The sequence below is a fragment of the Chenopodium album genome, chromosome 15 (assembly GCF_948465745.1).
Source record: "Chenopodium album chromosome 15, dcCheAlbu1.1, whole genome shotgun sequence".
Classification (NCBI taxonomy): domain Eukaryota; kingdom Viridiplantae; phylum Streptophyta; class Magnoliopsida; order Caryophyllales; family Amaranthaceae; genus Chenopodium; species Chenopodium album.
The window spans coordinates 31369508-31513686 of NC_137848.1; the positions used below are offsets into that span (position 1 = coordinate 31369508).

General features: G+C 34.2%; 1 protein-coding gene across 1 annotated transcript; it reads right to left on the minus strand.

Moving 5' to 3' along the window:
* Window positions 1-30464: 30464 nt before the first annotated feature.
* Window positions 30465-32138, minus strand: LOC145581053 (uncharacterized). The gene is made up of 2 exons (XM_081638124.1): window positions 31789-32138; window positions 30465-30879 (listed from the first exon to the last, which is right to left on the minus strand). The coding sequence occupies exons 1-2, from the start codon at window positions 32136-32138 to the stop codon at window positions 30465-30467; spliced, it is 765 nt and encodes a 254-aa protein (XP_081494250.1).
* Between the last annotated feature and the right edge of the window lie 112041 nt (window positions 32139-144179).

Consider the following 144179-nt stretch of genomic DNA (forward strand, 5'->3'; position numbering starts at 1 on the left):
CTACCTGGGTTAACAAAGAAATGAAGCGAAGAATCGAGAACCCCGAAATGATCATCTGTAATCAGGACATTAAAAACGCCAACAAGAATAGGAACAAAGGTAATAGTCCAAGAGTTAAGATCATCCCCAAAATTTAGAGACAATCCAGAAATAAAAGTGCTGTTTCCTGCTTTCTCATTCACTGAAACTGTAGGATTGAAAGACACATTATATGAATTGGGGTCAAAATTCCCAAGTATTTTGATCTTGATTGTTGCAGTGTCGCCTGTAATGTATGTGTCCCCTTCAAGCCAACTAAACACGAAAGCCGGCTTTGATTCATCATCTGCAAACATAAGGCGGAGAAAAAGGATAAGTTAAGCATGTTTTGAGTACAACACCACATCTGTAATTTATGTGTTACTGAAAATGGGTAGATTAAGGAGTATGAGTACATGGGTCAGCGAGAATTGAACCGAAGGCGAAGACGAGAAGTAGGAAGCCATGAATGAGTACTTGAACCATGATGAATAGAAGGATTTAGTGATTTGGGAAGGATGGTTGTAGGTTTTTAACTGATTTTGAAAGCAAGTGTGCAGTTTAAAGGCGGGAAGTTTGTGGTAACTGCCTGTAAAGCCAATAAGGCCGTAATTTCTGAATTTTGTAGAAAAATTTCTAAAGTAGTTGGATGAATAAAAAACACACACGCTGGTGTTTGACATAAGTGAAAATCAAATGAATAGAGCACATTCTTAGGGTATATTCTATTTACTATAATAGACCTAAACTTATTTGAAATTAACTTAATTGAACTTATATGATCATATTAGAACTTATTAGACTTTATTAAACTTATTATTGAACTTATTTAAACTTATTAGACGTTATTGAACTTATTAGAACTTATTACACCTTATCGAACATATTAGAATTTATTGAACCTTAGCTTATTATTACTCTCTCCGTATTTTAATAAGTGCTACACTTTTTTTAGTAAAAAGTTACACTTTAATATTATATATTTCTCCTTTCATAGTCCACACTGAAACCTATTATTACTTTTTTATCATTTGTTTCCTCTCACATTCATTATTTTTCAATTAACCCCACTATTTTTCTTTTACAATATTTTGATACTCCAACTACCCCACTCACCTCTTATTTTGTTTATGTTAATTAAATTGACCAAAACTATGTGCTAGTTAAAGTGTAACACTTATTATTATTATTATTATTATTATTATTATTATTATTATTTAATGGACTAGGTCTTCAATGGACTATGCCTTTATTGTGTAAAGTCAATATATAGGGCTAATTGTTTATTATATTTAGGAAAGTTTGTCAAAAATTACCTCAAAAAAGGGCAATTTGTCAATTACTACTCTAAAAAAAAGTTATTAATTAATACATTAAATAATTTGCACGATTACTACAACTAGTTATTTTCCAGCAAAATAGCATAATTATAACGTCACTTATTGCTTTAAATTTAACTAGTATTTAATACCTACAATGCATGAGTTAAATTTTTTTCTAAAATATTTCTTACGAATTGAAAGGTTAGTTTTTCAAATGTACATTGAGATTGCTCTTAGAATTAAGCCAATATATATATATATATATATATATATATATATATATATATATATATATATATATATATATATATATATATATATATATATATATATATATATATATATATATGTAGGACCAAGTTATAATGAGAACCAATTGCAAAATAGGAACTAAGAACCAATCAAGACCGTTAGATCAGAGACAAGAAGTGCGTGATCTAGCGGCCGAAATTGATTCAGACAAATTAAATGTACCACGCAAATTAAGGCGCGATTTCTCTCTCCTCTCTCTCTTTACTCCGTCATTTTCGCTCTCCTCTCTCTCTACTCTTCTTCGCCATTTTCAACTGCTCACAAGCTTCGAAAACCGCCATAACCGTCCATACAACTGCTTAATTTCGCTATATAATCACAATTATAACTTCTATTGTCTACATATTTCATTTTCGGAACAAAAAATTTCGAAAATAGGCAAAAATTGACGAATATTAGGTATTATATCAAAACTTTGAAGTTCATACTCTTTTTTGCTATTTTTGTTGCAATTTTTTACTTATATTTGTCTTTTTTGCTTGATTATGTTAAATTTGAAGTACCAGAAGTTGAATCGGAGAACTTCGAAGTTCAACTTGGGCATTTTTAAGTTCGATTTCTTCTAATCAGGTATTTTCACAATTTAGTTTGTTTTTGTTCAAATTATGTTTAATTTAATTATTATTTTGGTTTAAATTTGTTGTAATTTAGGTTTCAATTGGTACTAATTTAGAATAGTTTTGATTAATTTAGGAGTAATTGTTGATAATAGTTAATTTATGAGTAATTTTTTAGTGCATTATTGTTGCTTTGGTACTTCTGCTCTGCTATTTGCTATTGAAAATGTTGCTACGGAGTAATCAAGTGACTTTGGTTAATTTATGAGTAATTGTTTAGTTCATTATTGTTGTTTTGGTACTTCTGCTCTGCTATTTGCTATTGAAAATGCTGCTACGGAGTAATCAAGTGACTTTGGTTAATTTATGAGTAATTTTTAAGTGCATTATTGTTACTATTTGCTAAAAGTAGATAGAGATTTGCAAAATGTAAATAGAAATTAAATAAAAGTAACTTAAAAGTAATTTGTTTTAAGTTTCTATAGTTTTGAGTGCATTATTTTTAAAAGTAGACAGAAATTTACTAAAAGTAGATAGAAATTGCCTAAAAGTAAATTGATGTGCCTAAAAGTAGATGTGCAAACTAAAGATGTGCCTAAAAGTAGATGTGTCTAATCAATAAATTGATGTGACTTTTGTATTACGACTTGTGTATAACATATCAAAAAATATGAAAATCCTTGCTCATTACATTACCCTATACATTATCATTGGTCATCTCATTTTTGTTTTGAATTGCAGACAGATTAAAATGGCCAAAACTACAAAGAAAACATAACCAGATCCAGCAAAGGAAATTCCTGTAGCAAAGAAGGTTGCTGCAAGTAAAAAAGTTACTGCAGGCAAGAAATCTCCTGCAGGCAAGAAATCTCCTACAGCCAAGAAATCTCCTGCAACCAAAATAACTCCTGCAGCCAAGAAAGTTCCTGCAAATTCAAAGCAATCTCCAATTAAAGGTATATAATATTGAAATACAATAATTATTTGATAAAGTAAATAGAAACACTTATAAAGTAAATCATTTATCTGTATAATTCTATGTTACAAATTTAAAGATGCATACTATTACATAATTGAATATAAAAGTAAATGGTTAGTTTAGTAAAGTAAATAAAAAAGCTTATAAAGTAAATATATATGTTTTAAAAGTTCTGTAACATGTCTATACTTATAAACTGATTGTGCAAACTAAATGTATTAGGTGCTAAGCTTCAAAGGATTTCAAAAAACCAAACATTGATAAAGAGAAGGATTAAAGAACTAGAAGCATCAAAAGGTTCATAAATTTATAAAGTAAAGAATCTATTAATTTGTTATAAAGTAAACGAAGACTGTTATAAAGTAAATACAAATTGTTATAAAGTAAATAGAAACTCTTATAAAGTAAACAGAAAGTGTTATAAAGTAAACTGTTATAAAGTAAACTATTTACTATTATTTGTATATGATGTCTATTGATAAGTTTAATAAAGTCAATAAAAATGCTTATAAAGTAAATATAAATGTTTTCAAAGTTAGTTAACATGTTTTAACAAATTAAGAAAAGGATAAAATCTGAAGTGAAAGATAGCAATTATGAACCAGAAGAAGATCAGAATGAGGATTCTGATGGATCATCAGAAGAAGACAGAAAAAAGGGAAAAGCTCATTTAAAGAAAAAAAATGAAGCTTGACAATTCTGATCTTGATGTAAATGAAGTTATTGATGTTAATGATGATGATAATGGTAATCTGGAAATCAAGAAAACACACTGCAGGCCCAATGCAGTTGTTGATTTGATAAAGGATTTTAGTGAGCAGCAAAAAAAAGATGTCATAAGTATTGGTTTTGGAGGGCTGCTTGAACTAAAGTTAACAAAAATTTCAACAAAGATTCTTCCATGGCTTTGTCACCATTTCAATGAAATCAGTTGCATGTTCAAGATTGACATGGTGAAGGAATTTTCAGTTAGTTCTTATGATGTTGAAGATATATTCTTGCTTCCACATGTAACTGAGAACAAGGTCAGTTTTCACTTAAGGAAGCAACCTCTATCAAACTTGTTGATTCAAAAAGAATGGAAGAATAAGCTAGGAATTCCAGAAGATGATGAGATAATTGTGAATAATTTGGAGAACAAATTAAAGACTTAGAAGAAAGGAGGGGAGGATTTTAAAAGATTCTTTGTGATGTATGTTTGCAGCACATTCTTGGCCCCTGTTGCAAACAGAGTGATTGATTACAAGATAATCAACTATGCAGACAATGTGAAACAGATACATAACCTAGATTAGTGTGGTTATGTGATGAATAACCTGTGCAAAGCAGTGGGGAGCTTCAAGAACAACAAAAACAAGGAATCAAGATCAGGAATTAGTGGATGTGTCATGATTCTTCAACTTGTCTACTTTCACCATCTGACATTCAGAGGGAAAACTGAACCTACAACACTGCCATTGATCAAACATTAGTCAGATGAGAAACTGAAAGAAAGAATTGCAAATGAGGCAAAGGCATCTTTTGGTCAAGGAGAACTCCAAAAAGATGTCTATCCAGTTTGTAGAAGAAAAGGAAAACAAGCATTCTTGGGAGATGTAATTGAGAATGCTTATAGAAACTTTGCTGATAGAGAGAGAAGATTGGTGTCATTCAACCTACCGGAAGGTGTCATGACAGATAATGAAATACATGATGCTGCAAAAGATGTGAGTAATTTTTTTATAAGTTACAATGATTTCTTGTATTTACTTTAAAATAAAATGTCTTTACTTTTATCTCATATTTGTTTACTTTTATTATATTGAATTTCTCTGCTTCTAGTAGTAATAATATATAGTAAATGATAAACATAAAGTAAATAATGTAGACTTAAAGGTAAACAAATTATCTTAAAAAGTAAATAGTATTTGTGTTCAAAAAATGTATTAATAAATTGTTGTTATTTATTTTGAAGGAAATTGAAGAAGAATTGCATTTGTTGACTAGAGATTCAAAACTCTTTGCAATGATACATGCTGAGCGTATAGCTACCTTAGGAGAGAAGATGAAACAGCAACAAATGAATGTGTCTACATCAAATTCTCAACAGGTTTCTGAAACACAAAGGCTAATGGAAGATCCTAAAGTACAAAGGGCAAAAATTCTAAAACAGATCCTAAACCTAATCAAGAAAATGCAGTTGATCCTAAAACTGTCAATTTGGATGATGATGATGAAGATATGAAAATAGAGGATCTAGATGATGAAAAAAAAAGAGGAGGATGACAAAAAAGAGGAGGAGGAAGAAGAGGAGGAGGAGGAACAAAAGGAGAAAAAGGAGGAGGAACAAAAGGAGAAAAAGAAGGATGAGGAACAAAAGGAGGAGGATGCTGATAAGGAAGAGGAAGAAAATAAGGAAAACAAGGAAGAAGACAACAAAGAGGAGGAACAAGTGAATGAACAAGAGAAGGAACAAAAGAAAAAGGAAGATGAGAAGCAGAAAGAGAACACTGAAAAGAAAGAAGAGAAGAATGAAGAGAAAGGAGAAAAGGATGCTGATAACCAGGAAGTTGATGCTGATATTAGTAGTGTAGTACACTCAGTCACTGAGAGTATCCTAAATTAGCCAACACTTACAAAGAAAGCAACAAACAAAACAATTGAAAGTAAGTTGTTAACTTTAGTAAATATTTAATCAATCCATAGTCAATAGTGGATGATTGTTTTGAAACTATATCTGCTATTTTATTTCAGGTGATGCTGAAAAACAACTTCAGGTAGAAACAACCATTGAACTTAAAGATATTCACTAGGAGATAGTTTCAAAAGTTAAAATCAATTTAGATTGTGCAGAAAAAGATGTTGAAATTGATTTTGTTTCAAAGACATTGAAAGGAAACAAATCAAGAATGCATGAAATGCCAGAGCTTTATCAAGTAGTGGCTGATTACTGCTTTGTGAAGTACAGCCCATTCAAACAGTACGTAATGTATTATTTAATTGCAAACATATTATATCTACTTTAGGTAATATTTAATTTACTTTAAATAATATTTTATTTACTATAAATATTTAATTTTGCACAGTGAAGAGATTGTGAAATTTGAAGGTCTTCTCATGATAACAAGAGATGACACAACATCCCTAGCTCCAACAGCCCCTGCTCAAATGATAAAATCTAATATAGTTTAATGTTGGTCATTCCTTATGAATGATTCTCGACTGAAAGAAGATCCTTCATGCTTTTTCTTTGGCATTGACCACAATGTAAGAGTTAAATAAAATGTTAAGCTAAATCATAATTAAACATGTATGATCTCATTAAGCAATATGTTTTATGTGCTCATTAATACACAGAGACCTCTAGAGCTGTCTCTCATGTCACAAGATGCTTCCCAGTAAACAGATAAAACAACACATCTGAAGTCTCCTTCAGTACACTCACAAGAATTGAATCAGGCATGGTATGATTGGATGTGCCTATGTGATGCAAAGGAGAAAATTATGACAGCTCAGTTGGTATGTCTTATTATTCACGTATATTAAACTACATTGTAGGCCATTATGATTTTGAATTTGTAGACTAATAATTGTAATTTTAATGACAGATTTTTGTTCCAATCTGTCTGAGTAACCACTATAGTTTGATAGTGGTTAACTTTATGAATCAGACCATTCAATTCTTGGATAACAGGGAGTATGATGACAGAAAAAAATCCTTTCTACAGAATTCTTGGATCTATTGTGGTAAGATTTTTTTGCTTTATAAAAAGTAAATTATTAAAGTAAATAAGACTACTATTAAAGTAAATGAATATGTATTAAAAGTATACATTATAATGTCTGTAAAAAAATAAGATAAAATATAAAGTAAAAGATGTTCTGATTAAAGTAAATAATATTTTTATTAAAGTAAAAGAATATCTATTAAAAGTATACATTATATTACCTGTAAAAAAATAATATAAAATATAAAGTTAAAGATGTTCTGATTAAAGTAAATCATACTTCCTCTGTTCTTTTTTACTTGACTTGTTTCTTTTATCACGCTTGTCAATACAAAACTTTAATGATCAATAACTTTAATTTCCACTAGTAAAAATTATAAAAGTTACATATTATGATAGTATTTATTAAGACGAATTTAAAAATATCCAACATGAATATATTTTTCCTTACATATTATTCACAAAAGATGGTCAAAGGAAGGGCGATGAATAGCGTAAAAGTCAAAGCGGGTCAAGTAAAAAAGAACGGAGGAAGTATGTTTATTAAAGTAATTTATACTATAAATTTATATTACTTATATATTGCTTTACAAATGTTATAGGTGGAGGAAATGTCAAACTTCCTGAAGAGAATTAATCATGAAAAAGCTGATGAAATACTAGAATATGAGTTTGATGAAGTTAACTTCAAGTGGAAGACACCAAGATATACTCTTGATTGTGGTGTTTTTGCAATGATCCATATGTTGTGTTTCTCTGGAGACACTTTTGATTCTGATCTTGATTTAGCAAATAGGAGAAAGGTGTATCGTGCAGAAATATGTGCTACTCTTGCTTTGGCAGACATAAACACCAAAAGAAAACAACTTATGGGAAAAATTTCAAGGTTCAGGGTAGTTAGGAAACTAGAGAAAGTGAAAGGGGTGGAAGATATGATATGTGTTTCTGATTTCTTGAAGAAACACAAGGAAGCAATGGATAACATGAGTTTGACATGTCACCAAGTGATTGACTACTTAGCAATCAATGATGATGAAAACTTTCCAAACAAGTGGTATGTTTTATACTTGCTAAAAACAAATACTCATATTGCATTATATATAAAATTGTTTGCCATAAGTATAACTTTAATTTTAATTCAACATTACAGCGAAGTAGTTGACTGGTTTATAGATTCAATTTAAATAGTAAGGCAAGATTGTAACGCTTTCCTCAATGAATGGAAAGTTTCAAGTAATATGATCACTGCTTGGTCAAACCACCTCAATAACATTGAAATGCAAAAAGACAGGTTTGAAAATGACTTGATCAGATTCTTCTTTGGATTTGAGTTCATGGTAAGTTTTTCCGATTTAATTTTATAATTTAAAATTATGCATTAAACAAATATTAGAAATAATCTTTAGATATATATATATATATATATATATATATATATATATATATATATATATATATATATATATATATATATATATATATATATATATATATATATATATATATATATTTTTTTTTTTTTTTTTTTTTTTTTTTTTTTTTTTTTTTTTTTTGTTTGCAGGATGCTTTAACAATGTGTTTGAATGCTCATGGGAAAAAAGGAGTAACAAGTCTGCAAAAACTATGGATTGATTGGAACAGTTCACAATCATTAGACTTGGATGCAGCTCAATGTGTAAGACAGAATTAATATTTAAAGTAGAACAATATATGTTTAAAGTAATAAAAAACAGGTGTAAAGTAAATATGTGTAAAACAAACCTATGTGCAGGTATTTATACCTTTGAAGATGGAATATCATTATTTTCTTGTTGTGATAAACTTCAAAGATGAAACAATTGATCATCTGGACAACACTTTGTACGAGACCAATGAAGAATATGAGACTGTATAGCGTTTTATCTTAGAAACGGTAAAGAATCAATATATTAAAAAAATGTCTTTAAATTCATTTTTCAATGTCTGATATTATATTAATATTCATTGCATTGCAGGTGATACAAGTACAAAAGTTGTTTAAAAAAAAGAAAGCATCCACAAGCAAATGATATGCTGTCCTACAAGCTGAGAATAATTGAACTTCCATTCCAAAAAGAAAAAGAAGATAATTTCTCAGCAAGCTATCTACAGCTGCATATGAAGGTTTATGATGGTGCAAATGGGATAGGATTAGGAACAATAAAAGAGGTAAGTTACCATACTTATTTTCGAAGTCCTTGAACTCTATACTTATCTGGTAATTTATGTAAACTAAAGTTAATCTTTTATTTTTTTTACAGGAATTTCCAAGACTGAATCACCATCACATAAGAACAGTGCTTGACCTACTTCTCAATGATAACAATCAAATGAAACAAACACTTCTTACAAATGTTGAGAATTGGGAATAGAAGAAAGCATCTGAACAATTGTAAATGATATCAGTAGATTTGAATATATCATAGATATTAGCATATATCAGTAGTTTTAAGTAGTATGTTTGTATGAATAATACATATTATATCTCTAAGTTGAATTACTGGGATTGTTCTGTGTCAAAAATGGTGGTAGATGTAAAAGTAGAAGAAATCAATCAAAAAGTAAATGAAAATAGTGTTAAAGTAAATAACACTATGTTTAAAGTAAAAGAAAAAAAAGTTTAAAAAAAAAAACCTTTCTGAAATATGGTGTTCGATTTTAAAGTAAACAAAAATACTGTTAAACTAATAGAAAATGGATCTAAAGTAGAGGTGGAGATGGGAAAAAGTATTAAAGTCAAAACAAGAAAAAAATTCAAGTCAAAAACATGTTATTCGATTATAAGTGAATGAAAATAGTGTTAAAGTAAATAACACTATGTTTAAAGTAAAAGAAAAAAAGTTTTAAAAAAATATCTTTCTGAAATATGGTTTTCGATTTTAAAGTAAAGAAAAATACTGTTAAAGTAATAGAAAATGGATCTAAAGTAGAGGTGGAATTATTCAAGTCAAAACAAGAAAAAAATTCAAGTCAAAAACATGTTATTCAATTATAAGTACATGGAATTAATTCGATTATAAGGGCGGGGCAGGGCGGATGTTGGCCTTTCAATCCCCATCCCCATCCCCACGACGCCACGACGGGTACAATATTTTAATTCACGTAATTTTTTTAAATAGTATAAAAGTATATTATTTTTCTTTTAAAGATATATATATATATACATATATATATATATATATACATATATATATATATATATATATATACATATATATATATATATACATATATATATATATATATACATATATATATATATATATATATATATATATATATATATATATATATATATATATATGTGGGTATGAGTTGGGGATGGGGCGGGTACAAAGTGGAGCGGGTAGGGTGGGGCAGGGATAGGGCGGGTACAACTTAAAATCCATCTATCCCCGCCCCACCACCCGCAAAACCGAGACCTATCCCCACCAAACTGGGGATGGGTCGGGTCTCCTACTTAACCTGGCCCACATCCATGGGTGGAGGTGGTTGTGAAGGTGGTTGTGAGGTGGTTGTGGAGGTGGTAGTTAAATGCTTGGTCACACTAAAAATAATACAAATTTTTAAAATATTGTTTTTTGGAAGGTCATGCACCACACTATTTCAGTAAGAACGAGTTTGGTTTGGGTTAAGTAAGAATGGGTCGGGTCTATTCGAGTTAGGTCAACAGGAATTAATACTGTAACCTATGTTGATCAAATACGGATTGGGTCATGCTTGAGTTGAATTACAACCGGCCTAACATCTTATTAGGTTTGGTACAGGTTTAGGTGAGTTTAATAACAGGTCAAGTTACATTCAATTCAAGTCAATAATTAGCGAGTTAGAGAATTAAGTCAATATAGAATTTTAGACGAATTTGGTTGAAGTCAATAATTTTACGGCTTATAATCAAGTCGAAGTCACCAAGTCAATAATCTATGGGTTACATTTAGGTCAGGTCATCTACACGCCAATTCATGTTCGAGATCGGGTCTCAAATACTCTTGTCAACTCGGGTTCCATGGAAAATGTGACAAGTATTTTAGAATAAAAAATGGAAATGGTAACAACTATTCTATGACAAAGGGAGTAATACAAGATATTATCTTTAATTTTGTAAATAAGGACATTATATATATCAAACAATTCATATGATATAAAATATCATAAAATTAAATGAATTATTTCATAAAGTTAATATATAATAGCTAAAAGTAAATAAACTGAACTTAAGTTCTGTAATACAATTACTTATAGTAAATGTAAAAATATTACAATAATAAAAAAAAATAAAAAAAAAATTGTTCATTAATTCTTGATCTTGATATTCCAAAACATCTTCTAATTTCCAAGTATTATAATAACTGCACAAAAATAAACATCAGTTATTTGTGACAAATTAAAGTAAATAAATTAGATTGTAAAGTAAATAAATTACAACTTAAAGTAAATAGGAAAAGTAAAGAGGTAAAATACCAAATAAAAAAAGTATCAAGTATAATAATACCTGCACAAAATAAAAAGTAAATGAAGTTACTGTTAAAGTAAATTAATAGAAGTTTAAAGTAAATGGAACACATTTAAAAGTAAAATACCTGAAAAATTACTTGTTTGGACAGTTTCTACTGTCATGGGAAACACTAGATTGACCACAAGCTCTACAGGTTCTGCCCTTTTTGGATTTTTGTTCAGTAGCTATTTCTTTTACATTCTTCAACCGCTTTGAACTTCTGGCAGAACCTTTATTAAGACACTGATTTGGAGGCAAGATATTTACATCTACTTCATTTGACCCAACCAAAACCTAAATATCAGCATCTTTCACCTCTTTTGAACTAGGTGCATTTTCAGGATTATTCTTTGATATCATCTGCTCCTCAAATGAAGATAATGTCCTAATAAGCTCAGATAAATCATCCTCAGATTGGTCAGTTAAACTCACACAACTGAAAATCTTGGACCATACATCACTGACCAATTGCTTCTTCTTATCATACTTAGAAGCATCATCCAGAGCAACATTTATGACAGAAGATTTCTTCAGAACATCTTTTCTCTAACGATTCAAGATATAAGGATCGGGAATTTCACGTATACACTTGCCTTTCATAACAAACAGAATGTGTCTACATAAAACGCCTTGACTCTCAAACATTCTACAAGTACAACTTGACTCATATGTGGCCAAGTCAAAAGTTACATCAAAATTTTTCCTTTTCTCATGATCAAAAATAACAGAAAACTCCACACCATCTCCATATAGATAACTACAACTTTCAACACCACATGAAAAACAGGATCCCTGGCATTCTTCTTGAAAATCATAAAATATGGCACGAGTATAAACAACAACAGCATGCTTTTCCAAGTGTAAATGAGTAACCAATTGAGGCTCATGTTTATTAAGCCTGATCAACTCATCTTGTTCATGCCTTTGAGCATCAAGAGCAGTTTCATAACGGACAAAGAATTCAACACAGGTTACATGAGGGTTTGTAAAATTACAAAAGAAACTGTTTTCACCTTCAGACCTAGAAGTAGAACGCAGTAAACCACCCATAAATAAGTCCCTAAAATATGCAGGAATTCAAAGATGTTTAATCTTGAACATGTATGCAAACCACTCATGATCGACAAGGTCAAACTCCTCCATAACACTATTCCAGCCATCAACAAATACATGAGGATCAATTTCTCTATCCCAAACTACTGCACTTAGCTTTTTCAGGAAATCAGTTTCATTACAAAAAGCAGTTCCAACCTTTTCAGGTACCTTCCTCATTATGTGCCACATACATAGCCTATGTTTAGTCTTGGTAAAAACCTTTTCTATGGCAATACCCATTGCAGGATCTTGATAAGTGATAATACAAGAGGGTTCTCTTCCCATACACTTCAAAAAAGTTTGAAATAGCCACACAAAAGAATCTATGTCTTCTTTAGATAATAAAGTAGCATAAAATGTAACACATCTCTTGTGATTATCAACACCTATAAAAGGACAGAAAACCAATGAATATTTATTTGTATCATAGGTAGAATCAAAAGATAAAGAGTCCCCAAATAATTGATAATCTCTTCTACCAATAGCATCAGCCAAAAGACACAGGTCAAATGCCTGCTTTCATCAACACAATAATCAAAATAATAACCCCCTTTACTAGTTTTCACTTTTTGTTCAAGGTTCTGAACAAACATCGCACCATCAACATTAGAGATATAAACTTTCAAGTCCCTAGAAAAATTTTTGAAATCATTTTTACTGCCCCTGACATTTTGAAACCCACCACAAAGTTCTTTCATGATCCTATAAGACATAACAGCCCCTATATTTAACTTTGAGTTGTCAAAAATAAAATTCTTATGAGCAAAATTTAAACCAACTTCATGTTTAGTAACCTGCCTAGTAATAGGTGTAGAAAAAGGATGAGAATGAGATTCATAAAAAACAATAAACCATATACTTCCCACCAGTACAAAACCTAAATTTTATCTTAGCAGGACAACCAACTCTCTTCACAGTCTTTCTCTTTAAACAAGAACCTTCAACTTGTTTTCCAGATTTCTTGTTATTTGTCACATACCCTTCTTTGCTACATAATAAATATTTAATTACCGTAACTCCTTTACCAGTAGGATCATCCTTATTCTTTTGTGATTTAGTAGTACTAGAACGGACTTTAAATCCACACTCATTAGCATATTTGTAATAAAAGGCAATACCATCTTGAAGAGTATCAAATATCATTCGAACAAAAGGTTTGTTTTCCAAAGAACAACCTGGCATATACTCTTTATCACCTCCAGAATTATAATATATTTTAGGTTGAGTGGGTGTTTTGAAAATTCTTACATTGTTATCTTAAGTAGTGACAGAAGAAGAACAATGCTCTACACTTTCAGACATGTTCTTGAAAAGTAAATGAATCGAAGGAAAAAGTAAACAAACAATAAATAAAAGTAAACTATAACTAAAAGTAAACAAAATTTTTTAAAAAATATACTAATAAAAACTATTAGAGATATACTAAAAAGTAAATGAGTCAGAGCATAAAGTAAAAAAAAAATATTTAAAAAACTTGAAAAAACAAAAAAACATGAAGTTACAAGGATTAAATAAAACTAATAATAAGAAGTTAATGACTGAATGCAAAATGTAAATTTAAAACAACAACAAATTATACTACTTGATTAATAACAGCAAGCAATATAGCAACTATATGCAAAAAACATCTACAATGAATTCCGTAAGTGTAAAACCATAAAATAGAAATTAAAAACCAAAATCATTAAAATAAAACACAATAAAACACTAAATTATATAGAATAATTCAAAGAACAATTAATAAGTAAAAATTGATAAAAATTACGATAAAAACCCTAAATAGGAAAACTCGTAACACGATAAACAATGAAATCAAAATAAACAACGAAAATACAAATATAATTAGAAAATTACCTCAATGAATGAAAAAAAATCGAAGAATACGATGTAATTGAAGATCCAAATCGAAAAATCTGGGCAAAAAAATTCGCAAAATCGAAGAACAGATGGCGCAGCGAAGAAAGCAATGTTAGAGAGAGAAAATGAAGACGCGAAGAGAGAGAAAATGAAAGGAAGAGAGAGAAAGAAAGGAGGTCATTCAAAGTGACAAAATTACCAAAATGCCATTACTGAAATGAAAAAGGCGGGTGAAGCAAGGGCCGTTGGATTGAGGGAGATCAACGCTCCAGATTAATTCCCAGTTCCTATTCTATGCTTAGGTTCTCACATAATCCCATATCTATATATATTAATTTTGACAAATTATATATAGTACTACCTTATTTAATTTGATAGTCACATATGGAATCAACCACATAAAATAAGATAAGGAGAATATGATAGTCCCATATGGAATCAATCACATAAAATAAGAAAAGGAGAATATTTGGAATCTAGCATTAAAGTAAAAAACAATTCATAAATAGTTTTGCCTTATTTAATTTTTTTGATTTTTTTTAGGAAAGCATTAGACATAATTGCATAAATCAAGGGAGTAATTTTTTCACTTAGAGTCATGTCATTAATTAACAATCAATTAATCAAACCAAATCAAAATTTAAATATGTATAAAATAGGAAATAAAAACTAAGTTAAAAGTGGAATACATTCAATATGGGTAGATTTTTTTGAAACGTCCAAAATAGATGAAACTAACAAATTGAAACGGATGGAGTAGTAAAATAATAAAATTAGTAAAAGTAATGATTTTTTGTATTTTTAATTTTTAATTTTTAATTTTTAATTTTTAATTTTTTAACGTAAAAATTTGAAGAGATGCTTAATAATATTTAACACTACTATCTCCTTTTATATAAGAAATTAATGGAACCAACCAAAAGATAGAAGTGAAGAACTAATTGTATTTTTTGAAAGAAACTAATTTCATGAAGTTGAAGAAGAGAATCACAAAATATAAGTGACTTTTCAATGAAACGACAATAAAGAAATGAAGGAATAAATAAATAAAGGAAAATATAAAAATAAAAGTGTAACAACAAGAGTGAGACACGTGGCAGCGTATATTGTTTGTAAAATTTTATTTTATTAAATACTAGTTTTGTGCTCCGTGCGATGTCCGGGTTGTTTATTGAATTTTAAGGTAAATTTTTAATCTATATGTCCAATTTTAAAATATATCATTGATACAAGATTAGTTAAAAATTGATGTGCTTTTGTGATGATATTTATCTAGTAGACATTTAATGATTAATATTAATGTTGGTGGAAATGTTCGAATTAATACATTAAAAAAATACAAAACAAAATTAGCAAAAAATAAATTAAATAAAATAAATGTTCAAAACCCGTTGGATCAACCCGAACCCAAAACTTTGGGCAAAGATTGAACATTTCTTGACTCGTAATCTGAAGTGACCCAATTCGAGATGACTCATGACTCGACCCTAATTGACAGGTCTACATAGTAATAAAATTCTATTAGATTGTGAAATATATTATTTTAACCGATTAATATATATTATTAATGGATGTTTTACTCTTTGAACTAATTCCTTTGCTCTAAGAAAATATTATGATATAAAAAAAAATTGTATGATAATTTTTGAGAATTATAATCTAATAATTTTTTCTGAATAAAATTATAATTCAATTTGTACATCTGAAATATTGGTATTTTATCGAAAATAAAACACTAAACTAACAATTTTATCCTAAAATTATATCCAAATATAATTCTAAACTAATTTTTATTTTATTTTATGAAGTCTATTTAAATCTATCTAACGTGGAGTGACACTTGGCAAAAAGTTGGAACGTCAAGTGCTGCTGCTTCATGATCTGACTAAAAGTTTAGCTTTATATATTAGTCATATGATTAGTATAGGTATAGATTTACATTTAGGCTACTAGAAAAAAACTATTGATAAGTGATTAAAATAGGATAAGTATAACATAAATTACATTTTTCTATTTATAAGTGACGCCGTAACTTAAATTTTTAGGCTAATAAAGTGATTAATAAGCCAAAAAAATCAGATTAATATGTCATAAATTACATTTAGTTTGATAAGTGACATAAAAATTAGGCTAATTCAAATATGGCAAGAATCATACAACTTAATCACTTTTAAAGGTTAACAATATTTATTGTATACTTTTAAGGTCATAATTAAAAAAATTTATTTTTAGGGTAGTAATTGAAAAAGTGCCTTTTTTAAGGGTAGTACTTAACATATTTTCCTTATATTTCAAACATATAAAAAGAAGATTATATTAAAAAAATAAAATAAAAAAATAAAAAATTACATGATCTGAATATCTTCATATTCATATACTTCCTCTATTTCTTTTAAGATGCATCAATTTCCTTTTATGTTCATAAAATAAAATTTTCTCTATCTGTCTAACCTCACATGAGTCCTCTTTTATCTTTCTCTGTATCTCTACTCTCATCTTCAAAAATTATCTAGGAATATGTGTGGAGGAAATTTATTTAATTATGGCTTTATTCTATACCCCTTTAATTGATAGTTTATTGGCCCATCAATTATTGACTCGTGACAGGCATTGGCGCGACTTGTATTTGACCCTATCAAATGTGACCCTCTTTTGACTCGACTCCCATTAATGCTGACTTAAACTTACATTAATTATTGATCATGGAAGAGTGTATTGGTAAAATAACTACTGATCAAGAATAAAATGAATATTTGAAGACTTGACTTAATTGTGAATATCAAATTTAGTGGTATGGAAGACATTACCAAAATGCAATGTGCAATAGACAGCAAAAGTTTTCAGTTGACGAATGGCCCTAAAGCTTGAAAGGCTAAAAAAATTGCGATAGATCACATATTTTGAGTACGAAACTTCATAAAATTGAAAAAGGACAATTTTTTTATAAACTAAAAGACGAAAAATTAAACATAACTACTGATTAGTCGTTATATTCAATAGAAAATTTATTGTTCATTAGTGTTCGATGAAAACTTATTTTGACATATGGACTTGTTTATAAAGAAAATTTTGTGGTAAAGTCAATAATCTCGCTGTATATTGACTTTACACAATAAAGGCATAGTCCATTAAAGACCCAGTTCATTAAATGATGATGATGATATATATTTGACAAAGGATACCGCATCTGCAGAATCCACCTTCTCTTTATCTCCTCGTCAATCAGCATTGTGGAAATCACAGCAAGGAGTTCACACCTCTGCTTGGCTACGGGCTGTCCCTATTTCTGGGTGGCGAAGACATACCGATGTGTGCTGTGCTACCGGTTGGGTGTTCCATTGTTCTCTGTCTCGACGCCATGCTCTGCTTGTTCTCGGGTTTTTACTGGGGATATTTTTGGCGACCACGCGGTGTCGTGTGCTGGTATTGTGGGTATTAAACATCGGCATAATGTTGTTCGGGATACCCTTGTTGATATTTGCTACAAATTTGGGATTTCAGCAAGAAAGGAGGTTGACATAGGATTGATTGGAGGGAATGACGGAGCCCTCAGACCTGCCGATGTGTTACTTTATTCATAGGATCGTGGTTGTGATGTATGTGTCGACTTCACGGGGTCTTCTCCTTTGACACAGACAGGGTTAGTTGACTTTGTTCCTGGACGGGTTGTGGCTGATGCGGCTCATCGGAAGCGGGTTAAATACGAAGCTCGTTGTCAGGCGAATGGATATGGTTTCATTCCCTTCTCCTTTTCTTCTCTTAGGGAATTAGAGAAGGAGGCTGTTGCATTGCTGAAGCGGGTTCAGAGGTTTTCAACGACGTAAGACATTGGGGCTCGTGCGGCAGCTCATATCTTCACTAGGGTAGGCTTTGCTATAGTTAGAGGAGTGAGAGCCCAAATTATAACTCGGCTTCCCACTAATTTATTATAGGTTGTATGACTTTTGTTTTTGAGATATAATAATAATAATAATAATAATAATAATAATAATAATAAGTTGTACACTTTAACTAGCAGATAGTTTTGGTCAATTTAATTGACATAAACAAAATAAGAGGTGAATGGGATACTTGAAGTATCAAAATATTGTAAAAGAAAAATAGTGGGATTAATAATAATTTTGAAGTCAATGCTCTTCACCTTGATAATCTCGCTAAATTCCGGAATTCTATAGAAATCTCAATTCAAGTTCTTAGGGTAGCTATCGCGATCATCTTCCACGATTATTTATGCATGATGATAAATGACAACGAATTTCCATAACATTTCGACGCCCTATACCAATGTCGAGCGTCTCATTATAGCACATCGAACCTGTAACATTTCAAAACACGCTCAACAATATAGATGTAGACATAATATTATTGTTCTTTATGAAAGAGAAAGAAATAGTATGAACATACATTATTAAAATTAGGTTCATTTTATAAGGAAAAAAGTAGAGTAGTTGGAGTAATTAAATTTTATAAATTATGTTATTTTTTTTTTCTTTTTTGCAATTGTTATTAAAAGGTTTAAGAATTCAAAGTTATTTATGCATGATCGAAAGGATTTGGTGCGTGGAAAAGAAAAAAAAAAGGTGGGTTTTAATTAAGTTATTATGTTTAGTTTCATAATTGACACATGAATTTCCTAGCGTTATGACACATGAATTAAGTTATTATGTTCAACAACAATTTCAATTGATATACAGTAATCATTAAATGTTTGACCGGATGTAAATTTCCTAGTGTTGTCGAGTTTTATTTTCTTTATTGTATGATTTGGGAATTGAGCTCTTAATCTGATAATTTAGGCAAGTAATTTTGCAAAGGCGACATTTTTACTTGAAAGTTGACTAACATTTGACCATCGTGCAAAATCATCAATTAATACCATGAAATATCGAAATGGTCCACATGTCGGATTTATTGGCCAATAGATATCTCCGTGAATTCTTTCTTGGAATTTTGAGATTTAGTAGTGTAGACACCCATTAGTATCTCCCCAAAACCAAACCCAGCGATGAATACCTTTTGCGTCGAATGATAATCGAATGAAGTGAAAGTGTGAAAGGTCAAGTGTTGTGGTTAGTTTTTATTAAAAATTCTTTCTTTTTGTTTTCGAAAACAACTCTATTTTATGAAAACAGCGAATCCAGTTTAGTTTGGTCCACGACAAGGGTCCAATAACAGTGTAGTTGGATGGGGCTTGCAAAGAGCTTTCCAACGATATATTATAAGCCCAATTCCGATGAATAATGGGGAAGTTATGGCCAAAATACTAAAGTGGGCCCGATTTGATCTTTACATGCGGTCCAATGATCTAGGGGAGGGCCCAATGTTAATCATTATTCCTAAAGTTATTAGAATTAATTATAGTCTTCTAGAATTCTCTAGGAGGTTCTTTTAAGTCCTAATAAGATTAGAATTAATAATTATATTTTGATAAGTTTTACTTGGAATAAAATATTATTTTATGAAAAATACGATTTCAGTTTTCATACGGACTTTACGAGTCAATTTTGATTGATAAGTGGACTCCGTGTTTGAAAGCGCGTAGGAATCCAGGTTGTCGCCAAACGTCAGGCCTGTTGCTACGCGACAAGGTCGGTTTTGCAGCGACAGAGTGGAGTTTTATTCCTTATCAAATTCTACCTATTTTCGGACTGTTTTCTTATAAATAGGGTCCTGAACCTCCGTTTTTATTCATTCACAATCATCAATCATCATCATCAATCACCTATTTCTCTATGCTCTCATCTCTCTAACTTTTCACAAACAAAATTCCGCATACACGAGATCTAGACACACCTAGCCGAGTTCGAAGTTGCCTTCGCCCTATACGTTAAAGGTAGGGTTTGGTCCCTAATCTCTATTTCAATTATTTAATTTAATTTAATTGTTTGATTTTATATTTTTCTTGAAGTTACTAACGCGTGTATTTTGTTATTAGAAAGAGGTACGAGACATCAAAGTATGTAGTCTTATTGCTCTATTCTTGTAGAAAGCATGTTTAAATTTATTAATTCCTAGTATCATGTTAGGATGTTATTATTGCTTTCTAGTATCATGTTTAGGGTGCCTTTTTTACTCTTTTCAATATCATGTTAGTATCATGTTAGGGCTTGTTATTAATCTTGTTGGTATCATGCCTAGGATCTTGCTATTAATATTATGATTTAACATGATTATGATAATTATGATTATTATGATTGTTATAATGATTATTATTTTGATTATTATCATGTTGCTTATTATTATTGTTATTGCTTGATCACGCCTTTTATGCATGTTTAAAGGGAATTTGTACTTGTAATCACGCTTAATAAGATAATTAATAATCTTGTTTAGGGTTAATATGATTATAATTCAAGTGATCGCCAATAATAGTTTTATTTGTGCATTAATATTCAACCAACAAAGATAAACAGTTTTAGGGTTAACCTATTGTTTGCATGTTAGTCAGAAAGTGCACATGAATACGAGAAGAATAAAGTAGAGGCCTATTATTAGGGCAGGTTCAATCTCTTTTAGGTTGGATTTGTACCCTCATCCCCGAACCCTATTTGGTTCAAGACCTTTTGGAGTTGACGATCTCATGGATCGTTAAGGGGTGTAATCTTCACCTTGTGAACGGTTTACAAGTTCCTAAAACTTGTTGGCAACTATTTTGCTCTAGCTTCCTTCCCTTTGGACGCCACCATGCTTAAGTGTATGATCACAGTGGGGTTCAAGCTTGGGGTTAATGCTTGAAATATTCCCTACAGTTTTTGGCGACTCCACCGGGGAGTATTTGTATTTTAGTTCCTGAAATTTATTTCGGCAATGATTTAGAATGAGTGGATGAGACTCGAAAAGTTCTAAGTATTTCATGTGCGTAATTTTGATTAGAATTATTTTCATATGCATTAAAAAGGTCCTCATTGGATAGACCATCCGAAATGAGTCAAAAACATAGGATTTTTACACATAGCAAACTTGAGAAATATCTTTCACAACTAGAATTGAAATAATACTGCGAAATCTGGAAAATTCTCAGAACGTAGATACCTGCTGAGGCATGTAGGAACTAGAATCTAGAAAACAAGGCTTGTCGCCTGTAAAGTGCTTCTGTCGCCTGGCGACAGGGGTACTTTTGCGGCGACAGCCCTTGTAGTCTGGCGCCAAGTTCTTCCAATACCGAGCCAGAACTCTGCCTTCTTGTTTTGACCATTTCTAGCACTGTTGGATCGATTCTACTTCCTGATTGAGTTTTTCTCTCTTTTCTAAAACCCATATCTGTTCTACATATGGACATAACCCTCTGGGGGTTCACGCTCCATCTACCCAATCGAACGCTCCTGGCAACGACGGGTACATCCGAGTTTGTGAATCCACCAAACCGTGGAAGCAAGTTTTTAACTTGCGGGGTCCCATCCATACGCGCCAACCCTTCCAAAGGTAAGGCTTCCGCGCGATGCATCCGGACTCATAACCATGGACCCTCTTTGACTAACCCATATCCTTGAACTTTAGAGAACTAGAGCCATGGTTAGGTTGCAAACTCATTGCATCATGTTGTGACTATTTGACTACTTGTGCATTATTTGCTTGTGCATACTTAAATGTGATTTAACTAACCGTTTGGTTTGACTTGTAATTATAAATATGATTAAATGAACTAACCAAGGACTAAAAGACTTTGCTTAATTAATTAGTTAATTAATTTGGCTAATAAATATGTCTAAAATCGAGTCATAGTTCCTTTGAGTCAACCCGGATTTTTATTCCCGTATACTGCACAAGCGTCAACTTGTTTTGGTCATAGCCGGAGTTCTAGGAAGAACTACGAGTCGTACAACCTATGGATCTGTAGCCCCGAGTTTTATCTTTAATTTGGCGTTGGTTTCGTCCCAATCAGAGTCACAGATAAAAAGTTATAACTAAAATACCACAGCCTGTACATTTTAATGCATATATGTGAGGTCTTAACTTAGTCTTTGCTTGAGTCTAGTCACATAGTCTGGCCGCATGGTCATGACACAAGTCTTAACATGTCACCTACACTCACTAGTGTCAGCACACACTTTATATAGTCACCATGACCATGTCTTAGGTTCATACATGAGTCAGTTTTTTCCGTCATTTGAGTTGGGGGTACATTCTATTCCTAATTTTTTTCATATCTCTCCATCTACATCATCTTTCCATTCTCTACATGCTTTCCCCATATCACAATATTTATTCTTCCTACCTTCTTCCATCTATTGCATGTTGAATAGAGTTGAGTCAAATAATTAACAATGAATATCCTTTAATTTCCCTTTCCACAGTACTTGGTCAAGGAGAGAAGGACGATTAATCAAAGACAACACCTTTATTCAAGTTCAACTTTTTGATAAGCCAATCGGTCGAAAAAGGAAAGCTAAGAAGATAATGGCAAGTCAGGAAGAAGTCAACGAACTCAAGGGACAAATGGCTAACATGGCTGAAATGTTGAAGAATCTGACTCTCCAAATCAATGACCCTGTGAGACAACAACAAATGGAGCTCATCCAGGAAAGTTTGAGCAAATTATCCAATGACTATAGATTGCAGGGCATTAGCTCACAAGGGGTCTTGCTGGACAAGGATCTTCTTCCGCAGAAGTTCAATGCCAACGACATCCCGAAATTCAAGGCAATGGATAACCCTTATTTTCATTTAAGAGCCTTTGAAACTGTAATGAATATTAAGGGAATAGATAAGAAAGCTTTTCATTATGTGTTTTCTCTATCTTTAGAAACTATTTGTCAGCAATGGTACTTTTCTCTTGATAAGGAGAAAACCTCTACTTGGGATGCTATTGTAAACGCTTTCATTGATAGATATAAATGTAATATTCAAGTCGAAACTGATTATAGACAACTTGAGATGCTAAGACAAAAAGAGAATGAAGGCTTTACTTCTTTCTTTAATAAGTGGAGGGAAAATTCTGCTAACATGATCAAAGTCCCTACTGAAAAAGAATCTGTGAGGATGTTCATCAAGAACCTCCAAGAGAAGTATTCAAAACATTTAAAGTATCAACATAATTTGAATACTTTCAAGGCCGTCTATGATATCGGTATTGAAATCGAAGATGACCTCGCAAAGCAAAAAGCTACTAACGATAGTAACCACAGTGGCTGGAAAGGAAAGAAGAACGACAATCCTTCTTCTTCTGGAAACGCCAACTCTAGTAACAATGTTAGTACCTTTGATCTTAGTGAAATCTTAGCCATGGATAACCAAGGATCTAAGAAACAACTAAGGAAAGACTTCACCCCCATTGGGATGAGCTATGATGCTGCTTTCGACTGAATCCATGCCAAGGGAATCATTACTCCTATTGGACCTATTCAAGATCCCGCACCTGAGAAGAGATTGCCTAGTTGGAACCCAGATTCACGTTGCAAGTACCATCAGGTAGGGGTCATACTACTGAAAGTTGTTGGAAGCTAAAAGAGGCTATCCAACATTTGATCGATAATAACAAGCTTCCCATACCTCCAGCTAGCAAGAAGAGCGAGTGATGATAAAACAAACGACATAGGACAAGAGGTGAGCTTCAACGACAAGATTTCATGATCTCTTTTTCTTTTTTCATTTTTTTCTTTACCCAATAAGTCTAGCATAGGCACTTTTTTTTTAGATTTACTTTGTAGATTTTTTCTATCTCTCTTTCAATAAAATGAGCATTTTATTTCTTGCATATGATCATTGCATTACATCGCATTAAACAAAACAAAAAAAAAACATGTCAAACTAAGCACAAGATATACCAATGATTTGAGGCACCCCTTGTAGCCACATCATATAACCTTTCACCCTTCAAATATGCAATCCTTTTTTGATAAACCACTTTGAGCCTCGTCTAACGATAGACCTTTCATTTTTCAACCCATATCTACCTAACCTTGGGATGGGATGGTGTGCAACTTATGCAATTTTCAATTTCATAAAAAGCTTGAGTGACTTCAAAAGAATAGCAAAATAGAAACAATAAAAGTGTACAAAAGAGCAAGTGTTCCAATGTCTTTGATATGAAAACGTCTCAGATTGCGTTTCTTATCGAGTGCTCGGTACCGTGCCTGAGAAACATGAATGCCAAGTGAGTGATAGACCGCATGATCGGGATTGCCTACGCTTATAAAAAAGAGATTTGAATTTGAAAAAATGATAAAGCAAGAGCAAAATATAAACAAAAGAGAGTTAAAAAGTGAGAAACACTCAAGCATAAAAATACAAAGGTTCAAAAGCAAGGTTGCACACCTTGGGGGCTTATTTAGGGTCTTGAGCCTTTATCCCCTTCTTCTTCTAACCTTTAGCCTAACCACGTTACAACTCTTAAAAGACCTTTTTGAGGTATACACACTTGTGCGAGGTTCGGCTAGAGCTACGTTCGGCCTGATTCCTAACGGATACGTAGGCAACCTCACATTGGGGTGCGGCCGTAATAAACATGCATTCATATTCACATTCACACACTCACACCATGATCATATCAAAGGATATCCAATGCTCATCCCTATTCATTTATAGCTAGACTTGGGGGCTTGATCCTTACATTATTAACCTACCCATCCTAAGAGTCACCACCATTTGACTCTTTTCAATATATTTTCCCACACACTTAGTATCACTATCACACACATCACAGATACATGACCAAATATACTTCCCTTAGGAACGCTTTGTCATGAAATCTTAACACAACGTTGAAGCATGCCCTGTCATATCAACATCACTCATTATCATAATCATTATTGCATCACAAAGTATGAAGTGCTTAGCCTCCGTGCCTAAGTTACCCAAATGCTTTCATCATTGAGTCAACAATTGAGATAGCCTAGGATGAGTTAATCCTTGCACCTTGAGAGATAGTATCAAACAACGTTTGACTAAGCTCATTCAACATGCACCATCAAAAATCTTCTTCCTTTTTGCGTCTTTCTTTTTCGGGAGAAAGTCGGTACCCTCCACAAAAATGACAGAATTTTTTGTTTTTCTGCATTTCGAGTCATGTACAACACTATGCACACACGAGTCACACGAAGTGAGTCATCATTAAGTCAGGTTTACACCTTAAGTCATGTCAAGTCAATGAATCAAGCAACACTAAGTCTTAGGTCAACCCTAAAGAAAGATAAGCAAAGTCCTATACTCCAAAATATAAATGCAGGAGCATCCCAGCAAGCAAGAACAGTCCCAGATTTTTTCGAAAAACCTCGAATATGACACATGAGATTCCTCCAAGATGAGAGGAGTTACATAGATCAGTAAATTAAAGATGAAGAGCTTTAATTTACAAAAGATTTGAGCGGATTTCGTTGAAAGGAAACGACCAAGTTTAGTGTTCGGAGCGAAACCGAGCAACGAGCAGCAGCAGTAAGAGCAAAATAAGGAAGAACCGACTCCAGCGCCAGACGACAAGGATGTCGCCTGGCGACAACATTTGTCGACCGGTGACAGAGCAGAATTACAGTGATAATATGTTCCAGTGTGCGCCGGTGCGGCGACATGATACATGGCCCTCATAAGTAACTATGTGGACCTTATGCAGCAATTTAGGTTTCCTTGGTACGCCAGTTAGCCCCCATAAGCAATTTGACATGATTAAGCAGTCGGCTTGATTACAATCGCAATAAGTGATCGACCTGATGGAAGATCGTCTCACTTAGATTAAAGCGTCTAAACATTGGCTCATCGCAAAGGCACCGATATAATGGTTCACAAGCAGCAGAAGGCCGACATAATGGTTCACAAATAGCAAAAATGCGCCGACGTATTGGCACCGCGGAAATTACAGCAAAAAATTTTTGCAACATCAAAGTTCAAGCGAGCTTTAAGATCGACAAGCGTTGATCTTCGGTAATTTTCTTTGCAACACTATTGTAACAACTGAGGATGACTTCAAGCGAAGTTATCTTTGACAGCGTTCTCTAAGATTGTGGAGGTTGTCATTAAGATTTGAGAAGATAGCACGAGATGGGCGGTATTCGACAGCATTCGCTAAGATTGTGGAGGTTGTCACCAAGATTTGAGAAGATAGCACGAGATGGGAAGTCTTCGACAACATTTGCTAAGATTGTGGAGGTTGTCACCAAGATTTGAGAAAATAGCACGAGATGGGCGGTCTTTGACAGGATTCGCTAAGATTGTGGAGGTTGTCACCAAGATTTGAGAAGATAGCACGAGATGGGCGGTCTTCGACAGCGTTCGCTAGGATTGTGGAGGTTGTCATTAAGATTTGAGAAGATAGCACGAGATGGGCGATCTTCGACAGCGTTCGCTAAGATTTTGGAGGTTGTCACCAAGATTTGAGAAGATAGCACGAGATGGGAGGTCTTCGACAGCATTCGCTAAGATTGTGGAGGTTGTCACCAAGATTTGAGAAGATAGCACGAGATGGGCAGTCTTCGATAGCATTCGCTAAGATTGTGGAGGTTGTCAACAAGATTTGAGAAGATAGCACGAGATGGGCAGTCTTCGACAGCATTCGCTAAGATTGTGGAGGTTGTCACCAAGATTTGAGAAGAGTGGTTCGTGATGAGGCGGTCTTCGACGACTTTTGCTATGATTGGGAGGTCGTCACTATAATTCAAGGAAAAGGCTCGAGATGTAGCAGCATTGGTAGATGGCGTTCCCTAGGTTGTGGAGGGTTGTCACAAATAACTGAAGATGGCTACAAGCAGAGTTATCTTCGATCGTGTTCCCTAGGATGTGGAAGATGGTCACAAGCGGCGGAGAATGACTACAATCAGAGTCATCTTTAATGAAATAGGAGGCAGCTACAAGCGGAGCGGTCTTCAATAAATGCAACAAATCGGTTACCTTAAGAGACGTGTGCTCGACGGTGCAAGATACGCGTTTCTTAACTCTTTTATCTGTTTTAACTAACGCTAGTTTGCAAGTATCGGCGTTACAAGAATGATTTGGGATCGCAGAACGTTCCGAATCATTCTCCGTCCCTATCGCTACTTTGACTTTCGTTTTCGAAACTTGCGTTTCTCCAAACTCAGTCAAAGTGGGGGCTTCTGTAGACACCCATTTGTGTCTCCCCAAAACCAAACCCAGTGATGAATACCGTTTGCGTCGAATGATAATCAAATGAAGTGAAAGTGTGAAAGGTCAAGTGTTGCGGTTAGTTTTTATTAAAAATTCTTTCTTTCTGTTTTCGAAAACAACTCTATTTTATGAAAACAGAGAATCCAGTTTAGTTTGGTCCACAACAAGGGTCCAATAACAGTGTAGTTGGATGGGGCTTGCAAAGAGCTTTCCAACGATATATTATAAGCCCAATTCCGATGAATAATGGGGAAGTTATGGCCAAAATACTAAACCGGGCCCGATTTAATCTTTACATGCGGCCCAATGATCTAGGGGAGGGCCCAATGTTAATTATTATTCCTAAAGTTATTAGAATTAATTATAGTCTTCTAGAATTCTCTAGGAGGTTCTTTTAAGTCCTAATAAGATTAGAATTAATAATTATATTTTGATAAGTTTTACTTGGAATAAAATATTATTTTATGAAAAATACGATTTCAGTTTTCATACGGACTTTACGAGTCAATTTTGATTAATTAGTGGACTCCGTGTTTGAAAGCGCGTAGGAATCCAGGCTGTCGCCAAACGACAGGCCTGTCGCTACGCGACAAGGTCGGTTTTGCAGCGACAGAGTGGAGTTTTATTCCTTATCAAATTCTACCTATTTTCGGACTGTTTTCTTATAAATAGGGTGCTGACCCTCCATTTTTATTCATTCACAATCATCAATTCATCATCATCAATCACCTATTTCTCTATGCTCTAATCTCTCTAACTTTTCACAAACAAAATTCCGCATACACGAGATCTAGACACACCTAGCCGAGTTCGAAGTTGCCTTCGCCTTATACGTTAAAGGTAGGGTTTGGTCCCTAATCTCTATTTCAATTATTTAATTTAATTGTTTGATTTTATATTTTTCTTGAAGTTACTAACGCGTGTATTTTGTTATTAGAAAGAGGTACGAGGCATCAAAGTATGTAGTCTTATTGCTCTATTCTTGTAGAAAGCATGTTTAAATTTATTAATTCTTAGTATCATGTTAGGATATTATTATTGCTTTCTAGTATCATGTTTAGGGTGCCTTTTACTCTTTTCAATATCATGTTAGTATCATGTTAGGGCTAAAGATTTGATTTTTATTGTTTAGTGACATGTTAGGGTTTGTTATTAATCTTGTTGGTATCATGCCTAGGATCTTGCTATTAATATTATGCTTTAACATGATTATGATAATTATGATTATTATGATTGTTATAATGATTATTATTTTTATAATTATTATTTTGATTATTATCATGTTGCTTATTATTATTGTTATTGCTTGATCACGCCTTTTATGCGTGTTTAAAAAGAATTTGTACTTGTAATCACGCTTAATAAGATAATTAATAATCTTTTTTAGGGTTAATATGATTATAATTCAAGTGATCGCCAATAATAGTTTTATTTGTGCATTAATATTCAACCAACATAGATAAACAGGTTTAGGGTTAACCTATTGTTTGCATGTTAGTCAGAAAGCGCACATGAATACGAGAAGAATAAAGTAGAGGCCTATTATTAGGGCAGGTTCAATCTCTTTTAGGTTGGATTTGTACCCTCATCCCCGAACCCTATTTGGTTCAAGACCTTTTGGAGTTGACGATCTCATGGATCGTTAAGGGGTGTAATCTTCACCTTGTGAACGGTTTACAAGTTCCTAAAACTTGTTGGCGACTCTTTTGCTCTAGCTTCCTTCCCTTTGGACGCCACCATGCTTAAGTGTATGATCACAGTGGGGTTCAAGCTTGGGGTTAATGCTTGAAATATTCCCTACAAGTAGCAATTTTGTTCATAGATGGCGTTATTACTAATTTGCCAAGTGAACATGCAGGAAAGGTTAATTAATCTGATCAAAGAATTATGACATTTCTTATTGAATGTCAGACTAAATTTGCTATAATTCTTTGCATCATCCTAGTTGCTAAATGTCCTAAACGATCATGCCATAATTAATTAATCAAATGTTTGTCATCTAACTTTTGGTTAGATATCAAATTGATTTCTATGGGTCGTGTGTTTATACGATATAACCCCGAAGAATATTATGTTAGCAATTTCTCATAAATATGTTTCTTGCCATAATTTTCTGTTGTGAGGCATAAATACTCCTTTTGATCTATTATCATTGTTTATAAATGATAGGCATGTTAGTGTACATCTTTAAAGCTTATGAGATTTCTTCGAGAGTGAATCGAACATAAAACATCGTTAATTATCAATTTTGTTCCATTTGGAAGCATTATACAAGCCTTCCATATCTTTTAATTAGCTTAGCTGACCCAAAAATGGTGTTTACATTGGCTTGAAACAATTTTAGTTGTGAAATATTTTTCTATCCTTTAAGATAGTATGTGTTGTTCTATTTTCAAAAAGGCATTGATAGTCAATATCAACTTCGAGCTGATCAATATCTTTATAAAATAAAAATGAGATTAGTTTAGAATAATAACAGAGAAACATTATTTGTGATAGAAATTTAAAGTACACGACTAGAATTTAAAATACAGAAAAGCAAATACATAAAAGAAAAGCATATTACATGTCACATTAGGGGATGAAAATTCTTAAATATTGCCAAGTTCAATGTTAACCATGAAAAAATCAAACGTATCAAGGCTCGGTCCAAGAGTATTTTCTTCATTAACATAATTTGCTTCTGCGTTTTCCCTTTGCCTTTTACAGAAGCTTGGTAAAGATCTACCAAATGTTAGGTCGTACGACAATATATGTCCCGAACAGCCTGTCATGCCGCATCTATAACATGTGTATTTTCCTTTTTAAAGAGTTTGTTTGAGGCTTCTAGATGACTGTTTGATCTTCTGTTTTTCAGAATTATATTTTTGAAATTACTGTTTCTTGAAAAATTATTTCCACCATGTCCACGACCTCATTTTTGATATTTCCATGGCCTCTTCACAGTGGTGGATCCAGAAATCATAAGTAGTGGGGTCACTATAAAAATGATGTATATTCAAGCAAATTTTATAACTATTAAAAATTAAAATAATTTCACAAATAAATTTTAAGTCATATAAGATCCTTAAAAAAAGTCATGTAAAATACAATACATAAATAAATATAAGGTTGTTGCCCTCGATGAGGTTTCATATTTTGAAAGTCGTACATAGTAATTTCATTGGAAATAGTCTCATAAATATCCCTGTCAATGTACGCCACCAAATAATCATTCAAAAACTGATCACCCATCTTAATACGTAATTCGGACTTCCCATATTTCATGGCAGAAAAGTCTCTTTCCACATTTGTAGTTGCAACTGGTAAAAGCAATGCTAGCTTTATGAGTATATGCACCGATGGATATATAACATATTCCCCTGTTTTAACCATCAGTTTACAAAGATCACCAAGTCCAACAAGACCTTGAAACTCATCACGTTGCCGCACATCAATGATAAAGTTTGTCAACTCAGAAGTAAGTCCCCTAATATAATTTGAATCAAAATCATAGGGATATAATTATGCCATTCTTACCAATTTCATCACATTAAAATTATGGAATGAGTCCGGACACAAGCAAGCCACACAACGGAGAAACTCCACATTGATTTCATTGAAACGATTGTTAAGCTCTTGAACTTGTAAATCAATAGTAGCATAGAACACCTCTACACAATCGTGATGTTCATAAGTGATTTTTGGAGCATTTCTCTTTGGTCATCCAGGAGTCATACTAAAATCATCCATGTTAAGAAATGAATATCATGACCATAAAAACTGATATACCTTTTCTAACAAATCCTCAAATTCATCATCTTTCATCAACTTGAGGCGTGGCTTGGATGCTCCGACCAAACCCATTGCATTGATAACATATTGACCCTCCTTTTTTAAAACTAATGACGAGTTGACGACAACTCATTTCTGATACTTAAAAGATCAAACATGAGGTGTAGGATGAATGCAAAATCAAATGAGCGTAATGAAACAATAAGACCACATGCATTCTTTATATGTCTCGAAAAAGAAGCACCACTATAAATGAAATCAAATACATCAATCACATATGCGTACAACTCAAGAAAATTCATCAATGATTTACAATGAGATCCCCACCTTGTTTCCCCCAGTCTTTTTAGACCAAGTTTTTTTTATTTAACCCCTTCCCAATTTCAATTTCACCATTATTTATTTGCTTTGCAACTCTCATGGCACGCTTTTCTCAGAGAATATCTTGCCTTTTACAACAAGATCCAACAACATTGAGTATATTAGAAATGACATCAGAGAACTAAATTACATTAACATGATTCTTAGAAGTTCCTACAAGTGTTAAGTTTAACTGATGGGCAAAACAATGAACATAATGAGCTTATTTATTTTCATTCAAAACCAATGTTTTAAGTCCACCAAATTCACTACGCATATTACTTCCCCATCATAGCCTTGTCCTCGTATGCTTGTCATACTTAACCCATTTTCCAACAATAAGGATTCAATGACAGATTTGAGATATGTGACATAAGTATTGGGAACAAGCATAAGTCCAAGAAAGAGTTCCACAACCAAACCCAACTTATTAACAAAATGCAACACAACAATCAATTGCTCTTTCACTGAAACATCACTAGATTCATCAACTAGTATGCCAAATAAATCACCTCCACATTCTTCAATAATAGCTTTAGTTGTTTCTTTAGCACATGCACGGACAATCTCTTTTTGAATAATAGGAACAGTCATTTGTAGATTTTTAATTAAAGCATTATTTAACACAACTTTATCAATTTCACCTATTACAAAGCACAGCGGCAACTTTTACAAGTTCAATGAAATTTCCTCTATTACTTGACTCATCAGATTCATCATGACCTCCGAATGCCAATCCCATCCTCAACAAATATCTAATACATACAATAGATGCATGAAAGCGTGGACATTTTTCAGATTTAAATATTTTTCATTTGAGGTGTTTGAAGTGGATTGAATGCTATTTCAATGGAAGTGTGGACATTTTTCAGATTTAAATATTTTTCTATAGATTTGTCGTGTGAGATTTCAAAATCACTAACATGCAAATCCAACCTATCCTTTTATTCCAAGATGAAAATCCATCAACAACAAAAGCATCACCCCCACCTTTATACCCCTCGGGTTTGAATAAGTAGCATGGCAAACAAAAACAACCTAACATCTTTTTTAATGCTATATTCTAACCAATTGTTATAATAATCATCATACCAACTAGATTCAAATCTTTGCAATTTATTGCCAATTAATATTAGGGGAAAGATATGAGTGTGAGGTTGGATAGTACCAGTGGTAATATATTTGTGTCTTTACCGCCTCTTGAATTGGAATTTAGAAGGATAGTCTGAAATTAGTTTTCTTTCTCCCAGGTCAATTAAAAGATTTTCCAAATCAACTTGCTTATCACAATTAGGAATGAGTTTAGACAATTTTGCTCCACTCCCACTTGTACTTTCATCCGCTCAAGCCTTTTTCCTATTCCCAAATTTGTCCATAACTGAAAAATATGAATGACAGGATAAAGTCGTATCACCTAGTCAAAAATAATTCCTAAGTTCCTCTAACTATGCAGATAGGGAAGAAGGGTCGATCCACAGGAAAACAAGTCTTCCTATTCCTAATTAATTAATATAATCTAAATTATAGAGTAACTAAATTATAGATATGATTCTAAGGGAGATAAAAGTAGGGAGAAATCAATGAATAAAAGCCTAGGGTATAGATTCACCAATAAATAATATTCCAGGGTAAAACATAATAATTAATCATCAATGCATCAATTAATCAGATCATAAAGGGCTTTCGCTACGTATTACAATCACAGAGTTAATTTACCGGTATTAAATCTCATCTCTCGAATCTCGACTTAACCATTTATAAATTAGTCCGCCGATTGAAACTAAGCCTAAACATTAATTCTCATCTCTCGAATCTCGAATCAATATTGCTAAACTCATACAATTAAACCAGACCTAATCTAATTGCATAGCATTAAATCAATTAATAGGAAATTAATTAAGCATTAACAATCAACAATAATAAATTACCCATTCATATTATTTATGGATCCCCACAAACCCTAGAAAGAAAACTAATCACACATAATTAAATCTAAACTAATCAAAGCAAATAAACAAGACATGATGAATTAAAGAAATTAAATTACTGAAATTAATAAGGAAGAAATTATTACCAAAGTTAACGGAAATAATGAGTAGAAAGAGAAAAAAAAAACAAGAGAGAAGTTTAAGCTTAAGAGAAGATTAAATTAATGAAAGAGAGGTAATTGTATCAAAAGCTAATCAAACGTATTTATACAAACTCCTAAAAATCCTAATTAGAAACTAAGTGAAAAACGTCGAAAACGCTCCTCCAAGACACGCGCCCGGTTGGGCGAAGCACCGACCAGCCGGGCCCGCCTTTTTGTCTGCTAAGCTTCTCTCGCGCCCGGTTGGGCACGCCTTCGGGCGAAGAGCTGCCCATTCCTTCTTCAGCCCGCCCGGCCGGGCGCGCCTTCAGCCAAGGCCCTATCCGAACGGGCGAAGCTACTTGGACTCTTGATTGGGCTCCAATTCTTTAGCCCTGTTCGGATTTCCTTTGGGGCTTTAAAATTCGGTCCAATGCCTCGGCTTCTCCTATATTGAGCCCTTAATCACCGGTTTGACGACTCCAACCGGCCTTGGGCTACGAAAGATGGCCGTGATCTTCCAATGCTCGTAATTACTCTAATAAATTTGGGAAAATGCTCCAAGTGTGCAATTTCCTACAAAACTCAACCAAAACTACGAAGAGACTAGAAAACACAAATTAGTAATAAAAGTGACTCTAAAGAGCCAAAAACACTACCAATTATGGCCAAGGGATGGGGGTAAATTACTATATAAAATAGACATATCAATGAAATATACATATATTACTTAGAGTCTAGACAATAACAATAAAAAATCCTATCACTTTAAAAAGTTCAAGAAGGTATACTAACATACTGTATATTTATACTTAATACTTAAAAGGTATAAATCTAATATAACAAATATCAATAATTTGATAATACTTTAATAATGAATAATCATTCATATAAACTAAAGTAAATATTAAAGAACATAAAACCAAAAATTAAATAAAATTAAAAATTACTGTCAACAGAGCATCAATATTGATATTGAATCTTGGATGATTGGATGAAATTAAATTATAAATAGAGGATTGATTTCATAAACTAAAAATAAAATTAAAAAATAGGTGTTGGTTTTGGTGGTTTGAATTTTGGTTGTTAGGTAAATTTAAAAAGTGTAGTATGATAATGATATTAAGAAGAAAAAGTGAAAAGAAGTGAAAGAACAAAGAAAGAAACTATAGAAAAAGTGACGGTCCCCACATTCACTTAAAAAATTAATAAAAATAAAATATAATTAGATAGTCATAGTAGGAATCTAAAAAACGTGAATAAGAGGTAAAAACGTTAAATGTTAGAAGACAAGGTGAATGCCAAATTGCCAATTATTGATTTGATTTTACAATGCTCATATAATTTAAGTCCAGACCCTTGTGAACTCATGTGGCTATATATGAGTAGGTAATTTATGTACTCTTAGTAGTTTACTCATGGCTATATGAAAAATGCTATGTAAGTGTAAATTGCACAAGCAAATATATCCAGAGGAATACTACTACACTTGTAGGGAATATTTCAAGCATCCCACACTTGAGCCCCACTGTGATCATACACTTAAGCATGGTGGCGTCCAAAGGGAAGGAAGCTAGAGTAAAAGATTCTCCAACAAGTTTTAGGAACTTGTAAACCGTTCACAGGGTGAAGGTTACACCCCTTCACGATCCATGAGATCGCTAACTCCATAGTGGTCTGGAACCATGACTGGAAGTTCGGGGATGAAGGTACAAATCCAACCTAAAAGAGATTGAACCTGCCCTAAATAGGCCTCTACTTTATTCTTCTCGTATTCATGTGCGCTTTCTAACTAACATACAATCAATAGGTTAACCCTAAACCTGTTTAATCTATGTTGGTTGATTTTAATGCACAAACAAATCTATTATTGGCGATCACTTGAATTATAATCACATTAGCCTAAACAAGATTATTAATTATCTTATTAAGCATGATTACAAGTAGAAATTCCCTTTAATCCTGCAAGAGAGGGAGTGATCAAGCAATAACAATAAATATATATATCAAGCAACATAATAATAATAATCAAAGTAATAATCTCAATAAAGCATAATAATAATAGCAAGATCCTAGGCATGATATTAACAAGATTAATAACAAATCCTAGCATGTCACTAAGCAATAAAGATCAAAGCTTTATCCCTAACATGATACTATAATGGTATTAGAAAGAAGAGGAAGCATCATACATGATATTAGAAAACTATAAAAGCATCCTAACATGATACTAAGAATATTAATAAAATACCCTAAACATGATACTAGGAATTAATTAAATCTAAACATGCTTTCTATGAGAAGGGAGTAAATTAATTACATACTTTGATGCCTCGTACCTCTTTCTAATAACAAAATACACGCGTTAGTAACTTCAAGGAAAATAATAAATAATAAATCTAATCAAAGAATTGAAATAGGATTTGGGACTAAACCCTCAGAAATTATTAACCTTTCACGTCTAGGGTGAAGGCAACTTCGAACGTAGCTGGGTGTGTCTAGAACTTCTGAATGTGGAATTTTGTAAAAGGGGAAGTTTTTAAAAAGAAGAGAGAGAGAATAAGCTTCTAGCTTTTGGAGAGAAGAGAATAGATGATTGGTGATTGTTGATGATGAATTGTCGATGAAAACGGGGAGATACGACCCCTATTTATAGAAAAATAGTTCGGAAACAAGTCAAGTCCTGTTCGGAATAAAACTAGCATCTGTCGCCAGGCGACAGAATTAGCGTCAGGCGACAGATGTTAGCGCTAGGCGACAGACTCTGTCGTTTGGCGCTAATTAAACGATAAAACTCGTTTGTACGCGGAATCCTCTTCTTAATATGATTAAGCAACAAATTTCGTGTTTATCAAGTTAAAATCAGGTTTATCATAAAACACTTATTTTATTCTAAGTAAACTCTTTAAAATATAATTATTAACCTAATACTATTAGAATTTAAAAGAACCTTCTAAATATTCTAGAGGATTAAAATCAATCCTAATAACTTTAGGAATAATAATTAATAGGCCCTCCTTTAGATCATTGGGCCACATATAAAATTCATTTTGGGCCCAATTTAGTATTTTGGCCATAACTTCCTCATTATTCATCGGAATTGGGCTTATAATATATCGTTGGAAAGCTCTTTTCGAGCCCATTCTAAATACACTATTATTGGACCCTTATCTTGGACCAAACTAAATTGGACTGGCTATAAATAGAGTAAGAAAAGGAATATTTTCGAAAACAGAAAAAAAGATATTTTAAAAAAGCATCCACATCACTAGACTTTTCACACTTTCACTTCGTTTGATAATCAAATGACGTGAAAGATATTCATCACTGGGTTTTGTTTTGAGGAGACACATTTGGGTGTCTACAGAAGCCCCCACTTTGACTGAGTTTGGAGAAACGCAAGTTTCGAAAACGAAAGTCAAAGTAGCGTTAGGGACAGAGAATAATTCAGAACGTTCTGCGATCCTAAATCATTCTTGTAACGCCGATACCTGCAAACTAGCATTAGTTAAATAGATAAAAGAGTTAAGAAACGCGTATCTTGTACCGTCGAGCACACGCCTCTGGAGTAACCAATTTTGTTTCACAATCTTCCTCAAGCTAGGGGACATCGCCTGAAGACTGCTCCGCTTGTAGCTGCCTTCAATTTCTGTTGTTCTATGACCATCTTCCACATCCTAGGGAATATGATCAAAGATAACTCCACTTGTAGTCATCTTCACTGCTGCTGTGATGTCCTTCCTCGTCTTGGGAATTCTATCATGAACCACCACGCCTCGAGCGATCCATTTAATGACAATCTTCCACGCCTTGGGAATTCTACAGCAAACCACCACATCTTGAGCGATTCATTGAATAACGGTCTTCCACGCCATGGGGATTCTTATCATGAGCTTTTGCGCCTCGAGCAACTCACAAATGAACAATGACAAATTTCCTCGCCTCGGGTAACATGTCGTAGACTCCTTCGTCTTGAGCATCTTCCGAATGATGATTTTCCTCGCATTGGGAAGCCTAATAGTGTAACAGTTTCCAAGCCTTGAGAATCCTGTCGTGAGCTCCTACGCCTTGAGTAACTCTTGAGTGAAATTCCGCTAAGTACCCACGCCTTGGGATGCGATTGCCAACTTCTACGCCTCGGGAAGTGTGCATCAATGGACAATTTTTCTCCATCTTGGGAAAACTTGTCCAATAATTATGAGTCTCTTCGTCTTGAGAAACTTGCTATGCGAGCCGTCCGTGCCTTAGGACATAATCAATTTTTGTTGAATCAAAGTTGTTTTATTTGACAACCTCCACATCTTGGGGAGCGCCGCCTAAGATTGCTTCGTCTTGAGCTATCTTTTTCAAATGGGGTGACAATTTTTGCATCCTAGGGAATGTCGTCAAAGACCACTACGCCTTAAGCCATCTTGTTCAAATTTTCTCATCTCCTCGCCTTGGAAGTGATAGCTTTGCACGTCTTTGAAAATTTGCATTTTCTGTCTTAGATCTTTGTAAAGATCACCTGCATATATGTTTTGGACTGCAAGACTTTGCTTATGTTTTTCTTAGGGTTGACCTAAGGTTTGTTGTGGTTGACATTATGATTGCTTTTACTTGAGGTTGACTCAAGGTGATTAACACGTGTATTAGACTCAACTCGATGTGATATGACATGACATGACTCAATGTGCATGACTCGTGTGTGCACTGTATTGTGATTGTGCAACTCGAGAATGCAAAAAGAAAAATTTTCCGTCATTTTTGTGAAGGGTACCAACTTTCTCCCGAAGAAAGAAAGACACAAAAAAGAATCGAAGTGTTGGAGGTGCATGTTGAATGAGTTTAACCAAATGTATGCATCTACGTTATATCTCATAGTGCAAGGATTATAACATCCTAGGCTATCTTAATTGTTGACTCGATGATGCAAGTATTTAGGTAACTTAGGCACGGAGGCTAAGCACTTCATACTTTGTGATGTGATGATGAGTGATTTTGATATGACAAGGCATGCTTCAACGTCATGTTAAATGTTAAGATTTCATGACAAAGGGTTCCTAAAGGTAGGATTATTTGTCTATGTATCTGTGATGTGTGTGAAAGTGACACTAAAGCTAGGCTGCAAAGGCTAAGTGTATGGAAAAATATTTTGAGAAAAGTCAAATGATGGTGACTCTTAGGCTAGGTAAGCTAATAATGTAGGGATCAAGCCCCCAAGTCTAGCTCTAAGTGGATAGGGATGAGCATAGGAGATCCTTTGATATGATCATGCATGAATATAGATATGAATGCATTTTTTTTATTACGGCCGCACCTCGATGTGAGGTTGCCTACGTATCCGTTAGGAATCAGGCCGAACGTAGCTCTAGCCGAACCTCGCACAAATGTGTGTATACCTCAAAGAGGTTTTTTAAGGGTTGTAACGTTGTTAGGCTAAAGGTTGAAGAAGAAGGGGATAAGGGCTCAAGACCCTAGATAAGCCCCGAGGTGTGCAACCTTGTTTTTGAAATCTTTGTACTTTTATGCTTGAGATTTCTCACTTTTGAATTCTTTTTTGTTTATTATTTTTTTTGCTCGCTTTTATCTTTTTCTTTTTTTTCTTTTTTTTTTCTTTTGCATTTTTTATTTTGATAAGTGTGGACAATCCCAATCATGCGGTCTATCACTCACTTGGCATTCATGTTTCTCAGGCACGGTACCGAGCACTCGATAAGAACCGCAATATGAGATGTGTTCATATCAAAGACATGTTCATGTCAATGACATTGGAACACTTGCCCTTTTATACACTTTTATTGCTATTTTCTTTTTTGAATTTTTGAGTTCTATGTAAAATCACTCAAGCTTTCGTATTTTGAAATTGCATAAATTGCACACCATCCCATCCCAAGGTTAGATAGATGTGGGTTGAAAAAATAAAGGTGTAGACACCCATTTGTGTCTCCCCAAAACCAAACCCAGTGATGAATACCTTTTGCGTCGAATAATAATCGAACAAGGTGAAAGTGTGAAAGGTCAAGTGTTGTGGTTGGTTTTTATTTAAAATTCTTTCTTTCTGTTTTAAAAAACAACTCTATTTTATGAAAACAGCCAATCTAGTTTAGTTTGGTCCACGACAAGGGTCCAATAATAGTTTAGTTGGATGGGGCTTGCAAAGAGCTTTCCAACGATATATTATAAGCCCAATCACTACTACAAAAAATGGTTTAGAGAACGGTTTAAATAGGCTTTATAGAACGTCTCAGGACCGTTCTTCTGCTAAGCGATGTATAAAGCATAAAGAACGGTTCGAATAGGCGTTTTGTATACTCAATTATAGAGAACGGTTCGAATAGGCGTTTTGTATACTCAATTATAGAGAACGGTTGTGTGTGATCACCGTCCCCTATTCCTTGCCTAAAATTAGAAAATAATGAAGGATTTGTTTTGTATACTCAATTATAGAGAACGGTTGTGTGTGATCACCGTCCTCTATTCCTTGCCTAAAATTAGAAAATAATGAAGGATTAAACAACGGTCATAATACTTAACCGTTTTGTTTTGCTATACCAAAGAGAATGGTTTGGTATGCCAACAGTTCTCTATTCCTCCTTTTTTTTATTAAAAAAAATTAAAAAAAAATCATTTGCGAGATATATTAGGCAGCTAATTGCAAATTGAAAAACTTACTCAAAGTAAATACGTAGAAGTGAGATGAAAATACTAGCCACCAAAGTACTCAAAACTTATTATTAAAATTGATAATATTTTCATACAACTCAATTGCAAATGAAAAAGGAATAACAAGATACGTAGTATCAAATAAAAAAAGTTTGCTACAAGGATCTCTTTTTTTTCAATGATGCTGATCGACCGACGGCAAAGCATATACTTGTATGCAGTACTTGATCTTCTTTATGAATAATCTGCATTAACATGAAATTAACATGTAAATTTCGAATTCACAAGACATGCATGTCCTGCAATTAAACAAATCTCCTAGACTAAAAATTCTTCCAAATCCAACAACAGACAATGAAAAAAAATAAATCAAGCAAAATTTATAACTCTAAGATTGTGAGGAATATATTTTCAAAATAGCATCAAAATTTAGATCTAATTAAGAATCAAGGAAAATAAAACAATAAAAATCGCCATCATAAAAACTGGGATACAACGATAATAACAAGACCTGCAAACTAAATTGAAACAAAATTAAACGAAATAAAAGAGGAATGATTTACCTTGAAATTGGATCTTATTGACTTCGTTTTGTTGATGTAGCTTTGAAATTATTCAAAAGGAATAGCTTATAATTATAAATCGTGGTCGTCGTCGTTGTCAAGCATCTCTAAGGTTGAAGCTTCTCTTTCCTTATTAATGACAAATCAGTTAGGGTCAAATTTATGGAGGAAGGAACTCTAAACTGGATCTAAGGAGAAGTGAAAAGGAAATCTATGGGAGGGATGAGAGTGAAAGAATAGAGCGGCAGTTGAAAAGTTAAGAGTAAAGAAAGAGGATGGAGCGGCAGTCGTGCTAGGGTTAACAATACAGTACTTTTTTTTTTAAATGGTTTTCAGCTTGAATGTGTAAGTGAAAATGAATTTGGGTAAATTATTACTCCTTAATTTTTTTCCTCTTAATTTTAAAAAAAAAACAATTAATTAATACAATACAAAACGATTGTCAAGATGACCGTTCTATATCATCTTTAATAATTAATTTTTTTTTTAATATTTGAGTGAAAATAAATAGAGAACGGTCAACTATGTTAACCGTTCCTTATGTATTAATTTACAAAACGCCTCTTATATAAACACGTTCTATATTCTTATGTAGAACGCCTACCTTTGGTAACTGTTCTATATTTTGCGATCTCTAATCTAGTTTTTGGTGTAGTGAATTCCGATGAGTAATGAGGAAGTTATGGCCAAAATACTAAACTAGGTCCGGTTTGATCTTTACATGTGGCCCAATGATCTAGGGGAGGGCCCAATGTTAATTATTATTCCTAAAGTTATTAGAATTGATTATAGTCTTCTAGAATTCTTTAGAAGGTTCTCTTTAATCCTAATAAGATTAGAATTAATAATTAGATTTTGATAAGTTTTATTTGGAATAAAATATTATTTTATGAAAAATACGATTTCAGTTTTCATACGGACTTTACAAATCAATTTTGATTCATATGTAGACTTTGTGTTTAAAAGCGCGTAGGAATCCAGGCTATCGCCAAACGACAGGCCTGTCGCCTGGCGACAAAGTCGGTTTTGCGGCGACAACGTGGAGCTTTATTCCTTATCAAATTCTACTTATTTCCGGACCGTTTTCTTATAAATAGGGTCCTAAACCTCCGTTTTTATTCATCAACAATTCACAATCACCTCTCTCAAAAGCTAGAAGCTTTCTCTCTATTCGTTTTCTAAACCTTCCCTCTTACAAAATTCCGCATTCACGAGATTTAGATTACCCTAGCCAAGTTCGAAGTTGCCTTCGCCCTAGACGTGAAAGGTTATAATTTCTGAGGTTTTGGTCCCTAATCTCTATTTCAATTATTTAATTTGATTGTTTTGATTTATATTTTCCTTGAAGTTACTAACGCGTGTATTTTGTCATTAGAAAGAGGTACGAGGCATCAAAGTATGTAATCTTATTGCTCTATTCTTGTAGAAAGCATGTTTAAATTTGTTTAATTCCTAGTATCATGTTAGGATGTCTTTATTGCTTTCTAGTATCATTTTTAGGGTGCCTTTTGCTCTTTTCTAATATCATGTTAGTATCATGTTAGGGCTAAAGCTTTGATTATTATTGCTTAGTGACATGCTAGGGTTTGTTATTAATCTTGTTAGTATCATGCCTAGGATCTTGCTATTAATATTATGCTTTAACATGATTATGATTATTATGATTATTATGATTATGATTATGATTATGATTATGATTTATGATTATTATGTTGCTTGATGTTATATATTCATTGTTATTGCTTGATCACGCCTTTTATGCAGGTTTAAAGGGAATTTGTACTTGTAATCACGCTTAATAAGATAATTAATAATCTTGTTTAGGATAATATGATTATAATTCAAGTGATCGCCAATAATAGTTTTGTTTGTGCATTAATAATCAACCAACATAGATAAACAGGTTTAGGGTAAATCTGTTGTTTGCATGCTAGTCAGAAAGCGCACATGAATACGAGTAGAATGAAGTAGAGGCCTATTTTTAGGGCAGGTTCAATCTCTTTAAGGTTGGATTTGTACCTTCATCCCCGAACCCTATTTGGTTCAAGACCTTTTGGAGTTGACGATCTCCTGGATCGTTAAGGAGTGTAATATTCACTTTGTGAACGGTTTACAAGTTCCTAAAATTTGTTGGCGACTCTTTTGCTCTAGCTTCCTTCGCTTTGGACGCCACCATGCTTAAGTGTATGATAACAGTGGGGTTCAAGTTTGGGGTAATGGCTTGAAATATTCCCTACAAAAGGTCTATCGTTAGACGAGGCTCAAAGTGGTTTGTCAAGAAAATGATTGTATATTTGAAGGGTGAAAGGTGATATGATGTGGCTACAAGGGGTGCCTCAAATCATTAGTATACCTTGTGCTTAGCTCGCATTTTTTTTTTATTTTTTTATTTTTTTTATGCAATGCAATGCGATGATCATATGCAAGAAAATAAATACTCATTTTATTATAAGGTAAAAAGAAAAAACCTACAAAATAAGATCTAGGGAAAATAAAAGGTGCCTATGCTAGACTTATTGGGGAAAGGATGAGTAACAGAAATAGAAAAAGAGGTCACGAAATCTTGTCATTGAAGCTCGCTTCTTGTCTTGTGTCTTATCATTTTTCGCTCTTCTTGCCGGCTGGAGGTATGGGAACTTGTTATTATCGATCAAATGTTGGATGGCCTCTTTTAGCTTCCAACAACTCTCAGTAGTGTGTCCCTACCTTGATGGTACTTGCAATGAGCGTCAGCGTTCCAGTTGGGTGACCTATTTTCGGGTGCTGGATCTTGAAGAGGTCCAATAGGAGCGATGAGTCCTTTGGCATGGAGTCGATCGAAAGCGGTATCATAGTTCATTCTAATAGGGGTGAACTCTTTCCTTAGCTATTTCTTAGGTCTCTGACTATCCATGGCTAAGAGTTCATTGAGATCAAAGGTACTAACATTGTTGCTAGAGTGGGCATTTTCGGAAGAAGAAGGATTGTCGTTCTTCTTTCCTTTCCAGCCACTGTTGTTGTTATTATTAGTAGCTTTTTGTTTTGCAAGGTCATCTTCCATTTCAATACCTATGTCATAAACGGCCTTGAAAGTATTCAAATTATGTTGATATTTCAAATGTTTCGAATACTTGTCTTGAAGGTTCTTGATGAACATCCTTACGGACTCCTTTTCAGTAGGAACTTCAACCATATTAGCGGAAGTTTCCTTCCACTTGTTGAAGAAAGAGGTGAACCCTTCGTTTTCTTTTTGTTTTAACATCTCAAGTTGTCTATGGTCTGTGTCGACTTGGATGTTGCACTTGTATCTATCTATAAAAGTGTTTACTATGGAATCCCAAGAAGAGGTCTTCTCTTTATCAAGAGAAAAGAACCAATGTTGACAAACAGTTTCAAGAGATAAAGAAAACAATGAATGAAAGACTTTCCTATCAATCCCCTTAACGTTCATTATAGTCTCGAAAGCTCTTAAGTGGAAATAAGGATTGTCAGTTGCCTAGAACCTAGGGACGTCATTGGAATTGAACTTCTGCGGAAGAAGTTCCTTGTCCACTGAGACCCCTTGTGAGCTAATGCCCTGGAATCTATAGTCATTGGAGAGTTTGCTCAAGATTTCTTGCATGAGCTCCATTTGTTGTTGCTTCGCAGGGTCATTGATTTGAAGAGCCATAGCCTTTATCAATTTGGTTAAGTTGGCCACGTCCTTCCTAAGTTCGTTGACTTATTTCTGAGACGCCATTATCTTCTTAGCTTTTCTTTTCCGACTGATTGGTTTGTCAAAAAGTAGTACTTGAACAAAGGTGTTGTTCTTGATTAATCGCCCTTCTCTCCTTGACCAAGTGCTATGAAAAGGGAAGTTATGGATACTTTTTGTTAATTATTTGAATCAAACTCTATTCAACATGCATTAGATGGAAGGAGGTAGGAAGAATGAAGGTTGTGATATGGAAAAAGCATGTAGAGAATGGAAAGACGATGTAGATGGAGAGATATGAAAGAATTAGGGATAGAATGTATCTCCAACTCAAATGACTAAAAAATCGACTCATGCATGAACCTAAGACATGGTCATGATGACATATACACAAAGTGTGTGCTAAGACTAGCGAGTGTAGGTGACATGTTTGACTCGTGTCATGACCATGGGACTAGACTATGTGACTAGACTTAATTAAGGACTAAACTGATTAAACCGATTAAGCAAACTGATTAATTAGACTTGTCATGAAGACTCGAGCAAAAACATGGATTGTCGCCGGAGCAACAGAACTGTCGCCAAACGCTAGGGACCAGCGCCATGTGACAACATTGTCGCCTGGCCCTAATCACTAGCGCGTGGCGCTACAGTCCAAACCTCTGCGCCATTGCTGGAACATTGGCCCGGGACTGTTTCCAGTATTTTTACTTCAAAAGGACAAGCCTAAAGTCGTACTAAGTCAAGTTTCATCAATTTATTTAGACTTTAATCATTTATTAATTAATTAATTAATTTAGCAAAGTCCTTTAGTCATTAATTAGTTCATTTAAACTCATTCACAAGTCAAATAAACGGTTAGTTTAATCACATGTAAGTATGCACAAGCAAATAATGCACAAGTAGTCAAGTAGTCACAACATGATGCAATGAGTTTGCAACCTAACCATGGCTCTAGTTCTCTAAAATTCAGGATATGGGTTAGTCAAAAAAGGGTCCATGGTTATGAGTCCGGATGCACTGCGCGGAAACCTTACCTTTGGAAGGGTTGACGCGAGTGGATGGGACCCCGCGAGTTAAACTCGCTTCCATGGTTTGGTGAATTCAACAAACTCGGATGTACCCTTCGTTGCCAGGAGCGTTCGATTGGGTAGATGGAGCGTGAATTCCTAGAGGGTTATGGCCATATGTAGAACACATATGGGTTTTAGAAAAAAGGGAAAAACTCAATCGGGAAGTAAAACCGAGCAAACAGTACTAGAAAACTAGTCGAAACAAGAAGGTAGATTTCTGGCTCGGTATTGGAAGAATTCGGAGCGAGAAAAAAGCGTCTGTCGCCAGACGATGCCTCCGTCTCTAGACGACAAGTACTGTAGTAGGCGATAGAGCCATCGCTTGGTGCTGACTCTCTTTTCTCAGCGCTAATTCCAACATGCCTCGGTAGCTTTCTATTCTTGAATTTTCCAGTTTTTTTCGTAGCGTTATTTCGACTTTAGTTGTGAAAGATATTTCCCTAATTTCCTACGTGTAAAAATCCTATGTTTTTGACGCATTACGGATGGTCTTTCCAATGCGAACCTTTTTATGCTTATGCCAATAATGTTAATCAAAGTTACGCACATGAAATACTTAGAACTTTTCGAGTCTCATCCACTCATTTTAAATTATTGCCAAAATAAATTTTAGGAATTAAAATAGAAATCCTCCCCAGTGGAGTAGCCAAAAAACTGTAGGGAATATTTCAAGCATCCCACACTTGAGCCCCACTGTGATCATACACTTAAGCATGGTGGCGTCCAAAGGGAAGGAAGTTAGAGTAATAGAGTCGCCAACAAGTTTTAGGAACTTGTAAACCGTTCACAGGGGTAAAGGTTACACCCCTTCACGATTCATGAGATCGCTAACTCCATAGTGGTCTGGAACCATGACTGGAAGTTCGAGGATGAAAGTACAAATCCAACCTAAAAGAGATTGAACCTGCCCTAAATAGGCCTATTCTTCATTCTTCTCGTATTCATGTGCACTTTCTGACTAACATACAATCAATAGGTTAACCCTAAACCTGTTTAATCTATGTTGGTTAATTTTAATGCACAAACAAATCTATTATTGGTGATTACTTGAATTATAATCACATTAGCCTAAACAAGATTATTAATTATCTTATTAAGCGTGATTACAAATACAAATTCCCTTTAATCCTGCAAGAAAGGGAGTGATCAAGCAATAACAATAAATATATATATCAAGCAACATAATAACAATCATCAAAATAATAATCTCAATAAAGCATAATAATAATAGCAAGATCCTAGGCATGATATTAACAAGATTAATAACAAATCCTAGCATGGCACTAAGAAATAAAGATCAAATCTTTATCCTTAACATGATACTAACATGATAATAGAAAGAATAGGAAGGATCATACATGATATTAGAAAACAATAAAAGCATCCTAACATGATACTAGGAATATTAATAAAATACCCTAAACATGATACTAGGAATTAATTAAATCTAAACATGCTTTCTATGAGAAGGGAGTAAGTTAATTACATACTTTGATGCCTCGTACCTCTTTCTAATAACAAAATACACGCGTTAGTAACTTCAAGGAAAATAATAAATAATAAATCTAATCAATGAATTGAAATAGGATTTGGGACCAAACCCTCAGAAATTATTAACCTTTCACGTCTAGGGCTAAGGCAACTTCGAACTTAGCTAGGTGTGACTAGAACTTGTGAATGTGGAATTTCGTAAAAGGGGAAGTTTAGAAAAAGAAGAGAGAGAGAATAAGCTTCTAGATTTTAGAGAGAAGATAATAGATGATTGGTGATTGTTGATGATGAATTTTTGATGAAAACGGGGAGATACGACCCCTATTTATAGAAAAATAGTCCGGAAACAAATCAAGTCCTATACGGAATAAAACTAGCATCTGTCGCCAGGCAACAGACATCTGCGCCAGGCGACAGAATTAGCGCCAGGCGACAGACTCTGTCGTTTGTCGCTAATTAAAAGATAAAACGCGTTTGTACGTGGAATCCTCTTTATAATATGATTAAGCAGCAAATTCCGTGTTTATCAGGTTAAAATCAGGTTTATCATAAAACACTTATTTTATTCCAAGTAAAACTCTTTAAAATATAATTATTAATCCTAATACTATTAGAATTTAAAAGAACCTTCTAGATATTCTAGAGGATTCAAATCAATCCTAATAACTTTAGGAATAATAGTTAATATGCCCTCCTCTAGATCATTGGGCCACATATAAAATTCATTTCGGGCCCAATGTAGTATTTTGGCGATAACTTTCTCATTATTCATCGGAATTGGGCTTATAATATATCGTTGGAAAGCTCTTTTCGAGCCCAATCCAACTACACTATTATTGGACCCTTATCATGGACCAAATTAAATTGGACTTGCTATAAATAGAGTAAGAAAAGGAATATTTTCGAAAACAGAACGAAAGATATTTTAAAAAAACATCCACATCACTAGACTTTTCACACTTTCACTTCGTTCGATAATCAAATAATGTGAAAGATATTCATCACTGGATTTTGTTTTGGGAAGACACATTTAAGTGTCTACAGAAGCCCCCACTTTGACTGAGTTTGGAGAAACGCAAGTTTCTAAAACGAAAGTCAAAGTAGCGATGGGGACAGAGAAAGATATTTTAAAAAAACATCCACATCACTAGACTTTTCTGACTTTCACTTCATTCGATAATCAAATGACGTGAAAGATATTCATCACTGGGATTGGTTTTGGGGAGACATATTTGGGTGTCTACAGAAGCCCCCACTTTGACTGAGTTTGGAGAAACGCAAGTTTCGAAAACGAAAGTCAAAGTAATAATGAAGAACGTAATACCAAAAGCTCTGAAATAATGTATGTAAAAAGTGATAGATAAAAGACTATATAAAACTTATTTATATCCTAGCATAAAACTAGGTATTTCTATCTAAATAGGACTCTTAAACGCCACCAGAAACAAGCTGCCACAGGTGGGTTGTGGCACGAAGAAAACCGCCACAACCAGGTTGTGGTGCGGGCTGTCTTCACCTATCCCTTTCTCAATATAGACGCCCACAACCAGGTTGTTGCCAACAAATTGCACGCCACAACCAAGTTGTGGAGTAGGCTGCCACAATGCTCCATTATGCTCCATGATGCTAGAAACGCTCCATATAAAGAAATATCTCGCAATCAAAACTAATTCCACACAAATCGAGCCCTATTCGTATATATAAAAAAAAAACAAACCGAGAAGAGCAATATCGAAATAGGAAGAATAATAGCTCAAAAAGATTAGGAGAATGAAGAAAACACAATAAAACATGACCAAATATCACGTATAAATCGTGTATAATATCGTGTTATCAAATTCCCCCAAGCTAAACCTTTGCTCGTCCTCGAGTAAAGCAATGAATAAATAAATCAATACTTCACCCCAAAAACAATCAAAATCAAGAACAACCAATTCAAGGTAAATTCAACAAATATGCTTCAAAATCAACCAATCTCATCCATCCAATCACTAATCTTCCCTAACAATTGTCAAATAGAGCAAACCACAAGAGCATATAGAATTCAAGACTAGTGCTCACATACTCGACTCTCATATATGTGTCGAGTAAAAGATGTACTCAATCGCTCTCCATCCCAACCCCATCATGTGCACAATGCCCTCCTAACTCACGCACTCATGTGTTTGAAAAGACATACACTCTACCTAATAGTCAACTCAGAATATGTTAAGTCATTCCTTGCATTGATAAGTAACTACTTTCACATTCGCACAACTCTATGCACAAAGGTCGGAAGGTCTTTAAAGCTTGTAATGTAAGGTTAAGGTAAGAGGTAGGATAAATTTGGGAAAATGTGAGAAAAGCAATGCTTAAGGGAGCTAAAATCCTAACAGAACCAATGCAAAAATAAATAATGACAAATCATCTCCAACAAAACTCAACTCCACCAAAAATTTACCAAACATAAATCCAATCACATCAAAAATTTCCAACACTTACAATTTCACTCATAAAAAAAATATAACAATGTAGAACTTGAGCATTAAACATTTTTTTTTCTTTCTTTTGAACTTGAGCATTAAACACTTACAAATAAACAAACTTTAAACTCTTCAACTTGATTTTTCTTATTGAAACTCATTTTTTTCCTTTTGATTAACCTTCACTTAGAATATTTGAACATTAAACATTTTTTTTTCTTTCTTTTGAAGTTCACATATTTTTTTTCCTTGAACCTTTTTTCTTTTTTTCACTATCATGCCTTATTTTTTCTCAAGAAATTCAACTTCCAAAATCATCAAAAATAAACCACAATCAAGAAAAAATATATTCTCAATACCACCCAAATTGTGCAAATAAATAGCACACCACAAACTCCATCACCTCACTCACTAATAGCTCCCCTAAGCCAAGCTTGGGACTAGTAACCAATGGGGCAAAATCGGCTTGTAATGTGGCTAATAAACAACAAAAAGGTCATGGCAACAACAAGGGTAGCAAGAAGGGAACAAATGTATCTAATTTCATCTGAAGGCCACCTAAGAGAACAACGCCTTCGTCCTCTTCAATGCGCATAATAATGAGTCATAAAACACTACTTATAGTCGCAAATCAATACTCAATTTCATGGACATACAAGGAAATAAAACACATTCCTCACCAGATCAACTAGTCAAACACTATATTCACAAGCAGTTGGACAAAATTGATGCATGTTAAGGCATTCAAGCAATCAAATATCAAATCATGCTAACGTATCCACAATACTCATCATCATATACCAAGAATCAAAATAATTTTCAAGTATGGGGCACAGGGAAGCATGATTTATCATTCATTGGAATGTATTTTTGTATTTTTTTGATTTTTTTCTAATTTTTTTTCTATTTTTTGGTGTATTTAGTATAGATTTCTAAAAGGGGACGAACAAGAAGACAATCCTGCGAGAAATGAACAAGACGTTTAAAACATCGATAATAATGAAATTTCAATGAATTACGTCTCTACCAAGACTCAGTGGAATAAGAATGATGTTATCGTGGATGAAATATTTGCAAATTCCATCACAATTGATATCGTCTCTGATGAAATGATGTTGAACCAATAATAGTAAAAGAATGTCAACACAGGAGTGATTGGCCAAAGTGCAAGGAGGCAATACTGGCTGAGCTAAAGTCACTTGAAAAATGAGAAGTTTTTGGAAAAATAACTCTTACACTGGTAGGTGTAAAACCCGTTGGATACAAATGGGTATTTATAAGAAGACGTAATTAGAAAAATGAGATAGTTAGATACAAGGCAAGGCTTGTAGCCCAAAGTTCTCAAATTTCAAGGATTGATTATGAAGAAACATATTCTCCAGTAGTTGATGCAACTACATTAATATTTCTGGTAAGTTTGATAGTCACAAAAGGACTGCAATATAGTGACTGCGTATTTGTATGGGTCACTCGATATAGACATTTACATGAAAGTCCCTGAAGGACTAAAACTACAAGAAAACCACAAGCTTAGGCAATTGCTTTCCATAAAACAAAAAAGGTCACTTATGGATTAAAACTATCTGGAAGGATGTGGTATAATCGTCTCAGTTAATACCTTATGAGAGAAGGGTTCAAGAACAAAAAAATTAGTCCCTGTGTTTTCATAAAGCGATCACAAGTAGGATTTGTTATTATTGCAGTTTATGTTGATGATTTGAATATCATCGGATACCCATATAAACTTGAGAAAACTGCAAAATATTTGATGAACAAATTTGAGATGAAAGACCTTGGGAAAATTAAATTTTGCCTATGATTGCAAATTAAGCACTTAAGTCATGGTATTTTTGTCAATCAATCAAACTATATAGAAAGAGTTTTGAAAAGATTCTTCATGAACAAAGCAACTCCAACCAACTTCCCAATGGTTGTTCGTTCTTTGAATATGATAAACGATCCATTCAGACCCCGAGAAGAAAATTAAAAAATCCTGGGTCCAAAAGTACCATGCTTAAGTGCAATTGGAGCCTTAATATACTTAGCTAACAACACTAGAACCGACATAGCTTTCTCTATGAACCTGTTAGCAAGGCACAACAATGCTCCGACATATATTGACATTTGAAGGGAGTCCGACACTTACTCCGGTACCTACGAGGGACACAAAACCTTGGTTTATATTATCAACCGAAACAAGATGTTGCTCTCATTGGGTATGAAGATGCTGGATACTTATCGGATCCTCAAAATGCCAAGTCACAATGGAAATCTGTTCACTTATGGCAGCACTGCAATATCATAGAAATCAACAAAGCAGACATTGACCGCGACATCATCAAATCATGCAGAGTTGATAGCTCTTCATTAAGAAAGACGAGAATATGTATGGATGAGGTCGATGATTGGTAATATCCAAGAAGGGTGTGGAATGATGATGAGTGTCATTTATGACACTCATTTAGCCTCTTTTAGGATGAATTTTAATCTCTTTTATAGCTCTTTTATCTCTTTTTCTTTAGTTTTACTTGCTATTTCTCTAGTTTGTGTTTTCCTTAGTTTTTTTTCCCGTTTTCTTACATTTCTTAGTTTATTTTGGAATTTATCTTTTATTTGTTTGATTTTCTTTGTTTTCAGGAGATTGGTGATGTTCAAGGAGCTCAATGGATTTTTCTCGAGATTTGTAAGGCTCAAGATGCAAGCCAGTCTCTCCCTTTAAAGCTTAAGTGTTAAGGGGTGCAAAGTCCAAGTATTTTAGGCCGCGCTCTCAAGTTGTGTGGGCATCAAAAGTGATGTTGAACCTGAAGGATTTCTGTCTTCGTCATGTGCAATTACTAGATATATAAATGGATCAAATTATGGAGATAATTCAGTTCGTTCATTTGGGTCGTCGTTATATCATATCTAGATGAGGTACTAACGATCGTTAGGCTAGTAAATTAGGACAAAGCCCAATTGGACGGATCCTATAAGGTCACACAAATGGCCTATATCGAGCACGAGAGGATGAGGCCCATGATGGGCCTCATCCCCTATAGTGGCCGACCATAAGAGTAATATGGAGGAGTTTGGGCTTCGTGTATGATAGGATTATAAATAGACTAGGTGCCTAGGGTTTTTGAGTAATGCAATTAAGTTATTAGTTTGATCAAACCCTAATTAGCAAACACGAAACCTAAACCCCTCATAATCTCTCTCTCTCTCTCTCTCTCTCTCTCTCTCTCTCTCTCTCTCTCTCTCTCTCTCTCACACGACACTCTCTCCTCCCCGGCGCTGGTCTTGGTTGTTTGTGGTGGTCGGTTTTTTCCATTAAAGGTGGTGATCGTGGTTTTCCTCTTTCACTCGACCAATCTAGTATTGGTGGATGGCTCGCTCAAATCCCGTGGACTAAGTAGAGGAGCAACGCTTGGGGCTCTATTCTCTCCCTGATTTACCAATCGTATTGTTTCGTGGAATTCACGCTTCAAAGATATGATTATGTGTCTTGTGAGTTATGCATGCGATCTTGAGATTAGGTGATTTATGAATATGATTCATGTTTTTTCGCAATATAGTACCTATAAACTCTTTTGGTGGTATCAGTTAGCTTTTTGCATGAACACGCTTGATGATAATAATACGATTATTTGAAGTCCATGTTCTTAATTTTATAATCTATTAAGAGGGAGAAATTAATTTAATTATGGTTCAATTATTATATTTAATGTGATTAAACTTTAGGAATTGATTAAATGTGATTGAATTATGCTCAAAATAGCCATGAATATGACCGATTTATGCCCTAGTTCATTCGAAAATTTCGAACATCCTAACCCTAATATTTTTGAATATTTCAAAAATATTAAGCCCTAAAATATGATTTTGTGCTTGATTTTTGAATTAATTAGAATTGTTTTATGTTTCATAATTTTAATTAGAATTGATTCATGCATAAAAATGTTTTGTGTGTAATCATCAATTTAATTTTAAGTGTTTGAATTAAATTGGGATTAATTTTATGATGACCCCTAATTTTAATATTGAATGGTGATTTAATTTTAAATTTGTGGACTGATTTAATTTAATTTTGATAAATTTTATTTTAATTATAATAAAAAAAAATATTTTAAGGTCGACAGCCGCGGCTGGGTGGCGCAGCCACGGTGGCTGCCGACCATGTGGTCAATCCAGTAGGAGGGCAGGTGGTCCAGGAGGTGGCTAGACAGCAGCATGCAAGAGTTGCAAAACTGCTATCACAGCCACGCTGGGGCTGTTGTTGCTGCTGCCTTTGCGCGACAGTGGCTGCTAACCATAGCCAGCCATTGTGGCTAGCCTAGGCTGGCTACGCACGGTGGCGTACAGCCACAACAAGGCTGCTGCCTGCTGCTTCCTTTTGAGGCAGTGGTTGCTTTAAACGGCAACCAGCCACCGTAGCTAGCTTCCGCTAGCAAACCATGGTGGCCAATGTATGACACGATTTTTATAGAAAAATTATTTTGTTTTAAAATTATTTCAAGATAATTAAAAATTATTTTGGGATCAAATTGTTTGATTTGAAATAAAGTCTTTTATTTAGGATAAAATCAAATATTCAAAAGCTGATTTATTTGATATTATCCATGTTTATTTTTAATTTTGGTGATTATCCATAATTAAAGAGTTTAATTTTGGATAAGATTTGTTAGGATATTTTGAGCATATTCCAAAAGGATAATAATTGATTTAAATAATATGATTATCCCATAATTAGATTAGGATATAATTGATTCTAAAATTATTTGATTGGCTAGTAATTAGGATAGAATCTCTTAAAGTTGTTGGGATAATTATGGAAGATTAAATATGATTTATCTTTCTAGATTAAAATATGATTTGATTCTATCTCATGTCTAAATTAAAATATATGATATTTTGTAATTGGTCATGAATAATATATGATATTATCTAATTATGATTTAAAATATGAGATATTTAGCAAATACGTTGACTTAATTATGAACATTCGATGTTGTAGTTTAGACAAGCATGTTAAGTGATTTATTATATGGCACTTTTATATAATATATGATATTGTGTTGCTATATATAGACTAGTATGACCCATAGATTCTAAATACGATCTGCGCATCGTTATGTATTTTTTTTTTTACTTTTATTTAAAGTAAATAGATTAGTTATTTAAATAAGTTAGTCCAAAGAATCCCATGAAGTGAAGGCCCAAAGGAGCAAGGTGGATTGAGATCCATGATGGTTCAAGTGGGAGCATTTTCATTTCTAGTTTTCTTAGGATTAAGGGGCCATACTATGTCATGTTTTATTGCATTAGTAGATTATGCATGTTAGATTTTATTTATGTTGATTGATGATGCGTTAGAGTTCACTAAATAATCACAACATAATAAATCTAGGTCCCAGTAATATTGAGATTGCTTTTCCAATTAAAAACCCAACAAACCTTCAATGATTAATGATAGGTCATGCAAAAACTGAGTGTCATTTTATCTCTTGGGAGACTTGGGGTAAATTAAGTTTTACAATTTTAAATTTGTTATGCTCGACAAGGTTACCTAAAGCGTTTAGAACCTTGAAGCTAAGGGTAATAATTAAACATGTGATGGTTAATTATTCAACCAAGAGTTACAAGAGTTGTAATCAGTAAAGAGTTTACTCACCTTGAAAATGTATGGTTGATGGTAGGGCCAAAGTCTGGTCAATTTTTGCACAAATAAAGGGTCTTGGAAGCACTTAAAATTCAATTGGGATCATTTAATATTGAATAAAGTGCTTTTAAAGTTACCTATATCATTCGTTTATGGTACTTTAATTTTAATTAAACATAATTATTAAACTTTGCCTTATTTTGACATAGATGGGTAGCTGTAACAATGATGACATTAATTCTTTACCACCAACAATGAAAAAAGGCTTAATTTTCTCAACTTCAACGATTGGGAAAACGAACTTAGAAGTGTTCTAAGGAACGAAAAGCTCGAATTTCATTTAGACTTACCAATCGAGGGCAGATTTAGTCCACGCATGACTCCTGAGAAGCATTTGTGAAATGTTTCAAAATCTAAGAGAGTCACGTATGTCATGTTGTCTTCTATTCCAGAGGATTGGGCTAGAAGGTTCATGGATTATGAACCTTATCTCTTATTCAAATGCTTACGCAATGTTTGCAATGGATTACTGAATTCCCATGTTGATAGGGAATTGGATGGAAACATCGAGGAAATCATTAACATGGTTCCTAAGAATGACGATTGGCCTGGACTGGAAATATTAGGTTTGAAACCTATAAGATTACTGGTGAGATAATCAATAGAAAACTCATACCAGGACAATTAGTACAAATTCATGTGGACATGATGGTTTAACTATTCAACCACATGAGTATGTTAGGGAGACCATTCAAGAATAATGAGGTTCGTGACATAATTCTGCATTCTCTACATGATGGTTTTGACCACGAGAAACTTTCTCAAGATGATGAGGATTCTGTGGTCAAGCTAGTTGATTTACTCAAGAATCATGCAAAAAATTACCTAGAAGGAGAATAATCCATTACTTCAACAAGGATGTCCTCACTAAGATGAAGTGACAGGTAAGAGTTACCTAATATACTTGTTATAAACATTTTAACTTTCACTTAAGTATGAGATACCAAGTTGTAGTGCTTAACATTATTAATATTGTGCGGAAGCTGCAAAGAAGTGAGGCTAGTATGGAAATGAAGCTTGAAGGTGCACTCGAAGTGTTCGAGTGACCAGAAATGACTTCATAGTTTTAATTTCTGAATATTTTATGATGATTTTAGACTTATTTCCAGTTTTGATGAAACAATATTTCAGTTTTTGTTTGAAATACTGTTTGGTTTTACTTGGCATGGACAAGTGTTGATCCATGACCAAGGTAATAAATTGTTTTCATTCATGCTAGATAAGAGTTAATTTTATATTATGACATTGATGTAAGTAGATCACAAAAGCAAGATTAGATGATTTAAAATAAACTTACTTAAAATAATGTAAGGTTAGGTCAAATAAACCATTTGCACATCCAAAGTTACAATTGGATGGACCCTTATTCTTATTTGATTATGATTCACTTAAGAATTAGAAGTCATGCTTGATAAGGTAAGATGACCAAGTCGCCTTTTAGTTGAAAGGGTGAAGGAGCTAATGACTTTTTGGAACTAATACATATGATGTGTGTGGACCAATAAGTTCAAGAATTAGTAAGAGATTTAACTATTTCATTGCGTTTTACTAACAATTTAAGTAAATATGTCCATAATTGCTTAATGAAGTAAAGGTTGGAATTTGAAATGTTCAAGAATTCCACAATATGATTGTTGTGATAAATTATTTAACTCAAAATTAATGATCATCTAAAGGGAATTTTTGAATTAATTCACAATCCAAAAACACTACAATTAAGATGTGTGTTGAAAGCAGGAATCAAACTTTTCTTGAAAAGACGTCAAATATCCTAGATTAACTTTAATGATTTACAAATATCGTTTTGAGGATTTACATTAGAACAACAATTGCGAATATACTAAACAGAAACTCAACCAAAGCAATTGAAAAGACGTCATAATAGTTATGAATTGGAAATGTTCCAAAAGTTGTCTTTAAACAGGATTAAGGGTTATGAAATCAATGTAAAATGTTTACAAAGATGACATAATGCACCCTAAATAAAGTATATAGTTCTTCGTGGGTTTTCCCATGGAAACTAAAAGGTATTATTCCTACAATCATGTAAATAACAAAGTGTTTGTTGCTCGCGATAATGTCTTTATAGAAAGAAATCTCTTCCTACAAAGCCAAGTAGGAGTAAAGTTAGATCTCGAAGAGATTCGAGACAAGCAACAAATGGATGTGAATAACACCACAACAGAGACGAGGGTGCATGAAATTAGCTAATTTGATAAATCATGTGTCGAAGCAAGATAATTCAACTAGCGAGGCTTCTATCGTCCCACTTGAATGAAAGGCTTCAAAAAGTTCAAGAGACTAATTCTATTGTTGCTTATACCTATCGTAGGTTACTTGGGATCAAAACAAACAGTTTGATGAAATTCTGAGAAAAGGTGGATTATAAAATTTTCCTATTGAAATGATTATAACCCATACCTTACAAGTAAGCTTTGGGTAAGTACCAACTTAGGAAGTGGCTTAAGGCCATGAAATCCAGAATGGACTCAATGTCTATAAAGATGTGTTAGTCCATGATAGTCTTACAAATGGGGTCAAACCTATTAGTTACGAAAGCCTATTCGGATTCTTCTAGTGATTGCTTATTTTCGATTACGAAGTTTAGCATTGGATATCAAAATCACCTTCTTGAAATTTTCTTGATGGTGGATATGTATATGATACAACCCAAGGGTTTTGAAATCCAGAAATTCCTAGAAAGTTTTGTAAACTTCAAAAATTCATTTTATGGATTGAAGTAAGCATAAGAGAGTTGGAGCATTCGTTTCAATCAGGCAATCAAATAGTTTGATTTTCTTAAAGAACGAAAAAGGAATCTTGTAGAGACAAGAAGTTTAGTGGGAGAAATTAGTCTTCTTAGTCTTGTATGTAGATGACATCCTCTCTTAGATTCTTGTAGAGGCAAGAATCTAAGAGAGGATGTCTTCCCATGTTTCATGGTATTACGCTCAGTAATACTCAGTGCCTTCAAAAGCTAGTGGAGTTGAGTCGTATGGATAGTGTACCTCATGCTTCTGCAAAAAGTTCCATTATATGTGCCATGATATGTACAAAGCAAGATGTTATATATGACTTATGCATGTGTACCAGGTTTTAAGTAAATTCAGGATAAGCATACTGAAAGCTACTAAGAACAAATCCTTGAGTACTTGAAAAGAAAAAAAAAGGAATGTTTCTAGTTTATGGTGGCCAGAGTGAACAAGTTGTCAAAAGTTTATACGGATCCAAGTTTTCCAAACAGATAAGATGACTTTAGATGTTGATCTGGATACATTTTGTGTCTGTATGGGGAAGTATAATGAGCTTGAAGAGTTCAAAGCACAACACTGTTGCATACTCAATGTCAAAATATCTGTATTTAGCTACAGTAAGAGTAGTTAAGGAGGAAGTTTGGATCAAATTGTCTTGTGACTAAAAGGATGCCTTTGCCAAAACAAAGGAGCCAGGGTCACATCACAAATTGATATGAGATATCGCCTAGTTTATGAGATCATTGATTTGCGAGATGTCATGATCTTCAAAGTTTAAAGTGAGAATATCGCTTATTTATTAAACCCCTTTCACATACTAAAGTATGAGAGTCATATTAAAGTCTTTGATTGTAGCAAGTTATATAATTCAAGTTGTGTATGTTTTGAGAAAACATATTACATAAGGAATGCATATATTTGCAGAATTATTTTTATAAACAGAAATTTCATTTCTCTTATTTAATTATGATTTTGGAAATTAAATAAAATATCCAAAATAATTATGAATTGATGGGCTCATCAGTTTGATTACCTGGTGAATGAAACCCCACAGGTGAATAAAATTCATATATTATTTAAGTTCCTTGTTCGAAATCATTAAAGTGGACATAAATGATTTCAATAAATGGACTAGCATGTAAGATTGATTGTATAGCGCAGTTTCTTGGGCTATAGGGGCATAGTGATGCTCGATCAATCACTTGGATATGCATGAATCATGCATGATCGAACTGCTGACCTACTTTGAAGTTCAAGTATAGAGCTTCCGGATATATTAGTGGATTCCTTTGACATGAGTGGAACATTGTTTCTATTCAATGATTGATTTAACTGTGGTACATTTAAACGTCTTCCCGTAACTGGAGATTATAAAGGATGTTTCCTGGTTACTTCAAAAGTTGAGTGGGAGCTTTGTTTTCTACAAGATTGGATTGAGTCTACCTATTAAATTAGGGAATGTGTCATGGCCGCTTGAAGAGGGAGAATTCAGAAAATACGTGGCCGCGTTCAAATACATTATTCAGTAATCATTTTGTTTTGTAATTCAAACTCAAATTTTAAGAAACAATTTGTAGATTAATATGATCTTGACATGGGATGCAATCATATTATCAAATCGACACACATTGACTTAAGGAATTTGAATATTGCATACTTGTCTTAGACAAGTGGGAGATTGAAGGATTTATGTCTTCGTCACGTGCAATTACTAGATAAATAAATGGATCAAATTATGGAGATAATTAAATTCGTTCGTTTGGGTCGTCGTTATATCATAGCTAGAGGTACTAACGATCTTTGAGCTAGTAAAATAGGACAAAGCCGAATTGGACGGATTCTATAAGGTCATACAAAGGGCCTAGATCGAGCACGAGAGGACGAGGCTATATAGAGTAATATGGAGGAGTTTGGGATTCGTGACTTAGTCTAATTATAATAGGATTATAAATAGACTAGGTGCATAGGGTTTTTGAGTAATGCAATTCAGTTATCAGTTTGATTAAACCCTAATTAGCAAACATGAAACCTAAACCCCTCATACTCTTTCTCTCTCTCTCTCTCACAGCACTCTCTCCTCCCCGACGCCGGTCTTGGTGGTTCGTGGTGGTGGTGGTTCGTGGTGGTCAGTTTTTTCCTTCAAAGGTGGTGATCGTGGTTTTTCTCTTTCACTCGACCAATCTAGTATTGGTGAAAGACTCGTCCAAATCTCGTGGACTAAGTAGAGGAGCAACGCTTGGGGCTCTATTCTCTCGCTGATTTGCCAGTCGTATTTCTTCGTGGAAATCACGCTTCAAAGGTATAATTATGTGTCTTGTGTGTTATGCATTCAATCTTGGGATTAGGTGCTTTATAAATATGATTCATGTTTTTCCGGATTACAGTACCTATAAACTCCTTCGGAACCCACAGTGGAGGCCCTTGGAAACTGCCACCGCTAATGTTCATCAAGTGGAGCGCACGGAGGCATCGACGGACGTACGAAGGGAGCTTCCCTGCTCCCAGGCGCGGCTGCGCATATGCGTGGTGCGGTCGCGCATCTCTGCCTTCCCCGTTTCGTACCCATTTCTCCGCGGCCGCGCATATTGAGGAGAGGGCGCGCCTATTAGGGTTCTTTTTGGACGTCTAACTAACTTCTCCTTTGTTAGTTTTACTATATATGGAATTTTCTTCCTTTTAGAGAGAGTATTGTATTAGAATGGTAGGAAAATTGTACTAGTTTTTTATTTAGATGAGATTTTCAGAGAGAGAAGCTCAAGATTTTTGGAAACTTTGTTCATAGATTTTAGAGAGAGAAACTTGGTAGTTGATGATTGCTACATTTTGATCTTCATTCTCTTTGATATTGATCAAAGTTTTGTAAGAATTTTTTTCTCTTTAATGCAATTTTAGTGTTTAATCTTTGATATATTGTTTAATTTCTATAGATTGTTTGATTTGATTGTCGATATTTTGATTACAATGTTGATGATGAAATTGATGATTAGTCTAGTTACGCTTTTCAATTCCACAATGTGTAGTGAGTAGATCCTTTGCTAGGGATGTGGTGAAGTATGTATGAATGATAGACTATTGCTAATTTGGGGATTTTGATTGTTTTGATATTGTGATTAAATTGGTTGATGGAATTTGTGCATGTGTTTGATTTTTTTGGAGTAGCTGACCTTGATTATCAAGCTAGATTGCATTGTAGTTTTCATTGATACGACACATTGGTTTAGAAGCTACTATTATCGATTGAACTTGTCCTGAGATTTTCCTTTGATTGTCATTCGTATAGACCACTAGCTTGACCCTAAGAAATAGCTCTTCATGTGATTTTTATTGCAAATACCATTTTCCCTCCCATTATTTGATTGATCAACTTCCCGTTAAATTAGCATGTTTATCGTGAATGCATGTGGATCCAAAATCCCTAGTACCTTGATATTGATTTCTATTGTTAGCTTTTGTTGTGTTGATTTGCTTGCTTTTTACCTAGACTACGGAATAGCTTAACTTGAGACCATAGCTTATACCTCATTCCTTTGGGTTCGACCCGGACTTACCCCTATACTAGGGTTAGGTGAGGTTATAAATTTGGTTTGATTGGGGGAGTCTTAGAACTCAACGACCTAGGATTTTCCTCCCATCAAATGAATGCAATAACAGAAAATCCAACCATCATCTTTGAAGATAATACAACATGCATCGCTTGAGTAACTAAAGGATATATTAAGGGAGATAGAACAAAACATAAATCCCCAAAACTATTCTTCACGCATTATCTACAAAAGGATGAGGAAATAGATATCCAGCAAATTTAGTCTTGTGACAACCTTGCCGACCTATTCACCAAATCACTTCCTTCCAAGAAATATGAGCAATTAGTTCACAAAATCGGAATGCGACATCTTCGTGAACTATGCTGAAATAGGGGTAGTATTATATGCACTGCAATATTTTTCCCTTCGACCAGGTTTTAATCCTACTGGGTTTTTCCATGACAAGGTTTGTAACGAGGCAGTATACCAAAGCATATAATACAATATCGATGTACTCTTTTTCTCTAGCTATGGTTTTTATTCCATAGGGTTTTATCTAGCAAGGTTTTTAATGAGGCAACATATACCTTTTTTCTCTATGAGTATGGACATTCAAGGGGGAGTGTTATAAGATAAGGTGAATTCCAAATTGCCAATTATTGATTTGATTTTACAATGCTCACATAAGTCCAGACCCTTATGATTTCATATGTCTATATATGAGTATGTATTATTGTATACTCAGTAGATTACTCATGGCTATATAAAGAATTCTATGTAAGTGTAAATTACACAAGAAAAAATAACCGGAGCAATACTACTACACTACTTTCACTTCTTTACAACTTTTACTCTTCAACATCCTTTCTATTGGTAAGAATTTTTTTTCTTTTTCCTAAGAATATGAAAAGTCTTTTAAATGTGGTAAAATAAGGGTCACTTTTTAGTAGTAATTTGGGTCTTTTTTAAATGTATAATTTTTTTTTTCTATATTAAATTTTTGATTTATAGAAATTTTTTTTTCCCGAAGTCGGGTCAAGTGTCACCCCTTAGTTCTATATACATCTGTCAGTTCATGCGGAATAATGCAAGCATTATATACATCTAATGCCCAAACTAAACTATCCATATGGGCTCCTTATTTTATTTTGCAAAATAATATAGTCCAATCAACATAAATATTATTAACCCATTTTATTTTGTCAATGTGGGATACAAACAAATTAATATAATATGTGTAGGAATATTTCAAGCCATCCTACACTTGAGCCCCACTGTGATCATACACTTAATCATGGTGGCGTCCAAAGGGAAGGAAGTTAGAGCAAAAGAGTTGCCAATAAATTTTAGGAACTTGTTAACCGTTCATAGGGTGAAAGTTACACCCCTTAACGATCCATGAGATCGTCAACTCCAATAGGTCTGGAACCATGACTGGTGTTCGGGGATGAGGGTACGAATCCAATTTAAAAGAGAAAGAACTCGCCCTATTAAATAGGCCTCTACTTTATTCTACTCGTATTCATGTGCGCTTTCTAACTAACGTACAATCAATAGGTTAACCCTAAACCTGTTTATCTATGTTGGTTGAATATTAATGCACAAACAAAACTATTATTGGGGATCACTTGAATTATAATCATATTAACCTAAACAAGATTATTAATTATCTTATTAAGCGTGATTACAAGTACAAATTCCCTTTAATCCTGCAAGAGAGGGCGTGATCAAGCAATAACAATAATAATAAATCATCATAATTATAATCATAATCATAATAACAATCATAATTAAAATAATCATGTTAAAGCATAATAATAGCAAGATCCTATGCATGATACTAACAAGATTAATAACAAACCCTAGCATGTCACTAATCATTAAAGATCAAAGTTTTAACCCTAACATGATACTAACATGATATTAGGAAAGAAAATAGGAAGCATCATAATAATATACATGATATTAGAAATTTAGTTATCCCCCTAAACATGATACTAGGAATCATAAAGACATTCTAACATGATATTAGGAATCAAAACAATCAAAGCATGATTTCTATATCAAAAGATCAATAATTAAATTACTTACTTCGATGCCTCGTACCTCTTTCTAATAACAAAATACACGCATTAGTAACTTCAAGGAAAATAATAAACAAAACAATTAAATAATTGAAATAGAGATTTGGGACCAAACGCTCAGAAATATAAAACCTTTCACGTCTAGGGCCAGGCGACAAACCTGTCGTTTGGCGATGCAAGATAGTTTTTGCGGATTTTGTTTTTATCATATCTTTTGATACAGAAGTCCAAATAAGTCATATAATATGTCTTTGGAAAGATCTTGAAGTCTAATTTCCAACCCAATTGGAATAAGATTAAAATCTTTTGTAGATAAAAAGATATGGTCGAAATAGTGGGACAATGTCAGTTTTGGATAGAGTTTCGTATTTCTTTCATATCTTTTTCGTTATAGCTCGGAATTAATATTATAATATATCATTGGAAAGATAATTTCAAGATATATCTAACCACATAAGATTTGGATAAAAATCATGACGCACGAAAATAATATCTGATTGTCTTTGAACATCTTTAAATTCGAATAGAATTAGGATTAAAAAAAAAAAGAAAAGTTTTATTCAATTTCAAACTCTTTGATTTTATCTTTTCAAAAAAGGATAATTAAGATCTTTTAGAAACTTATAGAAGCTTCTAATTAAATCCTAATTAGTTTAGGAAGAGTATTAAACCTTGGGACCCTCCACATGATCATTGGGCCGTAGGTAAAATCCGGTTTGAGCCCAATTTAGTATTTTGGCCATAACTTCCTCATTATTCATTGGAATTGGGCTTATAATATATCGTTGGAAAGGTCTTTTCAAACCCATCCAACTACATTATTATTGGATCCATATCATGGACCAAACTAAACTGAAATGCACTTTTTTCATAAATAGGGTAAGAAAAGAAATATTTTCAAAAACAGAAAGAAGAGATATTTTAATAAAAACATCCTCATCACTAGACTTTTCACACTTTCGCTTTGTTCGATAATCAAATGACATGAAAGGTATTCATCACTGGGTTTGGTTTTGGGGAGACACTTTTAGGTGTCTACAATATGACATCACCAAAAGTCATTAACATTATATATCAATACAATCTTCTCTAATCTTTCTATGAGGGATTGCTCCTACATATATTGTTAGAAGACTGCATAATGAGTTATAACATATACTACCTCCATTTCTTATTATTTGCAACAATTAGATATTTTCTACTCACACTTTATGTCAAATCGTTGCAATTAATAAAAAATAGAGGTAGTATAAGGAAAATTTTTTACCTCTTTACCCATTCACTATATTAAATAAAGGTACTCGGGTTCTCCTTTCATACAATAAGTACTATATTAATTGAATTGAAATGCCTAAAACTAAAATAATTTATTACTATTATTTTGGTATTATACACTACAAATTACAATATTAACACAAAGTACATTAATTTGTCAAAAACAAAACACCTACATACATGATTAAAGTTTATCCTAAAATCTCTAACATTAAATTTTCCTACTATTGTAGCATACATGTTCGTTAAACATGTTTTTTTTTTACAGAGTATCTTACAACTTTAAAATATTTTAAAATACTAACAATATATGAAAAAAAAATGTTACCAAAATCAAAGGTTAAAGGTACAATAATTTGATATTCCTCCATCACAATTTCAAGAAAATACAAAAATTGCTTATCAAGAGTTGTATATATAAATTATATCTAACTTTTAGCTAACTATTATTTTCTCTCTCCTCCTTCAACTTTTTGGTATTTTCTGATTTTTCTCTCTACTCCTTTAACCTTTTGTTATTTTCTCTGTCCTCCTTCAACCATCAATTTCAATGGTGGAAATCTAAACCCAAAGTCCACTTCTTCCTCCACGGCACCACCACCTATGGTAGTTCAAAATGCTGCCGCAAATGAAAGGCTTTCCCTAAGGTGTTGATATGACCCTAATATACACTCTTTTCTAGTAGGGTATCATTTTGATTCGCCACGAAACGGCCATTGTTGATGAAGAAGAGGAGGACTACGGGAAGAAGAGGAGGACTATGGGAGAAAGAGGAAGATGACAGGACGAAGAGGAAGGCTTTTGTGGGTTGGTTGGCGAAAGGCGGACAAATGGTGGTGGCTGTGATGGGTTTCGAATGGTGGTCGATGTGATGTTTGTGGACTAGATGGTGGCTATGGCGGTGCTGCTGATGGAAGATTTGAGAAAAGGTGGGAGGAAGAAGATGAATAGTAACAAACGGTGAGTTAACACCATTACCTCTAAAAATCTGTCCAACTTGTCATAGTGGCCTACAAACAGTAAAAAAAAAAAAATTTAATCAAAAAACACTATTTTCAATGCAACTTATTTTCGAAAATGCCATCTGATAAACATAATTTTTTTATCAAGGTTATAAACTGGGGCTTGCTCCACAATTTCTTCCTTCGACAATACTAAAATTCCATATATAATATTTGCTTCTTATCAATGTCTAATTTGCTATTTTCACCATTGAAACCATTACAGCAAACAACATTTATAGGAATCCTTCTTTAAGTCTTCAGTTATATATTTGTATTAAAACTAAAAGTACAAAGTCCATAATTCTCCAAGAGAGCTTAGTCTAATACACATAAAAATTATGCGTGAAAAACTATTAAATGTAGTGGCAGTTAAAAACAAAAAATTAACATATATAGGTGATCAAATTATATATTAGTTGATAAAAAGGTGGGAGCAGCTTACAATTATATTTTCATTATTAAAGATAACTCGAAGACCTCAAATGTAACTTATTGCTAAAGTGTAGGCTAATGTTAATAATCTCATAAGCATAAGAAATGAAAAACTAATTAAAACATTGTTTATAAAAAAGAAAGCACAGATAGGGGATTCTTTTTTCTTGAATCGTTCTCTTTATCTTCCTTTACTTGTGCTGTTTGTTATGTAAGGATTTGTAAATTTTATTAAAAGGACCATTTGAGCATAGATGAGCAATCATCTTATCTCTTTTAATTTTTTTTAAAGTAAGAACAAATTTTTTATTCTGTTGAAAAATACCAAATGAGTGAAGAAATTCAATCTAATAATAAGCCTTAATTTAAAAACATTGCAAAGATTACCAATGTACAATAGTCAATTAAAAGTTGTCAAAATTATTTTTCCTAAATACTAATTAATTGACCATAATAATCACTTTCAAAAAATAAAGAAAAAAAACTTCAATTAATAATTCACAAAAGGAAGAGATTGACAATAAATATTGTAAAACTCAAATCAATACTCAATAATCTCACTTGGTTTAGGAGCAGCATTAATGAAATATAATGCATCTTTTTTTCTCTTCTTTAATTTAGAGAGGAAAAGCCTGTGGAAAATGATAATCACTATACTATATCATTTCTCAACTATTTTAGTCACCCTGTGTATTTTCATTCACCGTCAATTGAAACTTCTTATCCCAATCTTTATTTTAATATACTACTGGTTTTGGAATTCACTCATGTCGAAAAATAGGTTCTTGCCGAAAGCAAAACTTTTGGACTAACGCAGCAACACAATGATGTTTAAATTTTTTTTTGTCATGAATCCTTTTGGATATGACAATGGAATTTTGTATTCTATAAATACATAGCTCACATTCAACATGTTTTTAAAAAAACAAACTTAATCAAAATGTATAAATTTGCGATTTTTATTTTAATATTATCACGCATTTATACGGGCTTAACTACAATAGAGCATTCGTATATAGACGATCGTAGTGAGAATATGAAAGTCAATATAGCCTTTAGGCAATTTCCTAGTACAATTGTACTCCTCACAACCTTATTAATTCATAGTAATAATTTTTGTGTTAATTATCCTAAATGATAGAAATTTACATAATCGCTTTACAAAATAGGGGTAGCGGTAGTCAAGTATAAACAACATCCAACAACAATTTACAATTCCAGCAACCACATAAAAAATCAAAACCGCATTCCAAACCACATTAACTACAATTAAACCATCCAAACAAAACATGCAACCAGCTAAAAATCGTTCACGTGTTTTTTGTTCATGTTGTTTATATTTGGATTTGTTCTTAATTTATTTTTTAAGAAGTTAGTTTTGTTAATTAGTTTTTAGATTTGTGTTATTATGCTGAGTTAACTTGAATTGGAATTAGTAGACTTGGATTTTACTTAGTTTTTGGATTTGTGTTATGCTGAATTTACTTGAATTTGAATGTGTTAGCTTCTATAAATTTGTAGAAACTTGTGTAAGTAGTTGTGTATTAATGCTCAAAACTTATAATTAAATCTGGAACATGTACATGTTGAAATTAGATCTCGATGTTTTGAACAGTTTACCTGTTACTCTAATTAAACCTATTTTATTTACTTAAATTTAAGTCAAAATGGTTTGAAATTAGTGTTTTGATTCAGTGTAGACATTATTTGTCGGAAATTAGGATTGATATCGATACAATATGCTAAACCAGAAAACGTGGATCTATGTTCTTGATTTAAGTCATTGATTTACCGTTAATGTAGTCAATATTAAGGTTTATGTTTATTCTAATGATAACTTGTTATGCTAATAGCAATTCAATTTTTTTGAATTTGATGAATGTTTATTCAGTTATTGTTATGCTAAAAATTATCACTATAATATCCTCTATATTTTTTAGGCTTTTTTATTTTTTATTTTACTTAGAAAAAAATTAGTTCTCTATAATTATCTTTCTTCTTTTTATTCATTTCTTATATTTCCCATTTTTGTCTAGCTTAAATTTTCCATTCTGGTTTTCTATATATTTTTATATGTTTATTCACCTTTTCATTAATAAAATGAGAATAATTCCTTTACATATTAATCATGTCATTTTCGCATAAAAAAAAAAATCAATTACCGAACCAAACACAAGGTACACCAATGATTAAATTAAAGGCACCCTATGCAATCCTGTCATTCCCCTTAACCTTTTTCAAACACTTATTCCATTTTTTCATTAACCACTTTGAGCCTCGACTAACGTTTAGCCTCATTTATTCAACCCACATTCACCTAATCTTGGAATGGGAAGGTGTGTAATTCATATAATATTAAAAACCAAGTTAAAAAAAAAGAATGATAACAATAAAACAACGTCTAAAGGAAAGTGTTTCAATATGTTTGATATGAACAAGTCTCGAGTTGCGTTTCTCGTCGAGTGCTTGCTGCCGTGTTTAAGAAACATGAATGCTAAATGAGTGATGGATCGCATGGTCCGAGATTACCCATATTGATTCAAAAGAATATTAAAGAAAAAAGAGATGTGCAAAATAAAACTTGCAAAATTTAAATTTCAAATACACATCTTGGGGGGCTTCTCTGGGGTCTTGAGCCTTTCACCCTGTCTTCTTCAAATCACTAGCTTAACCACATTACAACCCTCGAAAGACCTCTTTTGGGTATACATACACTTGTGCAAAGTTCGGCTAGAGTTAAATTCCGCCTGATTCCTAACGGATACGTAGGCAACCTCACAATGAGGTGCGACCATATTTATATTTATATCCATACATGATCGTGTTTAAGGATATCAAGTGCTCATCCTTATCTATATAGAGCTAGACTGGGAGGCTTGATCCCATGTTACTTAGCCTACCCAGCCTAAAGAGTCACCATCTCGACTCTTCTCACATATTTTCCACATCCAAAACATAGTGTAGACACCTACTTTTGGCCTCTTGTCCAGACAGAAAGTGTGGTGATATTACAAAAATCCGTTCTTCATGCTAGATCAAAGTCAAAGTGTTTATGGACTATGAAATGCATTATGAAGTAAGTTAAAGCTTTCTTTCCAATGCATTATGAAGAAAGTTACAAAGAAATCATTGAAAAGTAGACATTTAGAGCTTTCCAATGATTTCTCACACGCCTTAATTTGACTTTGCAATCAAAAGTTATGGAAGTTTTAAAAACACGTTTTTCGTATAAGGCAAACCGCACAGAGAGCAACTCAGTGAGTTACGCGCCAGGCGTGCGCAAGTCATTGGGATGTGCGCGGCACCCAGTGTGACTCACAAAGTTGCGCGCGCTGTAGGAAATTATAGGTACTAATTGCAGAATAAACATGAATCATATTCATATAGCACCTAATCCCAAGATCTAATGCATAACACATAAAGAACATATAATTGTACCTTTGAAGCGTGATTCCACGTGAAATTGAACAAGAACAAGGGAGATAAAGAACCTCAAGCGTGATTCCTCTACTTGGTCCACGAGCACAGATCAAACCTCCACTAATGCTAGTTAGTTGTGATCGAACACTTCAATCAACCTTTGAAGGAGATGTGAGCCACGAGCACACCACAAACCACCCACGACACCACCACACGCGCCACCTAAGGAGGAGGACCGTACGGACAGGGAGGAGAGAGAGGGCCGAATAGAGAGATTGAGAATTAGGGTTTTGGTCTTGGTCTTGGTTGCTTGATTCACAATTAACTGTTAATTGTTCTGTCATACAACCCTAGGCATAGATTATATTTATAGATCACATCTCTAAATAAATCCACATCAAGCCCAAAACACATTAAGCCCTTCTAACTAATCTAGCCCAACAATCAATGTAGCATGTCATAAACTCATGAGACCCAATAATGGGCCTCTAACTTATTTGACCCAATACTCTTGTGTGTGACTTCATAGGATCCATTCTAGCGGGCTTTGGACTATTTGACTAGCCCAAAGATCATTGATCATAGTCTAGCAACAGATAATGACGACCCAAAAGAACGAACTTATTATCTCCATAATAGTGATCCTTGATATATCTAGTAATTGCACTTATCGAACACATAACTCCTTCAATCTCCCACTTGTCTGAGATAAGTGCGCAATATTCAAATTCCTTAAGTCAATGTGTGTCGATTTGATAGTATGATTGCATCTCATGTCGTGATCATATTAATCTACAAATCTCTTCTTGAAAAACTGAGTTAGAATTACAAAACAAATGATTACTATGTGATCCATTAGAGCACGACTATGCATTTTCTGAATTCTCCCTCTTCAAGGGGCCAAGACACATTCTTAATTAAATAGGTAGACTCAATCCAATTTTGTGGCAACCAAGGTTCCCACTCAATTCATGAAGCAACCGGGAAACACACTTTATAATCTCCAGTTACGGGCAGACGTTTGAGTGTACCACAGTTAAATCAATCATTGAATGGAATCAATGTGCCACTCATGTCAAAGGGATCCACTAATATATCTGGAAGTTCTATACTTGAACTTCAAAGTAGGTCTATAGTTCGATCATGCATTATTCATGCATATCCATGTGATTGACCGAGCTTCACTACGCTCATATAGCCCAAGAAACAGTGCTATCTAATCAATGTGATATGCTAGTCCATTAATTGAAATCATTTATGTCCAGTTTAATGATTCCGAACTAGGAACTTAAATAACATATGAATTTAGTTCACATGTGGGGTTTCATTCATCCAGGTCATTAACAAATTAACCTGATGAGCCCATCAATCCATAATTATTTTGGACATTTTATTTAATATTAAAAACCATAATTAAATAAGATTGAAACTTTTGTTTCAATTGATAAACATAATTCAACAAATTAATGTATTACTTATGTGACATGTTTTCTCAAAACATACACAACTTAAATTCCATAACTTGCTTCAATCCAAGAATCTTAGTATGACTCTCATACCTTGGTCATGGAAGGGGTTTAGTAAGTAGTGTCCATGAGACATTCTCATAAACATGAATCTTGCAATTTCTAAATTTTATAACAATATTCACCTCCATACACTAAGAATTTTCCTTTGCCCCTTTCGCAAGGAACTTAGGAATTTCTAGTTTGTATTCCAACGTTACATTGGATTACGATTGAAATCTATCATCACTTGTTTTAAAACACGTGCATCAAATAGACGAGTATAATCCATGACATGCATGATGCATCCTTTGCATATTGCATAAGGATCATCACTCAAAACCTTAATTTCATCAACCTTTCTAAAAGTATTGAATCATTAAGCATTGTGCTATGTTAAATGGGATTGAAACTCCTTTCAATTTTATGTTGAACCTCGTAAGAATCTTATCAATATAAGCTTCTTGACTAAGCTAAAACATCTTTCGAGACCTATCTCTATAGATCTTGAATCCCAAATGTACTCATTTTCTTCTTCAAGTTTTTTTTCATACAAAATGCATTAACCCTCACTTGACTCTTCAAGCAATGAATAATTTCTCTTTGTACTTAGACTAAGAAGACTTCATAGCTCCCACTAAACATCTTGTACACACAAGACTTTTTCTTCATTTTACGAAAACATCAAACAATTTGATTAACTCACAAAATTAAGAACATTTACTCCATGATGCTATGCATCCCTAGGATTATTGGATCTTCAAACTTTTGATTGTATCTTATACAAATCTTCTTTCATGAACAATTTCAAGAAAATGTTTTGAAATCCATCTACCAAATCTTATAAGGTAGAAATCACTAAAATATCTTTAATAGATCTTTGCAAAATGACTAATGTAAAGGTTTCATCGTAGTCATAGTCATACTATGAATTAGTTGAATCCTTTAACAAGTCTTTGCTTTAGTTAGAAAACATTTTTCTTTCTTGTTTGTTTTGCTTATAATGGGTCTCACCCAATTAGGCAAATTAATCAAGTGTCATACACTTGCTTACAGACTAAGAATCTATTTCAGATTTCCTGGTTTTTAAACCACTTGGAGTTATCACTTGTCAAATCATCTTTATTACTTGCATAATCATCATGTTCCAATCTAAATATTTTAGAACTCTTAGTCAATATGAAATCATATTTATTTGGCTAAGTTTTACATATGCTAGTCATCATTGTGGGTTTTATGCAACAATTGAAACTTATACAACAACTTTGTTTAGCTTTCAATGAGAAACGACAATTTGAAGATGTGCACTTGGAATGTACTACCTTCGACACATGGTTATTATTCCCATTATACTTAATGAGACCACGCGTTGTCATTTGTAACATGAGGTGAATCATGCTCATATTGTTGCTTTTTTTCGATAACTTCTCAAATTTCTTCAAGATTTTCGAATTCACTTTTCTTGAACTCCTTCAAGGTTCTCGAACTTTTCATTTCTTCACGGTTTACATATGCTAGTTATCATTGTGGGTTTTATGCAATAATTGAAACTTATACAACAACTTTGTTTAGCTTTCAATGAGAAACGACAATTTGAGGATTTGCACTTGGAATGTACTACCTTCGACGCATGGTTATTATTCCTATTACACTTAATGAGACTACGCGTTGTCATTTGTAACATGAGGTGAATCAAGCTCATATTGTTGCTTTTATTCGATAACTTCTCAAATTTCTTCAAGATTTTCGAATTCACTTTTCTTGAACTCCTTCAAGGTTCTCGAACTTTTCAAGATTCTTATACTCCCATTTGCCTTTTGAAGAGGCATATTCAGCATTGGGTGAACCAACCATGGTTTGAACCATGTTTGTTTGTTGCTTTTCTCGAACTCTTTCGAGATTTATACTACTCCCACTTGACCTTTTGGAACAATTTTCCATAAGGGCACCTACTTGAGCAATAAACATTTTGTGCTCTATATAGGAATCGAACGTGCATTAAACGTTTTAACACAACTTTTATTCCTTGTTTTGTAGAAAGATTTTATAAGAACGTTTCTTATCCATATCACATATGAAACCTTTACTACATTTTAATTTGACCTATGTATCTTTGTTTAGTTTTTTAGCTTATCTTAAAAGTATATCCCTTGAACAATGGTTGGAAGATAGGTAATTTTCATCCATTATCAAAATATATCTTATATAGATTGATATCTCCCTTCATAAACACTTCATAAGGTTTTCTTTCGGAGTTTGTTGTAAAACGATTTCACAACTCTTGGATGTTTATCAAGGTCTTGGCTTAAATTCTCATGATTACGATCATATCGCAATACTTTGAATATATTGCCAAGTAAATGTCTTGACTCAAATTTTCACAATTACAATCATATTGTAATGTAATCATTATCTTGTCAAGTTGATACTAAACTTCATACCGAACCTTTTGAACTTTTCAATATTTTCATACTTATGCTTCAACTAAGCACAAGTAGTGATCATATCACAAATGAAGTTTCATTGTTCGTCTCTAGTCTTTGAACCTTTGGTTTTCTTACATCGATATGTATTCGACCTTGAGTTCACATCATCATTTCTCTAAATGGTGACTTTGTCAAAAATTAGAATGATAATTACATATATCAATAAATTCATAATCCAATGATATTGAAAGTCCATCCCTTTGGATCTTCCGCATGCAATGTTCATTTTTCATTCGAATTAATTGACATATTAAAGACAATTTATACATATATATATATATATATATATATATATATATATATATATATATATATATGTATATATATATATAGAAATGGTTTAATTATTTCTATCATATAGAATTTTAAACCTATTTAGCAATTCAAAACACATTTTGACTCAATGAAGCATAGAATAACATTTATTCTACGTTTTTGAATCTTTGATGCTTAGTCATTACTAACATTGAATGGTGTTTTGAAAATGGCAAGAATGAATAACATTTATTTAATTCTACCCAATAACAAGGTGAGGTGAAATATAGGTTCTACATGTAAAGTTGCAACTTTTTCTTCCAAACTTGTAGATTCTACTTGTGAAGTAGCAACATTTGCTTCTAAGCTTGTAGATTTATTTCTCCTTTAGCCATAACTTCTTCCTTTAGTTCAACCACATTGTGAAATGAGTGATCTAAACAAGACATCTTATGTCCAAGAAGTAGCAATATGCTAAATCAATTTCTATAATATACTTCTTAAATTGGAACATTTCCATTCTTTTACCTTCCAACTATATGAGGTAGTTTCTAATCAATTGAAATTGGTCTATTTAATTGGAAACATTTGTTGTTCATAACAACTTTTAGCATATAAGTAGTTTAAGTTTGAGAAGTAGTAACTTGTTTACATTTCTTGGCCTATAACTTCTTAATGCAATCCTCATATATTCCTAAACCTTTCCCATTTGAGCCATTTAGAACACTTCTGATCTCTTAGGTTCAAAATGATGCTTTGCTTAACTACTTTAAGCACTTTTCATGATTTTACTAAGTCTTATTCAATCATACTTCATATTAGAGTTTAATCAACTATTTAACTCTTATATAAAATGGATGAAGAATAACATCACTCGATCAACTTTTGATCATAGAGATTTCCAATCACTTTCTTATATTCAATCATATTGAAGATAAGAGATTTTATTGGATTTCCATACTTAGTCTTTTAGATGATCTAAGCAAAATTGAAAATAGGTTTTTGGATTATCTTTTAACTTTTTAGAACGTTTCTCAACTTTATTTTCAATCGAGGACATTATATATAATAATAAAATTAGGACGACATGTTACTTATAAGTAAACACAAAATTCAATTATGTTTAATAAATTTAAAGTACCATAAGCTATATTAAATATTGGTAACTTTAAAGCATTTATTCAATTTTAATTGATCCCTATTGAATTAAATGATTCCAAGACCCTTTATTTGTGCAATAATTGACCGGACTTTGGCCCTACCATCAACCATCACATTTTCAAGGTGAGTAAACTCTTTACTGATTACAACTCTTTGTAATTCTTGGTTGAATAATTAATCATCACATGTTTAATTATTACCCTTTGCTTCAAGGTTCTAAAATCTTTAGGTAACCTTGTTGAGTATAACCAATTAAAATTGTAAAACTTGATTTACCCCAACTTCCCCAAGATATAATATGACACCCAGCTTTGGCATGACCCATCATAAATATCGAAGGTTTCATTGGGTTTTTAATTGGAAAAGCAACCTCAATATTACTGGGACCTAGATTTATTATGTTATGATTATTTAGTGAACTCTAGCGCATCATCACAAAACATCAATAAAATCTAACATGCATAAAATATTGAATGCATAAACAAGACATAGCATGACCCCTAATCATAAGAAAACTAATAAAGCAAATGCTCCCACTTGAACCTTCATGGATCTCATCCACCTCGCTCCTTTGGGCCTTTACTTCATGGGCTTCTTAGATTAACTGCAACCTGTAATTTTACTCTATTCTATCTACTACTTAAATAAAAAAAAATTAAAAAAAATACTTTATCGGTACGTAGACCATACTAAGATTACAAAAATACATCACGATGCATAGATCATATTTAGTAATCTACTGGGACATACTAGTCATTATATATAGCAATAAATAATATCATATATTATAAAGTGCCACATAATAAATCACTCATCATGATTTCCTAAACTACAACATCGAATGATCATAATTAAGGAAACATGGCACCTACATATCTCATATTTTAATTACTGCAATTAGATAATATCGTATATTATTCATGATCATCAATAAGATATCGTATATTTTAAATTAGTCATGAGATAGAATCAAATCTTATTTTAATCTTAAAAGATAAATCATATTTATCCTCAAAGATTATCCTAACAAAGTTAGGAAATTCCATCCTAATTACTAGCCAATCACAAAATTTTAAATCAATTATATCCAAAAAATAATTATGGGATAATCACATTATTTAAATCAATTATTATCCTTTTGGAATATGCTCAGAATATCCTAATAAATCTTATCCAAAATTAACCACTTTAATTATGGATAATTATCAAAATTAATACTTCAAATATGGATAATATCAAACTTAACAACTTTTGAAAGATTTGATTTTATCCCATAAAAAACAATATTTATCCAAAATAAAACTGATTTATACCAAAATAAATTTGTAATTATCTTGAAATCTTTCAAAAACAGATTTTTTTTTTTGAAAAACATGCGCTAGCCACCGTGGTGTGGCCAGCTGAAGCCAGCCACGGTGGCCGTACACCTTGCGGTGTACGCTGCACAGCAGCAACGTAGAGCAGCAACAGCAGTGCCGCGCAATTGTTGCACGGTGCTGCTGTTGCTGCACCCCTGACCCGAGCTGCTGCCCTGCCCCGCCCCTCCCTCTGGACCACCTGCAGCGGCAGCTCCCGTGGCTATGCCACCCAAGCGCGGTTGCTGCTGCTAAAACCCCTTTTTTATTGATATTAATTAAAACAAAACATTTTTGTTAAAATTAAATTAACTTAATGTGGTCCTTTTAATTTCAAAATTAAATCATATTCAATTTCAAAATTAGGGTTCTTCATGAATTTTAATCCCCAATTCAATGTAACTCTTAAATTAAATAATTTGATCATGAAAAATTCATAATTTATCATAAAATCAAATAGATTAAAATCATTAATTACATAGTAAACGAACTAAATCAAAACCAAAACACAAAATTCATAATTTAGGGTTAGGGTTTTGAAATTTTCGAAATTAGGGTTTAGGGGGGTTGAAATTTTCGAGTAATCTAGGGCAAAATTTGGATCTCTTCATGGCTATTTTGAGCATTATTAAATCACATTTAATCAATTCCAAGAGTTAAATCACATTTAATATAATAATTGACCCATAATTAAATTACTCTCCCTCCTAATTGAATTAAAATTGTGGACTATCAAAGAATTAAAATTCAATATGCGTACATGCATAGGCTAACTGATACCACTGTAGGAAGTTATAGGTACTAATTGCGGAAAAAACATGAATCATATTCATATAGCACCTAATCCTAAGATCTAATGCATAACACATAAAGAATATATAATTGTACCTTTGAAGCGTGATTCCACGTGCAATCGAACAAGAACAAGGGAGATAAAGAACCTCAAGCGTGATTCCTCTACTTGGTCCACGAGCACAGATCAAACCTCCACTAACGCTAGTTAGTTGTGATCGAACACTTTAATCAACCTTTGACGGAGATGTGAGCCACGAGCACACCACAAACCACCCACGACACCACCACACGCGCCACCTAAGGAGGAGGGTCGTACGGACAGGGAGGAGAGAGAGGGCCGAATAGAGAGAGTGAGAATTAGGGTTTTGGTCTTGGTTGCTTGATTCACAATTAACTGTTAATTGTTCTGTCATACAACCCTAGGCATAGATTATATTTATAGATCACATCTCTAAATAAATCCACATCAAGCCCAAAACACATTAAGCCCTTCTAACTAATCTAGCCCAACAATCAATGTAGCATGTCATAAACTCATGAGACCCAATAATGGGCCTCTAACTTGTTTGACCCAATACTCTTGTGTGTGACTTCATAGGATTCATTCTAGTGGGCTTTGGACTATTTGACTAGGCCAAAGATCATTGATCATAGTCTAGCAACAGATAATGACGACCCAAAAGAACGAACTTATTATCTCCATAATAGTGATCCTTGATATATCTAGTAATCGCACTTATTGAAGACATAACTCCTTCACGCGCCACCTGACGGGGCGGCTTTAAAACCCTGAACCTAGATTCCTACGCCTATAAATAGGGGTCTTCGTTCTACCCTAAAGGGTAAAGGGAGCAAAAAAATCAGAATTCTAACCCTAGAATTCTCAAAACCCTAATCTCTCAACTTCTCTTACTATCATAGTACTTTTCTTATCTCTTCCCAAATACTTTCCAACCCTAATTGAATCCATTGAATCCTTGGAGGTACGAAGAAGAAAGAAAGTCCATAAACACACTAAACGGAGATTTAACATAAAAGAAGAACGGTTACTTTCCTGAGCACTTAGATAAATCACTTTTCTTTTATTGTTTAAATAAGTTTAATTGAATAAATAGTGTTGTTTGATCACTTTAAACAAAATTTTAATTAATTTAATTCACATAGCATTCTTGTGTTAATCAAGACTAGAATTTGAGTAATTAATTGATTGTTTTATCACCTAAGTCAAGGCAAACATTGTTTATTTCTTGTTCTATTCACGAATTTGAATAACAAAAGAATAACGACTTTTAAAATGTAATTCCTACGTGATTAATGCTTGTAAATAAAATCAACTAACTTAATTTTTAGGAGCCACGTTGCATATATTGTTTGGTGATGAAATTGTGAAAAAGGAAGAGCTAGTAGAGGCCACACTAGGGCTAGAATAGCGATTCCTCCCTAAAAGGAACGTTATTTTAGTACCCTCACTCCCGAACTCATTTCTGGTACACGTAGACCAATTTGGGCATGGCGTAAACTTAAAATTCATGCTAAATATCCCTTGAACTCTACTTGGGAGAAAGGCATTAACGAGGTTTATGAGTTTTCCTAAAACTCATTAGCGACTCCTTACTAGTTTCTTATAAAAAAAGCATGATGATAGGATTAGCTCTAATTCAAAGGACTCCCAAACAGTCAGGAATTCAAATCCTAAAACACCCTAAAAAGTGTAAAGTCCTAGGCTTTTAAAAGGCCATGGGCATATAAGGAGAAGGATCTCCTACGATGGGCACACCCTCCTTACAGTGGCGACTTCATTAGGGACTTAGAGGTTACAAGATTAATTTTTAGTTATGATCCAAGGTTTCCAACACTAGGTTGCCTATGGGTTGTAACGGGAATTAACTTGGATAATCTCTAGTTAGAGAGCGACACTTAAACGCATAATATCTTCCTTTTTCACAAAAGTAAAAACCAAACAAGCAACATTGCATCATGCATAATCATAGCACACTTTAACCATTAGGGATTGGCTCATTGACTAGGGGTTGCCAACACTAGGCTTGTATCCCGAAATCAATAACAATCATCTCACCCATATCGCCAACAAAATGTTGGGAGGGCTATGTCATGGATCAACACGTTGAGTGATTGATTTGTGCATCATCCCTTAAGATATGGTACCTTTGGACACCCAAGCCTTGACCTTAGAATAGCACTGGATGCTTTAACGGTTCCTTTTATTTGCTTATGTGACTACATGAATATGTGCTTATTACATGCTTCGTGTCTAATCTAATTGATTCCAACTTGTTACCTAGAGATATTAAAAAAAATTCGCAAAAAAAAATGTGGTTCGACAAAAAAAAAAAAAAAGTCGAACCTACAAGGTGGCACACGCAACTGTCAAAGTTGCGCGCGCCCTCCAAGCGCAAGTCTAGGAGTTGTGCGGGGCCCTTCTGCGCAACTCAATGTCCTGCGCGCGCCCACTGTTCAACATTGACTTTGACTCATTACGAGTAGTGTTATACGAAGAAAACGATATTACCTTTTCAAGGTTAATCGTTAAGTAGCTGCTAATAATATCTCTTTGGCTAACAATGTTGTCTAACTTAGTTGTTTCTTTTTAATTGTTCTTCTTTTCGTTTTTTTTTTTTAAAAAAAAAAAAAAATCTTTAATCATTCTTTGTTTGAAAAAAAAAATCAAATAAACATGTCTTTTAATCTTCCTTTTCATTTCCCAAACAAAAAAAAGTCTTTTATCGTTCTTTTTGCGGTTTTTCGCAAAAAAAAAAAAATAAATAAAAAACGCGTGTGACGGGCGTTACTCTCGAAGTTGCACTTTCCACCTTAGCGCAAGATGGAAAATTGCGCGCGATACTGTTTTCGATTATGATGACTCAATTACGTACTTTATAATCGAACTAATGACATTACTTCTCATAAGGATCGTCATTAGAGGTTCGCATCTCTTGATAGGGCATCATCAATATTCCCATTCTTAAACGTGCCTATTTTCAGGGTCATCATCTATTAGTTGTAAATAGTCAACCTTGACAATAGCATAATTTATTTACCTCTTCTATAGTTTAAAAAGAAAATCTCGAAAACCTTACTTGGGATGATTTCCTGACAAAAAAAAAAAAAAAAAAAAAAGGAAGAGAGAGAAGAGTATGATAAAAAAGATTATTATCCTATAAAAGAGAAAGAAGATAATGAATGATAAAATCGAGAAAATGATTTAATTATTTCTTGGATTTTACATTCGGAGGCCATCATTCTTTTTAAGCAAATAGTAATATACTGTCCTTTAAAGATGAGCAATATGAGAATCATAATAATAATTAAAAAAAAAAAAAACACAATAAAGATCTCTATTGTAATCTAAATGATCAACAAATACCATATTTCTAGTATATTGATCATTTTAAGGAGTGTACTAAGCTGACTAATATTTCTAAAAATTTGATGAGCATGTCAACCCAGCTTTCCCTTTCTTTCTCTTCTACTTTTTTCGAAAACAATTCATTTAAAGTAAAATCCTTAGATGATTACATTGTTGAAGTCAACACAAATCATGACATTCCATTGTTCGTGAATTTTTTTTGACATTTTTTTAATCAACAAACTTGCTTAAAGTGAATTCGTATTACAGGGATTAAAAAAAAAGAAAGAAAACAATCATTTTGACTTTTGACCTTGGTTGAATGCTTGGCAGAAAAGGTTTAAGTGAACGCGCTCAATTTTCGTGATACACATTACTAGATCATCTTCCACATTCGCATACTAGTCCAATCATGGATGACAAAGCAGCATTGGAGAAACTTAGAGAGGAACTCCAAAACCTAAAGGCCCTACGAGAAGAAGAAGCCCAAATGAAGGCTCATAAAAAAACAGAAAAGGCTAAAATAAAAGTAAAAAAAGAAAACATTCTGCAAGAAAGAGCAAGAGCCGAAAGAGTAGAGGCCTTTAAGAAACTTGTCTTTTGAGCTAGCTTAGGGAATAAGTACTTCAATTATGAATTTGCAACACAACCTAGTGGCAAGACTCTCCCAGAAAAGTTCTTGACTACGGATTTATCAACCTTTAAGGTTACAGACAATCCTAGGACTCACTTAATGAACTTTATTGGAATTATGGCATTGAAAGGGGTTGAGCATAGCTTATATGCATGTACTTTTCCTCTTTCATTGGACCCAACTGCTAGATCATGGTTTTATAACCTCGATGCAAAACAAACTTCCACTTGGAGTGATGTTGTAAAAATGTATTTAGCCCAATATGGAGACAACATTGAGCTCACAACTACCTTGCGTGATCTTAAATTGCTTAAGCAAAAGAAAGAAGAAGGCTTTATTGACTTCTTTTGCAGGTGGCGATCAAAGGTTGCTCTTCTTTCACAAAGACCTCCGGATCATGAACTTGTCCCAAAGTTCATAGACAATATGTCTCCACCATACAAGTGTCATTTACAATACCTTAGTTTAGACACATTTCAGAAACTCTATACTATGGGAACATTAATTGAAAGGGACTTGATAATGGGAACCATGAATCATATAGAAGGACTAGATTTTTAGAGAGGGTTTTGCCTACGTTGGAAACGGACAAAGCTCAAAGACGCAATCTCAAGAAGCTGTCAACAATTCAAGATGTAGCACCCTAGGTCTTATTTTGTTTCGTTTTCTTTTGTTTTCTTTATGATGGACTAAGAGATTCATGATGTTAAATCTACTTATTATGTACTCTAATTAATTAATGAATAAAAATTATATTTTCAAGTATGTCTATCTTGTTCTCTTTTCAATCTCTTTGTTGTTATTAGCTCGAATTGAATAAAACATATACATGCAAATAGACAATATAAAAAAAAGGCATACATACTCAACACTTTAAGAATCTTGATGAGCTTTGGCTTACAAGATGTATTGAATGAAAAGAGGCCCATCTGTTAGCCCACTAAAAAGAGATATGCTGATTACACCAACACAGGAGGCAACTTGAAACTCAATGTAAATAATCCCATGTTAATAACCTTAGAACAATCCAACTTTTTGTTAGCCCTTATGAGCTTCATCAATTGAGACTTACTTATTCAACCTATATTATTCCAAACCTTGGGATGGGAATGGTGCAAAGAGATACAAATGAAAAAATTGGGGGAACGAAACATAAGAGGGGGACACAAAGTTAGTCTAAACCCAAAAAAAAGGAAAGATTGAATGCAAAATTGTTCTAAACCCAAAACCAAGCTTGTCAAAAAGAAAAAAAATAAAAAAGAAAGAGAGAGAGAGAGAAGACAAGGAAAAGACACCTAATGTAGGAGTTGTCACACAAAGTAGAAAGGTTTTAATTTGAGAAGCATCAAAAGTAAGGGATTAAGGGAGTATACTTGAGTCTGTCCATTTTTCATAACCTTGAGCCTAGCCACGTTACAACCCTGAAAAGGCCCTCCTTGAGGTAGACCAAAACCATGTACCACGAAAATCATCATTCTTTGAAAATATGGCCCACCTTAGGCCTTTGCACATATGGACCTACTATTGAGTAGTTATGCCCATACATAAAATGCATAAAGTGTTGAGTAATGATTACAGAATCATATTAAAAAAAAAATCAAATAATTTTGATGATATGACAGCCATTGGCTTGATTACATCATTTTAGTAAAGCAATCGAATCAAACTAAATTCAATGTTTTCCATATCCTTTGCCAAGAAAAATGAGATGACTCTCACTATAAAAAAAAAAGACAATGACCTTATTTTATTTTAATAATAGGGCTATTTATTACCAAGGTGATTCAAGTTCTATATACATTGCCTAGAAAGAAAACGAGTTAATACAGTAAATTGATTTGATATATCGACAGCCTCAACGTCAACTTTAGATGTCTTTTACAACTCTTGAGCATTGGTCTTCCCACTTATCATGAGCAACTAATAGGTCCGCATGCGTGGGATATCTTTATCCTCTCTAAGCGAGGAGCATTGATTGAACATGATCGCTACATGAAAAAAATGATCGTTATCGCTATCACATGTATACCTCACTGCCAAATCATCAAGACGATTCAAATATTAAGTCAATAATCCTTGTTTTTTTTTTGAAAACATGTCTATGTCTCTTTTTATTCTTCTATGGGAAAGTTGGATCCCCTTCCTTTTCATGCAAATCCGCTTTTTTGTTCATTTCTTTTTTAGGGGGTAAGTCGGGATGATCCCTCCCATGTGACAACAAAAATACTTGAAAAATAGTATAATTTTTTTCAAATTGGGTGCTAAAAAGCCAAAAACATCCCCACTTCTCTCTATTTACAGATTTGAACACGCTATTTATGCTACAAAATCAATGTCATGCAAAGCTTATCATCTTAATAACTTTAAATGACAAAGCGAAGAATATCACTTCCTATTATTTGACCAAGATGATTAATTATGTTACTTGATCAAACAGTTCGTGATAAACATATGCAATATTCCAGAAATTGAAAATACAAATCCTAGGGCTCCAAATAAACACGAGAAACATCCCCTAGCATATGAATACATGAATTTCGAAAGTCACCTAAGTCTACCCTTGGGGGCTACAAAAATATAGGTTTCACCTTAACTATCGTGAGACCATATGTTGGAAAGTGATTCGAATGATTTTATAAATTATTCTAACACTCCGTCAAACCTAAGTTTGATAAATATTCGTTCTCAAACTACGGTGCTTATATAATTGGAAGAACTTCACTTTCAATTAGCAAAATATGACAATGATGACAAACACTAAAAAGAAAAACATAAACAAAATTAGATATACAAAAGTTTTCTCACATTTTCATAGCTTTGTTGAGATAAGTTGCAAATTACAACTTACCTTCATCAATCATGGACGGAAAATAACATGATTATGTATTTTGCGTACTAGAAAAAGTTGCTTCATTTTATTTTCAAAACAAACTTTTATTAAATTTATTGGACTCTCTCCAAATTTTGAATTCTAGTTCGAAATAACATGTTTCTTTCTCTCTAAAAAAAATAGTCTTCAAAATTTCCTTTCTAAATTTTTGTTTCATTTTCTTAAATAAATAAATTTTCAGATTCTCAATAACCGTTTGGATGATACATGTATATACATAAATATTTCAAAAATGAATGAACTAAGATTTGACTTCTTCTTAACTCGAACTTGTTCTCACCTAGTTATTGTGTGAATATGGGCTTAAGGATGGTAAACGAACCACCTACAGACCAAAATCAAAGATTGATAAGAACAATGAAATCATTTAATGTTTTAAATCAACTTTGAAAAATAATATTACCGCAATGATCTCTAAGAACGTTTTGACATTAGGTAAAGATTACTAAACCTTAAACACAATTGTTTTTGGTTTGTAAACAAGCAAAGAACTAACTTGCTTTCTTGAACATGACTTTAACTGAAATGCGAAAGCCATTTCATTGTCTAAAAAATCTCAAAACAAAAATAAAATGGAACATATACATAGGTCCATCTCAATATCATGATTATATGAATGGCCTAAACAATAGCAAGTCATTAGAACTACCCCAAATTGGGGGTTCCAAGACTTGAGAAATTGCAAGAATGCGCATAACTCGATACATGGGGGCTCCAATATGAAAATGAGATGTTCATGCCATTCGAGCTACTTTCAAGAATCGCCTAAACTACAAATGGCTTACGTAGATCTTGAGCCTAAAAATTTTCAAATGTATCACAATGATTTAATAACCATTTTGTTCCTTTGAAAACTAAGTTTGCAATTGAACTTGGCCATAGAAGAAGCTACATGTTCGAGCCATTTTCAAGTTCAACTTCAAAAATTAATGTTAGTGCATAATTGTTGTTTCAATACTTCAATTTACTCTAAAGATTAGAGAGTATGACTATTATAGTGCAAAAGAAACAAAATCATGAGTTTCAAAAAAGAATTCAAATGCATACAACATACTTGCCCATACGAAAGTTTAGTACTCAATCATTCATCATGAAATTTGTATCAAAACACTTCATTGACATAAGACAAACAATTTCATGAGTTAGAATAAGAGACTCCTAAAATCTAAATTAAGAGGTCTTCATTTTTCTCCATTGTTGCACACAAGGAGGATGGCATCTACTTTCTCGAGCTTCAAATCAGTAACAAAATTTGAACTCAAAAGAAAGAATTTGAAAATAGCGAGAATAGAGAAAAAATTGAACAACATTTCGTTTTTCCTCTTACTTGTTCCGACGAACGACCAATGTTACTAGATTTGACAAATTTCATTTGTTAAAACTATGAATGGTCGAAAACAATTTAAACATACTAATTTAATTGTTTCCAAGATCCTAGTTGTTATCATAATAAGACAAAACACAGGATTTCTAGACCCATTTCAAGCAACATAAAAGGGTCTAATTATTAAAAACAAGCAAGTACTCGAAGTTACTTAACACTGGGGGCTACAACATCGAAAATATAAAATGGGGCTTAAAAGTTCAAGATATAGCCAAATTACACCAGTTTGATGATGTCTTCAAAAATTTCCTAAATTTACTAGTTTATGCAAATCTTGAAATCATAGTTTTATAAGTGAATAATAATAACTATCAGTTATTTTTATCATTGTTAAAACCAATTTTGTAACTTAGGCATGACAAAAATATACATGAGTCGCAAGAACAATTTCATGCCATTATCAAAGTACAAAATTTCGATTATAATTTTAGTGCATAATTGTCGTTCTAATAACACTTCAATTTACATTAAAATTTACAAGTATAATCCATGTGAGCGAAAAATAAAAAGGTTCAAATACAAATTCAAAAATTAAATACGTATATGCTTGTATATGCTCATACAGGATCAATACTTTACCATTTCACATGAAATTATTTGCAATACACTTTTTAAACATGTCCTAATGACATAGAAAAAACAAATTCATGATAACAAGTCGAATCGAAAGTTAGAGTTCTTCATTCGACTTTCTCCATTTTATAGACCAAGTTCAAATTTTAGTGCAATAAAAGGAGCAAGATTTACTTTCCTTCAAACGACAACAAAAAAGGGAAAGAGATCAAAAATGGTGAAAGAGGAGAAGAAGAGAGTGAGCTGCAGATCGTGCGTCTCCATCTCTTTTTACTGATTCAAATGTCGCGCGCAACTCATCAAGTTACGCGTGGCATCCCAGCGCTACCCACTGAGTTGCGCGCGGATACTGGTCACTTAAAAGATCGGTTCTTAGATTTTGATCCGTTTTGAAATTTTTCCAACGATTTTTTGTATTGTTAGACGTAATAATGTGCAAATCATCAAAATCTTTTAAATTGCTTTGCATTTTATAGTTTTTTTCTTCTTTGTTAGCTTTTTGCATCATCCTGCATGCACACCGTGCTTTGTGCCTACCCTAAGCATACGTTTTGGACGTTTTTCTTAATCGTGTCTTTACGGAAAAGCTCTCATAGACAGGTTTGTCGTTTTACTTTACTGACTTTAGAAATGTCATGTTCTTTTCTTTCTTTTTGGCGTCCACAGCAAAAAGGATGGCATATTGTACAGCGTAAAATTGTATGGCGTAGGTGTTGCGTAAAATTTCACCTAGTCCCAGCAACTTGATCTACCTCCCATAGCTAAAATGGTAGAATTTTTTGTCTTTCTGTAGGCGTTAACTAAACTAGTCAACTGGCGCGTCGAACCAATCGAGAACAGACACTCCTTGATTGGAAGCAAATACGGTAGTTAGTGAGCTTACTGGCTTACCGGATAGTTAGGGTGTCTGTCCACCCCCTGTATAAGAGCAACATGCGAAGTCGCATCTGTTTAGATACGTGCCCCCAGTCCTGAGACACGTGTTCTCATCTTGTGGACAAAACTGCTGAGAGAGTTGCCTATTTTCTTCTCTCTCACTGGATTTGGATATATGCCTTCAGTCCTGAGACATGTATTTCTATCTTTTGGACCCTGAATACTGCGTTTTGGCAAGCGAGTGACAAGAACTTTATTCACGTGTTAGGCTACGAATGCCGAAACACCTCTCTTTTTATCATCTTTTAACTTGATAAAATCATAGACTAAAGTTTCAATGATATATCGAGGGACTTTAGATCAACGATGCCATAATTGAGAGGATATCATCCTCTTTACTCTTTTTAAACCGATATCTTCTCAAGACATGACACCACCCAGGACAGCCTTTACTCGTAAAAGCGTTCTACACTTGCAAAGGATCAATCTAGATTCTTTAGTGTGTTAAGCCTAGAAAATACATTTTTTAGCCTTAATAGCTACTTGTCTCAAACACTTAGCGAATCAAGGATTGTTTCGACATCCTAATATTACTAAAAGATTCTCTATTCTTAGGGAACTTCGCAGAATGAGTCTCAGATTTATTTCCTTGGCTACTTTGACTATTCTAGACTCGATCAAAGTGGAGGTTAACAGTAGATACCTACTTTTGGCCTCTTGTCCCGACAGGAAGTGCGATGATGTTACAAAAATCCGTTCTTCATGCTAGATCAAAGTCGAAGTGTTTATGGACTATGAAATGCATTATGAAGTAAGTTAAAGCCCATATTTGAGACCAAGTTATCTTAGAGCCTTGTTCTATTACTAATTAGGCCTAAAACGTGCTCATACATGTTTAAACTTGATTTATAACGGATCTAAATGCGTCACATGCAATGATTAGATCCAATGGATCTTACATTATTAAAAAAAACGAGCCAAAAAGATAAACCAACAATAAAATTTCTTATGAAAGGCCAATGCAGATGGATAGCCTTTTCATAGAGCTTTCCAACGGTATATTATAAGCCCAATTTCGAGTTAAAATGAAGAAGTTATGATCAAAACACTAAACCCGGCCCTAAAACCGACACCCTTGCACTCCAACGGCCATAGCTTTTGATCTATAACATATTTTAACCTAATTCTAAAGGAATTGGAAAGTAGACATTCAGATCTTTCGAATGATTTCTCACACACCTTAATCCAACTTTTCAATCAAAAGTTAAGGAAGTTTTAAAAAAGCGTTTTTGTATAAGGCAAACCGCATCGAGTTGCTCAAGTCATTAAGATGCGCACAACACCCAGCATGACTCATAGAGTTGCGCGTGCCACTTGATGGCGCAGCTCTAAAACCCTAATCCTAGATTCCTACGCCTATAAATAGGGGTCTTCGTTTAACCCTAAAGGGGACGAAAAAATCATAATTTTAACCCTAGCATTCTCAAAACCCTAATCTCTCCAGTTCTCTTACTATCATACTACTTTTCTTCTCTCTTTCTAAATACTTTCCAACCCTAATTGAATCCATTGAAATCCTTGGAGGTAAGAAGAAAAAAGAAAGTCCATAAACGCATTAAACAGAGATTTAACATAAACGAAGAACGGTTAGTTTCCAGAGAACTTAGATAAATCACTTTTCTTTTATTGTTTAAATAACTTTAATTGAATAAATAGTGTTGTTTGATCACTTTAAACAAACTTTTAATTAATTTAATTCACATAGCATTCTCGTGTTAATCAAGACTAGAATTTGAGTGATTAATTGATTGTTTTATCACCTAAGTCAAGGCAAACATTGTTTATTTCTTGTTCTTTTCACGAATTTGAATAACAAAAGAATAACGACTTTTGCAATGTAATTCCTACGTGATTAATGCTTGTAAATAAAATCAACTAACTTAGTTTTTAGGAGCCACGTTGCATATATTGTTTGGTGATGAAATTGTGATAAAGGAAGAGATAGTAGAGGCCGCACTAGGGCTAGAATAGTGATTCCTCCATAAAAGGAACGTTATTTTAGTACCCTCGCTCCCGAACTCATTTTTGGTACACGTAGACCAATTTGGGCATGGGGTAAACTTACGATTCGTGCTAAATATCCCTTGAACTCTACTTGGGAGAAAGGCATGAACGAGGTTTATGAGTTTTCCTAAAACTCATTGACGACTCCTTACTAGTTTCTTACAAAAAAGAATGATGATAGGATCAACTCTAATTCAAAGGTCTCTCAAACAGTCAGGAATTCAAATTCTAAAACACCCTAAAAGGTGTAAAGTCCTAGGCTTAGGAAAAGGATCCCCTACGATGGGCACACCCTCCTTACACATAGCCTTTGCAGCCAATCTCTAGTATCACTTGAAGGATTTATGTCTTCGTCGTGAGCAATTACTAGATATATAAATGGATCAAATTATGGAGATAATTAAGTTCGGACATTTAGGTCGTCGTTTTATCATAGCTAGAGGTACTAAGGATCTTTGGGCTGGTAAAATGCCTAAAGCCCAATTGGACGGATCCTATAAGGTCACACAAAGGGTCTAGATCGAGCACGAGAGGACAAGGCCCATGATGGGCCTCATCCTCTAGTATGGCCGGCCATATGGAGTAAGTTTGAGGGTTTTGGGCTTCCTAACCCTAGTCTAATTATATTGGGATTATACATAGACTAGGTGCCTAGGGTTTGTTAAGTAGTATGCAATTATCTGATCAGTGTGATCAAACCCTAATTAGCAAACACGTGACTAACCCCTCTCATACTCCTCTCTCTCACGGCTCTCTCCTCCTCCCTTGCGCCAGTGTGGTGGTTCGTGGTGTTGGTGGATCATGGTGGCCGGCTTAGTCCATTAAAGGTGGTGATCGCAGTTTTCCTCAATCACTCGACCAATCTAGTATTGGTGGACGGCTCGTTCGAAGCTCTTGGACTAAGTAGAGGAGCAACACTTGGGGCTCTATTTTCTCCCTGATTTGTCAATCAAATTGCTACGTGGAATTCACGCTTCAAAGGTATGATTATGTGTCTTGTGTGTTATGCATGTGTTCTTGGGATTAGGTACTTTTATGAATCTGATTCATGTTTTTCGGCTGCGTAGTACCTATAAACTCCTACAGTGTTATCAGAGCCTCTTGCATGAACGCACTTGATCATATTAATACGATTACTTTGAAGTCCATGTTAATTTTATAATCAATTAAGAGGGAGAAATTAATTTAATTATGGTTCAATTATTATATTTAATGTGATTAAACTTTTGGAATTGATTAAATGTGATTTAATTATGCTCAAATAGCCATGAAGAGGACCGAATTAAGCCCTAAAATGTTCGAAATTTTCGAACCCCCTAACCCTAATTTCGAATTTTTCGAAAATTCATAGCTTCAAATATGATTTTTGTGCTTGATTTTTGATTTAATTCGATTTGTTTTATGCTTCATAATTTTAATCGGATTGATTTATGCATAAAAATGTTTTGTGTATGATCATTGATTTAATTTTAAGAGTTAGAATTAAATTGGGATTAATTTTATGATGAACCCTAATTTTAATATTGAATGATGATTTAATTTTAATTTTGGACTGATTTGATTTAATTTTTATAAAAGTTATTTTAATTAAATTAAAAACCAAAAAAAAAAAAAAAAAAATTAGAGGCGGCAACCACGGCTGGGTAACGCTGCCACGGTGGCTGCCGCCGCCGCTGGTCCAAGAGGGAGGGGAAGGGGAGGGCGGAGGTCGGAGGGTGGCTGTGTGCAGCAGCGTGCAAGCATTGCACGGCTACTGCCCTTGTGGCAGTGGCTGCCGTCAAGGCAGTCAGCCACCGTGGCTAGCCAACCACGGTGGCTGGTGGTGGTGACTCACGTTTTTTAAAAAAAAAAATTATTATTTTATTTTAAAATTATTTCAAGATAAATATGATTTATTTGGGATAAGATAAAATATTTTGAAAATATGATCTTTTATTTTGGATAAAATCTTTTGTTTTAGGATAAAATCAAATCTTGCAAAAGTTGTTATATTTGATATTATCCATATTTAAAGTTGTTAAATTGGTAATTATCCATAATTAAAGTGGTTAATTTTGGATAAAATTGATTAGGATATTCTGAGCATATTCCAAACGGATAATAATTGATTTAAATAATGTGATTATCCCATAATTAGATTAGGATATAATTGATTTTAAAATTATTTGATTGGCTAGTAATTAGGATAGAATCTCCTAAACTTGTTAGGATAATCATGGAAGATTAAATATGATTTATCTTTCTAGATTAAAATATGATTTGATTCTATCTCATGACTAAATTAAATATATGATATTTTATAAACGGTCATGAATAATATATGATATTATCTAATTATGATTAAAATATAAGATATTTTAGGAAATGCGTTGAATTTATTATGAACATTCAATGTTGTAGTTTAGCCAAGCATGTTGAGTGATTTATTATATGGCACTTTTATAATATAAGATATGATGTTGCTATATATAGGCTAGTATGGCCCATAGATACTAAAATACGATCTGCGCATCGTGATGTATTTTTGTAATCTAAAATACGGTCTGCGTACCGTTAAGTATTTTTGTAACTTTTATTTAAAGTAAATGGATTAGTTATTTAAATAGTGTTGGTCCAAAGAAGCCCATGAAGTGAAGGCCCAAAGGAGCAAGGTGGATGGAAATCCATGATAATTCAAGTGGGAGATTTTCATTTCTAGTTTTCTTACGAATAAAGGGCCATACTAAGTCATGTTTTATTGCATTAGTAGATTATGCATGTTAGATTTTATTTATGTTGATTGATGATGCGCTAGAGTTCACTAAATAATCACAACATAAATAAATCTAGGTCCCAGTAATATTGAGATTGCTTTTCCAATTAAAAACCCAATGAAACCTTCAATATTTATGATGGGTCATGCCAAAGCTGGGTGTCATATTATATCTTTGGGAAGTTGGGGTAAATCAAATTTTACAATTTTAATTGGTTATGCTCAACAAGGTTACTTAAAGAGTTTAGAACCTTGAAGCAAAGGGAAATAATTAAACATGTGATGGTTAATTATTCAACCAAGAGTTACAAGAGTTGTAATCAGTAAAGAGTTTACTCACCTTGAAAATATAATGGTTGATGGTAGGGCCAAAGTCCGGTCAATTATTGCACAAATAAAGGATCTTGGAATCACTTAAAATTCAATTGGGATCAATTGATATTGAATAAAGTGCTAAAGTTACCTAATTAATTCGTATATGGTACTTTAATGTTAAATTAAACATAATTATTAAACTTTGCCTTATTTTGACATAGATGGGTAGCCGTAATCACAATGACAACAACATTTACAATCTTCAACCATTCCTTGGGAAGGATAGGTTGACAGGAGAAAACTTTTCCACTTGGGAAAGAATGCTAAGGCTCGTTCTGAAATTTGAAGGTAGAGAGGATGTCATTGACACCCCATTGCCAGGACCTCTGCCAGAAAATGCAACTACGGCAGAAGTCAAGACGCACAAGGAAGCTCATGATAGAGCTGTGCCTATCACTTGCTTGATGATTGCTACCATGGAACCTAGTCTTCAAAAGCGTTTTGAGGATCAGGATGCGTACACAATCATGCAAGAACTCAAAGCTTTGTTTAAGAAACAAGCTAGAGTCGAAAGGTACGAGCTCCATCGTGAGATTCTGGATTATAGGATGGAGAAGGGTGCCACAGTTCATGATCATGTTTTCAAAATGATCGGCCTTATTTAAAGTATGGAGAAATTGGGGCACCCATACAGTGATGAGATGGCCACAGACATCATTCTCCACTCACTTCAAGAAAGTTTCAACCAGTTTATCATGAATTTTAACATGACTACGACTGCAAAGACTATGAATCAATTGCACGCAATGCTGGTTAGTGCTGAAAAGAAAATCCCTAAGGAACCTAAGAAGGACGTTCTTATGATTCAAAAGGGAAAGGGGTTCAAGAAAAAGGGGCAAAAGGCTAGTGCCAAGAGCAAGGGAAAGCAAGTTGCCAAGGCTCCTGAGAAGCTTAAGGCGAATCCAAAACCCAAAGCTGCAAGTGAAAGTGAATGCTTTTACTTCAAGAAGAAGGGGCATTGGAAACGCAATTGCCAGAAATACCTAGACTTCCTCAAGAAGAATGGAGCATCAACCTCAGGTATTATGTTATAAAAATTTTAACTTTCACTTAGGTATGTGATACCAAGTTGCAGTGCTTGACATTATGAATGTTGCGCAGGAACTGCAACCAAGTGAGGCTAGCATGGAAATGGAGCTTGAAGGTGCACTAGAAGTGTTCGAGTGGCCAAAGATAGCTTCATAGTTTTAATTTCTGAATTTTATGATGATTTTAGAACAATTTCCAGTTTTTGATGAGACAATTTTTCAGTGTTACTTTGAATACTGATTTGTTTTTTACTTGTCTTGGACAAGTGTTGATCCATGACCAAGGTAATAAATTGTTTTCATTTTGCTAGATATGAGTTATTTTGCTTTATGACATTGATAAAAGTAGATCACAAAAGCAATTTTAGATGATTAAAGTAAACTTGCTTATAACAAAGTAAGATTAGGTCACATAAACCATTTGCACATCCAAAGTTATGGATGGGCTCTTATTCTTATATGATTATGAATCACTTGAGAATTAGAAGTAATACTTGATAAGGTAAGATGACCAAGTTGCCTTTTAGTTAAAAGGGTAAAGGAGCTAAAATGACCTTTTGGAACTCATACATATGATGTGTGTGGACCATAAGTTCAAGAATTATCAAAGAGATTTAACTATTTTATTGCTTTTACTAACGATTTAAGTAAATATATCGATAATTACTTAATGAAGTAAAGCTTGGAATCATTGAAATGTTCAAAATTCCAAAATGAAATGTAAAATCAGTTTGAGATAAGTAATTTAACAACACAATATGATTGTTGTGAAAAATATTTAACTCAAAAAGTAAATGATCATCTAAAGAGAATTGTTGAATTAGTTCACAATCCAGAAACATTACATTAAAAGTGTGTAGAAAGAAGGAATCAAACTTTGCTTGCCATGGTTCGATCCTAGATTACCTTTAATGATTTACAAATATCGTTTGAGGATATGCATTACAACAACAATTGCAAATATACTAAACAGAAAACTTAACCAAAGCAGAAGAAAAGATGTCATAAGAGTTATGATTTGGAAATGTTCAAAAAGTTATCTTTTCTAAACAAGATTAAGGGTTATGAAATCAATGTAAAATGTTTACAAAGATGACATAATACACCCTAAATCAGAAAAATAGTTCTTCATGGGTTTTCTCATGGAAACTAAGAGGTATTATTCCTACAATCGCGTAAAAACAAAGTGTTTGTTGCTCGCGATAGTGTCTTTATAGAAAGAAGTCTCTTCCTACAAAGACAAGTGGGAGTAAAGTTAGATCTCGATGAGATTCGAGACGAGCAACAAATGGATGTGGATAGCACTACATCAGAGACGAAGGCATATGAAATCAGTTAATTTGATAAACCATGTGTCGAAGCAAGCTAATTCCACTAGCGAGGCTTCTATCGTCCCACTTGAATGAAAGGATTCAAAGAGTTGAAGAGAATAATTTTATTGTTGCTCATACCTATTGTAGGTTACTTGGGATCAAAACAAACAGTTTGTTGAAATTTTGAGAAAAGGTGGATTCTAAAAATTTTCCTATTGGAATGGTTAGAACACATGCCCTACAAGCAAGCTTTGGATAAGTGCCAACTCAAGAAATGGCTTAAAGACAAGAAATCCAGTATGGACTCCATGTCTGTAAAGATGTATTAGTCCATGATAGTCTTACAAATAGGGTCAAACCTATTAGATGTGTAAGCCTATTCGGATTCTTCTAGTGATTGCTGATTTCGATTACGAAGTTTAGCAATGGAGAACAAAATCACCTTCATGAAATGTTCATGATGGATGGTATGTATATGATACAACCTAAGAATTTTGAAATCCAGAAATCCTAGAAAGTTTTGCGAACTTTAGAAATTCATTTATGGATTGAAGTAAGCATAAGGGAGTTGAAACATTCATTTTGATTAGCCAATCAAACAGTTTAATTTCCCTAAGAGCGAAAAGGAATCTTGTAGAGACAAGAAGTTTAGTGGGAGCAATTGGTCTTCTTGGTCATGTATGTAGATGACATACAGTTCATATGAAATGACATATCAATGCTTGAATAAGTCAAGTAGTGGTTAGAAAGTTGTTTCTATATGAAAGACTAAGAGATGTTGAGTACATATTGGGAATTAGGATCCATGAAGTGAATCTTGAAGAATGATTGGAATGAATCGAGAGACTTATGTTGATAAGGATTTTGACAAGTTCATGAAGCAAGACTCTAAGAGAGGATGTCTTCCCATGTTTCATGGTATTACGCTCAGTAAAACTCAGTGCCTTCAAAAGCTAATAGAGTTGAGTTGTATGGATAATGTACCTTATGCTTCTGCAGAAAGGTCCATTATATGTGCCATGATATGTACAAAGCAAAATGTTACATATGACTTGTGCATGTGTAGCAATTTTTCAAGTAAATTCAGAATAAGCATACTGAAAGTTGCAAAGGGCAAATCCTTGAGTACTTGAGAAGGACTAAAGGAAATTTTCTAGCTAATGGTGTTAAAAATGAATAAGTTGTCAAAAGGTTATACGGATGCAAGTTTTCCAAACAAGCAAGATGACTTTAGATGGTGATCTAAATGCATGTTTATGTCTGTATAAGAAGGACAGTAAGCTTGAAAGAGTTCAAAGCAGAATACTGTTGCATACTCATTGTCAGAATATGTGTTTTAGCTACAGTAAGTGTAGTTAAGGAAGAAGTTTGGATCAAATTGTCTTGTGACTAAAAGGACACCTTTGCCAAAACAAAGGAGTTAGGGTCACATCACAAATCCAAATAAATAGATATGAGATATCACCTCATTTATGAGATCAATGACAAGTGGAATGTTGTGATCTGCAAATTTATATTATGAGTGAGAAATCACTAAACCCCTTCCATGAACTAAGATATGAGAGTCATATTAAAGACTTGGATTGAAGCAAGTTATGTAATTCAAGTGGTATATGTTTTGAGAAAACATATTACATAAGGAATGCATATACTTGTAGAATTATGTTTAAAATAGAAATTTCATTTCTCTTATTTAATTATGGTTTTGGAAATTAAATAAAATGTCCAAAATAATTATGAATTGATGGGCTCATCCGGTTGATGACCTGGTGAATGAAACCCCACAGGTGAACAAAATTCATATATTATTTAAGTTCCTAGTTCGAAATCATTAAAGTGAACATAAATGATTTCAATAAATGGACTAGCATGTAAGATTGATTGGATATCGCAGTTTCATGGGCTATAGGGGCATGGTGATGCTCGGTCAGTCACTTGGATATGCATGAATAATGCATGATCGAACTATTGACCTACCTTGAAGTTCAAGTATAGAGCTTCCGAATATATTGGTGGATTCCTTTGACATGAGTGGAACATTGATTTCATTCAGTTGATGTCTTAACTGTGGTACACTCAAACATCTTCCCGTAATTGGAGATTATAAAGTGTGTTTCCCAGTTATTTCAAAAGTTGAGTGGGAGCTTTGGTTTTCACAAGATTGGATTGAGTCTACCTATTAAATTAGAAAATGTGTCATGGCCGCTTGAAGAGGGAGAATTCAGAAAAATACGTGGCCGCGTTCAAATGCATTACTTAGTAATCATTTGGTTTTGTAATTCTAACTCGGATTTCAAGAAACGATTTGTAGAGTAATATGATCTCGACATGTGATGCAATCATATTATCAAATCGACACATATTGACTTAAGGAATTTGAATATTGCATACTTGTCTCAGACAAGTGGGAGATTGAAGGATTTATGTCTTCGTCGTGAGCAATTACTAGATATATAAATGGATCAAATTATGGAGATAATTAAGTTCAGACATTTGGGTCGTCGTTTTATCATAGCTAGAGGTACTAACGATCTTTGGGCTAGTAAAATAGCTTAAAGCCCAATTGGACGGATGCTATAAGGTCACACAAAGGGTCTAGATCAAGCACGAGAGGACAAGGCCCATGATGGGCGTCATCCTCTAGTATGGTCGGCCATATGGAGTAAGTTTGAGGGTTTTGGGCTTCCTAATCCTAGTCTAATTATAATGGGATTATAAATAGACTAGGTGCCTAGGGTTTTCTAAGTAGTATGCAATTATCTGATCAGTGTGATCAAACCCTAATTAGCAAACACGTGACTAACCCCTCTCATACTCCTCTCTCTCACGGCTCTCTCCTCCTCCCTTGCGCCAGTGTGGTGGTTCGTGGTGTTGGTGGATCGTGGTGGTCGGCTTAGTCCATTAAAGGTGGTGATCGCGGTTTTCCTCAATCACTCGACCAATCTAGTATTGGTGGACGGCTCGTTCGAAGCTCGTGGACTAAGTAGAGGAGCAACACTTGGTGCTCTATTTTCTCCCTGATTTGTCAATCAAATTGCTACGTGGAATTCACGCTTCAAAGGTATGATTATGTGTCTTGTGTGTTATGCATGTGTTTTTGGGATTAGGTACTTTTATGAATATGATTCATGTTTTTCCGTTGCGTAGTACCTATAAACTCCTACATCACTTTCATACACCTCACTTCATTCACATGTACATTGCCATTCTCCACCTTAAGAACCTTTTATCATTAAATCTTATGGTTACAACACCATGCATGTTTCACCATCCTTCACAACAACATCTAACAAACATCATCATGGTTATGTACCATTGTACAATTTCTTAGCTCCTTGACCTAAGTAATACTTAACAATAATCACCACCGCATACGTGCTTTGCTTTCAGACGTAAGCAACGTTCATCAGGACTATATTTTATACACAATATATGATGCTTAGCTTCCTAACCTAAGCAACATACATAAACAACAAACTACGATTAAACAATGCTTAGCTTCCTGGCCTAAGTGTGATCATTGATCGTATCACATGATATAATTGTCCTTAACCTCCTAGCCTAAGAACATTCATCATTCATACATTAGTTTTAAGACGAGCGATTCAATTTGACAAGAAGAAAATCCATGCGATTCATCGCTCTTTTGCTCAAGGAGGATGTTCAAAACTTCTTTCCATTTTTAATTTTTTTTTCTATTGGGGAAGTTTAAAAACATTTTCAAAATTTGCTTGAAGAGGAAGTTCAAAAATTCTTCCTTTTTTCATCTTTTTTAATTTGGGGAAGTTCAAAATTTTTTCATCGAGGGAAGTTTGAAAACTTTTACTTCTCTTTCACGTCTTTCTTTTGCGGGAGCAAGTTGGTGCCCTCCACCAACTCATGACAAAAAATGACGGAAATTGTTGCATTTTGCATTTTCATTTGCTTGGGTATGTGCACACACTCAAATTATAAGTAAACACACACATTCACAAGTCATACACATGTCATGTCGTGTCAAGTCAAGCTTGTTCAAGTTAGTTGGACAAGTAAATCACAATGTTTTAGAAATATATGTTGCATTTACATTCAACCAATTTAGCCTAATATTGGTTTGGAGCAAGTAAAATCTTTGTTTGTGTGTCTTTGAGATCGCGGGTAATACTTTTCGCAATAAGAATCGAGTAGAGGCCAATACGGGCGAATGTGACTCAATGACTCACATCGTGCCATCATCCTCAATCCTCTTTTTCTGGTTCCAAACCATATGAAATTAGTAATCTCATGGATTATGAATGGTTTGTAACCTTTAAGGGTCAATCGTTGTTGCCTATCGTTGTCCCTTATTTGTAGTTGCCTTAACTAATCCGTGAATAGTTTACAAGTTCCTTAAAAACTTGTTGGCGGCTCCCTACTGTGCTTTGTCCCAGCCTAATTGTATATGTCAAATCCCGCTTCCTATGAGTGCCAAGCATATTCACCACATGGTTACGTAGGTGGGGCTTAGAACGACGCCTATAATATCCGGTCCACGATCAACACATCATTTCCGTTACCGCATCACTGCGACCGTTCACGCGATCGCGACTGAAACCACATTTTTTTACTATGGTCCTTATGCCTTATTCAAATCATGACCCAAATCTACTTGAAAGTGACATTATTGATTTTGATGTTGTGTGTTGGAATTATGTAGTAGCTGAAGCTAACTTTTCACTTTGCCTAATTCTATGGTGATGGATAGAATTATTTGGTGGCCTACATCGAATGGTCTTTTCATAGTTCAATTAGCCTATTGGCTTGGTAGGTTAGGCAGCACTAACGCATGGAATCTCTTCTATGGTGCGGGTAAAAAGGGCCTATGGAAGGAACTATGGGGGTTGGGTGGTTTGCCAAAATTGTGTCACTTTATATGAAGGGCTTGTAAGAAATCGTTGGGGGTCATGGATGTCTCATACCCGAGGTACATTTGAAACACAATTATTTCCTTAGTTTGTGGGGGAATGAAAGAGAGAATGTTTAGGGTAAAATACCCTAAACACATGGACCAATAATCCAGTGACACGTGTCTCCAAGGCCAGTGCTCAAAGAGTCAACCAAGACATTACATGTAGCACCAGTCAACATCAGGGTAAGTAGAGTAGACCTTAAGGCCCAATTACCAAGCGTAACTAAATTAGTTCGGTTAAATAACCTAGGGGCACGCACTCCCATACACTATAAACACTGTTCATAATTGAAGAGTAGGTAGCATTCATTTTACAATTATTACATTCACACAAAGATAGTGGAAATACTTTGATATCTTACTCTCTAGTTATTAAACTTTCTTTCCAGTACGGTACTAACTTAACCATAAGAGGCAAAACTCTGATAAACTGGAGCTTTCGTTGTTTTGCAGGTACAATGCATCTGGTGGGCTATATTCAGCATTGTAACTCTCCCATAGGATATCCAGATTACCCCAAAATAGAGACTAGTATGCATTCTCTTTTCTTCTACTCTCATGCTACTTCTATTTGGCAACATAGTGGATTCATGGACCTCATCGATGATGCCCTAAAGGATTCGTTTAGGGAGTTCTTTAGCTGGGTGGTTGGTAAAGTTAATAAACCGATTTTAATCTTCTTATGTCTTGCTTGGACTGCGTGGTCTTGTAGAAAAAAGATAGTTTTTAAAGGAGGGTATTGATCTACATAGTGTTGCCATCGCTGCAGCCTGTAGGGTATGTGTGAATGTGTGAGAAATATGCAATTTATAACGCAAAGATGGGTGAGAATGTGGACACTACTGCGATTCCCTCGAGTGTGAATTGGAAAGCTCCTAGGCGTGGTTGTGTGAAGGTGAATTTTGATGCATATGTTCCTAATAATGGAGTCGTAAGGCTTGGAGTCATGGCAAGGGATAACCAAGGGGCCTTGTTGCTTGTTACGGTAAGAATAATGGGATTTGTGTGGTCGTCAAAGTTGGCTAAAGCAGCAGCAGCACGTTATGCAAGAAGGATGGCACACGAGAAGTTGGTGTTGGAGGGTGATGCCATTAATGTTGTCAGAGCTATCAATTGCAAGCAAGCAAGAGGGTGCATCTCCTATCAAATGCAACCAAGAAAGAGGGTGCTTCTCCTATCTTCCTGCTGGATGAGGATATTCGTAAGATGTCAAGTAATTTTTCGTACATTGCTTGTAACCATGTTATAGGGCAGGAAATACAGTGGCTCATTTTGCTACTAAATGGGATCCGAGTAGTATAGTAATGAATGACCAAGTACATAAACTCCATTGCACAAGAAATCATCTTAATTAAAAAAAAAACAAAAATTAATAAAACAAACTCACTAGCATATTTGGTGCTAGAAAATACATAGGAACTAACTATATTATTGAATTTGGGAGCATCAATGAACAACCTTAAAAAAATTTTACTATGTGATTAAGGTGAAGAGAATAAGACCCGTAGAATTATGACAAATTAGGCTTATTATATCTTCCTATGATTTGAGGTTGAGTTGCACATAAAAGAAAACCAAAGTATTAAGTTACTTATACTTCCCCAAGACCATTTGAGGCAGTATAATGCTTAAGAAATCAAATGTGAGGAAAGGGAAGATAACCGAAAATACGTATCCTACATTTCAGTCTTGATGTGATCATTACAAGCTACCAGATTTCATCAATGGAATCCTTCATACATATAGGAAATGATGATTATCTCGTATGCAAAAGGAGTAGGTCCGGCTTTTCAACAAATGATTTCACTCATTGCAAAATTTTGCAACCGTTGCTCCGTCTAGCACCTATAGTCAGCACTAATATTTACCTGAGAAACATTCAAGAATGTCAGAAAAAGACAAAAGTATTGCAAGCCATGAGATAAATGGAATACATCACATTCAACTCTAAGATGAAATATTATGATCAATGGATGATCCATCCCATCCTTATGCGCTTAATTTCAGTTAAAAAAACAGACTTTACATTATAGTTCCTACTCGAATTTTTTACTTTTCTCTGCTCGTCAAACTAGGAATACGCTTGTAGACACCTAAAAATGTCTCCTCAAAACCAAACCCAATGATGAACAACCTTTCGCCGCCATTATTGGTTGGGTTAAGTATTTAACCTTTGGAGTGCTTAAATCCATATTCATTCCCAATACATTTTACAAAACCAATCCATTCCTAGCTCATTTCCCTAAACCATAACTTGCTTTCCACTTTTCATGTCCAAATCACAAAACCTAGAGAAACTAATTTTGTGGCCCTAGCATCCCACACTTGAGCCCCACTATGATCATACACTTAAGCATGGTGACGTCCAAAGGGAAGGAACCTAGAGCAAAAGAGTCGCCAACAAGTTTCAGGAACTTGTAAACCGTTCATAGGGTGAAGGTTACCACCCTTCACGATCCATGAGATCGCTAACTCCATAGTGGTCTGGAACCATGACTGGATATTCGGGGATGAAGGTACAAATCCAACCTAAAAGAGATTGAACCTGTCCTAGTAATAGGCCTCTACTTTATTCTTCTCGTATTCATGTGCGCTTTCTGACTAACATACAATCAATAGGTTAACCCTAAACCTGTTTAATCTATGTTGGTTGAATTTAATGCACAAATAAAACTATTATTGGTGATCACTTGAATTATAATCATATTAACCTAAACAAGATTATTAATTATCTTATTAAGCGTGATTACAAGTACAAATTCCCTTTAATCCTGTATAAAAGGCGTGATCAAGCAATAACAATAATAATATATATATCAAGCAACATAATAACAATCATCATCATAATAATATTCTCATAGCATAATAATATTAGCAAGATCCTAGGCATGATACTAACAAGATTAATAACAAACCCTAGCATGTCACTAAGCAATAAAGATCAAAGCTTTATTCCTAGCATGATACTAACATGATATTAGAAATATTAGTTATTACCCTAAACATAATACTAGGAATCATAAAGACATCCTAACATGATACTAGGAATTAAAAAATAATCAAAGCATGATTTCTATATAAAAAGATCAATAAAGTAATTAAATTACTTACTTCGATGCCTCGTATCTCTTTCTAATATCAAAATACACACGTTAGTAACTTCAAGGAAAAATACAAATTGAACAATTAAATCAAATAATTGAAATAAAGATTTGGTACCAAACCCTCAGAAATTATAAACCTTTCACGTTTAGGGTGAAGGCAACTTCGAACTTGGCTAGGTGTGTCTAGAACTAATGTATGAGGAATTTTGTAAGAGAGAAGGTTTAGAAAAAAAAATAGAGAGAGAAAGCTTTTAGCTTTAGCGAGAAGAGAATTGAATTAGATGATTGTGAATTATTGATTATGAATTGTTGATGATTGTTAATGAATGAAAACGGGGAGATATGACCCCCATTTATAGAAAAATAGTCCGGAAACAAATCAAGTCCTATTCAGAATAAAACTGGCATCTGTCGCCAGGCGACAGACATCAGCGCCATTAGCGCCAGGCGACAGACGTTAGCACCAGGCGACATACTCTGTTGTTTGGTGCTAATTAAAAGATAAAATGCGTTTGTGCGGAATCTTTTCCTTAATATGATTAAGCAACAAATTTCGTGTTTATCAAATTAAAATCAGGTTTATTATAAAACACTTATTTTATTCCAAATAAAACTCTTTAAAATATAATTATTAATCCTAATTCCATTAGAATTAAAAAGAACCTTCTAGATATTCTAGAAGATTAAAATCAATCCTAACAACTTTAAGAATAATAATTAATAGGCCCTCCTCTAGATCATTGGGCCGCATATAAAATTCATTTTGGGCCAAATTTAGTTTAAGTCATAACTTCCTCATTATTCATTGGAATTGGGCTTATAATATATCGTTGGAAAGCTCTTTTCGAGCCTAATCCAACTACACTATTATTGGACCCTTATCATGGACCAAACTAAACTGGACTGGTTATTTTCATAAATAGAGTAAAGAAGAAATATTTTCAAAAACAGAAATAGAGATATTTTAATAAAAACATCCACATAACTAGACTTTCCACACTTTCACTTCGTTCGATAATCAAATGACGTGAAAGATATTCATCACTGGGTTTGGTTTTGGGGAGACACATTTGGGTGTCTACAGGCCCCATAATTTTTATCCAATAGGCCTTTCAATAATATTTCCAAAGATATATCATAAGCCCAATTCCAATTTAAAACGAAGAAGATATGAGCAAAATACTAAACTCAGCCCAAAACAGACACCCTTTCAGTAAAACGTCCATATCTTAAAATCTAAAAATTAATTGACCTGATTTTAATTAGGTTGAAAAGTAGACTTGATAAGCTTTCCAATGATATATTATATGCCTTATTCCGAGTTACGGATCAAAAGTTATCGTAGTTTTAAAACACGTAAAAAAACTGGAATTACTGCGCAGCAGCCAATATGTCGCGTCGCAAAAAAAATGACGTGGCACGGTGCATATTGCCATGACACGGTACTCTACACCGTGTCACGGCGCTTTTTTCGTGTATTTTCCGCGTTTTCCTCACACATATATGTATTTGGACGCAATTTTAGGAAAATTGTTAACTGTGACACGGTGGCATTTACCGCGCCATGGTGGGAGCTGCCATGTCACGGCATCTTGTACCGTGTCACGGTACACATATCGTGACACGGGAATCTTCCGTGTTTTTCCCACGTCTGTACCTTCACGCGTTTATCTTTTAGGGCAGATATTTCCCGCGTCACGGTATTATGTACCGTGTCACGGCACGTTTTGCCGTGTCGCGGCAACCTCTACCACGTCACGGCGCCCCAAAACTTTGTTCCCTCTACTCATTTTCTCTATAAATACCTCTCTCCTTTCTACAGTTTGGGGCACCAAATCATTCTCTCTTCCTCTATTCTACACAAAAAATCATTCTCTTCTCTCTCTCTTATATTCTAAACCTTAAACCTACATCCCTTAAGCACTCCAAGGAGTCCGTACTTTACCCGAGGTTCCATCCTTAAACCAAGGCGTGAAAGGTAGAACTGTTTGAGGGTTTGGCCCCAAATTAACTCTATTTAATTTAATTTTAATTGTTTTTTTATTGATTTTCCTTGAAGTTACTAACGCGTTTATTTTTTTTATAGTTGCAAGCAATCAAATTCAAAGTAAGGAATCATGTTCCTTTTTATTATTTTTCTAACCATTTTTGTTATGTTTGTCATATATTAATTGTTGGATTATTGTTGAATTGCTTCTAATATTAATATTTATTCTATTATTATTATTGATCACCATATTGCATGTTTAAAGGGAATATGTAATTGAAAATCACGCCTAATAAGATAATTTGGACGATCGGTTTAGGTTCCTTTTTAATCTTGTTGTTTAATCAAGTGATCACGAATATTTTAGAATTATATGTTGCATTAATATTCAACCAATTTAGCATAATAATAGTTTGGAGCGAATTGAATATTTTGTTTGTATGCCTTTGAGATCGCAGGAATACTTTTCGCTATAATAATCGAGTAGAGGCCAATATGGGCGAATGTGACTCCATGACTCGCTTCGTACCATCATCCCCGATCCTCTTTTTGTGGTTTCGAACCACATGGAGTTAGTAATCTCATGGATTATGAATGCGGTGTAACCTTCACGGGTCAATTGTTGTTGCCTATCGTTGTCCCTTTATTCGTGGTTGCCTTTTATGATCCGTGAACGGTTTACAAGTTCCTTAAAAACTTGTTGGCGGCTCCCTACTTTCCTTGTCCCTAATCGTATTATGTCAATTCCCACTTTCTATGAGTGTCAAGCATATTCACAACATGCTTAAGGTAGGCGCACTTCGAACGACGCCTACAACGCTGCAGATTACTTATAATATCATAAGGACAAAAAGAAGTCGATATCTATGACGTTGATCTTGTCAGCACTCAAAATGACATCAGTATCTTAAGTCTAGCATGGGTTAAAAAAAATTCCTTATGATACAAAACATATAATGACGGGATTACTTATGATTATATATATACATATATATATGCACAAATGTTTAAAATAAGCGGATTTACATAAACTTACTGAATGGCGGAAGTTTTTGAAAAGACAATATTTCCCAATTTTCATCTCACACGTGCTAATTCTTTTTTTATTTTATTTTTCTGTCTCTTCCTTCCTACCTGATTTTTTTCTCTCTCCTCTTTTCTTTTCTCTTTCTAGATCATTCTTCAATTTCTCTCTCCTCTTCAAGATTTTTTCTACAAATTCTCTCTCTTTCATCTCTCTTTTTCTTTCAATTTTATAGGTTAATTCATGTCGATTTTTTTTTTCTATTTCTTTGGTTATTGTTGTTGTTTGATGTTTCTTGGTTATTGAAATTGTTTTCATATTTGCAGAGTTAAGTGAGGTGAGATGGCGGTTGCGAATGGGTCGATCAAGAAGAAAATTAATCCAGTTAATCATAAATTTGAAATAATAGTGGAGGTAATTTTGTTATTTCTACGTCTTTGTTACCTGATTTTTTAATCTATTTGGTGTATTTCGATTAACTAGGTTTTGTGTCCTACTATTTCTATTTTTTATTTTGATTTTCTTTAATTTCTAGGATTCTTGTGCTCTGATATTCATTACGTTCTAACTTTGTTCTTATTTACAATATATTTGGGAATTTCAATTAATTATAGTCTAATCTCCAATTCTAAGCTTATAACCTAGCTTTAAATTTTTAGCATACATCTTCACTGTATTTACTATGCATGCTATTATTGTGCTAATAGCTTCGGATTGATATACCAGCTAGCATTAATCAAAACATCAAGACGTAAAGCTTGTGCATTAGCAGCAAACAAATTTTGTTGTCAGAATTTGATTAATTAAATCCATTTAAAATCATGGCAATTGATATTGTTGCTTGATTGTAGAGAGATGAATTCTATTGCGTTGTTTGATGGAGGACATTGTCTCATCCTTGATTCCTTGTGCATTTTCTTTGTTGATTTGACCCCATATTGTTAGATTATCACTTTTGTAGGTACTTTGCATAAGTTTAATTTGAAGAGTCCTTTAGGGATTGATAAGTTTAATTTTGTTGTATCTAGGGTGATTTTTGTGCGGGCTGACATTAGAATTACTCTTTAGTATAACTTTTTTGCATTTAAAGTATATTGAGCTATTATCATACTGTTAACATATCTTTGTACTAGTAAAAGAGATAAGGGAATGACGATTGAAACTACTACCAAGCAACTTGATGGAAACATAGTAAAGGAATAGCTATCTCGATCTCCTCCTCTCCTTATGAGAATACTTTGTCAATTTCCATAAATATGTGATTGTATTGCCATTGTCTATGATAGAAATGAAAAATGTTTAATTTCAAGGCTATTAGCTCAAACAGTAGAGCAATGTGCTATAGTATACATGGTGTAGGTTCAAGCCCTACGTAGTCTACATAATACATTAATGGTGTGATATTGGTCATTTTTATAACTTGTAACAAGCTTAGCGCTCTTGGTTATTAGGATCAGTTAAGTGCTTTTGATAAGGGTTACTTTTGCCTTAATTTGGACCACTTTCATCCTTAAGGTCATTTTTGTTCTTATTAGGGTAACTTTTGTCCTTGGTTAGGGTCACTTTTGCCTTAATTAGGGTCACTTTTAGCCTTAAGTAAGGTCAATTTTGTTCTCGTTAGGGTAACTTTTATCCTTGGTTAAGGTCACTTTTTTCCTTAGTTAGGGTCACTTTCACAATTAAGATCACTTTTGTTCTTATTAGGGTCACTTTTGCCTATTAGTTAGGGTCATTTTCACTCTTAAATAAGATCACTTTTGTTCTTGTTAGGGTAACTTTTAGCCTTAAGTAAGATCATTTTTGTTTTTGTTAGGGTAACTTTTATCCTTAGTTAGGGTCACTTTTGCCTTAATTAGGGTCACTTTCACAATGAAGTAATGTCACTTTTGTTCTTATCAGGGTCACTTTTGCCTATTAGTTAGGGTCACTTTCACCTTTAAATAAGATCAATTTTGTTCTTGTTAGGGTAATTTTTGTTTTTAGTTAGGATCACTTTTGCCTAAATTAGGGTCAGCTTCACCCTAAAGGTCACTTTTGTTCTTGTCAGTGTAACTTTTGTCCTTGATTAAGGTCACTTTTGTCATTGATTAGGATCACTTTTGCCTTATTTAGGGTCACTTTATCCAAAACGGTTTAAAGTAATCTATATTGTTTGAATGCTAGGTACTTGGTTTAAGAAAGTTAAGAGATTAGGTGTTTGTTCTTATACAAAATACAACCAATAGCCTATGTAGGATTTGAACCTACATCCTCTGTGCGATAGAGTGCTCGACCAATTTAACTAATAGGCCATAAGACAACACAAAATTTATACTTCATATTAAGTAGTCTGAAACTTGCAGACTAAATTGAACCAGTTCATTATTTACTGCACATCAAATCAAGCTATATGAAAACTGCAATGAAAATTGCAAAAATTTGATGCAGTAATGCTTCCGAGACAAACTAATTTGCTGCTTTAGGTACTTTTACACATATTAAATCAAATATATTGTTAATTTCAATATCAAAAGATTGATTATGGAAAAGTTATCTATTGATGAACTTGATTTACTTGTTTTCTCTTATATTTCTTCAGTTGCAAGAGGAATATTCATTCAGAATGTTAGTAAACGAAATATGAAAAGCATATTACCTAGATTCAACAAATTAAGATAAAAAATTCAATTATAAACGAAAAATGAAAAGTATATTATCTAGGTTTTGATTTCCCCCAAATTGTGAACTCGAATTACTGTCTTCATCATCAATCCTCCAATCCGAAGCAATCCTCTTCAATTTGATTGTCTAAATTGATTTCAAGTCCATTTTTCAATTGATTTCCCAATATTGAAGATTGAATATGTCGTTGCCACTTGCCAATGTAAAAATCGTTGTATCGATTTTTACATACAATTCGAGAAATCGAATGCACGCTTCTTGTTTGGTATTTGTAATTATTTCCGCCATGGTTAATTGAAACTCGTAGATCACAGGTTTTTTTTTCCTTTATCAATGGTGGATTTTTCCATATTCTCCTCCATTGTTGCTGGGTTTCGAGCCCTCTCTTTCCTCAACTTTGTGGTCTGTTCGAATTTTTTTACTTATCTTTTCTATTCACACGTGTCAAAACCGGATTTATATTAAAGTTAATGTAAACCGGGGACATGTAAAAACTTTTGATATATAATAATAATAATAATAATAATAATAATAATAATAATAATAATAATTTATATATAATAATAATAATAATAATAATAATAATAATAATAATAATAATAATAGGGCGATTAGGGTAGGGAACGTCAACGGCTTCCACGTCAACGGCTTTCACGTCATTTTCCGGCATCTTTCCGGCGGCCTTGGGTGGGTTTTGGTTAGGGGCAAGGTTCTCAGTTTGTGTGCAATCTACTCAGGCGAATTTCAAGTCCTTTGAGCGCTATTTTCGTGCAGTTTTTGGGTAATAACCCGGTGAAATCGGGCTTCATTTGTGTAGTCTTGTGGGTTGGCTTTCAGGCGGCTTCTAGTTTTCCATGCGTTTTTGGGGTTGTTTTCGGGCTTTTTTCAGGCAAGTTTTCAGGCGTATTCTAGTTGTTTTTTAAACCATTTTTCAGGCGTGATTTGCCCTGTTTTTAAGCTTAATTTTGGAGCTTCGTTGCTGCAGTTTCTGGGGGATATTCTGCTGCATTTTTTTGTCGTTTTTGGTGCAAATTTCAGGCTACTTTGGGTCAGTTTTGCGGGTTGTTTTGGGGTGTTTTTGCTGCAGTTTTGGTGTTGTTTTTGGTGTAGTTATAGTGTGCAATTGGTGCTGTTTTGGTGTTGTTTTTGGTGTGGTTTTGGTGCTGTTTTGGTGCAGTTATAGTGTGAAATTGGTGTTGTTTTGGGTGCAGTTTTGGGTGCTGGTTTGTTATGCTATGCAATTGGTGCTGTTTTGGGTGCAGTTTTGGGACGTTTGCGTTGTGTTGTATTGCTGTTCTCTTGTGGCAAGTTGCGGTGGATGTTATGCCTCCTATAATTCTCTTTCATTGCCCGTTCGTGGGTTTTAATGGGTGTCAAGATGGTAGGGGTAATGGGCTCACTAAAACCTCTTTGATCACTCATCTTCGTGACCGTCATTGTTGTGTAAATGCGCGGGATATGACCCGACACTCTCTTACTTCGGATTTGGCTATTTTCTTGGAGGCTTAGACGACCTTCCGTCGTATGGGCATTTGGCTTTGTGGAGATTGTTTCAAGACGCATACTCTTCGTGCGAAGTGTCGATATGGTTCTAGTTCAGATGATTTTGTGGCCCCTCCTGACTTGGGAGATGGTGCTGTTCGGTTTGTTCTTTACGGTTTTCCTAAACCGCAGGTTCCTTCGGTGGCATCTCCTAGTGTGCCTCTTGAGCCTCATTTTGCTTTTGATGTTTCTCTTCTTGATAGTTTGCTATCAATGCGGTTTTGTTCGGTGAAATCTATTCCTCCTAAGTGTCGCTTGGGTCTTTCTCGGGTTTTCAAAGGGGCCCTTGATAAGGTGATTGGCAAGCCTGATGACATCTCTTGTTGGGTTCAATTGCTTGTGTTGCCTCTCTGTGTCCTTAAAACCTTTTCTCCGAAGAGTAGTCGAGAGTGTTCTTCGGGTGTTAGGCGTCAACGGCAGGAAGAGAGTATCACCTCTGCTATTCGTTCTTGGTGTGAGCCTGGTGGTTTTGTGCAGCTTGTGCTAAACACGTTGGCTGAAGTGTCTCCACTGTTGTTGGATGCTGATGAGGACCATGATTTGTCCGAGCGTAATATTAAGCAGTGTAAGAGAAAGATTTCAGAAGGTCATTACACTGCTGCGGTTAGGGTTCTTTCGTCTTCTGGTCTTGCCCATTACAATGATGCTACTCTTGCAGATTTGCAAGCTAAGCACCCTTCCTTTCCAGCTCCTATCTTACCGATATTCCCGTTGATCAGCACCTTATTGCTACTCCTACTGTTGTTTTGGATCAGATTAGGGGTTTTCCTCGAGGTACGTCATGCGGTAGAGACGGCTTGTATGCTCAACACCTTATGGATTATTTGAGTGGTGCTGCAGTTGCTGTTTCGGATGAGTTGGTGGACTCTATTACGCGGGTGGTTAATCTTTTTATCGCTGGGAAATGTCCTGCTGAGTTGGAAGAATACATTGCTAGTGCTCCTCTTACGCCACTTGTTAAGCCTGGTGGTGGTATTCGACCTATTGTTGTGGGTACCGTTTGGAGGCGTCTGGTATCAAAGGTTGGGGCTGCTTTGATAGGTCCGCGTCTGAGAAGCTATCTAGGAGGTCTTCAGTTTAGTGTTGGGGTGCCGGTTGGTGGTGAGGCTATTCTCCATGCTGTTAATCGTTTCGTTGAGGCTCGTGGTGGTGATGTTGGCCTCTCTATGTTGCTGGTTGATTTCCATAATGCCTTTAATTTGGTTGATCGAACAGCTATGTTGCGTGAGGTTCGTCTTCATTGTCCAGCACTCTCGCGTTGGGTTGAATTTTGTTACTCTACTCCGGCCAGGCTGTTTTATGGGGAGCATACCTTATGGTCTTATCAGGGAGTGCAACAGGGTGATCCTCTTGGCCCTTTGCTTTTTGCTTTGGTTCTCCAACCGTTAGTGTGCCGAATTAGGGATTCTTTTGACTTATGTTTATAAGCTTGGTATATGGATGACGGCACTATTATTGGTGACACCTTGGTAGTAGGTAAGGTTATGGATTTGATCTTGGCGGAGGGACCTCGTCTCGGCCTTCATGTCAACGTTGAGAAAACGAAAGTTTTCTGGCCCACGGAGGACCCTCGTAGCCGTCTCATAGGTGTCTTTCCTCCGGATATTGCTCGTCCTGTGCATGGTGTTACGCTGCTTGGTGGTCCTGTCAGTGCTGACTCCGCTTTCTATGGTGAGCTTGTTTCGAAGAGAGTATCGAAGACTATTGTGCTACTGGATGCTGTTGCTAAGCTCGATGATCCCCAATGTGAGTTGTTACTTCTTCGTGCGTGTACTGGGGTTTCCAAAATCTCCTTTGCTATGCGCACTTGTCCCCCTCGTCTTTTTGAAGCGACCCAAATTTCTTTTGATGTGGCTCTTCGGGCATCTTTAGAGCGCATTGTGACTGCTTCGGGTCCTGGTTTTGGTGATTGGCAATGGCGACTTGCAACCCTGCCCTTTGCTTATGGTGGATTGGGTGTTTATTCAGCGGGTGATGTTCGACACTATGCTTTCCTTGCGTCGCGTTTGCAGTCTACTGGTCTTCAGGCTACCTTTCTTCGTGATTCTGGTATTGTAGGTTCAGGACCAGCCTTCGATGATGCTCTATGTCTTTTTAATGGAACCGTGGAGACTGACCTTATGCATAACCCTAGTGAGATCGCTGCCCCCAAACTCATGAAGAAATTGGTAGATATATATTTTACGAAGGTTACTGCTTCTGCAACATTCACTTTCTCCTTATCTCCGCGTCAGGTTGCCTTATAGAAGTCCCAGCAGAGGGATCACACTTCGGCCTGGTTGCGAGTCGTCCCAATATCGGGGTTGGGTCAGACTATGAACGCTAAGACTTACCGTTATGTTCTTTGTTATAGATTGGGCGTTCCATTATTCTCCGTTTCGGCACCGTGTTCCGCTTGCTCAAGGGTTTTCGACGGGGATATTTTTGGGGATCATGCAGTGTCTTGTGCTGGAATGGTGGGTATTAAACATCGGCACAATGTTGTTCATGATACCCTTGTTGATATTTGTTTTCGCTCTGGGATTTCTGCGAGAAAAGAGGTTAACGTTGGGTTAACGGGAGGACATGACGGGGCTCTTCGACCAGCAGATGTGTTGCTTTATTCCTGGGACAGAGGCCTTGATGTATGTGTTGACTTGACGGGGTCTTCTCCATTGACACAATCAGGATTGTCTGACTTGGTTCCTGGTCGTGTTGTGTCGGTTGCGGCTCAGCGGAAGCGGGACAAGTATGGAACGCGTTGCAGGGCTATTGGCTATGGGTTTCTTCCTTTCTCCTTTTCTTCTTTGGGGGAATTAGAGAAGGATGTTGTTGCGTTGCTGAAGAGGATTCAGGCGTTCGCAAAGACTCAGGATATTGGTGCTCGTGCAACTGCTCTCATTTTCAATAGGATTGGATTCGCTACAGCTAGAGGAGTGGGGGCCCAGATTGTATCTCAGCTCCCCACTAATTTTTTGTAATTTGATTGACTTTGTAGGTTTTGTTTTTAATAATAATAATAATAATAATTTTTATATATATATGTAAGCATATTCATTTTTTTTTTCTTTCTTATTTTGTCATACTTCCCTACCTAAAAGAATGATAGTGTATGGCTCCAAAATCAATAAATAATATTCATCGTTATCTCTTAACTTTGTTTTTAAAGTAAACTAGCTAGGATCTATCTTTTCATGCATTTATGGATAATATACTTATGACCATATTATAATTAACCCAGGTGTATCGTGTACATATATATAGATTTAGTAACTTAATTTATGTAAGAGGGGAAAAGGAAACACAAGTAGATCATATGAATCATTTTCTACCATTTTATAACGAAAGATTATATACAATTCCTAACCGTGTTACCAACCCATGACCATACATTATATGAGATATACGTTAAATGAATTTTGAAAAATTAACTCATCACCTTAAGTTATATAAAAATTTATTTAGTTCATTCACATTGCCAATAAAAAGGGATTTCAAGTTATGAATCTTTAACATTAATTATCATCAACATCTTTTACTAAAGATAACTAATGATCAAAATACTACAAAAAAATGGTATTATTTGTGGAACACGTATAGGTCATTGTTATCATAAATCCCAATACTATACCCCTTATTTTTTATTCATTATGTTCCACTGAAAATTTTTCAAATTCACCATATAACCCTTAGTTGTTATGAAAATTCACCATTTACCTCTAATGACAACAAGATCAATGAAATTTTGTTAATTATGCATCGAAACCATTTTAGATCTCTCTCTCCCATCCTCCTAAACACTCCTATCCTTTCTCCAACTCAAAAACCACTCCAAATCTCCATAACTATATCAGTATGATTGATTTTGAGGATGAGAAACGGAAAATTGGGGTGGTTTTGAGGGTGGGAAAAAGGAATGTGAGTGGTTTCGAGGGTAGGGGAATGTATTTAAGGGGGTTTCGGGTCATAATTAACCCTTATGACCGACAAAGTTAACAATTATTAATCATCAAGGGTATATGGTATATTTGTGTAAAAACTCGGGGATATATGATGAATTTAAAAAAGTTCAAGGGTATATGGTGAATAAAAAAAAAAACCCAATGGTATATGGTGAAAAAACCGTTGAATTTAACATTCTCTTAGAAAGGTAAAGGTAAATATAACATTTTTAAGATATTAATTCAACCAAAACAAATATATTGGTTTCGGAGCATATTTGATTCTAAATATATATAACAAACAATAATTAATGAGTTGTACACAGTTAATTCCCCAGATAAATAAAATTTGTTTATCTGGGAGTATATGTCTTTTCAAGTACCAATGGAGGGGTACATGTGTGATTTTCTCACCAAACAGTAAATGCAAGTTGCAAACAGTGTTTGGACCGCTCACCAAAAGTACTGAATAAATGACCACGCTTTTTCAATATATTTACAAAAATGTCATTAGATTAACAAAAATTCATTTATCTGCCAGATAAACTTGTATTTGCCCATAATTGATCGAGCAATAAAACCTTTATTTAATTAATTTACATCATCACATAATTCTTATCCATTTTTTATCACGGCGGTACATATTAGCATCAGTATTACAAGATTCTTTATAAAAGATATCATTAGTTTTTCTAATTATACTTTAAAGTTGTTAAAATTATTCAGGAAAGCTTTAAATCATATTATTGTAGTCAGCGATTACACCTTTAACAAGCAAATAATACATTATAATTAGTACATTGTAAAATATTAGTACAATGAGAAAAATTGTTCTAAAATGTGTCGAACATTTTTACAAATTCAACAATTCTCATTAACAAAGTTTATATGTATTCTTAATACTACTCAATAAGACTTCATAAGAGGGCTGGAAAAACTCAATAAATTAAACATTTTTTTTGAAGCATAATAAATTAAACATACATCAATGTTAACGAAATTAAATTGATCTAATTAATGCCTGCAGCTCAATAATATTATTACAAATAGAGTGACAGTTTGATAAAAGAAATGACGGCCGAATTTTCACTTGCATCCTTACATTTAAATCCGATAGATGAGGATATTATATTAATAAATAGGTGAAAGTAAACACTACATACTTCCATTATCTTCAACCTTATGAATTTCTCAGTTGTCACTAATTTTCATCTCCTTAACATCTTACGAATACTCTGCTCTCTTTGTACTGAAATGAAAGTTGATGAAATTGAGTATGTACTTAAAGGTGCTGATTGACCCACTAGTGCTTGAGTAGGTATTTTGCATATTGGAATAATGATACAATTTATGAGATTCGATCCAATGAATATAATGTAACCTCATTATTACATATATAGTGATAAATAAGTTAAATTGTGTACAATCACGATTAGTTTTAGGGAAGATTTTTTTAAATAAATCAAATTTTTGTATGAATTTAATTGTGATTGTATATGTTTTTCTAAATGAAATAAGAATAATCAATTTGATTCAAAATATAGTAATTGGCATTAAAATTTATGTAGGAAACAACGTTCAAAGTATTTAAATGAACAATTAAGTGCGGTTATTTTTATGGACGGCCATATTTTGAAATAACTTTGTTAATTACTCCATATAATTTTTAATTTAAAGTGATTGAGTGAGTTATTGATGTAATATATGGTAATAATAGAATCTAAAATTAATGAAATGATTGTGTATGTAACCATAAATTCTACACCTATCTATATGCTAAATGAGTGACCAGGACTGATACATGTTATCTCATGTTTAAATATTTTCTCACTTAAGTTAAGGTCTAGCTCAGTTCACCTTATGTTTGCTCAAATGAAATTTTTTACCTAACTGAAATTATTTTTGCTAAATTTAAATTATTATTACTAAACTAAAATTAATTTTACTAAACTAAAATTATTTTCATGGATTCTCTATTATTTTTATTCTTTAAAGTTACAGAATTTTAATGAATTGGAATTATTTTTTACTAAAGTGAACTTATTTTTAGAGAAATAAAATTATTTTTGCCGAAATGAAATTATTTTTACGTAACTGATTACTAAATATTTTACTTAAGGTGAAGTGAACATGGCCTAAATGTTTTTTTGTTTTTTAAAAAAAATTTCTAGAAACTATTGTAGTATATGAAAATATTTATTTCATGTTTAGATAACATGTTTCTTTCATGTATTTATTATTTCATATCTTATATGAAGTTAAATAAGGTAACATATTAAAATAGTTTATTATTACTCAAGCTTAATATTATCCTTCCTTCTTTGGGCATAATTTATCATTTATTTAATTAAATGTAGTAAAAATATTTTGCTAAGTCATTTATCCATTGTTTTCTAAATCGCAATGTATTAAAATTTGAACTATTCACTCGCAATCTTTTGATTGCAATTTGTAAACTATATATATATATATATATATATATATATATAGTAGGAAAGACATAGTCATACAGGGTCTTGTTAAGATTCATCTTAATTTTTAGTTTTAAAATTTTAACTTTTAATAATTTTTACTAATATATATATATAATTTAAGATGTTATTGAAATACATTTTGCATTTACAAGCGTGAAAACTCGAACGTTAAAATTATATATTTACGAACAACTAGTCAAGATTAGACAAATCCACTTTATACTCAGCTTGTTCTATATTTTGCAAAATGAAAATATTGCACAAAAGTTTTCTTGAGTTGTTGAAACTCTTCTAGTTTGCACCCCTCTACTGATATTACTTATGATTTTTTCAGATGACAAATTTGTTCATTTAGAACGGGACTCTATCTTTATTCTTATTCGATTAATTAGTTCTTCCAAATATCTATCAGACTTTGGAGAGAGTGATCTGATGAATGAATATTTGATTCTTTTTTCAACCTGAAATCGATTAAAAAAAATTCTCCCATTTTTTCCTTTCATATACTAAATTTTTTTTTAGAGAGAATATGAAATTCTCTCCTATATCTAGAATAAAGAAAGAGAAGACTTATATTTTAAAATACTACATTTAAGATCAGTTTGTGCATTTCCTTTATTCACAGTAGAACCAGTTTGCATGCATGATACACCGGCATCATTAAGATGGTTCTGTGCAAATGTGCAAGCTTAGACATGGAAATCCTAAACCAACCCGAATGACCTAACTCGCGACCCTAAAATTAACCCGAAATCAATGACCAGTTAATGACATGAACTAAGCCGACTCGAAGTGGAGTTAACCCGAACGTGACCCAACCCAAAGTAACCTAACTTGAAATTGACCTGAAACTCAAAGTTGATCATCTCTAAACAAAAAACTTTTGTTCATTAAACATTATGACCTTCTATAGCTCTAGTTAATGAAGTCATACTTTGTAAAATTTGATCACTTACTCATTCGTATGTGAGTGTGTTTTCTTGCTACTATTCATGCGATCAACTTGAAATATATTTGACCTGATTTTCTTTGTTGAAAAAAATAAACAAATTGGTATGAGGGATAATTTTAAACTAATAATTATATATTTGTATTTTTATAATTTAGCTAGTATCAATTATTAATGTCTATAGCCATTATTCAAAAACCTACCAAAATTCAAATGAGAATATATTGATTAGACGGAGTACCTTTTAATATGAAAATAGTTAAACAAATTACATATGAAGATTTGCATTGAGTTTTTATTGAATAAGTGATTAGATTAATAATTAATAAAATTTAAAGAACCATAACTATCTAATTAAAATAAAATGACCTTTTGAAGAAAACTTCAATAGTAAGGTTGACATTTTCTCGGCTTAGTTTTTATATTAATAAGAAAACCTCAGCTTTCCAGTGTAATCTTGCTTGACATTTTCTCGGCTTAGTTTTCGGCACACATTTACCCCCAATCTTCTCCATTTTCTTATCAGCTAAGGAAAGGAGATAGACCATCCTAGTGAAAGATCTACCTCCATTGACTCCTGCAAAATTATATAAGATAGAATAGTTTAAAGTTACTAGTCAAGGTTTGATTTATTTACAAAGGGAATTTATAAGTTAGAAAGTTGAAATGTGACCATTAACCTAATTACTAATCCAAATATTTATTGAACTTGGTTATAAAAAGAGGAAAATTTGTTGAAAACCATCTTATAAAAACCAAATTTTGTTGAAAACCATCTAATAAATTTTTTTTTGTCAAAACACACCTGTTTTAAAAAAAATTTTGTCAAGGCACACCTGTTTTAAATTTTTTTTTTTTAAGTCCCACCATTTCCCCGGGTTCCGACTAATTACTTACATTTCCGGCGTTGACTAACATGTGCATCTCATGTGACCCACTTAACTCTACTTTTCTTTTATTTTCTCCCCTTTCCCTCCATTCATTTCCCTCTTCGTCACTCCTCTTCATCATAATTTGGTTTTTATAGCCTTTTATAAAATTACACGGAAATGTAAGTGACAAAGGGGGAATGAATGAAGGAAAAAGGGGGGAAAAATAATAGAAAAGTGGGGTTAACTAAGTCACGTGAGGTGCATATGCTAATCAACGCTGGAAATGTCAATCAATAGTCGAAATTCGAAAAGTGGTGGGATTAAAGAAAAAAAAATTTAAAACGGGTGTGCTTTAACAAAAAAAAAAAATTATAAGATGGTTTTCAACAAAATTTGATTTTTATAAGATGGTTTTCAACAAATTTTCCAAAAAAATAATAAGTAGAGTCTATTCTGGAGGTTTTTTTTTTAATTGGGCGTCTTTTAGAAATGATGATTTAACATTGAAATAGAAGAATAGTACAACTAAGATAAAACATACGCATGCCACTTAGTATTGCATGTGTTTTTTTCATAAGTTAAAATTTTCTTGTAATACGTACTTCTTAGCTAGCAAAGATTGACATGTAACACCTTTTATATTTAGTTGATTGTCATGCTAAGTAACAAACAACTTTCCTAAATATTCAAAGAAATCTTACTTTCACTTATATTTGCATAGTGTACTCCCTCCATTATTTTGTGTTCTACTCACTTTCGATATTACTTATGCAATTCGTTTTTGTTCTACTTATTCACGACTTTATTATAATTGTTTCTAAGTAAAGTGACAATTTAGATTAAAGTACACACTCTTAATAAGGGGTTTTTTTTTTAACTCAACTCTCAAAACTAATAAAAAGTACGTGAACATATTTTCTAAACAATAAAAGAAATGAATTGTGCTAGATTCTAGTGGTATTCAATTCCTTTACCACTTTGTTAACTTTTTCATCACAACAAGCTAGACAAGATTAAGTAAGTTAACTCCAAACATCTCTATCACTGATCTTTTAATGAGAAATCTTATTTGTTATCAGTTATTGCAACTTCAGACTTGATTTTCTCCTTAAATACCTCTTATTTATATCTCATATCGTCTTATAGAATCAACAACAAGTTAAAAAATAGTAATTTCTTTGACATAAGAATTAAAACATTTGATGTGGCGTCATTTTTATGTAATTTTTTTTTCGGAAAAGATCATTGCACTCAAATCTATCGCTGTTTCACATGGGTCAAAAAGTTTACTTGTGATACAAGGTATACAATTCAATGATCGGTACCAAAGTAAAAATGTGATGGATAACAATTGTTAAAGAAAGGATAAAAATCCACACATTTGTAATAAACAGTAATCATAACATAATTAATTTAGTGTGACACATCTATGAATTCGAAGTACATTCCCTTTATGTTTTTTTTCTATGTTCACTTGTAGAAACGATTGTTTATGGTTCCAAACTCAATAAACAAAGATATTCACTGTTGTCAAGAGCCTTATTATAACATCAGTCAATTCATTAAATTTTCACATTGATAATCTAAATTATTTTATTTTCTGTTACAAAAGACAACTAATGGTCATGGATGAGTATTCTAGCTGTGATTTATCAGCTTTGGAGGGCTAGGAATACAACTCATTGGGATTATAAGGTCCCATGAATAGATACAGCTGTAAAAAGTGTAAAATTTGATATTAGCGCAAGATTGTTAAACTTAGTTCAAAGAATATTAAGCATACTGATAGGAATTTTTTGTAGGAGCTATTTGTATAGTTTTGCTCCCATTTAATTGGGCTGATAGGTTGTTGTTGGCTCTAGTTTCTTTCCTTTTGGGACTTAGGTGTATAAGTGTTGATTAAGCAATAAAATTTACAATTAATTACCAAAAAAAAAAAACTAATGACCAGCATACAAAAAATTAAGCATTTGTTGAACCCATATAAGACATTAATATCGCAAATTTGATTACCTCAATAAAATGAAACACTCTCTAAAAGAAAAGTCAAATTTTAACATGTCAAAGATATTAATCAAACCAAATGAATATATGGATTTCAAAACATATTTGATTATAGATAAAAAAAAATTAAATAAAATAAATAATAAAAAAAAAATTAAATCAAGTAATAGACCCTCTTTTAAAACTCACATTATTACATGATTCTTATTCATTTTGAATAACGGCACATGTTAACATAAGTATATACAATTTTTTTTATCAAAATAATCCATAATTTTCCTAATGACACTCTAATGTTGTTGAATTTTTTAAGAAAGTTGTGGCAAGTACATTCTCAATTATAAAACCAAATAAATAATCTAACTAAAGTAGTTAAACAATAACACCTTCAACCGGTAAGTTACGTAATTAATAGTTGTAGAAAATTAGAAAAATGAGAAAAATTGACCTCTAATGTTTTAATAATTCTTACAAATTAAACAATTCTCACTTATTAAGACAAAGATCATATATTTACTTAATTCTCAATAAGACTTCATAAGGGGGTCGAGAAAAACTGAATAATTAAACATATATCAATGAGTACGAAATTAAATTGATCTAATAATTAATGTACCTGTAGCTCAATTTTTTTTTATATCAAGTGACGATTAGATAGAGAAACCATGGTCGAAGTAGCACTTGGATCTTTGCATTTAAATTTGAAGGATGAATATACGATGATAATAATAATAGCTAAAGAAAACGATAGGTACTTCCATTATCTTCAAACGAATGAATTTATCATTTTTTTTACCAAATCTAACATCCCCTCCACAGCTAATGAGCACTCTTCTCTCTTTTTGTTGAAATGAAATTTGATGAAATGAGATAAAATTTGAGTATGTATTTATATGGGTTGATTGATCTAATAAGGCTTGTGCAGGTATTTTGCAGATTGTACTAATAAGTCATTGATTAGTCATCAAAGTGGATTTGAAAATTATGATTGTAAATGATTTGATCCAATGAGTGTAACCTTGTTATTACATATATAGTGATAAATAGTTAAATCGATCTCATGTAATCATGATTTACTAATTAGTCATTGATTAGTCATCAAAGTGGATAGGGAAGTTATTATTATTAATGATTTGATCCAATGAATATACCCTCGTTATTACATATATAGTAATAAATAGGTTAAATCTCGTGCAATCATGATTTACAAATTAGTCATTGATTAGTCATTAAAGTGGATAGGGAAGTTGTAATTATAAATGATTTGATTTGATACAATAAATGCAATCTCGTTATTACACATAGTGATAAATAGGTTAAATCTCATGCAATCAAGATTATTTAAATTAGTTTTTAGAAATGATTAGATTAAATTAATCAATATTTTATGAATTAATTTTTGATTGTATATTGTTCCAATAATATTTTTAATCTTTGTGTCTTTTCTCGAAGGAATTAGAATAATCAATTTAATTCAAATTATAATATTTTGAATTAAATTGTACTTGAGAAAACTATGTTCCAAGTATTAAAATGAATAATTAAGTGGGGATATGTTTTATGGTACTCCACATTTTAAGATACTTTATACAACTTCATATTACTAGCTTAAAGTGACCGAGTAAGATATTTTATTAATATTTGGTAATAGTACAATAAAAAAAATTAATGAAATGATGATGTATCGATAACTCTATCCTGAAAGAGAAATCACGAGTAATACATGTTATCTCATGTTTAAATATTTTCCCCCCAAATACATATTTTTTAAATCTTCCTAAAAATTATGTAATATTGTATAATATAAACGTGTAATTTAATGTGTTAGCAAATATATTTCTTCCATGTGCACTACAAAATTCATATCATCTATACAAGGTATTTGTACAAAAATAATCAAAATAAAGAAGGTAACATATTAAAATAATATTAATACATAATATATCTATAATATTATCCTTTTCTTTCTTTGACCATAATTTATCATTTCTTTTTAATTTAAATATATAAAATCATTTTGCTAAGTAATGAAATTCCTCCATTTTTTTTTAAAAGAATCACAATGTTTGTGAATTTGTACTTTTCACATACATTCTTTTGATTTCTATGGGTGAACTATATATTTAAAAAAAACATATGTGTGTATATATATACATATAGGAGAAAAGTATGTATATATATCTATACTTATATATTAAAATCGTTGCTAAAACATAATATGTTCCACGTGTCACCTTTTTTATGTCCTATAAACATGACATGTCAACAATATGTGTCACTTATCACTATATATAAACATGACATGTCACTTTCACAACATATATTAGGTTTAACATCAAAAAAATGCTTATAGCAAGACTTAAACTCGAGACCAACAAATCTTAAGTTTCATGTCTTACCATCTTAGCCATTTATTTATTGTGATTTTTTATCCAACAAACTTATAGTTAACTTAGATAAGATAATTAGTGTTTTATTATACTTTTTGTTTTTATTATTTAATGATTGAGTTTGACGGCTAAAAAATGCTTATAGCAAGACGTAAACTCGATACCAACAAGTCTTACTAGCTATCTTAGCCATTTATTTATTGTGCTTTTATATCCATCAAAATTATAGTTTACTTAAATAAATAATTAGTATTTTATCATACTATTTGTTTCCATTATGTATGATCATAAGACGATTTAACAACTTATATTTTGAAATTACAAAAACTCTACATTATTTTCAACTTGATGAAAAATAATAATTTTAATTTTCTATTAAATAGTCTATAGTTTGGAACGTCTTTAAATATACCATAACATATCATATATTGAATATGGTTCTCAATACAAATCTTTTTTCAACTTATGAAATTTCAAGATAATTATCAAGTCACTAAGAAAAAAAAACGATCGAACTTGATTAGCAAACTAAACAAGTACAAACTAGCAACTCAGAGCATCGCTTGGGCCATACACTAGTTCGAATTCCTACATTAAAAATTCGTATAAATTAGTCATGCGTCAAAATATGGTAAACAATTTTACATTACTAACTTTTATATGTGGCTAAATTTTATATGTGATTGGCTTACCACCATGAAATTACTTTATTAATTTTATAGGGGTTACTTTGTTAGTTTATAGGATTCTGTAATTAATAATGTAGGGGGTTACTTTGTTAGGGTTATAAGGTTTACTTTTTTTTATTTAGGGGTTAATTAATAAATATAATAGGGGTTTCTTATGTCAGTAGAATGGAATTACTCTGTTCATGTTATAAGGGTTACTTCGGTGTTTTTACGGTGTACCTAGTCATATAGAAAAGTCGTTTATTTTACATCACATTATTTTGAACTATAAAAAAGAATAATATTCTGCTTACACTTTTGTTATGTATGACCAATGTTCTTTTATATTCTTAAATTTCTTGACAAAGCTAACATAACTATTATTTTTTAAAATATTGGAAGCAACATAAAAATATTATAAAGCAAAGCATTCAAATTAATCTAATCATAATAATAGCAAAATGAAATAAAATTAAGTGAAAGTGCAATTGGTTCTGAAGAAGGGGAGGGGGTATTGAATCGAGTACGTAAAACAATAGTAAACTTATTAAAAAAAATTCTTAAATTTAAGGGGAAAGCAATACGAGAAAAAAATAATAGCACACAAAGATCTAGTTAAACCTAGAGCCTACGTCCTCCCTACTTTTATTAATTAACTCAGGATAACAAAAGCAATTACAAAAATTGTCACTCAACTTAACGTAAACAACACCCACACCTAATTAATTCTAGTTGTCACTCGCACTTGAACTCACAAGCGCTCACACTTGAACTCACAAATGCTATTTAATCACTAATCCCCTCAGTGACACAATATAAACACTTAGATTCCCTTGATATGCTTTGTTACAAAGAAGATCGTTATAAAGTGTATGCACCAATAGTTATTAAAACTGATGAATTATTTCTCAGGAGTTTCTCGAGTTTTTTAAATAATATCTCAAAATAAGCATGAAAAATGTTAGCTCAAATATAAAAATGTGTTTATTTTTTAAATTAGTTGGGGGATAAGTAATTCTATGACCTAGATCTAAACCCTTACAGCGAAACTCGCATGAAGGAAAACATCTTCTGTATTATTCTGTTTTCTAAAATAGAACTAGAATAATGTCCTAAGATATATGCGCAATGATTTATTTCCACAACAGATTCAAATACATTTTAGTTGAAAATTTTGTCCTTTTCTAAAATATGTTAAGGACATAAAAATCCTAATATTTTGGAAATATCAAACATTTACCAACTAATACATTAAGTTTAATTAGAGGTGATCGTAAATTCGGGCAGGGTCGAGCCTTAATATCAAATGTCATGCCCAAGCCCGCCCAAAAGTGTCGGGCTTGTCGGGCCAAAACTGACTTGTCAGGCTTTTTCGGGCCGGGTTCGGGATTTTTAACTAAAAAACTGCTTTTTAGCTTGCCCAAACCCTCCCTATTTTTGAGCTGGATCGAGTTAGCCATTATTGTTCACCTCTAAGTTTAATAACCAATCATTACTATTTTTTTTCTTGTACTGGAGTATCCTAGATACCAGGTCAACTTTTCTTGATTCCTATAATAATTTTTAATCCTTAAGTAAGAAACCTTTCGCCATTTCACTAAGCCATTCTTATACACTTACAACAAGAATACTAACTAAAATACAAGTCATATTATAGAGATCTTCAAGTTCTTCAAGTCTGCAAAATCCTAAACCCTAAAATCTATGGAATGCCAAAAACGACGCCTAAATATTCTGTATTTTTTGAAAATCAAATAACATAATAATAAAATATTTTCTTAAACCTGGTAAAGTACCGTGCAATGGCACATGTACCACGACATGGTACAGTGTACCATCACGGGGTATGCAAATTCCTAGATCTTTTCTAAAACGCTGTAATACTCCTTATTTTTATAAAATACACGCACACACACACACACATATATATATATTGTTTAATTTATAAATTAAAACGATTCATTTCATTTTAAAAGAAATTAATTGTTTAAATGATATGTAGGTGTGTATAAAATTAAATGAGTCATTGATTGAAGCAATAAAAGTATTTTGAATTGGGCTAACTTTATTTAAATGATTGGACAACTTGTTGGGAAATTAAGGTTTTGTTGGGAAATTAAGGACACTTAAGAGCCCAATAAGTTGACCCCAAAAGAAAAGTGAAGGGGGAGTAGAATTTAGTAATGACAATTTCGTAATTATAAGTTTTTATTTTAAAAGGGGAGTTTAAATATTTTAAAGCCTCAATATTTTTCCACTCAAGATTCATATTTGTCATATTTCACAAAATCCCAAAAGTTCTCTCTTTTTTTTCCTCTTTTTTTTCACTTTTCTCCCACGCCTCTCTCTCTCTTCCTCCCCCTCACGCACGCCGGCAGCCACCGGCTCCACCACCAACCATTGGCAGCCAACAGCATCACCAACGATCACCGCCGGCTACCGTGCTCTCTCTCCTCTCTCCCCTCCTGTTGGTTTTGGTATAAAAGAAAAAAAAAACTCTTTCTCTTCCTAATTTTATTCTATTGTTTTATTGTTTTTAAAGCATGATTTTAATTATATTTTGGTATTAATTTTGGGTTTATGATGTTTATTAATTATTCATATAAATTTCAGATTTTTATTTAATAAAGAAACCTAATTTATGAACTCTAGGAATAGGGGATTTTACGTAATTGGTTAGGGATTGATGCTAGGTTGTTGCCATTGATTAATTCATGGTTTAAACATGTTTTTAATTAGTTTAAAGCCCTCAATTTAATGGTGTAATTTAATTACACACACTACTTTTTAATTATTGAGTTAGGGTCTGATTACCCATAAAAGGGAAAAAGGTTTTAATGATTAAATATGATTTCCTAATCTAAAAGTGATGTTTTATATTATATAAGTATGCTGGAATTTTTTTTTTAAGTCATAAAAACTAAGTCTTTTTGAATGATTTAAAGTACTCACTTAAAGAAAATATTTATGACTTTTATGTCATTAAATTGGGTTGATTAGTAAGGTTTAAAGAGTATTATAGTTGATGGAAATTTGTGAGAATAGTGAATTAATTATAGTTATGTATTTTTATTCTTAGGAAGATTCGAGATAGGCGATTTCTAGCGAGTGTGGCCGAGTCTCGGCATTATTCAAGGTAAGCATGTGCACAAGGATATTTTTATATGCGTAGTATCATGTTAGAATTGTGGATTATGATTTAAGTGATGAAGTAGTAGCATGTTTGGTTGATTATATGCTTGGATTTTATGTTGGTTGAACATGAATAATTATGCAAGCATGAGAATATGTCATTTGAAGCATGATACAAGTTGAATATGTATGAATCATGGAAGTATGTTTTATTTTCAAGTATCAAGAAAGCATAAAATTAATAAGCAAGACTTATGTATGTTTAAAAAGAGCTATAATTAGAATTATTGAGCATGATTCATGAATTAAATCTCACCCATTTATTATTGGTGTTGAGTCAGGAAGTTAGTTTATTTATTTACTCACTCATGTAAGTTGAGTTTGAGTCAAGGAAGTTTATTAGTGCATTTTATGCACCAAGGTAGTAATCGTGCAATTTTGTGCACAAAACTAGACAAGGAACCTTAATTAAAATAAATAGTATGTGCTCACTAATTAATTCAAGAATGAATTGGAAGTATGTGTTAATTGTTATTATGTTTGTTCCTGATTGATTGGTTAGAGTCATCACAAGTTAAATTGGTAAATCTCGTAAAGTGTAAGAGGATACGCACCAAAACTCTTGGAACGTATATACCTTGAGTATAAACATATGGGGGGGGGGAGTTATGGGATTTTATATTTAACCATAACTTTTACAGGGGTACAAAATGTTGTACTTTCTTTTATTATTAATGTGCTGGAATTTCGTCACCAGGTGTGACATACTAGGTGTCAATTGGGGTAGCTTCCTAATGGGAATTTCCATTTATAATGGGCTATTTTAAGGAAGCAAACTCGTTCGATGCGTAATCCAAAGCTATTATTCAATGATTAATATTCCTAGTTATGAGTCAAAGGAAAGTTGACTAGTGATTGTATGGTGAGCATGTTTTAATTATTTTTATTGAAGACAGGATATTCATATTAGAGTGGTGCATATGTACTCAGCTTTTGCTGATTCGTATTTTTGTGTTTGTGTTTGGCTTTCCTTTGGTTGGCCCTACTATGACCCATTTATATGGTGAGTAGAAGGTTGAAATAAAGGGAAAGTGTCAGGTACTTGAAGCATGAAGAGCATGAAGGGAACGAGTGTAGAGAGTTACTTGCTACGCTTTCTTACTTTTATGTTTTGAATTATTAAATTATGGTTTATGGACTAACATTAGGAAATTTTTACATTTGCTACCAGGGAAAACACCCGTCTACGCATTTACTACCGGTTAATTTTTTTTTTTACTTTGCTACCACCTAAATTAGAGGTTGTTAAAAATCACTACCTGATGTCTTACACCGTTACTATTTCCGTTAGTGGCGCCCAACTATCGTCCAGCCACCACTCCTTCCCCAGCCACCTCACTGCCACCTTCAGCCACTACCCCCCCATCCCCACCCTCGGCTAGTGCCCCAGATACCCTTAGTCGCGCCGGCTGACCCACCTCATCCCACTCCGCCACCCCTATTCTCTCCCTTCCCCCAAATTGACACCCAATCAACTGCGCTTGATAAATTGGCTGTTGTGCTGGCTTATTCTTGAAAGGGCGGTCAAGCCGCCTCTTAACAAGCTGTCCATTATTCAAAAAAACCTTTGGCGGTGGAGCATCATAAACAGGATGAACAAATGGCACCTCCACAACAGCCAGCTGCTGCCTCAACGGTCTACCTCGAGGCCTTTTACCAATCGAAGGCCCATTACCAACTCCTACTGCAGGAGCCGAAGATGAGACGACAGAACTCAGACTGGGCTGGCCCCAAGGCTTAGCCTTTGGCGGACGACACGGTTTTGTTTTCGGAGCCATCGAATCTAGTGATTGAGGATTCAATTGCGAAAGCGGAGCAAATCTAAGAGGAACAACTGCAGCACCAGAAGTAGCCACAAATAGCTAGTGGTTTAGGGTTAGGGGTGTCGGTTTTTGGGTAGGGGAAGGGAGGGGTTCAATTCCGGTGGGGTCTCCGGCGTAAGCCGCATCTTTGGCCGCCGGCAGAGGGAGGGGGGAGGGTAGCTGACGGGAGGGGCTGGGCTTTTAAGGGTGGCTGTTTTTTTTTTTTTTTTTAATTTTTTGATTTTTTTTTGAATAAAATTAACGGAATCCGATAGGATTTCGTTACGTGGTAGTGATTTTTAACAAACTCTTATTTAGGTGGTAGCAAAGTAAAAAAAAAGAAATTTAACCGGCAGTAAATATGAAGATAGGTGTTTTCCCTGGTAGAAAATGTCAAAATTTCCCTAACATTATTATGTTTATTGTTTTTAAGTTGGATTTTCGAAAGGGCCATGGTGTACGGAGGGTTTACCAATCGTAGGGGATCCTTCTCCTTAGTATCCATGGCCCTTTAAGAGTTCAAGGGATATTTAGCATGAATCATAAGTTTACCCATGCCCAAATTGGTCTACATGTACTAATAAATTGTTCGTGTCATTGAAAGCTATTATGCAATCTAGCATGATCATCAAGGTTAGCTACTCCTCTTCAAATCAAACACATGCACAAATTTCATCAACCAATTTAATCACATCAACAAATCAATCAAAAACCCCAAAATAGCTATAGATTATCACTAATACATGCTTCACCACATCCCTAGCAAAGGAACTACTCATTACTCATGGTAAAATTGAAAAGCACAACAAAAGTAATCATCAATCTCATCATCAACATTGTAATCCAAATATCAACAATCAAAATCAAGCTAAACAATAGAAATTCAACAATATATCAAAATCAAACATAAAATTGCATTGAAAAGGAAAGGATTCCTACAAAACTTTGATCAATATCAAAGAGGAATGAAGATCACAATATCACAATCATCAAACATCAAGTTTCTCTCTCTAAAATCTAAGAACAAATTCCTCAAAATCAAGAGCTTCTCTCTCTAAAATTCTAATCAACGTCTAATTCTAATTCTAAAACAAGTCCTTCTCTCTCTAGAAAATGAAAGAAATCTATATATAGTAAAACTAACTAAGGAGAAGTTAGTTAGACGTCCAAAAGAGACCTCAAAAGGCGTAGCTTCTCACCCTTAAGCGCATCCGCAAAAATTTGGGTATGGAAACAAGGGGAGGAGAGACGTGCAGCCGCTCCAGCATATGCGCAGCCGTGCACGAGGGAGGTTATATTCTCATCTCCTGAATCTTGACTTAACCATTTATATATTAACCTGCCTATTGAAACTAAGCCTAAACATTAATTCTCATCTCTCAAATCTCGAATCAATGTTGCATAACTCATACAATTAAACCAGGCCTAATCTAATTGCATAACATTAAATCAATTAATAGGAAATTAATCAAGCATTGACAATCAACAATAATAAATTACCCCTTCATATTATTTATGGATCCCCACAACCCTAGAAAATATTCTACTCATACATAATTAAATCTAAACTAATCAAAGCAATTAAACAAAACATGATGAATAAAAGCAAATAAATTACTGAAAATAAAAGGGAAGAAATTGTTACCAAAATTAACAGAAATAATGAATTGTATAAAAGCCAATAGTTGTAGAGAGAAGTCTAAGCTTAAGAGAGAATTTAGCTAATGAAAGAGAGGTAATTGTATCAAGACTAAACAAAACGTATTTATACAAAGCTTAATAATCCTAACTAGAAACTAAATAAAATCATCAGAAATCGTCTCAAAAACACGCGCCCGGTCAGGCGGTGCATCGCCTGGTCAGGCGCGTCTTTTTCATCATGAGAGTGTCTCTCGCGCCCGGTCGGGCACGAGCTCGAGCGAGAACGCTTCCTTCTTCTTCCGCCCCACCCAGTCGAGCGTGCCTTCGGGCAAGCCTCCATCCAGCCGGGCAGAGCTCTGGGGCACCTCTTAGACTTTGTTTGGGCTAATGACTCGGCCCAAACTCTAATCTCCTCTTTGGGGCTTTGATCACTCGGTCCAATGCCTCGCTTTCTTCTAAGTCGAGTCCTTAATCACCGGTTTGATGATTCTAATCGGCCTTGGGCTATGAAAGATGGTCAATATCGATCTTCTAGTGCTCATAGTGGCTCCAATAAATCCGGGAAAATGCTCCAAATCTTCAATTTTTTACAAAACACTACCAAAACTACGAAAACACTAGAAAACACATCTTTGTAATAAAAGTGGCTCTGAAGAGCCAAAAGTACTCCTAGTTATGACCATGGGACAAGAGTAAATCACTATATAAAATAGACATATCACATGCATTTGTTGTGGAGGTTGTAGATCTGACTTGTAGTGGTGGTTATAGTGGTGAGGTGGGTGATAGTGATGGGAAGGGTAGAAGGGTTTGGTCAGTGAGCACGGTAGTGGGTGTGGGCAATATGGTCTTTTAGCTTTCTTTTCAACTTTTCCTTGATACTTGTGCCTAAATGAAGTAGGTCATGTAATAAAAAATAGAGGAAGTATAACTTAATACAATGGAATACAATTAGAAAAAAAAAGTCTACAAATGAATTTGGGATGTCATATACTTTGTAGAAATAAGTTAGGGAGAGAAAGTAGTTTAAGTAAAGGGATGTGATATTTTGAGTATTGGGATTTAGGCCATATTCACTTCACCTTAAAAAATTAATATTTAGTAAAAATAATTTCAGTTTAACAAAAACAAGTTTAGTTCTGTAAAAATATATTCAATTCAGTAAGAAGAAATATAGCAGAAAATCAGTAAAAATAATTTCAGTTCAGCAAAAAATAATAACAGTTTTGTTACATTAATTTCTGTAAAATTAATTTTAGTTTAGTAAAAATAATTTAATTTCAGCAAAAATATTTTTAGTCCATTAAAAATAATTTCAGTTCGGCAAAAATAAGGTGAAGTGAACAAGTCTTTAGTAAGTAATTAAAGCAACAGGAGAAAAAAATTTAAAGGGATATTGAGATTTAGTAAAGTAATATGAAGTATAAGCAAAATGAAAAAAGAAAATTACTTAAAAGTGAAAGGCAAAAAAATTACTAAAAAGCTAAAAAATGAGGTTACCTAGGATTCAAACACAAAGTCCAAGCGAACAATGCAAACACTAAATACCAATGAACTACGTTGCGTTTCTGGTCTAATTTACGCACAAAAATTGTATTTAACAATTTGTTTTCAGTTTTTTTAGTTAAAAAAATTCTTTTTTTTTTCAAAATTCTTTTTTTTTCAAAATGTCAGTGGGTTCAATGAACCCTGTTGAACCCATCGTGGATCCGCCAGTGTGAGAAAGAGAATGTTGGAAAGCTTGAATTACATTATGTGATTTCATTAGTATATCCAGTTTATGAATAAGAAATTAAATAAGACTAGATACATTTGAACAAGAACATTAGTTAAGAGTTATGGTATCTTTGGCTATCAACCTAAAAGAGTAAATTAAGGGATTACACAACTAACACAAACTATAAACAATTACTAATAATGATAATGATAATAATGATAATGATAATAATATAATCATCAATATCCTTTACACGCCCCCGCAAGACGGACTTCTAGAACGAGAGACCAATCTTGGATATATCATCTCAAATCTTGTTCAATGTAGGAAATGAAGTGGAGGTGAGAAAGGTTGCATTGCATTGTGATTCTCCGAGAGGGTTTGGAGATAGTGAAGTATTAGAAAAAAAAAATTTCAAGGAGGAGACAAAGAGAAAGAACTTTTTTTTTAATAAGAAGAAGAAGCGTATAAAAGAAGGGTTTTTTTTATTAAAGGAGAAGTTACATGAAGCAGCATATAGGGGGGTTTTTTTTTAAATCAGGGGGGAATTGAGATATAGAGGAAGGAGATGAAATTATTATTGTTTCCGTAGGAGAAGAATTAACGAATTACATTATCATCATTGAAGTATAAGAGTTTGAGTTTCTTCATAAAAGTTTGGAGAAATGAGTTTATGTTAGGCAACACTCAATAAATAGACAATGGAGGCCAAAAAAGGGATTGCTTTACTATAAGGGGTTTGGCGAAAAAAATATTGATAATTGACATCTCTTGGTAGATGAACTACGAGTTATCGTAAGTTGAGCAGAAGTTACACTTGGGTTTAAAGCTTTCCGGGAAAGGAGCACAAGTATGGTCACCATCATTTTCGGTGTCGGCAACGGTTTTTGATAGTGTAGCCGTGGAATAAGAGGATGTAGTAGCGGAAGCGGGAAAATAATGGATTAATAGCTCTGATACCATGATGGAGTTATGAGAAAGAGAATGTTGGAAAGATTGAATTAAATTATGTGAAATATATTAGTAAATGAGTAAGCAATATAATAAGACTAGATTCATTTGAGCATTTGATTGGGTACATTAGCTAAGAGTTATGGATATCATTGACTATCAACATAAATGAGTAAATCAAGGAAATACAAAATTAATGCAAATTATAAACAATAACTAATGATAATGATAATGGTAATGATAATATATTCATCATTATCCTTCACAGCCATGCATGTGGGTAAAATAGTGAGCTTTTTTTCTACTACATAGTGAGTTATGGATCAAAGAGAGAAAAATAAAAAAGCTAGGTAATAGAACAATAATGTCATTTATGCATGTCAAGTAATAAATAAACTTTTATCTAAAATAAAAAGTACAAGCATTTTTATAAGAAAATGTGTTAAGTAAATAAAAGGCAAATGGAATAGTGCACGCATTGCGTGCACCTCTTTGTTCGTCTTATCATAACTAAACTAAGGAGCACAATTTAATACTTGAACAGAGCTATTCTTCGAGATGCATATGGAGGGTGAAGTCACTACTTCTCATGGGGCTAAAGTGGAGGGTTGGTAATGGAAGTTAAATCAAGGTCTGGGAAGATGCTTGGCTACAAGGAGATGGGGCTCACTTAAATTGTCCCTATGCCTTTGTCAAATCATAACCCAAATCTACTAGTAAGTGACATTATTGATTTTGATATTGTGTGCTAGAATTCTAAAGCAGTTGAAGCTAACTTTTCACTTTGTCTAATGCCATGGTGATAGGAATGATGTCCTTCGAACAAGTGTATTATTTCGATAGAGGGTTCAGAATTATTAGAAAGCTAATTATTCAGTAAGGTCAAGTGATCGGAATGCTTAGTTGGAGGCCGTTTTCGATCAGTAATATTAATCCATAATTAATATTACAGCTTAATCTTGACTGAACCCTTCGGGTCACACCCAAGCAACTAACGATCCGATACGACGAATTAATCCGGAAGGAATTAATGAGTCGCTCGAGTATTATATATTTAGACGTCGGATATTGAGTGACCGAGCGTCGCAAATCGAGTCAAATTAATAAAAGACGAGACGGTAAAATATATAATTAAATAACAATTATAGAAATACCCCTAGCATTGGAATGCCCCGAGCAAACCGAGGGTTAGGGGCAAGTGGTGCTAGCATGTGCACCGCACCAAGCCGAGGGTGCTGGGTGCGCATGGTAAGGCAGCTCGCGCATTGTTAGCAGAACGAGCCGCACACAAGCGCACCAGCAGCTCGCATTGCATGCGAGGCTTGTTGTGCATGTGTGCATGCTAGCGTACTGGCCAGCTAGCATGGGAGCAGCGCCATAGCGCACCACGCCCAGCAGCAAGCAATGCTTGTTGCGCTGGCGCGCGATAGTGCTGGCAGCAGCGCCCAGCAGCCCGCATCAATGCGAGGCTTGCTGGCGCTCGCTGCTGGCCCATGCGACCAGCTGGCAGGCCCACCCAAGGGGCTAGGCAGCCAGATGGGAAGCCTTGACGCCCAAGGCTGGCAACGCCAGCTGACGCGCCTGGTTGGGGATCCTTGGGGGGCAAGGCTTTTGGTCCCCCCCTCCTTGTGGTCCTCACCTACCCTCTCCCTCTTTATGACACTTGTTGATTAATTATTGCCTTGAGTTTTCTTTTTATTTTTGATTTAAAAATAAAATGAGAAAATTGATTTTACCAACTCTACCACATTGATGGGATAGTGGAATTCTCACATGACATTCTCTATAAATACCCACCTTAGGAATTGGAGAAAGTCACTTGAGTAGGAACTCAAAAAGGCATCTCCACTAGAGAGAAAACCTTTAAGTTCATATAATACTTGAGTAGTGTTTTAGTCCGACTCGGCTAAACTCCGAGTAAGAGATCGATCGGACCAAGTTGCAGGTGGATACCGTAGGAGGTCTCTGCACTTGCAAGACTTGGCTTTTCAAGTAAGAGCTCCGGGAGAAAGCGAAGCATGCGACAAGGGTAAGATCGTCTTTTCTCTCTTTCTTCTTATTTATGTCATTTAGTTATATTAATTGTGAGCGGGTCATGGGGTCGGGTTTTGTTCCGCAGTGAGTTAGACTTACCGAAACCCAACACATGGTGCGGGATAAATGATTTCGGTGGCCTATATTGAATGGTGTAGGCACCTAAACATGTCTCCCCGAAACTAAACCCGATGATGAACAACTTTTCACCGCCATTATTGGTCAGGTTGAGTATTTAATCCTGGGAGTGCTTAAAATTCATATTCAATCAAACTCAGTTCATAAAATCAGTCCTAATGTTTAGTCAAAGAATAGTCTATTTTCTGTCCCGCGTCACACAAAATTTTCCCGCGTCACACTATTTTCCCCCGTGTCACGGGATTCTACACCGTGTCGTGGCGTAAAGCTGACGTGTTGCAGCATTGTTTTTTAGGGATTTATCTTTTTAGGGTTCCGTGTGTTCCCTCTGCTCATTTTCCCTATAAATACCCCCTCATTTCTGTTTTTCGGGGCATGAATTAACATTCTCTTCTCTCTTCTATGCTCTAACCTAAACACTAGCCTACCTTATTCTTCCAAAATACATTCCTTAAGCACTCCAAGGAGTCCGTACTTTACCCGAGGTTCTGTCCTTAAACCAAGGCGTGAAAGGTAGAACTGTTTAAGGGTTTGGCCCCAAATCAACTCTATTTAATTTAATTTTAATTATTGTTTTATTATTTCCTTGAAGTTACTAACTCGTTTATTGTTTTATAGTTGCAAGCAAGCAAAATCAAAGTAAGGAATCATGTTCCTTTTATTTATATTATTTTTCTAACGATTTGATATTGTTGGATTTATTGTTAAATTTCTTCCAATATTAATGTTTGTTCTATTATTTATGATCACAATATTGCATGTTTAAAGAGAATGTGTAATTGAAAATCACACCTAATAAGATTGGACGACCGGTTTAGGTTCCTTTTTAATCTTGTTATTAATTAAAGTGATCACGATATTTTAGAATTATATGTTGCATTAATATTCAACCAATTTAGCATAATAATAGTTTGGAGCAAATTGAATCTTTGTTTGCATGCCTTTGAGATCGCAAGAATCACTTTTCGCTATAAGAATCGAGTAGAGGCCAATACGGGCGAATGTGACTGCATGACTCACTTCATACCATCATCCCCGATCCTCCTTTCATGGTTCCGAACCATATGGAGTTAGTAATCTCATGGATTATGAATGGGGTGTAACCTTCACGGGTCAATCGTTGTTGCCTCTGGTTGTCCCTTAATCGTGGTTTCCTTTTATGATCCGTGAATGGTTTACAAGTTCCTTAAAAACATGTTGGCGGCTCCCTACTTTATTTGTCCCTAATCGTATTATGTCAATTCCCACTTCCTATGAGTGCCAAGCATATTCACCACATGCTTAACGTAGGTGCACTTCAAACGACGTCTACAATTTGGCGACTCAAGTGGGGAGGATTCTTGGTTATTTATCGATTTGAGTGATCAATATTTCATTAATATGAGTGGATGAGACTTGAAAGATTCTTGAAAAGTAATCCTGTGATTAATTTGGCATTTTATGCATATGCATAGACGTTTTAACGTCGCATTCAGGTCTGTCTCGTAGGAAAAATTGAATAACCTAATTGCGAACGAAGGAAAAAAGGCACCAGTCAGATTTTCTGACTGTCGCGCCACGGTAGATCCTACCGTGTCACGGCGTTGGGCACCGTTACACGTTCAGCACCGTGACACGGTACATTTTGCCATGTCACGGAAGTCCTGAAATCTTTCCAGTGGCTTTATTTCTCTTCTCACAGTCAGCTTCCTTCAGTTTTTCTGAAAAAAGTGTGTGTTCTACATACGTCTTAGCCCCGGGGGATTTAAGCTCTATCAACCCAAAAACGATCATGGCAATAAGGGTTCATCCTAGTTATTAAATCCACCCAAACCATGGAGTCGAGTTCAATTTCATCACCAACTCGCGGAGCCACCCGTTGGCATACACCCTCAAAGGAGGCTGACTTGCTAACGCGTCCAAACTCTTAACCATGGTACCCTTTGACACCAAAAAGATTGACCATAGTTGAACATAGATCTTGACCTTAGGTTGCGAACTTTTTTTGTATCATCGTGACTAAGTGCTACGTGGTTTATTTGGTGCTAACCCCACATGTGTTTGTTCATTTTTTTCTTTGGACTAACCTATGACCGGGGGTTTTTATTTCCATATAGTAATTAGTACGGACTTAAAATTGAATACAACCTGGAAAATTCACAATACCGGACCTGGAACTGTGCACCGTGTCACGGCAGCTCTACCGCGCCACGTTGTACAGTGCCGTGACACGACGCTTTGTACCGTCTGACGGTGTATTGCATTGTGTCACGACATTTAGCACCGTGACACGGTGCCTAGGAAAAGTGTCCTGCCATTTTATTTTTCTTTTTTGTGCGGTTCCTATGTCCAGTTTGATGTCATGTCTAGCTGTATGGTCATTACACGCGTCCATAACCTCACTTAATCACTCACAAGTCATGTCGTGTTCACACACTTTTCCTTGAGTCGTGCACAATTTTTTTTATAACCGTACTTTAGGATGGTCTTGTGTCGTTTTTTCGTTTTTTTAGGAGTAAGTCGGATGGTATCCTCCCATACATACTTTTATTCTTCTAAAAAAAAATTTTGAAAAAATGTCTTGCCCTTTCTCTTCCGGATGGGTCAAGGTTAAGTCTGGTCATTAAAGGTGCGTTTGTTTTAATGTCACAGCACTTGGTCAAGAAGCAGGGGTAGATTGTTACGGTTCGAGTTACTACCTCAACAACCTCTTAAACCTAAGAGGCGTACAAGAAAACAATCGCGATCATCTCCACAGAATCCACCTTCATCTCCAGTTCATTTTGAATTCGTTCCAATGGCCACTAAGGAAGAAGTTGAGAGTATCAACAAGACCATCGAGACACTTGCTGCTATGGTGCAAACACTCACCACTAAGAACCACACCATGGAGCAAACTAATGTCACTACGGCTGCGATGGACAAGATCAAGGAACAAGTGAGCAAAATTTTTGAGGACTTCACCTACGTGGAGCAACCTGCCAATTCTTTGGCTATCAAGGACAAGCTTCCTGAGAAGTTTTCCACTGCTGACATCCCAAAATTTAAGCCTACTAATAACCCTATGTTTCATTTAAAGGCTTTTTCTGCAACTATGGCTCTCAAGGGAGTAGATGTAGCACTCTTCCCTACTGTGTTCCCTCTTTCCTTGGAGCACGCTTGTCAACAGTGGTTTTACTCTTTGGATTCCAAGCATACTGCGACTTGGGAGGATGTTACTGAAAATTTCATGAGCCATTCCAAATGTAACATCCAGGCTAAGACCTCTGAACGTGAACTCTCCATTCTCAAACAGAAGGAAAATGAAGGCTTCACTACTTATCTGAGTAGGTGGAGAGAAACAGTTGCACTCTTGGTGGATCCTGCTAAAGAGAAGGAGATGGTTTGCCTCTTTATTTCGAATCTGACTCATAAGTATAAGCAACATTTGAAGTTTCTGCCTCTGAATACCTTTAAAGTTATATACGATATTGGGATCAATATTGAGGATGAGTTGATGAAGACTGCTTGTAGCAACAATAACAACAACAATAACACTTGGAAAAACAAGAAGAACGACAATCCTTCTTCTTCGTCTTCCAAGACTAACAATGCTACTAACAACGTTAACCTCAATGATGTGTTAGCTCTTAATGCTTCTACTTAGAGATTCCAAAGGCAAAAGAGGATTTACACGCCTTTGGGAATGAGCTATGACTCTGCTTTTGATCGTCTGCATAGTCAAGGTTTGATCATGCCTATTGGGCCCTTTCCAGAACCTTAACCAGAGGACAGAACCGCTAGCTATGACCCCAATGCTCATTGCAAGTTTCATCAAGGCAAGGGTCATAGTACTAAGAAATGTTGGAGGCGGAAGGATGCGATCCAAGACCTGATTGATGCTAATCAGCTTCCTGTCCCTCCAGGAGGCAAGAAGCCCAATATTCAAACAGGTCCTCTTTCTGATGTTTTGGCTATCACAGGAGATGAAGTCTCCTTTGATCCGTCACTACTCATCCAGTCGGTGGATGAACCTCTACCAGAAATTGTTTTTGTTTCTAGCTATGAAGAAGTGAATGGAATTTGGGATAGTGACGATGAAGACGTCTATCTCAAAGATATAGCCTGTTCATCTCTTGGCACTAGCGAAGATGTTTGGGGGGACCTTGAGGTCAAGGTTCTCACTAGGAATGGAAGGTTGCAACAACCTAGTCCACCTCCACCTCCACCGCAAGCACAACCAACAGTTGATCCCATCGACCCTGTGAGCAACGATGTGATCAAGCAACTACAAAAGACTAAGGTGGAAATGAATGTATGGAAGCTTTTGGCTACCTCCCACGAGCATCGAAAGGCTGTGATGAATGCTCTGGTGAAGATAGGAGTTGATAGTGACATGACTCCTCAAGGGCTAGTCAGCTTTCTCACTACTGAGTTACCAAGTACCAATAATCTGATTTCCTTTTTTGATAAGGATTTACCTTACTGTGGTGTGTAGGAAGACGAATGTTCCCATGAGCCTAGTTGATAATGGCTCAGCAATCAAATGTATGCCCACTACGCACTGCAAAAAAGTTGGGCATAAAAAATGAAGAATTGATCCCCTCCACTCAAGGGATTCGTGCTTATGATAATACTCGCCGTCAAGCCGTAGGTACTATCATGTTAAACATAACTACTGGAGCCATTGAACGTCGCACCAATTTTCAGGAGGTGGACATTAAGGCTTCTTTTAATCTGTTATTAGGTCGTCCTTGGCTTCATGAGCTAAAGGCAATCTCGTCATCGCTGCACCAAAAAGTAAAAGCCATAGGTGGAGGGGTTCCAATCACCATTGATGCCTCTCCTATGCGTATTCAAGTTATTGACACTCCCATTGTCCATGTCGAACATGATGAAGAAGACGAGGATCTCTGGAGGTTTTCGCTAGACGATGTTCTTATGATTGAAGAAGAGGAGAAGTGTCACCTCGAATTTGATCCCTATTCAAATACCAACATCAATGCAATCATGAAGAAGCAAGGGCATTTCCCTAGAATGACCCTTAGACTTAAGAAAAAGATGGCTGAACTCTGGGGTCACCCTGGTGCACCCAAGAAAGACACCTTTGGCTTGGGGTTCAAACTAACAAAGGAAGATGTGAAATAAGCTCTCTCGAAGATAAAAGCTCGCAACAATGCTCGAACCATGAAGACGGAAATGGCCGTGGATCCTTATCCCTTCACTCTCAATGGCCAGTACATCAAATAGAGGGAAAACTTCCCATGTTATGAGTTCCCCGAGCCTTTCGTCCACAATGGAAAGCGTGAGCCAGGTTTCGAGGTGTTCCTGGATTGTGATTTCATCGACGAAGCCGATGAGTTCTCAACAGCTGAGAAACCAGTTAGTCCGAGCTCTGATGATATGAATATTAATCTTCTTTTCGGGCTGGAAAAGAATGAACCGATGCCTATTAACAATGACAATTCTGAGCTCATTCAAGTTGTTATATCGAGCAAAGATTTTGACCCTTCTGAGTTAATTGTCCCCGCTGAAGGTGTTCTAAAGGGATGGCCCAAAACAGTGAAGATCACTACGCCGAGTGGAGAAAAGCTGGAAGTGACCACTAGCGAAGGTCCTATGTTTGATGAATCTGAATTGTCTGGGTCCGAGTCCGAGTCTGTTGATGAGTCTTTTGGATATGAGGCCGACCCCCTTTCTGCTATTGAGTATTCTTCTATAGTTCCTCCTAGTGTTGAGCCTCTTGTCGAGTCTCCTCCCTCTATCCCAAATAATCCCGGCGAGGTCGCAGCTAACCTTGCCCTCTTTGATGTAATGACCAATGAATTCAATGAAATGAGTACCTTTGCTTATGATGCGTGTCATTCCCCTAACCCTGATCAATATTGCTTTGCTAATGATAAAAATGACAAAGAAATAATAAAAGCAATGGAAGAACATGAAAATAAAACTGCAATTATTGAAGATACAGAAACGGTTAATATTTGTAATGATACGACTCTTAAAGAAGTTAAAATTGGATTAACACTAAGTCAAGACGAACGCAAAGAGCTAATTAACTTGCTTAATGAATTTGTTGATGTATTTGCTTGGTCATACCAAGATATGCCAGGGATTGACAGGGATATAGCTCAGCATACAATACCACTCATTCCAGATATAAAGCTTGTCAAACAAAAGCTACGTCGTATAAAACCGGATGTGGCTCTCAAAATCAAGGAAGAAATTAGAAAACAACTGGCTGCAGGTTTTATTAGAGTGTCCAAGTATCCAGAGTGGATAGCTAATGTTGTTCCAGTTCCCAAGAAAGATGGAAGGGTCAGAATGTGTGTTGGTTACAGGGATCTCAACAAGGCAAGCCTAAAGGATGGGTTTCCTCTACCTCACATTGACATTCTGGTCGACAACACAGCAAACCATGCACTCCTATCATTCATGGACGACTACGCTGGATATAATCAAGTACTGATGGCCGAGGAAGACATGGAGAAAACCACATTCATCACACAATGGGGAACATATTGCTATACGGTAATGCCATTTGGGTTGAAAAACGCGGGTGCCACCTACCAAAGAGCAGCCACAGCATTATTACATGATATGACGCATAAAGAGGTGGAGGTATATGTTGATGATATGATTGTCAAGTCAAAAGATCGGCCAGGCCACATCATTGCACTTCGCAAATTCTTTGAAAGACTCCACAAGTATAACATGAATTGAATCCAACAAAATGTGCATTCGAAGTTAAATCAGGCAAACTACTTAGCTATGTGATCAATTCTTAAGGAATTGAAATAGATCCCACAAAAGTCAAGGCAATCATGGCCATGCCACCACCCAAGACTGAGAAGGAGATTCGAGGTTTTATCGGAAGGTTGTAATATATAAGTAGGTTCATATCCAAACTCACTGCGATATATGAACCTATATTCAAGAAGCTAAAGAAGAACGTTCCAGTCACATGGGATGACGATTGCCAAAAAGCTTTCGAAAAGATCAAAGAATACCTGGCAAATCCACCAGTGCTAGCACCAGCAATACCTGACCTTCCTCTTCGACTCTACTTTACGGTCACAAAAGTAACGATGAGGGCAATGCTAGCAAAAGAAATAGAGAGCAAAGAGAACGCAATCTATTATTTGAGTAAAAAGCTTCAAGGTTATGAGACTAGGTACACACCACTTGAAAATTTGTGTCTCGCACTCGTGTGGGCCGCACAGAAATTAAGGCATTACATGCTCACTCATACAGTTCATGTTGTGTCAAAGATGGATCCTCTCAAGTACCTGTTCGAAAAGGAAACACTCAATGGCAGATTATCAAGATGGATAGTCAACCTTGCTCTATTTGACTTGAAATTCATACCACAAAAGGCCATCAAAGGTTCTGCAGTTTTTGACTTCTTAGCAGATTTTCCATTGGAAGAAGCTGAGAAAGAAGGAGAGTATGATTTCCCTGATGAGGATCTACTAATGACTGAGGATGATAGCTGGATGCTCTATTTCAATGGAGCTTTGAACCAAAAGGGTTGTAGTGTAGGAGTCTGGCTCGTATCGCCCAACGAAGAACACATCCCAATTTCCATGCAGCTCGACTTTGATATCACCAACAATGCTGCAGAATATGAAGCATGCATCTTGGGATTAGAAACAGCTGTGGCCCTTGGAATTAAGAAGCTCATAATCTACGGCGATTCATCACTAATCATCAACCAGATCTCCAAGAGATGGAAAGTGAGAAGTGAAAGTCTCGCTACGTATCAAGCTCATCTGGAAACTCTCACGGAGCAACTAGATGAAGAGGAATACAATATTTGCCTAGAGAAGAGAATCAGTTTGCCAACGCACTACCTAAGTTGGCATCAATGGTGCGAATTCCAAGAGATACGATTCGAATGCCATTGACCATAGAACGAAGATATGAACCGGCTTATGTTCATGTGCTTGGTGATGAACAAGAATCACAAGAAGAAGATGAAGAGCCATGGTATACAGATATCCTTAACTATGTAACGAAGGGATAATACCCTCCTAACATTGATAAAAGGGCACGCCGTGCTTTGAGGCTCCTAGCCTCATAGTATGTGCTTATCAGGGAAGAACTCCACAAAAGGACTGCCCAAGGGAGAAATCTCTTATGCATAGCTAAGAAAGAAGCATACAGAACCATGGAAAACCTTCACGCCGGAATATGTGGAACGCATATGAATGCTAAAATGTTAGTCCAAAAGATTCAATGACAAGGTTATTATTGGACTACCATGGAGAGAGACTGTCACGAATATGTAAAGAAATGTATAAAGTGTCAAGTCTACGCAAATTTGAAACACGTTCCACCTTCGCTTCTCTACATATATACTTCTCTATGGCCTTTCTCTACCTGGGGAACCGACATCATTGGGAAGATAACACCACCAGGACAAGGGGGACACGATTTCATCCTTGTAGCAATCGACTACTTCACCAAATGGGTCGAGGCAGCTTCATATGCTAAACTCACGGCAAAACATGTAGCTCAATTCATCGAGAAAAATATCATATGCCGTTATGGTGTACTGCACGAAATGATCAGTGATAATGGGACGCATTTCCAAGCCGAGTGTGCAGAATTGTTACAAAAATATCATATCAAACATCACAGGTCGTCACCTTATAGACCACAAATAAATGGTGCGGTTGAATCAGCCAATGAGAATGTGAAAACTATCATCGAAAAGATGACGAAATTACAAAGATTGGCCGAGCAAGCTACATTTCGCTCTTTGGGGTTATCGAACTTCTGTTCGTACATCAACGGGGGCTACCCCCTTCTCTTTGGTCTATAGAGTTGAAACTGTACAACCAATAGAGCTCAAAATCCCTTCTGTACGAATCGCGTTGGAAAGTCAACTAGATGAAGTCGACTGGGTTAGAGCGAGATATGATGAACTAGTCTTACTTGACGAAAAACGCTTGGCAGCTTTGCATCATTTCCAAATCTACCAAAAGCGTATGGCACGACACTTCAATAAAAGTCAAGACTAGGAATATTAAAGAAGGTGACTTAGTGCTTAAGGCACTTCGAAAAAATGTGTTAGATCCATGGAAAAAATTTAGACCAAACTGGTCAGGTCCATACATTGTCAAGTCCATTTTGTCTGGCAGAGCGGCGCAATTAGTAGACATGGATGGCAACAGTTTCCACAATTTAACCAATTTGGATCAACTTAAGAAATTTTATGCCTAATTGCAAGGGTTCAAGACCTAATAGAGCTACGTTTGACCTGATTCCTTTGCTCGCAGAAATAGTCCACATAGGCCTTCCAATCCAATAGGTCTCATACTTGTGAACATTACTTTCATGCAATGATACTTCACGGGGACTATTGTTATAGCATGGAACTACTTGTTCAAGTCCATATTGTCGCATCAATCGAGAAGGGCAATAAAAAGTCAACGTTAACATACTTGGAACACGACAATACGGTGTATCATTCGTCCCAACCATCCTAGTGAGCCTCCACCAAGGCACTACCCATCGAATGGAAAACTCTCTCTTTACAAAGAATACCTTCCAATCATCATATGACATGTAGAGTAATTTTTCTTCTTACGAACTAGATTATTGGGACCATATTTTTTAATATCGTCGGGGGCTTCAAAGAGTTCCAACCGCTCCATCAACCAAATCTGCAAAAAAAAAAAGTGCAGATGGTCAGTC

Coding starts and splice junctions, on each gene's coding strand:
- LOC145581053 (XM_081638124.1), bottom strand. CDS start 32,138: ATGACTGTTCCTATTATTCAAAAAGAGATTGTCCGTGCATGTGCTAAA. Junction 30,880..31,788: donor TTGGTGGACTTAAAACATTG/GTTTTGAATGAA, acceptor AAATTATATTAG/GGGACTTACTTCTGAGTTGA.